Below are 104,431 nucleotides of genomic sequence, written 5' to 3'. Positions count from 1 at the left end.
AGTACAACATAAGGTAACTTTCCTTTTTTTCCTTTTTTACTTTCACCATTTACAGTATTTTAAATTTACTGACATTTTTTACAGTGCATTTAATTGTTCTTTTGAGCTGTTAGTTGCATCTTTTGAAACTTGATAGTTACTGGTTTGTATAGCAAAGTTAAAAATGCATTTTACATTAACAAATTGTCAGTATTGGCAGTTTGCTAACCTTTATTGTTAGCTACAGTGGTGTGAAAAACTATTTGCCCCCTTCCTGATTTCTTATTCTTTTGCATGTTTGTCACACAAAATGTTTCTGATCATCAAACACATTTAACCATTAGTCAAATATAACACAAGTAAACACAAAATGCAGCTTGTAAATGATGGTTTTTATTATTTAGGGAGAAAAAAAATCCAAACCTACATGGCCCTGTGTGAAAAAGTAATTGCCCCCTTTGTTAAAAAATAACCTAACTGTGGTGTATCACACCTGAGTTCAATTTCCGTAGCCACCCCCAGGCCTGATTACTGCCACACCTGTTTCAATCAAGAAATCACTTAAATAGGAGCTGCCTGACACAGAGAAGTAGACCAAAAGCACCTCAAAAGCTAGACATCATGCCAAGATCCAAAGAAATTCAGGAACAAATGAGAACAGAAGTAATTGAGATCTATCAGTCTGGTAAAGGTTATAAAGCCATTTCTAAAGCTTTGGGACTCCAGCAAACCACAGTGAGAGCCATTATCCACAAATGGCAAAAACATGGAACAGTGGTGAACCTTCCCAGGAGTGGTCGGCCGACCAAAATTACCCCATGAGCGCAGAGACGACTCATCCGAGAGGTCACAAAAGACCCCAGGACAACGTCTAAAGAACTGCAGGCCTCACTTGCCTCAATTAAGGTCAGTGTTCACGACTGCACCATAAGAAAGAGACTGGGAAAAAACGACCTGCATGGCAGATTTCCAAGACGCAAACCACTGTTAAGCAAAAAGAACATTAGGGCTCGTCTCAATTTTGCTAATAAACATCTCAATGATTGCCAAGACTTTTGGGAAAATACCTTGTGGACTGATGAAAAAAGTTGAACTTTTTGGAAGGCAAATGTCCCGTTACATCTGGCGTAAAAGGAACACAGCATTTCAGAAAAGAACATCATACCAACAGTAAAATATGGTGGTGGTAGTGTGATGGTCTGGAGTTGTTTTGCTGCTTCAGGACCTGGAAGGCTTGCTGTGATAGATGGAACCATGAATTCTACTGTCTACCAAAAAATCCTGAAGGAGAATGTCCGGCCATCTGTTCGTCAACTCAAGCTGAAGCGATCTTGGGTGCTGCAACAGGACAATGACCCAAAACACACCAGCAAATCCACCTCTGAATGGCTGAAGAAAAACAAAATGAAGACTTTGGAGTGGCCTAGTCAAAGTCCTGACCTGAATCCAATTGAGATGCTATGGCATGACCTTAAAAAGGCGGTTCATGCTAGAAAACCCTCAAATAAAGCTGAATTAGAACAATTCTGCAAAGATGAGTGGGCCAAAATTCCTCCAGAGCGCTGTAAAAGACTCATTGCAAGTTATCGCAAACGCTTGATTGCAGTTATTGCTGCTAAGGGTGGCCCAACCAGTTATTAGGTTCAGGGGGCAATTACTTTTTCACACAGGGCCATGTTGGTTTGGATTTTTTATCCTCCCTAAATAATAAAAACCATCATTTAAAAACTGCATTTTGTGTTTACTTGTGTTATATTTGACTAATGGTTAAATGTGTTTGATGATCAGAAACATTTTGTGTGACAAACATGCAAAAGAATAAGAAATCAGGAAGGGGGCAAATAGTTTTTCACACCACTGTAATTGGTAGCTAAAAAGTGTCAGAAGCATTGATACATTTGATTTAGTAGAATACTTTCAACTAAATGGTGGTCGCCTGCTCGAGGACACCAGTGGTAATTAAGGGGATGTGCATTTAGGACAATCTTTATGAAGCATCTGGATGAGCCGTTGGGACAGTTTAGCTATTTAGCTAAACAGATGAGCCTGATGGAAGGAATGGTCTCCTGTCATTTGACAGATTTCTTGTGTTCCTATGTAAACTTCTGTGGCCGGAGTCCGAATGATATTTTTTACATGTACGAGAGTCCAATTTATCTGTACACTCAGCTCTAGATTGAGATTTCTTGATCAAGTGTGGTCTCTTCATGGAGGGTTCCTCACAGAAATTGTGAGAATCCAACAAGGCCATACAACTGGTGGAAGCTCAGTATACACTGGATGGCGTTTTTCAGAAAGAAGGAAGACACATGGGGTCCTAATTAAACTTGTTCAAGACCACAGCAGCAGCGGTAGCTGCAAGCAGAAGTGGTCAAAAGGATGTTGGTGCATTTCATATCGATAACCCTCCGGCCCATTAGTGGAAGCTGTCTAATGTATAAAAGAGGAGTTCAATGCAATTTTAGGATAGTCTACAGTACAAATGAGAATTAGAGGTACCGACAGGCGAAAAGGTGGCCATCCATAGAGATGGTGAAAGCATTGCCTCATATATGGGTGGCTTCTGGTGAGACTATAAGAGAGGGACCTTTGGATGTTTTGACAAGTCGAGAAGAGCGCCAACAGTTATCAGTCAAATGTTGACTTCACCTGGCGATATTGTCAATTGGTGAAAGGCGCACTAGGAAAAGAAAAGCTTGTGTTTGGTTTTATAACCAGCTTCTGAGATCTAAGCAAAATAACTTGTCTGAAATAAATTCTTCTCAGGTTGAATATGGCCTCCTTATCCATTTGTGGCATATTCTTGGGATTATTTCTGGAAGTGTTGACCCATGGACCTCCAAGGTTTACCTGGAAACATGACGGTAAGAAAAGCTTTTCACTAGATTATAAATAACCCTTTTTCTGCTTCTTGTATGAAAAAAGTTATATTTTATGAAAGAAAAGTACATTATTTTATTTGAATAACCTGTAAAAATTCTAAGTAAATAAAGACAATTGAATTAAACTCTGCATATATCAATAATGTGCCAACTAGGAGGCCACGATAAGGTGAGGGAGCGGCCATATTCTCCTTACGTTTCAGGACGTGGACATGGAAGGACACAGCAGCAGCAAACTACACCTGGGCTGGTATGTCAGCAGCCACAGAGTGAGGCCTTGGGTGGGCTATGGAGGGTGGAAGGACAGGACAGTGGGTGACTGCCTGCTATGGCAGAGGGTCTCCCCATACACTGAGCAGCAAGCATCCCTTCTGGCAAACCCAAGTATGGATGCCCGCAGAGCAGCATGGGAGTTGTAGTCCCATAGAGCTGCCCTGTCGGGTTCTATGGGAGTTGTCATATATTGACTGCACAAGAAAAACTGTTGTCCTGTGTAACCCAGAAGTGCTTCCCAGGAGCAACAGATTGAGCACCGGAAGTATTCCCAGAATCCACTTGGCCTTGGTGGTCAAGAGTCAACAGAGGAGGCGGACAACACTCGCCTGGGTGATGTGGAGGGGGACGAAGGAATAAAAGAAGTGTGAAGGGAATTGCTGTCTGTGTTGTGCAGTCTTAGAGCCACTGCGACGCTAAGGGAAGCGAGCCTGTAAAAGGTAGAGGGTGTTGTAAGTAAATGCACTGGATTTCATCCCAGGACTGTGCCTGTGGTAGCTTTGTCTGGGGTTTGAAGGCGCACCCTGCAGGCCACAATATTTACACATTTTACTTGATCTAAGATGAATTTTACAGCCTGTTTTCCTTGATTTAAAACTGCAAAATGTAATTATTTTGTAGTGTTGAAAACATCCGTCCACAGAGCTGTGTTATCTAAAGAGTCAAGGCTCCCATTTATTAAGTCAAGGTTTATCATTATTTACCCAAATTAATTCAACAGTTCCATTAATCTTACAAAGTTTTTTTAAATTATTTTCACAAGTATTAGAACATTAGAACATTAGAACACTCTAGACGAGAACAGGCCATTCATCCCAACAAAGCTCGCCAGTCCTATCCACTTGTTTCCTCCAAGAAAACATCAAGTCGAGTTTTGAAAGTCCCTAACGTCTTACTGTCTACCACACTACTTGGTAGCTTATTCCAAGTGTCTATCGTTCTTTGTGTAAAGAAAAACTTCCTAATGTTTGTGCGAAATTTACCCTTAACAAGTTTCCAACTGTGTCCCCGTGTTCTTGATGAGCTCATTTTAAAATACAAGTCTCGATCCACTGTACTAATTCCCTTCATAATTTTAAACACTTCAATCATGTCACCTCTTAATCTTCTTTTGCTTAAACTGTAAAGGCTCAGCTCTTTTAATCTTTCCTCATAATTCAACCCCTGTAGACCTGGAATCAGCCTAGTCGCTCTTCTCTGGACCTTTTCTAGTGCTGCTATGTCCTTTTTGTAGCCTGGAGACCAAAACTGCACACAGTACTCAAGATGAGGCCTCACCAGTGCATTATAAAGGTTGAGCAGAACCTCCTTGGACTTGTACTCCACAGATCTTGCTATATAACCTCACATTCTGTTAGCCTTCTTAATGGCTTCTGAACGCTGTTGGGAAGTTGATAGCTTAGAGTCCACTATGACTCCTAAATCCTTCCCATAAGGTGTACTCTTGATTTTCCGACCGCCCATTGTGTATTCAAACCTAATATTTTTACTTCCTATGTGTAATACTTTACATTTACTGACATTAAATTTCATCTGCCACAAATCTGCCCAAGCCTGTATGCTATCCAAGTCCTTCTGTAATGATATAACGGATTCCAAAGTATCTGCTAATCCACTTATCTTGGTATCATCTGCCAACTTAACCAGCTTGTTACTTATATTAATCATTTATATATATTAAAAATAGCAGTGGCCCTAGCACTGACCCCTGTGGAACACCACTCTTAACATCGTCCAGTTCTGATGAGGTTCCTCACACCATCACCCTCTGCTTCCTGTGTCTGAGCCAATTCTGCACCCATCTAAAAACATCACCCTGAACTCCCACTTCTTTTAACTTGATGCCCAACCTCTCATGTGGCACCTTATCAAATGCTTTCTGAAAGTCCAGATAAATAATATCATAAGCTCCACTTTGATCTCATGCTTTTGTTGCAACCTCATAGAATTCCAACATGTTAGTAAAACACGACCTCCCCCTTCTGACCCCATGCTGACTGTTCAGAATAACTCCTGTCCTTGCCATGTGTTGCTCAATCTTATCCTTAATAATTCCTTCCATTAATTTTAAGCTTACTGGCCTATAGTTGCTTGGATCTGTCCTGTCACCCTTTTTATATAATGGGATGATATTTGCCATTTTCCAGTCCTTTGGAATCTCTCCAGTGCTCAGTGACTTCCTAAAAGTCGTTTTTGACGTAGCAGGTGAAAACACATTTGGAGAACATCCTGTAAGGGATATCTAAAGGGTTAATCTCCCTAGTCTATATTTTAAATGAATATTTACTCAGCAGGTAATCCATCCATCCACTATATCCTAACAACAGGGTCACGGGGGTCTGCTGGAGCCAATCCCAGCCAACACAGGGAGGGCGCAAGGCAGGAAACAAACCCCGGGCAGGGCGCCAGCCGACCGCAGGGCACGCACACACACACCAGGCACAATTTAGGATCGCCAATGCACCTAACCTGCATGTCTTTGGACTGTGGGAGGAAACCCACGCAGACACGGGGGGAACATGCAAACTCCACGCAGGGAGGACCCGGAAGCGAACCCAGGTCTCCTTACTGCGAGGCAGCAGCGCTACCCACTGCGCCACCATGCCGCCCTCAACAGGTAATTTGTAATATATTTTCCAATACTCCTCTAATTATTTTCACTTACTATTTTTTTTTACAGAGCTAAATCTATTAGTATTCAAAGAACCAGATATTCTGAATTATTCAACTTTTCTGCTAGACGAAGACAAGAAAACGATCTATGTTGGAGCAAGGGAAGCAATTTTGGAACTAGACATAGAAAATATTACTTTAAAAAAGAAACAGGTAAACTTGGGATTGCACTACAATCCCATTCAATTATTTCGTTGTGCACAATTGTAGATTACAGTTGACTTTTTATTTTTCTCAAGTACAGTTCAGATAAAGCCTTTAAGCTGTTGGATTTGCCACCGTTTTTGCCAGTGTTTTAAGATCGATCACTTGCACACTGTGTTTGAAGGTTCTATTTTAGTCACTTTAGTGGAAGAAATTCAATTTAGATACTATATATTAATAAAATCTTAAATTTAGAACCTCTTACTATTAGAAACCAGGCAGGAGAAGAGCCGTTCTATACGTCTTTTAATGTCACTTCATGAAGAGGGAGATTTCTCACAAGCAGTCTATTGCAGCCTGGTCGGAATGGTCAAAATATTAAAGGCTAGGGGTCTCGAGCTCCATATGCGCAAAGCATACAATCATTCAACTCCAAATTCTATATCGAGCACATCTGTCTCGACTAAAACTGTCCAAAATGTTCGCAGGTCGAGATCCAACCTACGAACGCTGCAGTCAAGTCCCAGCCTCACTGGGTCACATGTTTTGGGCCTGCACCAAATTAACATCATTTTGGAAAAAAATCTGTAGGTGCCTTTCAGACGGCCTTGGTGTCACAATCCCTCCTAACCCACTAACAGCTGTGTTTGGTGGTCTTCCAGATGGATTTAAAGTGGAGAAGGACAAACAAATTGTGATTGCATTCACTACACTATTGGCACGCAGACTTATTTTGCTAAACTGGAAGAATCCTAACTCTCCTCTTTTAAGTCAGTGGGTAACTGATGTTTTATATTGTTTGAAACTGGAAAAAATCAAATACTCTGAGGATCTGTGCAGAACTTCTTCAAAACCTGGCAGGATCTAATCAATAACATTTTAGAATAAGCTCTTAAAGCGCTGAGGAAGCAATTCTTTCCGCATTTCTTTTTCTTCTCCATTCATCTCTATTGCCCTTTTACAGTAAACTAATCAATTTAGGTATGTTTACAAGCTTTAAGATCTACTCCGTTGGACACGCTCTCTTTCTTAGAGGTCGGGGTTAAATTGTTTTCATCCCTTTTTTGTTTTTGTAAAAATTGATTTATTTGTATGGAATGATTACAATAAAAAAAAAAAAATAAGGCTAGGGGTCTGCTTTATAAGCAAATGAATTTACACAACAGCGTCAATCAATATATGCATTTACTCCGGTTGGTTCTTCAGCTTGTACCCAAATGACATATAAAATAAAAGTCAATCTTATTATTTTTCTGGTTCTTCTAATAACTTTGACTTGCGCTTCCACTCTTGAAATTCCTGTGTATATAATTACTGTCCATTCTGATTGTGTAGGACATCTGCTGACTTCTTAGTCATCTCTTAGTCATCCTTCAGTACATTTTGTATATTACATCAGCTACATTCTTTACTTGACCATCTCAGTATTTCTCCGAAACCAACTCTTATATTTTAATGTACACATTGCAAGCCAAAATACTAAATTATATTATGTTACATCTAAATTATTCTCTCACGTCCCCCCTTCTGACGTTGTTAAAACTCCACTATTTTGGACTCAAGTCGAGAGAAGGGGGTGCCAGCTTTCAACTACCTTTGCTCCCTCAGGGTGCGCCATCTTCAGTAACAATCCAAGCACCCATTCTCTCCTACTGATGTTGTCTCAGAGACCAAACATCTCCCCCTTGTGGTTGAGCTAGAAGGGAATAAAAGATCTCTTTGGGAGAATAAAATCACTGCACGTTACACAAATCAAATCAATGGAAAGCAATAGTAATGTAAGGGAACACCAGAATCAAATCATAGCATTAATGTTCACACAGAAAATTCAATAGTAAATTGTAAAATCAAATCCAGAATAATCTATTAAGTGCTCACACAGAAACGTCAGGTGTTTCACTTGGTGAGAGAGAAGTGTCGTCTTGGGAGAGCAATTTATCCTGAAGAAGCATTTGGTTGACAGTGGAGTCAAACATGTGAGACGTCACATTAGAAATGAAAGAACGAAGGATTGGGATACGACAGTAGATGATAAAGACCCCCAAATAATTAAAACAACAAGCACAGTAATTCCAATCTGAAAAAAGTACAAACCCCAATCACCAAACCAACTTTTTGACCACTCTGCCCACTGCCATGGAACAACACCTCAGACATTTTAGAATTACTTCTGATGTAGCTGTGGCAGGGTTTTGTTTAGTGCCTAACGTGTGTCTGGTTTGCTCATCTCGACCTCCTCATTAACACAAGGGTAAGATTTTTTACTTGGCAAACAGAATTCCATTGCCTCATTGAGGCTTTCATAATACAAAGAAAAAAATACAAATGTGTCATAGTTTCATGGCCTTGTCACCATGCTAGGGTCCAGGCTGTAGCAACAGATGAAGTGAGACTTGAAATGAGGCCTTTAAGACAGACAGACAGGCAGGCAGATGGATGGATGGATAGATTTGATTGATAGATTGATTGAGGTAGATGGATGGATGGATTAATATACAATTTTTATAAAACATCAGCTGCAGTGTCACAATTGGATATCAGCTACATGTTAGCACAGAGATCTAAATATGCCGTTGCTGGGTATGGGAATGACAGACTGCCACAAAAAGATTTGGGGGCGCCAAGCAGGTCAACTTGTTTAAAGAAAGGGCAACATAAGTAAACAATGCCCATCATAGCATTAAGCTGCCCTGAATTTGGGGCTAATATAAAACAAATAAAGCCAAATTCTCTGCTTATCCACTTTAAGAAAGGTCCATCTAGCAAGCACATCTCTTTGGCAGATGATTCCTCCTTCCAGGGGTAGAGTCAGGTGCCCTCATTGTGTGCGACAGGGAGAGTAGGAGAAGACAGTGTTAGCGGTTGCACCCTCTTTGGTCTGGCAAGTTATTAAATACTTTGAAAGAACCCTTGAGGGGATCCACAGATGCCTGAGATGCACATTAGAACACACTAGACGAGAACGGGCCATTCAGCCCAACAAAGCTCGCCAGTCCTATCCACTTGTTTCCTCCAAGAAAACATCAAGTCGAGTTTTGAAAGTCCCTAACGTCTTACTGTCTACCACACTACTTGGTAGCTTATTCCAAGTGTCTATCGTTCTTTGTGTAAAGAAAAACTTCCTAATGTTTGTGTGAAATTTACCCTTAACAAGTTTCCAACTGTGTCCCCGTGTTCTTGATGAACTCATTTTAAAATACAAGTCTCGATCCACTGTACTAATTCCCTTCATAATTTTAAACACTTCAATCATGTCACCTCTTAATCTTCTTTTGCTTAAACTGTAAAGGCTCAGCTCTTTAAATCTTTCCTCATAATTCAACCCCTGTAGACCTGGAATCAGCCTAGTCGCTCTTCTCTGGACCTTTTCTAGTGCTGCTATGTCCTTTTTGTAGCCTGGAGACCAAAACTGCACACAGTACTCAAGATGAGGCCTCACCAGTGCATTATAAAGGTTGAGCATAACCTCCTTGGACTTGTACTCCACAGATCTGCTATATAACCTAACATTCTGTTAGCCTTCTTAATGGCTTCTGAACACTGTTGGGAAGTTGATAGCTTAGAGTCCACTATGACTCCTAAATCCTTCTCATAAGGTGTACTCTCGATTTTCCGACCGCCCATTGTGTATTCAAACCTAATATTTTTACTTCCTATGTGTAATACTTTACATTTACTGACATTAAATTTCATCTGCCACAAATCTGCCCAAGCCTGTATGCTATCCAAGTCCTTCTGTAATGATATAACGGATTCCAAATTATCTGCTAATCCACCTATCTTGGTATCATCTGCAAACTTAACCAGCTTGTTACTTATATTCCTATCTAAATCATTTATATATATTAAAAATAGCAGCGGCCCTAGCACTGACCCCTGTGGAACACCACTCTTAACATCGGCCAGTTCTGATGAGGTTCCTCGCACCATCACCCTCTGCTTCCTGTGTCTGAGCCAATTCTGCACCCATCTAAAAACATCACCCTGAATTCCCACTTCTTTTAACTTGATGCCCAACCTCTCATGTGGCACCTTATCAAATGCTTTCTGAAAGTCCAGATAAATAATATCATAAGCTCCACTTTGATCGTATCCTTTTGTTGCCTCCTCATAGAATTCCAACATGTTAGTAAAACCCATGCTGACTGTTCAGAATAACTCCTGTCCTTGCCATGTGTTGCTCAATCTTATCCTTAATAATTCCTTCCATTAATTTTAAGCTTACTGGCCTATAGTTGCTTGGATCTGCCCTGTCACCCTTTTTATATAATGGGATGATATTTGCCATTTTCCAGTCCTTTGGAATCTCTCCAGTGCACAGTGACTTCCTAAAAATATGTGTCAAGGGTTTATATATGTACTCACTAGCCTCCTTAAGAACACGAGGATAAATATTATCTGGGCCTGGTGATTTGTTTGATTTCATCTTATTTAATCTGAGCAGCACTTCTCCCTCTACAATTTCCAAATCCCTCAGTACCTCCTTAGTAGTTGTTTACCTCTGGGAGGTTATCCACTTGCTCACTTGTAAACACCTCAGAAAAATGTAAGTTTAGGGCATCTGCTATTTCATTGGCCGTATCTTTTAATTCCCCTTTACTATTCCTGATGAACTTGACCTCCTCCTTAACTGTTCTTTTACTACTAAAATACTGAAAGAATCTCTTGGGGTCTTCTTTGCCTTATCTGCTATATTCCTCTCCAACTGTCTTTTAGCCTCTCTGATATCCTTCTTAATGGTTGCCCTCATGTTCTCATACGCTACGATTCTCTTTGCAGTCATTAGTCTTATATGCCTTATACAGCAGTTTTTTCCTTTGCAACTTCTTTTTAAATCTTTATTAATCCATCGTGGAGTTTTTTTTAGTTTCCTATTAATTCCAAATTTAGGTATGTATCTGTCCTGCATTACATGTAAAACATTTTTAAACCTGTTCCACTGCTCCTCAACTGTCTCCACATTTAAAAGCTTATCCCAGTCTATCCTACTTAGACTTTGTCGCATCTGCTCAAAATTAGCCCTACCAAAGTTCAACTTAACAATTTTAGTCTTTGCATCTGTACTCTTACAAAATACTGAGAATTGTATTACATTATGGTCACTTGACCCTAGTGGTTCAATCACCTCTACACCCTCAATTCTATCCTGATTATTACAGAATACTAAATCCAGACAGGCTTCACCCGTGTTGGTGCTTTAACATGCTGTGTTAAAAAACAGTCGCTGATTACTTCTAAAAACTCCTGCTCTTGTGCTCCTCCATCTGTAAGGTTATCCCAGTTAATATTTGGATAATTAAAGTCCCCCATGACTATAATATCCCCCTGTAAACTTGCCTTTTGATATTACTAAAAAGATGTGTGTTGAAATTACTGTCTGAATTGGGTGGTCTATAACACACTCCAAATAAGACTTTTTCCCTAATATTTTCCAGGCGAAGCCACATGTCCTCACTAAGATGGGGCTCATCATCCAACTGAAGATGACTTACATTTAAATTCTGTTTGGCATAAACAGCAACCCCACCTCCTTTTCTGTTCTGTCTATCCTTCCTAAAAATGTGTATCCCTCTATGTTACACTCATCCCCATCTTTGTTATTTAGCCAGGTTTCTGTTATTGCTATAATATCATAATTATGCTCTGCTATATACGACTCACTTACCTTACTTTTGATACTTCTAGCACTAAGGCAAGCTATTTTTAATGTGTTACTCCTTCTACATATATGTGTTTGCTTAGAATTTACATTACATTTACATGCGTGACAATGCACAACTACAGCTGCTCACAACAAGCCTGCTGTCTATAGTTTGCCTAACCCCTCAAACTGAACATCCTATATCTGAATTAAACACCGAATAAGGTAATAATGGCATTATTCGAATGCATATTAAAGTTGCATAAACTGAAATGTGTAGAATAAATTAGAAAAATGAAAATATTTATATTTTGATTTGGTTTGAAAGTATGAAATAGAGATTTACTGTTCTGTTGACAGCATCCAACAACAAACATTGAATTACTTTTTAGCAGGTTGAAGACTAATGTATAAATTCTAAAAATGCTCACAACCACAGAAATGTTCTTTCAAAGTTGGGCAACAACTCTTAAATTTTGAATATTGCAAGGACTTTTCCTTTATCTGTGTGTTGAATATGTGAAACAGTAAACCTGTGAAAACAGTTCAAATGCGCATCTTGAAATATGATCAAGGTTATGTTTTTCCAGCTAACACTGACATGTGTATTGTTCTCGAATTTCATATTTTTTTCTCTTAATACTGCAGGTATTGTGGAATGTACCGGAATCAGTACATAGTGACTGTGTAAGGAAAGACAAATCTAGTGAGGTAGGTTGGAGAAGACCCATCTTGAAGAATAATGCCATACGTTGGTGTTAACCTTGTTTTCCCTATATGTTATCTTTTCTTTTAAGCTATAAACTAAGTAAACTTTTATGTTAAATAATTTTTTGTAAGCTACAGCATTAGTCAAAATCATTTATGGTCAATTTGTCTTTAATACTGAACTCTTTTTAGAAATGGCTTTAAAATGATAACAGGGAACACAAAATAATTTGGACTAGACTAGGATGGATGGATGGATGGATGGATAGATAGATAGATAGATAGATATGAAAGGACACTATATGATAGATAGATAGATAGATAGATAGATAGATAGATATGAAAGGCACTATATGATAGATAGATAGATATGAAAAGACACTATATGATAGATAGATAGATAGATAGATAGATAGATAGATAGATAGATAGATAGATAGATAGATACTTTATTAATCCCAAGGGGAAATTCACATACTCCAGCAGCAGCCTACTGATGAAGAACAATATTAAATTAAAGAGTGATAACAATGCAGGTATAACAGACAATAACTTTGTATAATGTTAACGTTTACCCCACCGGGTGGAACTGAAGAGTCGCATAGTGTGGGGTCTCCTCAGTCTGTCAGTGGAGCAGGATGGTGACAGCAGTCTGTTGCTGAAGCTGCTCCTCTGTCTGGAGATGATCCTGTTCAGTGGATGCAGTGGATTCTCCATGATTGACAGGAGTTTGCTCAGCGCCCATCACTCTGCCACAGATGTCAAACTGTCCAGCTCCGTGCCTACAATAGAGCCTGCCTTCCTTACCAGTTTGTCAAGGCGTCATTTAATGATATTCCATAAATCTGTCTGTGGCAGAGCCAAGTTATTTACTCTTCTTATGGCTGAGGGGTTGATATGGAGGTTTGGCAGAAATATGGGCCTTTGAAAGTCAACACCAGCAATATATAATTAGAATTATAGAATTTTGTGAACAAAAAGCTTTAGTAAAACAAATGTCGTAATTGTAACGAGGAATAACAGTAACAAATGATTACTGTTGGCTGTACTGTAAGTAGACCATTTTATCTTTGACATTAGCAAATTGGTCCTTGAACTGAAACACTTACAAGCACCACTGATTTACGCGAAACATGCTTTCTTTTGTATTTGAATCAATAGTTAGCTTGTGTTTTGACAATTTTAGTAAGAAATAACTGAATTCAAAATTAGTTGCTTTCTCAGTTCTGATAAGGTAAAGTGTTATTTTGCATATTTGGCAAACTGGCTTGTTTTAGTTAGTGGGAGCATCGATGCTCCCCTACAAATAATCATTTCCTGCAGTAAATTTCACTGAAATAACAAAGTTTGATTCCTATGATTATTTTTTTTTACTAAGCCACTGTATAATTTGGGTTTGGTCAACATCCCAGAAATATGTCTCTTCATTGCCTTCCTTCCTATTCCAGCACAGTCATTTGTTTGTTGCTTTACAGACTGATTGTCGTAATTACGTAAGGGTCCTTCAAATGATGAATGCTAGCCACCTCTACGTGTGTGGGACGTACGCATATCGGCCATCCTGCGATTATCTGGTCAGTATTTATCTGGGATCGACTGCCTCCTGTCTCCAGATCCTCATCCTGGTTTATTCACAAAATGGATAAGACTTTTTGTCTGTTTATTTCCTAGTCAGTAAATGACTTCAAATTGAAAAATAATATTGAAGATGGAAAAGGGAAGTGCCCTTACAATCCATACAGCAGCTTTGCATCTGTAATGGTTGGCAAGTATCTTTGTTTTATTTAGCTGTTGAAATTTTCTTTAGAAAGTGCATTTAACCTCCTACTGTGCTAATGAGTGTGTACAACATTTTAATAGCAAAGGACAACAAAGCCAACATTTCACACCAGTACTCAAACAGCAGTCTTTATTTATTATAATTGTTTATGTAATATGAATGCTATTTATTTTGTGTGTTTTTTTTCACTTAAGATGGTGAACTTTACTCAGGAACAGAATTCAACTTTTTAGGAGATCACTATGTCATCTACAGAAGCAACTCCACAAATAAAATTACCACACACTATGCACCAGCATGGCTAAAAGGTAAAGAAAAACAAAAAAACTGCCACCATGTAGTGTCAGATGGTTTGATTGGTGGGTAAGCTGGACTGAAACAGAGAAAAAACAGGTCATTCAATGGAAATAATTAAAAACAGTAAGCTGCGTTTGTTGTTTTTTTTTCCAATCGTTTTTAAAGCTCCCTAATTCTTATACAGGTTTCAAGTAACTAGAGTCTATCCCAGCAGCACTTAGCACAATGCAGGGTCCAACCTTGGACGGCTCTATTCAGTAAGGGTGTGCACAAAAAGGCAAGCTTCAAAAGGGCGACCTCAATTGGGCGCGGCGAATAAAGGCCCACGTAAATAAAGGCGAGCTTCAAAAGGGCGTCCTCAATTGGGCGCGGCGAATAAAGGCCCACGTAAATAAAGGTGAGCTTCAAAAGGGCGTCCTCAATTGGGCGCGGCGAATAAAGGCCCACGTAAATAAAGGCAAGCTTCAAAAGGGCGACCTCCCTCAATTGGGCGCGGCGAATAAAGGCCCACGTAAATAAGGGTGAGCTTCAAAAGGGCGACCTCAATTGGGTGCGGCGAATAAAGGCATTCGTAGATAATTTCGTTCAAATGGCTCTGGAATATGTGAAGAGCAACAAAGGTGCATATCTACTCGTAGTCGAAGGCTACACATTCAGAAAGGACAAAACTATCAACGGGAAACACATCTGGAAATGCACTGAATATAGGATTGGAAAATGTTCGTCTCGCTGTCATACCAAAAATGGATGTTTTATTATTCTTGCTTTTGCCTTTTTATACGTTCAATCATTGCCTTTAACTAATAAATGCTCTGTAATAATTTTGTTGCGTTTGCCTTTATTCGCTGCGCCCAATTGAGGTCACCCTTTTGAAGCTCGCCTTTATTTACGCGCCCTTATTGAAGGATACCACCTTAGACAGGGTGCCAAGTACATCTCAGGGTACAGTGATGCTCACATCAGTACTTAGTCGTACAATAACCTTGATCTGTGCATGTTTGGGATGTGGAAGGAAACTTGATTAGGTGGAGAGAAACTCCCAGAGGCGCCTACATTTTTGTCAGTGACTGGGCCAGGCTAGTCTCAGTCTTCTAGGCCTGTTAGATGGTCGCACTGACTCAGTTCAGATTACCCCCATTTTGGTTCCTAAACAACCCATCCTCAAGTGTTTAGATCTTTAACAGACTCCATATAGTAAACAGCCATCAACAGATGGTAATGAATTTGTGGATTTGTGAAATATCAATGGCTCCCAGGCTAATACAGGTTTTCTTCATCTTTAGACATAAAGACACATCAGTGGTTATAGAAAATAAGCCAATACAAAGTCCTATTAACATAACAATTGAGATATGCCTGGGTGACCATGGAAGACAGTGTGGTGGAAACTAAAAGAAATAATAAAGAAAGAAATGTCCTGAGCAATCCTCTAACAGGACAAATCAGAAATCAGGCAGGAGAAAAGCTGTTCATTGTATCTTTTCATTACTCCTCTGCAAAATGCCTTAGAAGGGAGCATTCTTCAAAATCGGTCTGTTACAGCATGGTCAGAACGGTCAGAGAAACAAGGAATAGACGCTCATTTTATAAACCATTAAATTTACACAGAGCGTCAATCAATGCATACAGTTACAGTTACTCTGGTTGGTTTGTTGGTTTATACCAAAAACTCTGTTATGTTACATTCTGGTTCTTCTTATAGCTTTGAGTTGAACCACCGCCCTTTAAATGTCTGCCCATTCTGGTTGTTTGCAGGACATCTGCTGATTTCTTAGTCATCTTTCAGTACATTTTGTTGTTCACTTGACCTTTTATCTGTTTTTTTTATTAACCTTTTATGCTATTACTTTAAGGTGAATGCTATGTTACCCTAAAATGATTCTTCCACAAGAGGAAAACAAAGTGTTCAGTATTCCTAAAATACTTTGAAGAGACCACCGTCATTTATGAGATGCAAAGTCACAGTCCTTATAACCTTGGCTAGTTAAGTCACTTTCCCTATCCATTCTATTACCAAATTTCATAAGCACATGCTTAAATCTAAAACTTTGAATATAGCATTGCATTAGTTCATTTAAAGTGAAATTAATGCTTGAATTCACTTCAAAATGTCCAATATTTCCTTTGGTTTTTAGCTGGAAGAGTAGGTTTTGGATAATTGTGGTAACGTGTAGTAAAAGATCGACTGTTGTCAAAGATGTTGAATGTCAATTTGTTTAAAGTAATATTTCACCTTTCCAAATCTGAAAGAAGTAGAACCCTGTTAATATCTAGAGCAGAGATTCCCAAACTCGGTCCTGGGGACCCACTGTGGTGGCAGATTCATAATCAGTGACAACAACTAATAGCACTGATCACATTTATTTTCTCTTTTTTCCTCTTCTCTTATTCTACATTCAGAAGAGCATCACAGCATGATTTTTACATTTATGAGACATTTAGAAATATTTCTATTTTTGATATAGATTTAAATGTTTAACTCCTTTTTGTTGAATTCATTATATTTTTCCCTTTCTCTGTGCAGTTTGCTCACGTCATTGTGTCTTAATAATGGCAATTAAAAATGTGCAGGCAAACAACACAGAATCGTGTCAGCCCCATTACTTAGTATATAATGAATTAATTAAACAATTAGAATACCTGGAAAAGTAGAATGAAAATCAAGATGAAAATGTTAAAAAGAAAGAAAAATACATTTTTCCCATATAACTGTTTAGTACATTTTATATATATATTGTTTTTTACCAAACCTAGTTTTCTAATTTCTATATTGTTCCCAAAACACAGAGCTTGGGAAATATCAGTTCACTTAATTAGCCAAGGAGTCCGTTTAACAAAAACCCACAGCCACAGGGGGGCCCGAGGACCAAGTTTGGGAATCCCTGATCCAGAGCATTCCTAGCAATGAAGAGAATAAGTTCATTCCTTATGGCACATGTCAGTCATTCAATCTTTTAACATCACTGAAAAAATTAAGTGAAGACATTTTAGGAAAAATCTCATTTGGTGTGATTTAAAAATATAACTCGAGTGTTAACCCAATATGAATAAAAGTAAGTCCTTATGTTTTTTAACTACGTCTCTCAGAAGCACTAATGACATTTAAAGCATAAACTGTCTGAGAGCTGACTTCTGTGGGCACAATGCCTTACTTCAGAATGTAGGGAGACGGTACCATTGCCATTTTATCACTTTTTATATATATGGAGTGTAAAACGACAAAGTCCCCACTGGTGCAAATAAAGTCTATCTATCTATCTATCTATCTATCTATCTATCTATCTATCTATCTATCTATCAATCTGTCTATCTATCTATCTATCTATCTGTCATATAGTGCCTTTCATATCTATCTATCTATCTGTCTGTCTGTCTGTCTGTCATATAGTGCCTTTCATTATCTATCTATCTATCTATCTATCTATCTATCTATCTATCTATCTATCTATCTATCTATCTGTCTGTCTGTCTGTCTGTCTGTCTGTCTGTCTGTCTGTCTATGTCTGTCTGTCTGTCATATAGTGCCTTTCATATCTGTCTGTCTGTCTGTGTCTGTCATTTAGTGCCTTTCATATCTATCTATCTATCTATCTATCTATCTATCTATCTATCTATCTATCTATCTATCTATCTATCTATCTATCTATCTATCTATCTATCTATCTATCTGTCTGTCTGTCTGTGTCTGTCATATAGTGCCTTTCATATCTATCTATCTATCTATCTATCTATCTATCTATCTATCTATCTATCTATCTATCTATCTATCCCACAGTGTGTGAAAGGCCAAAGTAATTGTTCACATCTGTGTATAGAAAAGTCAAGTCAGTCATGTAAAATATGTACTTAAGGTTACCTAAATCATAACTGTGCCATTTCCTACCATATAATATAAGAAGGTGTATAATGTTGTTGCTGCCACAAGTTAATACCGTTTCTGTCCTGAGACCAAAAGTCTTCAATTATGTGATGGTCTTTGTGTTATAATTGCAAAAAGTAACATCTAGAGACATTTGTGCTTCAGAAAATGAAAGCACTCCTCCTCCTCCTCCGTTGGTGTCATTACACTAATACGATCTTCTCCTATTGTTCAGAACCCAGGTTTGTGCATGCGGATGTAATCAGAGAGAGTGTGAACAGTGAAAATGGGGACGATGATAAGATCTACTTCTTCTTCACTGAGGTGTCCGTGGAATTAAATGAAGACCTTGCCAGTTTTCTCATTCCTAGAATAGCTCGGGTTTGTAAGGTAAGTTATGTTATTAGAATAATAATTAGATTTGTATTGAAACTGATTTTATAATACACTCTCCACAATAATTATTACAGAGCAAGAAATATCAGCAATACAAATAAAGAGAAGTTAAAGAAATCAACACGGGCCCTCTTGGTAAGAGGATGGTCACTGAGGGAGTGGAGTGCCTTTCTTCTTATCTACTGCTCCTTGCTCTGTGATGGCAGACGTACCTGGCTACCACCACCTCAGCAAACTGATGAGATTAGATTAACTTGTCCTTTAATTTCATTTAAATGGAACAATTCCGGCTTGTTACTGATACCACAAAGTATTTCCCTACGATGCCTTGGTACTTGAGACAGAATAGAAAGATGTCCTCTGCTGTCACTTCTCACCCTACTCACAGTGACCTGCTGTATCTCCAAGGCTTTCTGTAACTGTAGTTTCAATGGACAGGCCGTGGCCACTAATGTTGTATTATTTACAGAGCTGGAATATAATGATATGCCGCCCTCAACTTATGTTTTTGCTCAAGTTGTGTCCCTTTCCTGTCTCTTTCTCTGACATTTGTATTTAAATCCAAATATAAATTTAATGAAGGGAGTTTGTGAGCTGAAGGGTTCATTGAAAATATTTTTGATACTTCAAAAGGAAAATGAAAACTCCAAATGACTTGTCATTAATATTAAAATCTCAACAGAATATGACTTTCTAAAGCCTCAAATAAGAAGCATAACAAATAAACGTAACATAGCATTGTAGAACTTGCTTAATCCAATTTAGGGACTGGAAATGTGTCAGCGGTATCTGGCCAGTTTATTTACTGTAGATTAACCTTTATCTTCTGTCCTGGTCTGTCTGTAATAACTTCACTGATAGCACGTTTTCAGCCATTTCGCTTAGTTTAGTATCATCAGCAGAATTCTCCAACTCCTTGTTCGCATTTTTGTAAAGATCATTTATAAATATCATAATGAGCAGCAACCCTAGCACTGAAGGACACCACTTTTGACATACCCTAAATCAGAACACGTTTCTTGCACTATAACCTGTTACTTTCAGTGTTAAATCCAGTTTTTCTCTAACATAATAATCTCTCTATTAACAAAGAAAATCTTGAGACGAGACGAGACTATTGCCAAGAGATTTTTTCAAGTTCCACCCTCCTCTCAACCATTTCTGGTTTAATGGCCCATGCCCTCGGTCCTCTCATGTCTCATTCGTGTGAATGCTTTTGTCAGACACAGTTCCTGCACTCTCAGCTGTGTGACAGTAGGGGGCACTATCGCTCCCTTGAACCCTCAGGTGCCACGCCAAACACCAGGTAAAAGTCTAATCCTTATTTTTTTTTATTATAATAATTATGTGCACCAAGCACCCTCCACTCCACACTACTCATTAATTAATCAATCACAAGACTCAATCAATAAACAATCCACCAACTCCCAGACGCGTTGCCACCCTTCCACCCAGCTCAGCTCGTCGTCTGGGAGTTCCCAAAGTTCTTATATAGTTCCTGACCCTGAAGTGTTTCTCATCCTTCAGTCCATAATTCCTTATCACTTCCGGGTCAGATAAAAAGTCCTTTACTTCACCCCGGAAGTATGTCATTCCTCCCGTCCATGTGATTCGGACGTACTTCCGGGGCGTAGGGCAAATAGTAGTCCCTGGTTTTCCCTGGAGCGACCCCTGGTGGTCCTGATGTTATCCAGCATGGCTTTACAGGAAAACTCCATAGTCCATGATGCCCTGCTGAAATTTGAAGCATCTCCATGTCGTAGGGAGGACTCCCTCTGGCGGCCTGGGGGTATTGGCCGGGATAAAAGGCCGGCCATGGACCACAGCTGTTATAAATTTTTACATTTTCCTTACTTAAGTTCCCAATAAAAGAAGACTTATTATGTCCAAATCTTATTGAAGAATTTCATCCGGAAGGGTTATCAACAGAAGAAGTGAGTACACAGGTAATCTTAGCACTGAGAAACGATGAAATCAAATGAAAATTGTCGATCGGTTACACAGCAAATTGGTTAAATACATATCAATAGACTAAGCTGAAACAGTTGGTGGTGATGGTGCGGAAGATGAAAACATCAACTTACAATATCCCGAAGAATATCGCTAACAACCGTTAACACCATCCGATATTGATGAAAAGTTCATTCCAAATATTATTTTACTGAAGTTTTACAGTAAAAGTATAAGTTTAAAAAGTATTTGCTTGTTAATTCCAAAGCTAAACAGAATGAAAACATATAATGCAAGTAATACCTTTAGTGCAATATGAAACATAATTTTCTTTTAATTTATTACGTTTTACTATTTTTTATCATGGTTAATTACTCTCTGTAATATAAAATAGTTCTATTATGTATATGTTGCAATTCCCATGAAAATAATAAACTTTTTAAACTGTACATCTGCCTCCCCATAAGCGAGCGAAGTGAGTCCCTTAGTAATGATAATATTTATACTTATTATTTACATTTATGTAGTGCTTTTCATAGTGAGTGGGGAGCCACTTGAACCACCATTAATGTGTAGCCTTCACCTGTGAGATGCGACAGTAGGCTCAGCACACATTCGCTGTGAGGTGGTGCAGTGGTGATGGACATAGCCAATCAGGGACAGCGAATGATTAGGAGGCCACTTGCAAGTTTCCATTCACCAGATGACAGCTGCACTCGTTTGGTGTTTTCCTAATGTGTGAAGTGCCTAGAACCTGCTCATCATGTATATTTTCATTCCCTTTATTCATTACTGTAATTCATAGATGGATACTTTAAATTACCATTTCTGTGCCACTTATTTTTACTTTTCTTTCCCTACAAAGCATGATACGGGAGGAAGACATTATTTACAAAACATGTGGACATCTTTTTTGAAGGCCAAACTTGTCTGCCGGGTACCAGAGTTAAATATTCTCTTTAATGAGGTTCTTGATGTTTTTATCCTGAAAACTCCAAACTGGAAGGATACAGTCATTTACGTTCTTTTCAGGTCTCAGTGGTAAGTAGCATTCTTAAAATCAGATTGTCAAGAAAGTGGCGTAACAGTCTTTCAGGATCTGTCCCCACTGCAGTAATTTTTTTGTTGTTGTTGTTACTCCGTTTTGCTAAGCAGTAGTAGTGAGCATTTCAAAATGGTGAGTAGATAAATAAAAACTTCAACTACCATTTCATCACCTGCATGATGACTTGGGCACCGTGACCATAATGATTTTGTGGAAGTGTTACCAAGGATCCCTTAGAGCACAAATTAGAACATTAGAACACTCTAGATGAGAACAGGCCATTCAGCTCAACAAAGCTCGCCAGTCCTATCCACTTATTTCTTCCAAAAAAACATCAAGTCGAGTTTTGAAAGTCCCTAACGTCTTACTGTCTACCACACTACTTGGTAGCTTATTTCAAGTGTCATTTGTTCTTTGTGTTAAAAAAAAAACATCCTAATGTTTGTATGAAATTTACCCGTAATAAGTTTCCAACTGTGTCCCCGTGTTCTTGATGATCTCATTTTAAAATACAAGTCTCGATCCACTGTATGAATGAAGCATCATGCAACATTTCACAAATATTTCAAGAAACTTTTGTAAACAGGCAATGCATCACTCCTGTCTTGGCATCTCCTCACTGGCTACCTGTCGAGTATAGGATTGAGATTGAGGTGCTTTTATTTGTGTTTAAAGCCCTTCATAACTTGGCTTCTCCCTATCGCTCAGACCTTCTTTCCAAGTATTCCACTGCCAGGCCGCTCAGATCTTCTTCTGGTGGCACTACGTTCTGGCCCCGTATGGAGTGATGATTGAACTTCATTTCAACTTTCAGTGACTACCCCAAAACTTTTGAATGTTCTTCCTTTTGATGTCAGAATGACTCCCACTCTTCTGAAATTTAAATCACATTTAAAGTCACATATTTTTTTTCTTGGCTTTTGAGGATTCAGGGTAAACTATTTGTTTATGATATCTGTCAATGTTGGTGTCCTTTGGTTTGGCATTTTGTGTTTTTAGTGTGTTTTTATTTTTTATATTATCTCTTAACAGTATATGCGGTTTTTACTCAGTACAGCACTTTGTTAATGTGCTTTAGAAATAAAAAAAGAACAAAGATGGAAACAAAACAATGGTTCTGCCTGGTTGACAGGTCCTAGAGGAGAAGCATCATTTGAAAACACTGTCAGCCCCATTGCACTGGAGGACTAAGTTGGCACTGTGCATTGTGTTACCCTGCCCATATGTCAGTGTGCTTTATATTATTATAGATTATATGCTTTCAGTTCAGTTTCTTAATTATCAGTGCCTCACTTTCAGTATTCATTTTTTATTTTTTGCATATTTCCTTTGCTACTGCATGTATAAATGATTGCGACTCTTCTCCATGCATGGTATTTAAGAGGTCACGCTGTACACTGATGTCAAAAAGCGTTTGGCAGAATGGTGTGACGATGCGGATTCACTGCATGCTCCCATCTCGCTTCCGGTAGCCCTGAACCCGACACCATCGGTAATTTTACTGATGAGCACGGCAGTGAGGCACAACAAATACAGCAAGGGGATGGTGCAAAAGTGCAAAGTGCTTTTATTAAAATCAAATCAAAACAACAGTGTCCAAATAAATAGTGCAGTGTTTCAAAAATCATCCAAATAAATAAATAATCCATTAAAAACAGAGGTGAAAAGTGGAGGTTAAAATCCATTAGAAAAAAATCTTCAAAACGAGGTTAAAATAATGGCTGTAAGCTGTCCTTTTAAAAATCTGGTGCATCCTTCTTCTACTACTGGCGGCTCCCCTGCTTCTCCCAAATGGGCCCCGTAACAGGGGAGTCACCCTAGCTGCAGCTGACCTGCTCTGCCTGCTTTGGCTGATTGGTTCGCCTCACTGACCCCTGGCCTCCGGTAGGCTCCTCCAAACAGCAACTTGGGCTCCCCAGCAACCAGGGCGCCCATGCTGGGGAATACACATCCCAAGTCCAGACTCCTGCTGCCTTTCGTGGCCTTATGCGACGAGTCATCCGCCTTCCGGTCACTCCCGTTCTTCACAGTAAACTCTGCGAGAGCGACCACTACAATTGCTCCCCAGGTGTCGGCCCAACACTCAGGCTCCCTGCTCAGGTGCACGCGAGCGCTCTCTCTCCCTCTTTCACTCCCCTGCTCTCTCTCTCTCTTTCACTCCCCCTCTCTCTCTCTCTCATTCTCTCGCTTGCTCCCAAACACCCCCCTCCCCCCCGCAGCGGCTGTCTCCTCCTGCTTCCTGCCTTGTCCTGCAACCTCCCGTTCTCTCCTGTTCTCTCCTTTTTCTTTTCTCCCTTTAGCTAACTCGCACTTCTATATATCAAGAGGACGTGGCAGCTGTGGCAATCAGCAGCTCCTGGGAACAATTACGGATGCGTACCATTTCTCACCTGTGCACTTAGGTGAGAAACGCCCACATCACAAACTCCTCAGGAACCGCTTCGGCCACACACCACCATGCCCCCTCGCTAAGCCACGAATGCAGTGATTACTTATTTTAAAAGTGGTCCTTTTAACATGAGCTGTGGACCAGCTGTGCCACAAATGGTGCTTACAACCATTAACACTCTCAGTCCCAGGTGACAACTTTCATATTCCAGCCCGGTCACTGACTGTGTGGAGTTTGCACATTGTCCCTTTGTGTGTGTGCATTTTTCTCATGGTACTTCAGTTTTCCTCTCACACTACAAAGATGTGCAGGTTGAATGAAATGGCTATGCTAAATCGGTTCACTTTTAAATGTGTGTGTGAGTGAGCCTTGGACAGACAGACAGACAGACAGACAGACAGACAGACAGACAGACAGACAGATAGATAGATAGATAGATAGATAGATAGATAGATAGATACTTACTTACTCCCTCTCAAGGGGAAATTCACAATTGTAGCTCCTCTGGACAGACTCTCTGCCCCTGTAACCCTGAAATGGAATAAAGTGGTTTTGAAATTGATGGAAGGAGGCACAAGTTTCTTTCTTTCAGCTGAATCTAGAAATCAGAGACATAAACAAGAGAATAAGATGAAGATGAACTAATAGTTCAGTTGATTCGATATTTTTAATAGGCAGGGTTTGCAGACCGAAACATATCTTTGGACATTGGAGAAGCTGAATTGTAGATAGATAGATAGATAGATAGATAGATAGATAGATTATTAATCCCAAGGGGAATTCACATAATTCTGCAGCGGTATACTAATAAAAAAAAAAACACAATATTAAATTAAAGAGTAATAAAAATGCATGTAAAAGCAGACAATAACTTTGTATAATGTTAACGTTTACCCCACCGGGTGGAATTGAAGAGTCGCATTGTATGGGGGACGAACGATCTCCTCAATCTGTCAGTGGAGCAGGATGGTGATAAAAGTCTGTCACTGAAGCTACTCCTCTGTCTGGAGAGGATACTGTTCAGTGGATGCAGTGGATTCCCCATGATTGACAGGAGTTTGATTGGTGCCCGTCGCTCTGCTACAGATGTTAAACTGTCTAGCTCAGTGCCTACAATAGAGCCTGCCTTCCTCACCAGTTTGTCCAGGCATGAGACGTCCTTCATCTTTATACTGCCTCCCCAGCACACCACTGCGTAGAAGAAGGCGCTCACCACAACCGTCTGATAGAACATCTGCAGTATCTTATTGCAGATGTTGAAGGACGCCAGCCTTCTAAGGAAGTATAGTCGGCTCTGACCTTTCTTACACAGAGCATCAGTATTGGCAGTCCAGTCCAATTTATTATCCAACTGTACACCCAGGTATTTATAGGTCTGTACCCTCTGCACACAGTCACCTCTGATGATCACAGGGTCCATAATCCACTACCAGCTCCTTGGTTTTTCTGGTGTTCAGGTGTAGGTGGTTTGAGTCGCACCATTTAACAAAGTCCTTGATTAGATTTCTATACTCCTCCTCCCGCCCACTCCTGATGCAGCCCACGATAGCAGTGTTGTCAGCGAACTTTTGTACGTGGCAGGACTCTGAGTTGTATTGAAAGTCTGATGTATATAGGCTGAACAGGACCAGAGAAAGTACAGTCCCTTGCGGTGCTCATGTGTTGCTGACCACAATTGTATTGTAAGGATATTCAGAACCATTAGTTATTTAAGAGTCATCTCCAGGAAGATACTTCTTACTGAAATGAATGAACAAAACAGTTAAGTACTAGAATGAAACACTAAAAGTGCTTTCTTAAACTGATCAAAAGTGGAGAAGCACTGCGTTGTAGTGCTAAGTTAATCCAATACTAGTCTTGTTCCAAAGAATAAGCAGTACACACATTATGGAAAAAGATCAATTGTACATGAATCTAAAAAAAACCTTATTAAAAACAATTTCTAACATAGGACAGAGAACATATTTATTACTTTAACAACCTTCTTATTATATGATCTAGTAGAGCTGTCTGCATAGCCTGAGAACTTGGGCATTATAAACTACAGCCGTACTGTTTACTGTAGTCCTGACTGTTAATTATGTGAGTCATCCCTAGTGTCTCAAAAAAGATGCATCCACCTAACACAGTGCCAGAATAAAACTTGGGCTTACCAGGGATCAAACGCAAAGGTTTAGATGAAAAAATGAATTACCAAAATGTTTCTAAGCATTGCTATCTTTGTCACACTCTGCTTATTAGTGAACTAGAAGGATAGATAAACTGTCTCTTTTTCCATCCATCCATCCATTTTCCAACCCGCTATATCCTAACTACAGGCTCACGGGGATCTGCTGGAGCCAATCCCAGCCAACACAGGGCACAAGGCAGGAAACATACCCCGGGCAGGGCGTCAGCCCACCACAGGGTGCACACACACCCACACCCACACACCAAGCACACATTAGGGTCAATTTAGAATCACCAATGCACCTAACCTGCATGTCTTTGCACGGTGGGAGGAAACCCACGCAGACACGGGGAGAACATGCAAACTCCACGCAGGGAAGACCCGGGAAGTGCTACCACTGTGCCACCATGCCACCCCAACTGTCTCTTTTCAGACTTCAAAATTTAGGAATAATAATGAAATGCACTAAATGAATCTGGAATGTTTATGGATCTAACCATGAAATTACGCTGCAGAAGTCATACAGACCTGGGAACACTTTGGCAAACCTTGCTCTCAGGAAGTTCATGCTATGCAGGTGTTATCCCTGTATAAAAAGTTCTAGTTGTTAGGAGTTTTTGTATTGTTAAATGCTCCATTTCGTTGTGCAGAATGTAGTTCAAAGTTCACTAGACCGAGGTAAAAATGTAACCAGTCATTGGTAGTGTTCTTGTGGCTTGGAAATTTGTGGCAGTATTGTATACAAAGCTTTCTGTTAGGATTATAAATTATAGCCTGAGGGTCTATGGTGGTCTAAGTGTGGCCCTGCTTTGGTTGGTGACACTTTTAAGTTTAATTTCATCTTCCAGAGTCAAGGAAGGCCATAAAAATGAAAAGTTGATGATGCTTCTCTTTTTGCTCTTTGATCGCAGCTTCCCCATTAATTTCATTAGCAAACTCAGATTGCAACAATTTAGTTCATCCTTCACTTACATAGAAAATATGTCGTGAAATTAGATCTGAAGTCTTGAGAGTTCCATTAAGTATTAATAGAATGTGAGGAGTGTTTTTTATTAAGAGGTCAAAAAAATGTATCAAGTAAATTTATGATACTCAGTATGGAAAGTGCACTCCTCATAACACTTTACAGTCAAAATTCCAATGAGTGAAAATGAAAACAAAAATGTAAGTAACACGTACCTGTAAAAAATAACTCAAGGCACAGAAAAACAAAGGCTGGAAAAGGTACGGACAAAAAAACATGAAAGACTAAATATATGAAGAGTGTGTACACACCTAGGCTGTCAGACTGAATATCACTATTTAAATATAATTCAAACATATTGTAAAAAGTCTCATTCAAAGGAAAAAAAAATGGACTTTCAGGTGTAAAAGAACCAGTTGTTTGCTTTTAATACACGCTAATTTCAGCATCGTGTGACGAGACACATTGTGCATTATTGCTGTAGTTTGCAGATCTGTTTTTGCACATCGCTTCCATGATCAGCTTTTTCATAATTTTGAATGAAGTGGTATCAGCCTTCTGCTTTGCAAACATCCAGTTTCTCAATAATACATCCTTTAGCATAACGTCCGCCATACATACTGTGAAACAGGACATTATGTGATTTGGACATTGTGTGAACAGCATGTTTATATACAGTACAGTATAGTAAAACCTTAATGGGATACTGTAGTGTACCTCTTTTGACTAAATACAGAGATGGAACGCTACAATGCCCCAGAGACGAGCGATACACAGGATTGGGTTCTGCTGCCTACAAGTCAAGGTTCACAATAAAATAACGATAGTGCAGTACAGTACTGGCAGCACACTTGCTTTGTATACAAGAGACGTGTTGCATGCAGGAAGCTGTTGTGTTCACTACATCTGGTTAAATCTGCTATTCTCTGATCAGGATTTCTGAACTGTTATTATAATGGGACCGCAGACCAGTGACGTGCGGTGAGGTTCATGACTGGTGACTCCTTCAGAGTCAGATTTACAAATATATGAACCCTAAAGAGTAGCTTATTCACTATTCAGTTTGCAGCATGCACCTTGGCTACTGGTTATGTTTCTTATCTCATCAGCATTCTTTACACACACGCAGGTTATGTTCATATTTGGCTAAGAAGGAACGTTATATTGATGGCAGTGAGAGAGTGGAGAGAGCGCGTTTGCTCTGCACCCTCCATGTGCTCTAAATTTGCCGTTGCAATCCCATAATTTATACTCATTCAATACAAATGGAAGCAAAAAGTGGTGTACAAAAAAAAATGTTGAAATATTTTGTTGTTTTTTAAAGCTTTTAATTCTGATGCTTTAATCAATTTTAATATTGACTGTTCAAGAAAAGAATAACAAGAAAAACAAATGAATATTTTATTTAAGGTCTAAATTTAGTTTAAAAAAAATTAGTTTTTCTTAGTCTGATCCCATTTTTTATAAAACTGAAAACCGTTTATGGTCTTACCTTTATTTGTAAATGAAGTCCATGTGCCTATCCTTCTCCATGAAAGTCTCCGTCACTTTCTTGTAAAACTCCTCCTTATTTTGATTTAGTTTTAAAAGTCTTAATCTTCCATTTTGGCAGTCAGTCGGAACAAAAAATAGAACTAAACAGAGTGCTGCAGTGCGCTTGACTTTCTGATATCACTAACGTATTGGCGCCTCTGCGTAGAAGAACAGCAGCAATGAGCACCTGTTGAGCTCACATGCGCCCCCTTTGGTGGCTGTCAGCCTCACCTTGTGCCTTTTCACTGCGGTTTTCTGTCCGATCAGCAAGACTAGATATGTGACACACATCCATTAAAGATATTAGCCAGCCTCTGGAAAGTCAGGGTGTATAATTTTGCCTCACACTGAGTCAACAGCACCTTCAATTTCGTTGTTCTTTTGAAAAAGTGACAATGACAATAAAGATCTATCTATCTATCTATCTATCTATCTATCTATCTATCTATCTATCTATCTATCTATCTATCTATCTATCTATCTACAGTGGTGTGAAAAACTATTTGCCCCCTTCCTGATTCCTTATTCTTTTGCATGTTTGTCACACAAAATGTTTCTGATCATCAAACACATTTAACCATTAGTCAAATATAACACAAGTAAACACAAAATGCAGTTTTTAAATGATGGTTTTTATTATTTAGGGAGAAAAAAAAATTCAAACCTACATGGCCCTGTGTGAAAAAGTAATTGCCCCCTGAACCTAATAACTGGTTGGGCCACCCTTAGCAGCAATAACTGCAATCAAGCCTTTGCGATAACTTGCAATGAGTCTTTTACAGCGCTCTGGAGGAATTTTGACCCACTCATCTTTGCTGAATTGTTGTAATTCAGCTTTATTTGAGAGTTTTCTAGCATGAACCACCTTTTTAAGGTCATGCCATAGCATCTTAATTGGATTCAGGTCAGGACTTTGACTAGGCCACTCCAAAGTCTTCATTTTGTTTTTCTTCAGCCATTCAGAGGTGGATTTGCTGGTGTGTTTTGGGTCATTGTCCTGTTGCAGCACCCAAGATCGCTTCAGCTTGAGTTGACGAACAGATGGCTGGACATTCTCCTTCAGGATTTTTTGGTAGACAGTAGAATTCATGGTTCCATCTATCACAGCAAGCCTTCCAGGTCCTGAAGCAGCAAAACAACCCCAGACCATCACACTACCACCAACATATTTTACTGTTGGTATGATGTTCTTTTTCTGAAATGCTGTGTTCCTTTTACGCCAGATGTAACAGGACATTTGACTTCCAAAAAGTTCAACTTTTGTCTCATCAGTCCACAAGGTATTTTCCCAAAAGTCTTGGCAATCATTGAGATGTTTCTTCTCAAAATTGAGACGAGCCCTAATGTTCTTTTTGCTTAACAGTGGTTTGCGTCTTGGAAATCTGCCATGCAGGCCGTTTTTGCCCAGTCTCTTTCTTATGGTGGAGTCGTGAACACTGACCTTAATTGAGGCAAGTGAGGCCTGCAGTTCTTTAGACATTGTCCTGGGGCCTTTTGTGACCTCTCGGATGAGTCGTCTCTGCGCTCTTGGGGTAATTTTGGTCGGCCGGCCACTCCTGGGAAGGTTCACCACAGTTCCATGTTTTTGCCATTTGTGGATAATGGCTCTCACTGTGGTTCGCTGGAGTCCCAAAGCTTTAGAAATGGCTTTATAACCTTTACCAGACTGATAGATCTCAATTACTTCTGTTCTCATTTGTTCCTGAATTTCTTTGGATCTTGGCATGATGTCTAGCTTTTGAGGTGCTTTTGGTCTACTTCTCTGTGTCAGGCAGCTCCTATTGAAGTGATTTCTTGATTGAAACAGGTGTGGCAGTAATCAGGCCTGGGGGTGGCTACGGAAATTGAACTCAGGTGTGATACACCACAGTTAGGTTACTTTTGAACAAGGGGGCAATTACTTTTCACACAGGGCCATGCAGGTTTGGATTTTTTCTCCCTAAATAATAAAAACCATCATTTAAAAACTGCATTTTGTGTTTACTTGTGTTATATTTGACTAATGGTTAAATGTGTTTGATGATCAGAAACATTTTGTGTGACAAACATGCAAAAGAATAAGAAATCAGGAAGGGGGCAAATAGTTTTTCACACCACTGTATCTATCTATCCTTATATTGGTGACAGACAGAGAGACAGCAACAGGCAGGTGCCAGTTGCTGGCATCACCCCGTGTGTGAGGCAGAGCGCAGTCCAAGGTGAGGTGAGGCTCGTCGCTGCCTCAACTCACGTTGCTCCCCTTTATTTGAAGAGGAAATGTGCAATATTAGCGATTTTGACTATAAAAATGATCTCAATTATTGGAATCATACAGAAAACAAATTTATAGCACAGATCAATGGACACATTTATTTTATGTTATCGTTATAGTTTTTTTTTCACTTTTCATGATCCTCACCTGCCGCACGTCCCCCCCACAGACGTATATGTGGTCAGAATATAACCCAAATGGACGTTATGCAGCACGTCACATTATTGTGTTGTTTTCTTTCAATGACATCCGCTAAATCAAGTTCCATGCAACTGACTTTGTTGCAGCAATAAAGGGAAGTAACTGAACTGGACTGACTTATCTGAGCCCTTGCTCCCCTGTAAGGTACCCCTGTTATCGTATGTCTGCCACAGATGTGGGACAACCACTTGTGATGCCTGTCCTGATGGCTGGCCCTGAATGCCATAAATGATATTCTCATGACTCACAGAAGACCAGAAATGTTGTTGTGTATTAATTTCCTCTACAAAATGAAGAACGGTTACTTTCTTTCGCAGAGTTGCACCCACTTGGTTTTATGCAGTTCTTACACATGGCCCTGATGTGGACATTTTTCAGCTTTGAACTGCAGTCTGTTTATGGTATATTTAAATTATTTTGCTCAAACAATCCAGGATGAAGTCAATTTACAGGACTTTTAATTACAGGCATGGCAAGCATCCTTTTGTATTCTACTAGTAATTTATGAATTTGTTCCAGTCAGGCTCTTTTCTAATTAGTTTATGACCTGGAAATGGGAAATGAGTAAAGATGCCTCAAAGTCTGTTTTAGTTCATTTTTATCTTTGGAACAGATGGATGTCGTATGACTAGGCATAAAAAAATCAGTTTACTGTTTGAGAAAGGAAGGAGTGTAGAGGTACCTAAAAGATCAAACTCTTCGATCAGAGTCCTTCGTCAACAGAACAGGATGGCCAATCAAAAGTCCTTTTAACATAATGATGGACTGAAAAGAAGAGGAAGAAAATCAACAGTAGGGTGATAATAAAGATCAAGAGACACAAGATGATCTGATTTGGATTGTCAGAAAATGTAACGATGAACAATGCAGAACGCTAAACTAAAAGCCATCCAGGACATTAACCCCATGATACTTGAGTAAGCTTTTCCAAGACTGATTGTCACTAAAGCTGATGGCCTCCTAGTAGTCCGGGACCGACCAGGACTGAGGGGGGGCAATAAGACAGGCACAAGAGAGGCAGATGTTCAAATAAAGGTATTTTTTTATTCCACAATAAAAGAAAAAAAAAACAGTTCCTGATTGTAAATATTTGCATGAAAAATCCAGTCCAGAGACAAAACAAATCTAATTATGAAAATGTAAAGAAGAAAAATATATAAAACACAGAGGGAGGCTCTTATCCTGTTGCATACGCGGTCACTTTTAGTTCATGTAAGGGCATCAGCAGCCGTGAAATAAAACAGAACTGGACTCTGTTTCAGCCCATGTCATAAATTCAGCTCCTTAACATCAACCAGCTGCTCAGCCACCAGGCACCTCTTAGCCTGGCGCATTCTAACCCACCTCCTCAAATCTCTCCAGACGATCGTCCCCCTCTTGCGGCCACAACTGTACTTATAAAGGAATTTCAATTCCCGTGTTCAGCTGGCCTAAACAGAGAGAGATACCATTTCAGGCCTGCCGGAGGAATCACACACCTCGAACAAAAGTCTAAATATCCAACAGTAAAATACACATTTAAACACTAAATAACAAAAAGCAAAAAAAAAAGGTTACTAAGACACAAAAAAACACATTACAGTACACATATACACTTAATCCAAAATGGACTCCGCTATAGCAGTTTAAAGCACTGGCTGGTGAACATGGAAAACTATGTGTGAGGATTGTAGCTGGAATGAATACCAGAATATCAAAATAAAAAACGTGAAAGAATCAACCTGCCGGCAAGTTCAAAACCATGTCAATTATATATTTTTTTTCTCGTTGTAAACTTGCTGACATTTTGCCAATTGCGGTTTATGCATAATGCTTAACTGATGATCTAGCTGTCCAGTATCTGTCTGCACTAGACTGTTAGCGTCCCGGTGAGGCTATAGCGTCACACTGATTATATCCAGACTGCACTATTTTGTTTTCTGCTACTTGGTATTTTTAGAAATTAATAAATACCATGTTGCTTTTATATTTTCTATACTTTGTATCTAGAATGATTAAAATAATAAATGGGTACCAGTTGTGAGTTAGATAACTGCTGTCATATTCACAGGGTTTATCAAGGCTATTGAGGTCACTCCTCAATAATTCGAAGATCAACTGTGGTAAAAGTGTTGGTAAGTGGCAGATAATCAAAAGAATTGCGCTTTTCGGTGTGTCTTGATGACACCCACATGTTCGTTAAAGTTGGTGTTAGTGAATCCCTATATAGATAATCTTGTGACTGGCAACTGGCACCATTTGAGGTTGAGTCTGGATCTGTGTATCTGTGTGCATGTTAATCTTCAAGGACTGAGTACATGAGCCTAATGAACGTTCTTGTTTAGCATCACAAACTTCACGATAGTACAAACACACACCAGTGACAGTGACGTTTCTATTGCAAAAGTTGAAATTACCAACAATCACGCTTTGGATTAAAACCCGTGCACAATCTATTTCAGTTCTGCCCTTATTTCCAAAGTGGTTAGACGTGGTTTGTGTTTTTTTTTTTTTTCCAGGGATTACAGCACAGATTCAGCTGTCTGTAAATATAAAATGTCTACTGTGGATGAAGTTTTCTCTCGAGGCGCTTACATGGAAGAAGTCATCGTTTTCGGGACGTACAAAAGTTGGTTCAGACGTCAGGGAACTTTTTCAGGTCCTCGACCAGGAGAGGTCTGCATTTTCAGTTGTGGTTTTTTTTTGTCTTAACAAACACTGAAAGTCATTAAAGTTCCTTATTTATAAATCTATATAATGTAATAAATCAGACAAAACAAGAGAAAGGTTTGGGGTTCCATCCCATAAATTATAAATACTGCTGTGAAGAAAACAGCAATTCTGTTGACTAACCTCTAAAGACTGAGCCCAAAATGGGTCTGTTGAGCCTGGAAAGTTGGAGGATTTTATAGCTGGAAGGAAGAAAGAGGCGGGTCTTTGGAACCATAGCAGGAAGTGACATCAGAGTCTGGGTTGTGCCCGGAAGTCCTATCTGTAAAGATACTGGAGGACAGATTAGGCAGGTTTTATGGTTCTGTAGAGAGAGGAGAAAATTTGTTAATATACTTTGCTAACCCCTTATGCGGACCAGTATGTTCACTTAAGTCCCTCGTCTGCTGCCTATGCACAACATATGTGACAATAATTAAAGTAAAGCTGCAAGCATTGTAAAAATATTTTCATCTGGATTGCAAACCTTAACAATATGACTAATGCTGTTGCCTCACACATTTTTTTTCTTCTTCTAGTGTATAAATGACAACACCAGAAAGCAGAACATCCAAAGTTCCAAAGACTTGCCATCAGATATTTTGGAATTTCTGGCAAAATCACCAATGATATATGACTCAGTGCTACCAGCAGGAAATCGCCCCCAGATGGTCTTCAAAAACATGAATTACACACAGATTGCGATTGACCAAGTCCATGCCCTGGACAGCAGAACCTATGACATTATCTTTATAAGCACAGGTATGGATGATACTACCAAGACAATGTGGCACTGTGGAGCAGCAGCATGTTGGTCAAATAATAAAAAAACACCATACAATAAAAAACAATGAATTAAAATGGTCAAGTCCTGAAATATGTCCACTGCTGTGCTTCTCCAAAAAGAATTGTGGCATGCAGCAAAGCAGATCCTAAAGGCCCATTCATCCATCTAAACCCATTTAATATACTCCCTGTGCCCAGGAGGGCTGAGGCCTACCTTAGCTTTTAGTTTCACAAAAGCCTTAAAGTGGTTGTTGCTTCTTCTTGAATGTATAAAAATTAGCCTGGCCATAGCAAGTGTTTGTCACAGAGTCTTTCCTGGCCATAGCAAGTGTTTGTAACAGAGTCTCTCCTTGCCATAGCAAGTGTTTGATAACAGAGTCTCTCTTGGTCATAGCAAGTGTTTGATAACAGAGTCTCTCCTTGTAATAGCAAGTGTTTGTCACAGAGTCTGTCCTGGCCATAGCAAGTGTTTGAAACAGAGTCTATCCTGGCCATAGCAAGTGTTTGATAACAGAGTCTCTCCTTGCCATAGCAAGTGTTTGATAACAGAGTCTCTCTTGGTCATAGCAAGTGTTTGATAACAGAGTTTGTGCTTGCCATAGCAAGTGTTTGTCACAGAGTCTTTCCTGGCCATAGCAAGTGTTTGACACAGTCCCTCCTTGCCATAGCAAGTGTTTGTAACAGAGTCTCTCCTTGCCATAGCAAGTGTTTGATAACAGAGTCTCTCTTGGTCATAGCAAGTGTTTGATCACAGAGTCTCTCCTTGTAATAGCAAGTGTTTGTCACAGAGTCTGTCCTGGCCATAGCAAGTGTTTGAAACAGAGTCTATCCTGGCCATAGCAAGTGTTTGATAACAGAGTCTCTCCTTGCCATAGCAAGTGTTTGATAACAGAGTCTCTCTTGGTCATAGCAAGTGTTTGATCACAGAGTTTGTGCTTGCCATAGCAAGTGTTTGTCACAGAGTCTCTCTTTGCCATAGCAAGCGTTTGATAACAGAGTCTCTCCTTGTAATAGCAAGTGTTTGTCACAGAGTCTGTCCTTCTTTTTATCATTTAACTCTTTCAGGGTGGATGTCGACTTTTGTCGAGAGCTGGGGTTGAAGGCAATAATCGGCTGTAAATGTTGATAAAACTCAACATTACATTATAGGTAGACCCTTCTTGCCACAAATACTTTTAATTCTCGTTGACTGGTGTGTGAATAGCAACGTCTAGAATGTCATCAATGTCGGGTGAAGAGAGCGAAACGAATGCACAAGGCAAAAAAATTGTGTTCATTATTTATTTATTTTTGTGTATTATTACTGAATCAGACTCTGACTTACCGCACTCTAATTTGGATGCAAGCGATCCGGAAACTGAAAACGAAAGAAAGGTAACTGTTTTTTTTCCAGAACGTGCCCTTCAGCTTATAAGCGATGAGACAAACAGTACATAATTAGTCTGTGAGATTTCACACTGTAGAGGCTCATGAAACATAAAACAGATTGGTATTTGTTATAAAAAAATACTTTATGTTGATTTGTGTGTGAAACCATTGCTTTGTGTGCTTTTTTTATATTCAGCCCTGGAAGACAAGGAGAAAAAAAAATGAGCTCTAAAAGGGTTAAATAATTTCCTGTTCTTGAACCCTTGGGAGAGTGAACTTGCACAACATTTTGAAAGACAAAACTCTTAAACCGTTAATCACATCACCTAAGAAAAGCTTTTCTACTCGTTTATTTCAGAATATGTCTACTGTGATATACTGGGGTCTAGAGTTAGTCATCGTATAGTTCCTGTGACCCTAACATTAGATTAAGCAGGTTCCATAATGTAGTATGTATAACATTTTACATTGATGAATGAAATTATTGCTTTCTTTCTTCAATGAATATTTCAAATATATAAATCAAATCAAAAATTCTGAATCTCCAAACAGTTCATAGGTGGCTTTTCAGTTTACTGCATTGTACATTTATTCGTATGCTACTTTTAAACAGAAGAAATGAACGTGTGTCACCTATGAAGAGGGCAGTGCAGCTTGTTCACGATTCCTGGGCAGGTCTCAAGGAAATGCGCAGTATCCCATAATTCAACACAAACTCCCATTAATATTGTCACAATCTCTTATTAACGTTAGTAGTACGCTAGTAAGAATTGCACAGAGAGCTCCATCCATGTCTTAGCCAAACATTCCTTTTAATTGGAGCTTTAGGGTGGGATTTGCTTTTTCATCCTAAACTGACCCTTTCATTTCTGTGGCATTTTTTCTGAGTTCATTTATTCATAAAACTCTAATTTCTTAATCAATCTGCACTTTTAATCTGTTTTCAATAAAATTCACTGTTATGAGTTAAGTGTGTTTGTTATCAGGGAATACGTTACATCAAAATTAAGCTGGATACTCTCAGTAATGATGTAATATGAATACTTTCAAATGCAAAAAAAGCCATATTGAATAACTCCTCTAAGGTTTTGCTGTATGTAAAGACACAACCGATGAAAATTAACATTAAATGTGCTTATGAAATATGTTTATATGCTTGTTTCATGCAGATGATGGACATGTGCACAAAACAGTCGTTATTGACAATGAATTGCATATTATTGAGGAAATTCAACTGCTCCCTAACCCTGAACCCATTAAAGCACTGCTTTTATCCTCTGGGCAGGTAAGACTCATTTGTTAAATAAGTTTCCCTGACGTTTTGTTTTCTTTTTTTTTTATGTAATTCAGTATTTGGTACACTGTTTTAACCCCCAAGGAGTGTGTTGTCATTTAAGTCTTTACTTCATTGAAACAGAATCCAGACATTTTTTCTATACTAGTATAGTGCAAACAATGGTACAAAGCTAAGTCTGTCTGATTTGATCACGTTACTCTGTTCACCGGATATGCTAGCCCTTACGCCCCTCTTTCTTTGTGCGTCGTCTTGTTGCCTTTGTTCACCAGACATGGCAGGCCTCTTTTGTCGTTATCAAAGCCCATTTGGAGCCCTAGCCAGGGTTGGCAGATGTCGCTCCTCCTTGTCCATAACAGGTAGTCGATATTATTAGACTTTGATGACCCTAGGGGTCTGTGGTATAGCGGGTCCAGAGCCCTCGACAAGGGCCAGCAGTTTTAATTTGGATAAATATTCACTGTGAGGCTGGTTGTAGCAAGCCACGGGGCGAACTGCGGTATGGGCGTTTCACACCTAGTGCACAGGTGAGGGACTGCCCACATCCGTGATTGTTCCTGTGGCTAACATGCTGCAGCTGCTATGACCCCTCAATATAAAAGAAGCGCGAGTCGGTTAGGGAAGAGATCAGAGAGAACAAAATGGAAAGAAAAAAGAAAGAAAGGACGGAGGTTGCAGGAAGTGCGCGCACAAGTCGGTGCAGGAGAGCGAGCAAGCGAGTGAGCGAGAGTTAGGCTCGCTGGCAGCTGGACAGTGAGCCCTAGCGGGGTGTTTGGCCCACACCCGAGGGCCGTAATTAGTGGTCGCTCCCGCTGAGCATGTTTTGAAGGGCGGAAGTGATGGGAAGAAGGATGGCTGGCCGCGTAAGGCCGAGAAGGCTGCGGGAGTCGGGAGGCTTGGGTGGTAAACTCCCTGGCGTGAGGGTCCTGGTCGTCAGGGAAGCCAAGTCTTGGTCTGGAGGGAGCGGAACTGAAGCCAGGGATCGGGACGCCACCAGATCAGTAGTGGAAAGAAGGTCAGCTGCAGGTAGAGTGGCTCCCCTGTTGCGAAGCCTGGACAGGGAGAAGCAGGGGAGTCACCAGTTAAAAGAAGACACCGGGCTTGTCATTTGTTTTTAGAGACTGCTTCCTAAAGAACGTTTTAACCTCGTTTTAAAAGGATTTTTTTTTTGTAATGTTTTTAACCTCCACATTTTCTTTTATTGGATTATTTATTTCATGAAGCTACTTGAAAGCACTGCACTTTGTGAACACTTTGTTTTTGTTTATCTTAATAAAAGCACTTTTTGAACTATCCCCTTGCTCAGTTGTTGCCTTCACTTTCTAGCTCATCTTGGTAGCATTGTCGACGGTGTAGGGTTTAAGGGCTCCCGAACAGCGATGGGTGCATAGAGTAGAACCCGCATCGTCACAGGGTCCCCCTCTATGCCCAAAGCACATGTCTTCAGAAATACCATACATACCACAGACATTATCATCGTACTTCAACCAACCAGGTGGTGGATTTGGGTTCATCATCTACATCCAGAGCATGTGCACCCCCCAATAGCACAAACATCACCGCTTTGTGCATATGCCACAGACTTTAAGGAGTGCTCACCCAATGGTGTACGCTGCATGTGCACTTTTAATTTCAGAAACACAAATAGTGCCATTCAGTGCCCGGAGCATCATGTGCTTTCAGAAACGCAAACGTTGCTCCTTTGTGTATATACTGCAGACATCAAACCGGGATGGGGTGGGGATTCACCCTCAGTGTCCAGAGCGAGTGCCCCTTTTCATAAATGGTGCACCTCAGATGACAGCACATAAAGTGGACGCCTGTGTCGCCTAATGGATTGACTGGATCTGATATTTCTGTTGTACATAATACCAGTCCAAAGATTGGACATATTTAGAAATTCTCATGTTTTTCATAAAAACTGAGACCTTTTTTTATCAAGATACCATTAAATTGATTTAAAAACACACTCCAGACTTTTCTAGTGTTGCAAATTGCTATTGTTGCTTGAAATGATTCATTTTTAAAATTTATTATTTATATGTGACTGCAAAGCTCCATTTTCAGCAGCCATTCCTTCACAGTCCTAATAGTCGACTCCCTTAGCTTATCCTTAACTAGTCACTTGGGGGCTCTGCCCCCTGCTCACTTCGCTCGCCAACCCCCAGGTGGGCACTACACGCTAGCCACTTCACGGGTCTGCCGCTCGCATATGGGGAAGCGGATGTATAATTTAAACAGTGTGAAATAAGGCGCTATATAGGTGCCTGTCCTGGCACAGATTCACACTGAGGCATGTGTCATACCCGCAAGACTTTTATTTCTCTTCACCTGTGGGGCACGTCTTCCCTGTGAACCCTACAGGCATAACACAGTCCCAAGCACTTAATCCAAACAACCAACCCTTCTTCTGGCATCACAGGCAACCTCGTCCTCTTCCTCCCGATTCTGGCCCTGAGTGGTGGTTGCTGGCCCTCTTTATAGCCCACCTGGAAGTGCTCCAGGTGCTTGATCACCTGCTTCTGATTGCGCCTCCGAGTGGGGCTGTAGAGTTGTCCAGCTGGGCTGTATAATCCATGCAGCACCCCCTGGCGGCCACCCCAACTCCCAACCCATGGAGCCCTGCGGGAGGTTGTGGCATCACCGCCAGCCAGGGAGGCTGCCACCAAGCGTCCTGAAGGAGGTACTGAGTTGCCCATGGTTGCTCCCCCGGAACACATGCAGCAGGGGCATCCCAGCCGGGCATGCAACCCGGTCGCCTGCCACAACAGATTGTTATTTTCATGGGAATTGTTACATATACATAATAGAACTATTTTACATTACAGTGAATAATTAACCATAGTAAAAAATAGTAAAACGTAATAAATTGAAAGATAATTATGTTTCATGTTGCATTAAGAGTTATTCGTTGAGAAATACGATTTCTTTCTGTTTGGCTTTGAAATTAACACGCAAATATTTTCTAAACTTAGCTTTTTTTTAAATTAACTTTTTGTGAATATTGCATTGAATTTTGATTCCGTGTTTGGACTTACATCGTGACAAGGCAACATATAACTGCCCGTGAGTGAATAATGTTTCTTTCTCTCTAATAAATAAACCGACTTTTTCGAATATTTGTCCCTGTGATTTGTTAATTGTCATAGCAAAAGCTATTCTAACGAGAAACTGTAAAAGTTTTAATACGAATGGCATATCAAGATCTCCTTTGGTCTCTAATGTTATCTGCGGAAGATGTACTACATTACCTTTCTTGTCACCTGGTAAAATTTTACATGTCAGAATTGTTTGACCAATTTTGAATACAACTAATCTTGTCCTATTGCATAGCCCATCACTCATAAATAAATTACGCAATAACATTACGATACATCCTTCTTTCAACAGTAATTCGGCCGGTGGTGTTAACGTTTGTAGATATTCTACGGGATATTGTAAGTTGATGTTTTCATCTTCCGCAACATCGCCACCAACTGTTTCAGCATAGTCTATTGATGTGTATTGAACCAATTTGCTGTGTAACCGATCAACAATTTTCACGTTAATCCGTTTGACTTCATCGTTTCTCGGCGCTAGGATTGCCCGTGTACTCATTTCTTTGGGATGAAATTCTTCAATAAGATTTGGACATAATAAGTCTTTTATTGGGAACTGAAAGTTAGGAAAACGTAAAAATTTGTAAGACTTGGGAGCACAGGAACTGTGTCTGACAAAAGCATTCACACGAATGAGAGGTGAGAGGACCGTGGGCCGTTAACCACAAATATTTGAGAGGAGACTTGGCAATAGTCTCTCGTCTTGCGGGACTTGAAAAAATCTCTTGGCAATAGTCTCATCTCAAGATTTTCTTTTATAATAGATTGAATAAATAATAATTGACTATTAGAGAAACCTTTTAGCACTACTGAAACCCGTTATTCTATTCACGTGGGCTGCAAGGTACTGGCATCCCTAAAGTTCAATTCTGGTTTCAAAAATGGCTAAAATGAAAAGACTGTATTGTTTTTGTTTTGAGCAGCATGAAGGTTATGTCAGGTGACAGATTATTAGTCATTTCAAAAAAACAATGGCCATTAGCAACACTTGGAATGTCTTGGCTGAATTCATAAATCTGTTTTATGGTATCTTGATACAAAAGGTTTCAGTCCTTATCAAAAACATGTGGTTGCTTGAGTTTACAGTGTTTAATGCCAGACATGCTGGCAGTGTTGATTTCCCCATTTAGAAAGTAAATCAAACCTCAATTATGAGTAGAAGGAACCTAGGGTTCAAAAATAAATGTCCAGAGGGAAAGTTAAATGTCAGTGTCTTTCCCTGTTAATAGAGAAGGGGGGATTTCATGAATAATAATAGTAATAATTGCATTTACATAGCGCTTTTCTCGCTACTCATAGTGCTTAGACAGAGGGGAGCCACTCCAACTACCACCAATGTGTAGCACCCACCTGGATGATGCGATGCCAACCATTATTGCACCATTACGCTCACCACATGAGCTATTAGGTGGCAAAGTGGCGAGAGAGAGAGAGAGACAATTAGAGACAGGGGATGATTGGGGGGGGCAGAATGGACGGGGCTGTGATGGGCAAGTTAGCCAGAACCCCTACTCTTTTCAAAATATGCACAGGGATGTTAATAAACACATAGAGTCAGGACCTCTGTGTGACCTCTAGGACCCTGGGGCATTGGGATTCTCACACACAGACCACAGGGTAGGTAGGCGTCCCCTGCCGGCCTCATCAACGCGTCTTCCAGCAGCAACCCAAGCTTTCCCTGGTTGGTCTCCCATAGAAGTAGTGGCTGGGCCTAAACACTCTTGGATGACCTGATCTGAAGCGCAGGTGAGATGTGGTGTTGTAGCAGCATAGTGACAACGTTGGCGTGATAAAGAACCTGACTGAGCAAGTGTGAAACTGGATGGATGGACGGATGGCCAGACATCGGCACTGTGCTGTCTCATTGTCTGTGGAGTTTGCACATTTGAGTGTTGATTCACCCCCCATTCTTAAAGACATTTAGGTTAGGTGACAACACATATGAACTGGATGTGTGGTTGAATCCTGTCTTGGGTTGAGTTAGGACTCCAATGGTGTTGCATTAAAATGAGTAGAGTTTAAAAAAATAAATGAAATGATTAGCTACAACACAATGCATTGGTAAAGTGAATTGGAACTTTGCCTTTTATTAATATCTGTTACACCAAATGTCCATTAGCATTGTCTGCTTGTAAATGGCATCCTGTGTGTGTTCATATGCCTAGCAGCGCCCTGGCAAACGGCAAACAAGTAATGAAGTGGCAGCAGTGGCAGGTGGGCAGCACAGGATGTGAGGAGACTCAAAGTCACTCCATAGCCGCCTCTGAGGCTGAGAAAGTACAACTGCCACTGACCTCCACTGTTTTCGATATTTTATTGGTAACCAGTGTAGCTGAACAAGGCATGACGTCATGCAAGGCGAGTTCAAAAATAGTTGGCCTGCCAACCGGGCAACACCCCGTTTACTTCACTGCCACAAAAAAATGAAGCAACTCTTTAACAAAATGATGTCTGGCTGGCGCTGCAAAGGTTGGCAAGTTGCCGTGGTTTATAAATGCGTGAATTGTCTGCGTGACCTTCCTTGTGGCTACGTAGGTCCAATTTGAAACGCCACTTCATGGGAGCGTCTATCCTTTATACCGGCGGGGCCAGAAGAGGGGCTATGAGGGTAAAGGGAGGCAAGACTTTTAGAGACAGCGCCCCCCTCTTGTCCCGGGGTGGTACCACATACCTTAGGTGAGCCCTGAAGGCAATTCTCAGACAGCAGTCCTACATTTTAAATTGAAATCTTTTATTTGGCATTATTTCCTTTTGGTTTAAAAAACTTAACAATTTTAATTTTTATTATTGATGATATGTTAACTTTTTTTCAGTTCTTCTAAAATTATATTTAATAATTACAGAAAAAGTCCCTGTATGCAGGCTCAGATGGAAGGCTTGTGCAGTCACCCGTTGAATTCTGTGAAAAGCACCAGTCTTGTGTGGATTGCATTTTAACTAGGGATCCATACTGTGCTTGGAGCACCGACGCGAGCCTCTGTGTCAACCAGATCACGCACAGAAATGCAGGGTAAGTTCATTACGGCCTGAGCTGCCAGGCTTTCATATTTCTAAATTAAACTACTGTAATTCTGCTAAATGTTTCCAGTGCTATTAAAATAAACCTCTCAGAGTTTAACCCGACTGATATAATTTCCATACCCAAGTCAAACTCGGAGTTAATTAACGCCAAGGAGGTTAAGAAGGGTGCTGTGCTGTACTACATAACTAAGAAGCCGATCAGCGCACACAGCATAACCCTGAAGTCGCACATTACAAATTGTGGGTTTAGCTAGGACACCTCACAGTATTAATTCAGTGCTTTCTAGTTACAGAAGCAAATTCATTCTGTGATGGTGCTTTCATCAAAAATTGTGTGCAGTCAATTACACCCCTTGCTATTTGGCTATATGACATTTATTTTAGAATTCCTCATAGTTCCTACTGAAAAGCTCCCGACACTAAATACCCCTCAATTAAGTAAACCAGTTAACGGAACAGGGATTGCATGATTTCTGCATGATGGTCTCTGTAATGTGGGTTCCAGTTCTGCACACAACTCCAAGAGGATGGCTCGAAGAAGTCTTAATCGGCTTATAAGCCTGTTGTCATCATCATGAGTCAAAAAGCCATTGCCATCCCTGAAAAGCAGTGCCTTGTTAACCCGCCATACTGCAGTCCAGCCTCATAAAGGTTTGCCGCATAGCCACATAACATAGCGCAGGAGCGGACGGACGGACTGCCTCTACGTGAGGTTTTTCAGAAACATAACTCCTGTGGAAAATGAGAATTAACTGTAATTGCTCTGGATTTTAAAACTGTTATTTTCACTTTGATGTTGACGGTTATAACAGTTACATTTCATTTATATTCATTTCTATGCTTTAATGTGTCAAAAGGTAAGGATTTTGACCGAGTACAATGATTTTCCATAGGCACTGTCACCAAAGGCACCAGATAACATCTGCTGAGTGAACAGTCTTGTTTTCCAAGAGTCCTTTGTTCTGTCTACAATTTGCTTTACTTTTTACTTTCTTGTATACAAAGTATAAGTATTGTAATCATCCAAAAATTCAACCTTTGAGATTTTGACGAATCTCGACATTTTGGACCTCGCCGAGTCCAATTTATTTTCTCATAAGGAAAGTATTGTAATCGTCTAAAAATTCGAGCTCTTGAGATTTTGATGAAATCTCAACATTTTAGATCTCTCCATGGCATTTTTGGAATTACAGTATGTGTGTTGTGTGTGTGTATGTATGTAAACACAACAACATGAGTACGCTTTCAGTTAGGTCAACCAAATTTTGCATACAAGTGTTAGGTACGAAACGTAGATTTCTACCCACTTTTGAACTATTTCCACTAACCGGAAGCGCTATTTTTTATTCATGCAGCTGCAGATTCAGATTTATTCAACTTTACTTTTATAATAATTGTGCAATATACTGAATTATTAATTTGATTTGTTGTTGATGGTTCTTTAATGTACATAATATAAAAATATAATCAGTTGTTTGGTTTATTCCTCAAATATCCATCCCAATATCGGAGTAAACGAGAAAGTCTAGGGGAGACCAGTCCCGATATTTAATAATTATCTTTTGTAACTTCTAAAACAAGTCAAAGAAGTTGAGATATTTGGTGCTCACAGCTTGTGAAATGCCTGTCTTCTGTGATTTTGGGTGTAAAAGAGTAGAGGGGACCAGGACCATCATGAACTCAGTAAGTAAGCACATGACACTACCAGCTTCTAATTTCATTTTTTTAATTGGCAGTGGCCTGATTCAGAGGTTGAATGGAGATTTCAGTGTCTGCCCCCCAGGTATGTATCACTAATAGTTTTCATTGCCCACAATTATATTTGGATTGATTTGAAAAGGAATACTTTGGAGCTTAAATAATACAAAATATTGGGTAACACTTTAGGTACTGCAAAAATGCATTGATTACTCATTTACTTTTACATAACAAGAGCTTAACAAAGGCTTCTTTTGGTCTTAGTAACGCTTATAAAACAGATAGTTTATTTATCTCTGCACTGCAGGACACGGTGACAGACATGACAATAAAATTCCTTGTTAATACAACGGAATCATAGGCCTTATACTAAATATGTAATATCAAGAGAAATGTGTCTCAGTTAAGCCACTGCAGATCACCCTAAAGTGAAGAAACACTTTATTGATGTTTTTAAGTGCTATGAAGACCCAAAGAATTGTATGTTAAGGCCTTGTTACATAATAGTAAACGAGTAACATGCATTTTTTGCAATACCTAAAGTGTACATATTGCACTTCAGACACAATTTGTTGGAAAGTACAAAAGAAACCACAATATTCCTGAGAAACAGCTTTACGATGGGGCATTAAACAGCAGTGACAATAAACCTTAAGTGCAGAACCCTTTGCCAAATAATTCAATAATACAGTAAATCCATTTGTGGGGGCCTCAGTGTGTCTCGTCAGGCAGATACATCCTGACCAGGTATGTTTCTGTATTGTGCCCACTGCTACCCACAGGAGCCTGTCACCCACCTGTAATGTCAAAGACGGGCTCAGAAAATGGGTAATTAGATAAACCTATAAACCAAAAGGATCTCAAAAAAATGATTTTACATAAGAATTCTGGCAAAAAAATCTCACTGGATTTTATTTTTAGTGGCAGCAGTTAGCACACAATTGATTTTTGTTGGTTTCATTTTGCAGTAAACCACAGCGTTGGCTACAAGAATATTGTCACACAACATGGTGCAGCGTTGCGATTACCGTGCCAGCTGAACTCTGGGCTCTCTCGTGCGATGTGGATGAAAAATGGTGTGTACCTGGCACCCAGTCCTTCCAAATATGAAATTGTTGGAGACGGTGATCTGCTGATTTTGAACATCTTACAATCTGACCAGGGCAATTATGCTTGTTTCTTAGTGCAAAAAGTTGAAATCGGGGAACGGAAAGAGCTGGTGGCAGCGTATACTTTAACTTTAATAGACAGCGCAGCATCTAGCCCGTTCCTTTATTTTTTTTTGTTCTTCTTGTTTCTGTTCCTTGCTTTGTTGGTATATACGTGCTACCCACGATGCCGTCCACTGCTTTTTCCTGAAACCATAAACAACTTGTATATTATAACCCCAAATTAGTAAGCTTTGTTAATTACAAAGGGCGACTGGCAGAGGCCGTGAAGAGAACTGAGCGTACTGAGACACAAGGTCCAGATGGGCACCAGGAGAAGAGACTTTATTACACTGGCCATGAGCCCGAGTCCCAACGTGTTAAAAGTGAAATCCCTTCCACTAAGGACTACTCAGGCCTGGTTGCAGAGAAGAGGTTTGATGGTATTTGCTGAAACTTTGGCTTGTTTTCTTGTCGCCATTTGTGCTTTTTTTTGGTCATTTGTAAATATTTGATTATTTGAGATATTGTGTAAGGAAGGAAGCTGAAGACAGAAAATGTACTACAAAAAACACTATACCAGGTGTCTGTTGCTGTTTCATTTAAGAATCAACTTCATGCAGTGTGTATCATACAGATTAGGGTTACATGATATACCGGTACTGGAAATGTACAGAAAAACACACAATTTAAAACCGTATGTACAGTACCAGCATTTAGGGATTTTCAGTACCTAAAATATCAATTTTTCACTTCTCTGTCTGAAAATCAATGTTAAGAGAGGAGTAACGTGCTTAGAATTGCAGGCAACTTTATAAAGCAACATGCTTCAACCTGATCATGATGACACACCACTGCTCCAGTGTAATCAAGAATTCACAGGTAACATCATTGATTCAACTCAACTGAGAAGTTAAGGGGGGCACCCACCCTCACTGCTTCAACACAATCGAGGGCCACCCCCACAACTGCCTTATTGCTTCAGCGCACACTATGCTATCAAGAAGGAAGCGGTGCAGTGTATGCGTAGAGACACGCTGGAGTAAGACGGGGGGGTGACAGGTGGGGTGTTTTAGAGTTATCTTTTGTTTCTTTCAGAACTGTTTGGTACCTGCACTGCGGTCCGAAAGTTGGTATCAACTTAGTACCGATCCAACTCTACTATAGACCAATTTCTTTACTGAATAACAATATTAATAATTTGTTTAAAGCTTTTGCAATGAGAGAAAGTACCTCTCTTCTGTCGTACTGTAAGACAACTGAATTTGTGGCAGGTAGACACCAACTATCAAATCCTCGACAACAGCAGAGTTAATGTATATCCCAGTACAGTTTTTGGCATCTCTAAATACAGAAAACATTTTTTGGTGATTTCAAATGCTTGATGATTTCTTGCCACATTATGCAAATTTTAGTTTGAACATAGCATACAGTTTGTGCTGGAATTGAAAATATATGACTCTGGCATAGAGGTAGGTGTCTGTGCAGTATGTATTGTCAATTGTAAAGTCCATTTTTACCAGAGGACATGGAACCAGACGAGGATGCCCATTACCTAATTTGCTGTTTCCTATTACTACTGAACCCTTGTAAAGACCCAGAGAATTGTAAGGACAGGACCTGATCAAAAAGTTTTGTCTATAGGCTGGTGGTGCTATGTACTGATATGGGAGGTATTTTCTGCAAAAAAGGAAAATTCAAATTAAAACTGTAAAATGAAAATGGCCTTTACTCCACAAAGCAGATCCATCTTTATCACTTCTATTGGTAATGTTCTGCTAAGGCTGACCTGGACCTACAGAGGTTGCCGTTTCCACTGATGCCATATTTAGGCGATGTAAAACTTCATATAAATTCCGACATGCAAGACAAATTTCCTCCATGTTGGTGAAATGTTTGACATCTCCAAGCCTATCTAAAATCACTTTGCATCTAAGTAATATAAATTTTTTATCATCACAATCTGCCAACTCTATTAACTCTCTCACTTTCCATCTTATTATAAGCTGCCGGTACTTTCCTAAAACAAATTTCTCACATGTTGAAGTCTTAACCCCGCCGACTGACCCTCACTATTTACATGTTGAGATCTTGAAAATGCAACATTCTATGAAAATTCAATGAGCAGCAGGTGGCTTAATTTGAGTTTTACTTTTCATGTTTGCAGCTCCATTGCAGTTCAGGCTGAAAATTAAACTGCAAATGAGGTTATTTCATTTTAATTTTAATTTGTACAGCATTGTTGCATGCAGACTTTGAAAATAAAATTGAAAAAGAGAGATTGCATTTTCATTTTATAATTTTAACTTTAATTTCCATTTTTGCAGAAAATACCTCCCATAGTACTGGGGCTACTGGAGGAATTCCACTCCATTTTTTAAATTACCTTGAACAAGAAATTAACATTCTGGTATATAGTCCGGCACATCAACCTCATTTGGATCTTTTTTTAATAGTTTCAAAGCGGTTCAAATATCTAGGTATTAGAAAAATTAAGACTTACACAAACTTAAATTTCACAGCAGAAAGACGACGTATCTTTCATTAGCTGGGCCAATATTACTAAAAAGTCACACTTTCCCAAAGTTTCAGAGCATTCAAATCCAGGCGAGTCTCGGGCTACAGCGATCCCAACTACCATCAGTTTTACAGATATAAATGAGCACCACCCCCCAAATTTTTCTGAATTTCAATTAATTTTGATCTAAACACTTGCATTTTTTGTGACTGAAGTGAACTAGTTTTTAATACAGATGAGTAAGTATCCATCGCCAACACTACGGTATAGTAAACCTTTTCATTCACTATGTTCTTAAAATACGCATGTGTCACCAGATGTAGCTGACAGGCCTAACATTAGCAGCAGGGGTCACTATGTCTGAAATCCCACAAGTCATGTTAATGCTACAGCACCTTAAGATAACTTCACATTACACCTCAAGGTTTCATTAACGAGGTATTCCACATTACAAGGTTTGCCAGCAGAGTACTGTTTACGTCAAGCAAGACAACACATCAAGCCACCAAGCTTCATGATGGAGTTTAGAAGGTGTGAGAGCTCTGTGCTCAAGAGGCCTACACTTGAATTCTAGCCCAGTAAACTCTCAGGCATGATGCTGCATTTTTTTCTTTTTTTTTCTGGGTACTCCATTTTTACTCCAGTATTTCACAGACATTATTTGCATGAATGTCCCCATATGGGCTACAAAAGGGCTGAAGCCAACGCTCAGAATATAACTAGAATTGAAACACTGTGATGAGTCTTAGCAGCAGGTAGCAGGGCATGAGAAGCCCTTAAGACACTTCTGTTTCCTCCTCTTTGAGTGGGATAACAGAGCCAAGTATTTACACTGGGTTCAGAAGGAATAGCCAGCTGGAAAAAAGCTAGTTTGCTGCCAAAAACATCATCAGACCCAGCTTGGTGAACTCGGGTAAAATGCTGCTACCACTGATTCACAAGTTTCTGGGTTTGTCTGGGGCTATGAAAGAAGGCATTTTTTATTGGACCTGATATTAGAAAACTGATTTCTCATGCAGAATTTAATAGTGTGTGAATGACCTGGAATGAGAGGCTTGGGTATCATTCAAAGAAATCATTTCCAAGTTTATAGGTAATTATTAAGACCAAAATGATGCTTTAATTTTAAGGAGTTTTTTTGCAATACACTTGTCAAAGTTTACTTTTTGAAGTCACATTTGGAACTTTTTCATAAAACTCTTAGAGCAGTGAGTGAACAGCAGGGTGAAAGACTCCAGCAGGATATCAGGGACACAGAAAGAAGGTACCTGGGACACTGGGATATCCATATGATGGCAAACATTACTGCTGGTAAGCAGTACTGGAAAAAAGTGGACAAACAAAAGGCCACCAAACAAAGTTCTGGATCAAAAAATAATAAATGTCAAAAACTGGAGAAGACAAACGTCAATGAATGTATAATGTTTACATAAAAATATTACATGGACTAAATATGTTCATGTTAAATTAAGAACAATACTGTACACATGAATAAATTTGTATAATTTGTTAAATATTGCTTACATTTCTTTTCAGTTTTACACTTGTAAAATGTAACATGCATAACGTGTTAATGAATGCAAATAATACCTAATCACAACTAAAACAACTGAGATTTAATTTTGCGGACTTGTGTATGTGAAGCACAATGTAAAATTATATTCCCTTCCTTAATTTTTTGTAATAAAAAATGGGGAAAGTTGTCAACAGTTTTCCAGGTCTGTAGAAATCCTGTTCTGCCATTTATGTTTTTAACTCAACCAGATAAGAACTAGAATTAACTGAGCAAGCAAGTTGACCGTAGCAAATAGCTACAGTGAAAATCCGACACAAATCCCACCAAAAACAGGATATGAACATTAGAGGGGTGTCAGTACCTACACTACATTGTCCCATTGATCCAAGAGGTGCATTAACAAAGCACAAAGATCAAAGCTAAATAGAGAAGCCCAAGAGTCCATCAAGAGACCAATCTGCTTACAGAGACAAATATCCACCTGGTTATCACGGCATATTGGGTTCCTAAACTCCTAGATGATCTGCTATCTAAACAGGTGGTTTTGCATTATTTTGTCATTTTATTTTGCTTCTGTTTTGGGTACATTTATAAACTTGTAAGGTAAAATATGCATAAATCTTCTCACCTGCTTGCCTGGTGCTCTGTCCTGTTGCCTGCAGTTACAGAAAGGGTGCAGTCAAATCTAATGGCATCCATAAGTGGACATGCAGGAGAGTATAAACTTAGAAAGACTAAAGTGGGGATTTGGGATTCTCCATTCAGGTCTACGTGCCAACGAGTCAAAGTGAGAATAAGAGTCGTCCTAGGACCCTTCCATAATAAAAAAAACAGTAAAAACACACAGCAAGATATTGAACTAAAATAAAACATAAGAGACTTTCAAAGCAAACACACAAACAGAATGTTTACTGTTTACTCAGTAGTTTTCATTTTTCATTCAAAACATAATGATTTAAATCTTTACAATGAAAATTATAGTCAGAACAGTCTTAGCGCTTCTGAATGCCTTGTACCTAGGGCATAATTCCCCAAAATGGAACCTAATATTTACAAAACCTAACTGAAGTCCTTTAACATGAGATGCAAAAAAAAAAACATGTTGTAATGCTGCTAGAGATCTCATCAGCCTCAGCCTGCACTGTCGAGTTGTTTTTCTTTTACATACTGAAATACAAGACAAACAGTTAACTAAAAGTAAAGTTACAAAAATAAACCACATAACTTTTAAGGATGTAGTCAAATGTCAGCTATCAACAATGTCCTCTGACTGTGTTAAATTCAAATTTAGCGTCCTTGCAGCAAGGTATTCTTCAAAATTAAAGGTCTCGTAGTTCTTTTCATTTTCAAGCATTCTCCTCCATAGTTTAACTGCAAGAAAAACAACCAAGTTAACACATTTGATCACACATTAAAAAATATGTACAAGCTTTACAGCAGGTTTTCTAGCTCCCATTTCTTGTTTCAATTCACAATTTGAAGCTGTGATTCATGTCACACAGGGTAAGCCAAAAAGAAGTACCACATTTCAAATGTTTATTCTACAAAAACGGTACAGGATGAAATAAATTTCCATTATGACACAAGAAAGGGTATACAAAAAAGATTTTTTTTCACCGTTTTAAAAATGATGTCTTAAAGGTGGTGGCCATCATTAGCGATAAACTCTTAAGAGACGATTTCTGAACACTCGCATGACTTGTTCTGGCATTTCGTGGCAAATATCATCCTCGAGGGCTTCAAGGTTTTGACGTTGGTGTTTGTTTAACTTTGACTTCAGATAGCCCCACAGGAAGACATCGCATGGAGCAAGATCAGGTGAACATGAAGGCCACCTGACATCGCATCTCAGGGAGATCAGGCTGGCGCAAAATTTGCATGGATCTCCATGCCGTATGAGCCGTTGCTCCATCCTGTTGGAACCAGGCATCCAACACATCCATTTCATCCAGTTGGGACAGCAAAAAGTTCTCTAGCATTTCAATGTAATGTTCTGAAGCGACGGTGACTGTTGCTCCTCCCTCAAAACAGCAAGGCCCTACAATGCCAAATTCTGCAATGACACACCAAACTGTAAAATGCTCACTATGCTCTGATGAAGTTCACGAGGGTTGGTTTCAGTCCAATAGCGAAAGTTTTGCTTATTTACGCAACCATTCAAATAGAAATGTGCCTCACCACTGCACATGACGATGGCACCTCAATGAATGGTTTGCAGAATATTCTCTCTATGGCTCTCCCAGCGAGTTCCTGCATTACCATCATTGTGTATGGATGAAAACCCCACTCGACTGCCTCTACCTCACGCAATGACTTTGAGAAATTTGCTACTTCATTTTGGCTCACCCTGTATAATTTCCAAAAGGAAAAGCCAAAGAATGTTTGTTAGAAAAACATCTTAAGCCTACATGTTTGAAACATTTATCAGAACCACAAGTGGCTTCCAGGGGAGCCTTTGGATAGGATTTAATTTAGCAGATTTTAAAATGCTGTTTCAAGAAGTAGAGGCTTACAGGCATTTACACCTAAAGGTAGATAGTGACAAGTCCACTACGACTCCCAAGTCCTTCTTATAAGGGTACTTTCTGGTTTCAGACCTCCTATTGTGTACTCAAATATGACCTTTCTACTTTCTGTGTGGATTACTTAAAATTTTAATAAAAACCTAACCAGCCACAGATTTGCCCAAGCCTATTTTCTGTCCCCATCCCTCTTTACTATTTTAAATCATTCTTGATAATCTGCCATCCTATCTGGCTTGGTACCGTCTGCGAACATCACCAGCTTATTATGTTCTTGTCTAGGCCACTTAGGCACATTTAAATAGCAGCAGGCCCAGCACGGACTCCTGAGAGTCACCACTCTTAACATCAAGCTCTTTACTTTTGTACATCTTAGTAAATAATGGCTTAAATAACCTGCACAATATCTTGCCATTTAATATTTTGCTCTTTGTTAAACAGAATGCATTCATCTCTATCTAACAAACATAAATAAGTGCCTGCTCTGCCAGCAGTCATTGAGAAAGGCCAGTTAGTAAGTTCTGGAGTAATACAAGAAACATGGAAACTGGGAAAGGACAGTGTGTTCAATTAATGGAGGTGTCTAATTAAAAATAAATGTTCAGTCCTGGGGTGAACCTCAGAATACTGCAAAATCATTTTAAAACTGAACAAAATGTTAGAGCTACCAACTGCCCAATGAAGTGTTACCAACCATATACACTGTATAATAAACATACACTACCAGTCAAAACTTTTGGAACACCCCCATTCTTCCAGTATTTATTGAAATCTATATTTTGGCATTTTTGGTATTTACAGTTTAATGTCTCAATGTCCTCTGAAATAAAAGTATAGGACAAATAAACAACTGGAGATAACAAAAAAAAAAAAAATCATGGAATTCCTTTATTTTCTACAATAGGTAGTGGTTCCTGGCTCTAGCAGGCCTCTTTCTTATTTTGCAATTTTAGCAATAAGGGCTTTCTTACTGCCACATGACCTGACAATCCTGCAGCTCAAAGTCTTCTCTTCACAGTTGAACTTGACACTTGCTTACTTGAACCACTATTAAGCTATGCTAGAAGCTGTTGTCCTGTGAAGCACTCATCCCAAAAGCTTTTGATTTTCAGAAATTTTTCTTCTGAATTTGTTGTGGCTTTGTGTCTTCCAACCCCAGAGTGTCCTTCAGTCTCCAGGTTCCTTTTGAAGGTACAGGAAATTGTGTTCACTGACACCTTGGCTTTCTTTGCAAATTCTCTAAAGGACAGGCCTAAACATTTAAGAGTTAAAATGGTCTGTCTGTATTCCCTTTGTTAATTACCATTTTGTGGCCATTCTGGTATCAGTATACTGTTATTACCTCTTCCAGTGCAATATTCTCCACATAATGCTTCAGAGGGTGTAGCAGCACAGTTTGTTCCAACACTGCTTTTACACAGACAGAGGGTTAAGTAAGTAATCAACCAAACGGAGTGGTGGCTCTGAGGCTAAGGATCTGCGCTGGTATCCTGAAGATTGTTGGTTCGAATCCCCGTCACTGCGAAAAAAGATCCTACTCTGTTGGGTCCTTGAGCAAGGCCCTTAACCTGCAATTGCTCCAGGGGTGCTGTACAATGGCTGACCCTGCGCTCTGACCCAGAGGGGTATGCGAAAACTAACAAATTCCTAATATAAGAAATTGTATAAGGCGAAATAAAGGAGAAAAAAAAAAACAAAAAAAAACTTAGGACACCTGTAGGAATTGACTGCAAAATGTTTCAAGGCTCATTTCAGTTGCTGTAGAAAGGCTGCAGTTACTTGAAGAAGGATGTTTCCTTAACCTAGTTTTATTTTTTTAACCTCTGGCAATTTATTGCTTACCTATATATAACTTCCAAGTTATTCGACTGCTTACATTTCAAGGAATAAATGAGGTGTTTTGACTAGTAGTATATATTGTGTACTTAGAATAATAAATTGTCTTACTGTATTCTGGTTCATCCAAATCTGAAAGAGGAGCTGGACTTCTCTCCTCCAGAACAGACTGATTTTGGTCATTTTCTTCAGCTTCAAGTCCTTCATCTTCACATTTCTGTAAACTGGAAATCATTTCTTCATAATCTTGTCGGGCTTTAGTTGACAGATCAATCATTTTATGAAAATAGTCCTACAGATGAATTATTGAAATGAGAGAAAATTTCACATATTTCAGCAGTGACATACTAATTATTACCTCAAATTCTGGAAAATGGAGACAGTGGTTTTTGGATATAATTGGATCATTCCATGTCAAATCAACCAATGGCCCATACACTTTGTACTCAAAAAATTCTGGAAAAATGACCAGGTATACATGTTAGTTAGGAAACACCCTGTAATTTTTTTTTTTTTTGATGTAAGATCAAAAGATACTTTTCAAAATACAACCAGTTTACCGAGGAAAGAGACTGTCAATTTTATCTGGCCTCACTTCTTCATCAAATTTCACAAGCTCATAGCTCAATAACTAAACCACCAAGCAATCTTAGGCTTTTAATGCTGGTACATTAATTGGTATAGTATGTGACGAAATTCAAAACATTTGGTTCAGACAACTCTGCATGGTCAAAGCAGTCCCTTGAAACTGACCAAATCTTAAATTGAGTTTTTGGATTAGCTATTTTTAGGCCTCAGAAACACATATTTGGAACCAACACACACTTTTGATTTTTTTTCTTTATTCACATAACTATATAGGCTTTCTGAAAAGGCAATAAACAGAAAAATAACTGTATCAGAGTTTGAACAGCAGCCCTCTCAAATTCAAAACATCATTTTAGATTTCATTTTCAGACCAAATATATTACATATTTTGCATGTATTGCACTGTCCCTTCTTCCTCAAAACACAAACCTTACTTTACTTAAGTCAGTCGGGTGTCTGATGAAGATGATCAATTGACTGTCCGAACATTCACCACTGAAGCAAATGTTTCATACATCCAAACTATCCTGCACAATATTTCCATTGGCCACATAGGGATGACATTTGCTGGGCGCCATTACAGTGTGTCATTGCACTACTCAGTGCACCTACAATTGTCAGAGAGGCTACAGCACCATCTCTGTCTCAAAGACAAAGATGCCCTACTGTTTGCACTTTAACTGAAACAGAAATTAAATGGGTCACATTCCTGCTGCTGCAATACCACGATGTTAACATTTCATTATAACTAGTGTTGTATTTAATGATAAATCAAGCAGCTGTTGGTCATGTGTTGTGCTTCATATGCCTTTGGTGATTTATTTTTTTCCCATTAATCCTCTACCCAAGGAAGAAATTGATTATCATTATTTACAAATGATAAATTTACCCCATGTTTAGAATGGAAAATAAAAATGAAAGAGTCACATAGGAAAAGTAAGATTTGATTTTTGAGAAAGAAGGGACCATGTAGGATAAAGGAAAAATATTTTTAAAATGTCTGGACATTCCCATAGTGCATTAAAGCTGGTCTGAAAATTATACCCAAAATGATTTTTTCACATTTGAGAGGTGTGCTGGTCAAACCCCGATGTGATTTTTTTGTTTGTTTATAACCTTTTCGAAAAGCCCTGTGTGGGTATCTAAACATGGAAAAAAATCGGCCAACTCTATCAGTTAGAAGTATGCTTTCTGAAAGCCTAGACATGGTAAAGCCAAAGATGCAAAATATTTTTTGTTCTATTTTTGAAGGTTTGCTCTTACGAAGTGGTGTCATCTGGACCAGACATTTCGACTCTGTTACATACTCTACTTATAAAGGTACCAGTATGCAAAATCTGAGCCTGTTAGGTGGTTTAGTTCTTGAGATACGGACTTGTGAAACTGATGAAAAAATAAAGCTGTGTCAAATTTGACACTCATCTCCCCTCACAAAATTGCTTGTATTTTGGAAAGTATTAATCTTACATCAAAATGATTTTACAAGGTGTCTCCCTGATAACATGGGTACACCTGCTATTTTTTTTCAGATTTTATTTGAGTCCAAAGTGCGTGGGATTTCTGGAAAACTGGTTGATCTGACATGATCCAGTATCTTTTTGGATGATGCTATTACACCTTGAATGGCCTACAAAGAGATGAACAACGGCACATTGTGCAAGATTATTTAACATTACCAACAAAAGGATTTCTACTAGCATACAGTAAAGAAGATTTGAGGTCAATTTATACTAAAATCCATTTGTTAATTTTCCAAGCCCTATTAAGGAAACTGAAATGAACACAAATAGGGCTAGATATCAGAACTGATGTCCAAATTTGATTTCATATTTATTTTATCTTGACTGAATTAGCGTGCACTGATGTATTTGAAGTGGTAGCTTTTTTAGAAATCACTTAACCATGCATAGAGAACATTAATATAATGTAACAAACTTCAGTAACACTTTATTTGAAGGGTGTCTATATATTGACTTCATAACATATGCATAAGCATTGAATGACATTTAAGAAGAAATACTTGATTAGTATTGAACAGATAACATCAGTATTTGGAAGATGTGGAACAAAATATCACTGCACTGCACTCACTCATTCAAAATTCACTATAATTTAATTAACATATATATCACCAAATCAGTGTCCACACATATTAAGGGGTGAAGGGTTATAGTATGGCGGCTCCTTGTTTTAATACAATGTGATGCCATCTACTTTATAAAACATCTATATCATCTTGCAAATAATATTATTATAGCACAATCAAATATTGGTTCTTAAATAAGAAATATTATTGAATAACCTTTTTGTGTGTTATGAATCTCCATGTAGACACAGTTCAATTAAAATGTTAGCCGAATTTATTCCTCTATTGGACAAATAAAATAATCTTGAATTAGTTTAAAGATACATAGCACTGGCGCCATCTACTGGCCAAAAAAGAAAATAAGCAAAAATCTACATATACTGTAGTAATAGAGCTGGACAAAGATTCACAAGATCAATAGTGAGACTTTAAAATTCAATATCGAATTGTTTAGAAGAAAAACCACAAATGGAAAATCAATATTTTTACCCAGACCGAAAACACAAATGTACTGATTTAACAGACTTGGCCTTGCTCCCTGGATGACCATGCACAACGATAATCGCAACATGCAGATGTGGAAAAATATTCTAAAAGAAAAAGTGGGCCAAGTAGCTCACTCTGAGCCCTATCCAACTCCTTACTTGTGACAGCACTTCATTAACTAAATTATAGAGTCATTATATCAAACTAATTAAAAATTTGTGTTTATTTACACAGACTGTTTACAACAATCCACCAGTGCATTTACTTTCACTTTAATAACCCAGTTATTCACAGAAACCCAGCTTGAAAAAGGTTATGTATACCGTTATTCCTGTTATAAAAATCAGGATATTGATCTCTGAGAAACTGGATTATCACATGAAGAGAGTATCCCTGGTATGTGCCCATGTATACCCTTAACTAGGCTGCAGTTAACGATATAGTAGTCTGTGTATGTCTGCTGCAATCTTTGCTTGTCACATGCATGCAATAGCCACAGGTAGAAAATGGTGGAGGCATCCACAAAGGTATTTCCTAAAGCAAATGCTCAAGTGATCGCATTATTCTTTCTACCGGTTGACATAGTCTGTCTTAATATTTCAGGAATTACTAAATTTATGTTAATGAGGTAAATTATCAGGAGAAACAGGTTGCATGCTTGTTTTTTGGATTCACGGCAGCTCTTTTAACTCTTTTTTGTGCAGTTTTATGACATTGGAGCATTTTGCCAAGGGAGAACTTCTTAAATGGGCTTGTACATGTAAAGGGTTTTACTTAACCAAACAGGTTTTTGCTTTAATCAGTTTAACTCCTCTAATCCTAGTTTTGTGTGTGCCTGTAAACGTACTCAATGTGAGGGAAAGGAATGGAGAATTGAGGAGTCTGGAGCTTGCAATCGAACCATTTCAGCCTTTTAAAATCCAATTGTAACATCACCACCCCAACTGCATGGAGACATCAAAAATCTTTGACTCTTTTATAAATCTGGGTCTGGATCCACCAGTTAGAGCCTCTCCAACTCCCTCTTTTTTTTTTTTTTGGTGTTAGCAACTGTCACTTTAAACAGACCATTAAACACACCCTAGAAAACAATGAAGCACTCCACAAACTGCAGCAGAATGGCTATCTGCACAAGTAACTCTAGACCAGTCTAGTACTGGGTTTGTAGCTGCCACGCATAGAGCTAATGGCTGAAATTTTCCACACTAACATTGAGAAATAATCAACAAAAGTCACTCACTGGGCTCATATTTAATCACCAGGGTTTCTGCTACCTCTGCTTAATGAGACTCGATGAAATATCCATGTGGAAGACACTCAATGTAATTTTATAAACCAAGTATTTAGTAATAATATTTAAACTTTACTTGTATAGCATAGCAAAGAGTGTATAACCAATGTCATCTCTAGGTGCTTTACATTACTACTGAAAAAATAAACACATAATTAAAACATACTAAAATAAGAATTGTACATAAAAATTCAAATAACAGAATGAATAAATAAATCGCTAAAAGCACTTTGAAGGAGAGATGTTCAGTCTCTGTTTTTAAACAGCCAGTAATGGGAAGACCCAGGCAAACTGTGGAAGCTTGTTACATAAGTGCAGGGACATGCAGCAAAAAGCTCCATCATCTATTATGAACAGTTTTGTTAGGGGACAATGTGTTGGTGCAAATCTGCTCCACACTCCCATTTCTGTTGTGGGACCCTCTTGAACCCAACACTATTGATAATGTAACCGGATGAGTTAAACAGATGCGAACACTCACGCACAAAGCAGGGGTATGTGCATAAAGGTGACAAGTGCTTTTATCAAAAACTATCAAAAAACAAATCAGTGTTCATTAAGTGTAGTGCATCAAACAGTCAATAAATAAATAATCCAATAAAAAGCAGTGTCTGTGGAGGTTAAAACCAATCAAATAAATAATCCATTAAAGTTTAAAAACACAGTTCAGGAAACTGTCCTTTCCAATTCAGAGCCTTAGTGTCCCTGTAAAACTGATGTCTCCTGAACTTGCCTTTTTTGGACTTTGCAGTCGCAGGAAAACTTTTATACTGGTCCATGTCCCTGCTGCCGAATGGCTCCACCTGGCGAAAGCATGCCTCCCACCACTGCCACCTCAATGGCTCCTCCCAGTGAGAGCACACTCCTGAGGGTCATTGTCGCCCCTCAGCCCCCTCCAGAGCACTGGCCATACACACTCTCTCTGGGGCTCCATTCCTGTCTGCCTGCTTCCTCCTGTCTAACAACAGGCTTTCTCTCACTCCTGCTTTTCTCTCTTCTTCAATTCTTTAACTTCCATTCTTTCTTTCGTTTTTCCTTTCCAATCTTATTCTCCCTTTCTGTCACGTGCAGGCTCCTTTATCCTCTGCTTCTTAATTGGATATCGGTGCGAGGAGCCACTCCCTCAGCAGCATCATTTAGTTGCCTGACTGACCTGCCCGCCTCTGCAAATATATGTGGCATGGTCAGCCACTTCCCCAATTAACCACAGAGTGAAATGCACTCACACACACCCACACCTGACTGGAGCCTGAACATTCTCAGGGCACAATTATTTATTTAAAACAAGCCACTAGTTTCACAGCCACAGAACAGCCATACCACAGACAACCAGAAACTCAGAGGATGGAGACCAGAGAGACACTGAAGTGGATGGAGTTAGCCAGCCCCAAAGGATATCTGGGTGCAGTAGCAGTAAGACACTTGTATACTAGGAGCAGAATCTCATGCTGGATCCACTCCTTAACAGGTAACCAATGAAGAGTAAAACACAAAGAAGCTACATGGCAATGCTTTTGTGAATTAGTAAGTACATATGCAGCACTATTTTGGATGTATTATAACTTCTAGATGACCTCTTAGGGCAGACCAATAAGCAGTGAGGTGCAGTAGTCCAAAGGAGACATTATAAAAACATTGATCAGCTTCTCAGGATCTTCCATTGACAAGAGATTTATTACCTTAAGCAATACATAATGTGTCTCTGACATTCTAATCAGGTTGACAAATATGCAGAATTTATTTGATATGAAATATTATGTAACTTATGAAATGCTCAGTTGATCTATACCATACTTACTGTAATGCATTCTTATAAAACTAAAAGACTAGAGGGGGAAGAAAGTATGCAGAGAACTGAAATCCCTATATTTCAACATCCCCATGCTAGCCTAGAAAAATGTAGAGCACCATTTCAATTAGGTAGTGTGTTCTTCCTTCTCTAAGTACCACATTCTTTTCACTTGGTTCAGGTAGAGTCTCTGAGTCTCCACAGGATTAGTTCCTACTTTTTATTTACATCTATTCTAGGAGATGAAGACAGGCAGCCAATGACAATCCAAAGAACCAAGAGAATAACAAGTAAACCACTTTGTAGGATAATGACCTATTACAGAGCACACTCAAAAAACATCCACCTCCCAAGTGAGACAAAACAGAGGTAAAAATTAAATTAAGAACAAGTCTTTTGAACGGTAGGAGTCTTCAGAGGACATTCAGAAGAGTAATGAACAAGCAAATGTTACACAGAGAAATAAAATCAGGCCTAGGAAATCTCATGCTAGACACATCATGGACACAAAAGTAAAAAAAAGATTTTAAATATTCGTAAACACACTAACCTGAGCTCCATCATAACTGAAAATGCCCACTACACTCACAGGAACGGCTTTATTTACACAGTGGCCAAGAGCTTTACGGTTCAGAGCAAATACAAATGGGACACTCTGCTCAATGCAAGTGCTGATAATAGTCTGCAGTGCTTCATCTAGCCCACCTAAAAAATTTAATAAAATTACAAATCAAAAATAAATTTCACAATTTTTTATGAATGCAATTGAATAATCCAAAACATAATTTGTTTTCTTATCCTCAAAACTGCAAAATACTCAATATATGGTTCATTCCAAAGGAAAGTGTCAAAAATAATATTTTGTAATGGTGTGATCAATTTTGGTTGGGATTGGCTCCATTGGACCCCTGTGACCCTGTGTTGGGATGTAGCGGGTTGGATAATGGATGGATGGAGAAGTCCAGGTTTCTATTTGCAGGGTTAAAGTTCAAATCACAATCTGCATTTTTTACTACTTTTGGTTATAAAAAAACAATGAAGGGCTGGGAGTAAAAATTCATTTTTTATAATGAAAAACACATGCATACACTTGTATTAAAAAAATTGACCTGTTACTCAGTTAATTCATGATATAACCATCCCATGTTGTGGGATGCTATTATGTTACAATACCCTTTCGTGTCCGGTGTTCCTGGAGGGGACATTGATCAATACAACCTATATCAGCCACTTCTGATCCCACTCTTACATAAAATGACAAAGGTGTTCTTTCAGAAAGAAAACACCTGCTGAACATTCCACCCATATATCCTAACATGCTCCCCTGGTAAGCATGCTCTCTCCTCTATCCCTAATCAAACATGTACGTGACTGGCTTGGATTGCACATCTCCAACACCAAGTCTCTGGCAATAAATCTTGACCATCTGTGCTTCCATGTCAAAAGGGCATGGACTGACATTCCACTGGAAGTCATCTGTATGACAGTATGTGAGTTCAGGGCTGTGTTGCAGCATGACAAGATGACACTCAATATTAATGTTACTATGCTGTTAACACTGCCACTCTATGTTGCATAAAAAACAGTCACACCACTTTGTGTGATCATGATCTTAACACACAGAAATTATTCTTCTACCCAAATCGTAGCTCCACAGGGTGAGTCTTACTGTGTTCTTTGTTCACTTTCCACTAAATGTAGAAATGCTAAATTCTGCAATACTTATAAACTCACCTTTGGACTGTATTTTTTCACAGTTTGGAGAGATAATTACACACTTCACTTTTTTTAGTTTCAGATGTTTGAGTACTTCACGAAGACCCATAACAAGTCTTCTTTTGATCTTGGCTTTCATTGGGTCTTTTTGATAGAGACGATCTTGAAATCGAACTAGCTCTTTCAAGAGATTTATTACACATTCATCAACATCTTTACTGAGGACTTGGCTACAGTACCTAAGTTGGATCAATTTGAAAAGACAGGTATGAAAATACAAATATAACCCTATATTTAATACATTATTTGAAATTAATCACAGTAAAAATTTTATCAATAAAATAATAACCTCATTTTTATTTATATATTTGTTCAAGGAGTGTACATAGGAAGGAGAATGTTCCAGGTTTATGAGACCAAACAAAATGTCTCCCTGTAGTTATTAAAAAAAATCGGATTGAATATTGCATATGCCAAATCAAACCAGCATAATACTTGTCTGGTACATAGGTGAAGGATGTAATCAATATGGCCCACACCTTCACAATAATCATTATTAAAAAAAGAAAAAATAAATGTCTTAGATTAACACACGCAAGTGAGAATTTCACTGTTCACATGACAATACTGACCCTAAAATCAGACCTTGCTCTTATGTAATTGCTCATGAAGAATAGATTCCTTAGATCACTACAGTCTCTGTTATTTCATGCACTGACACTCGTTCATTATACATTATGATTCACTATGTAGTGGCAATTTGGTTTTTTTTTTGTTGTTCATGTCAAGGGGTCGTCTTTCAGCGATCATAGTCTGTAGCTCATCTGCTGACACTGGAATATGAAACAAACTGGTCTGTGTACATGTTAAATTCCATAAAACTACAATACTAGATTTTATGGTTTTCCATTGCCATGTTGACAAAACAAGAAACCTTCATTATAGTTGACAAATGCTAAAAACTTGTAATCTTTTGGCCCCTTACGAAATCAGCTCTCTAGAATTCCCCTTTTAGGTGCAAGTTTGAAAGGTTTCCCAACATCTCTTTAGACGCAATATATAGCTAACAATCTAGGTGACATTCACATCTATTTTTTAATGAGTATTTGGCAGCAGTAGTAGCAGTACTGTAACATGTACAAAGCATGGTGAAATTCTTACATGTACTCCCAACCACATTAGCCACTGTATAACGGTCTTCCATATTTTAGCATTCTAACTGTACATTTTGTTTATTTGTAGGGAAAATTTTAAGAAACAGTGCCCTGTGCTGGCACTTTCTTCAAAGCAGCCCTCTTCACTTTTGTATAAGCAAATAAAGACCCATCAAAATCACAATTAATCATCTCCTTATATTATTAGTATCTAGAGCTTTACAAATATTTTCTCTTAGATGTTATTTTGGCTATGCTTTTAAATATACACAGAGCTTGAACAGGTCCGCACCTAGGGAATTCTGGGCCCCAGGCAGCTGACAGAGTTCGGGCTCCTTTCATGCTTCAAATATGTGCATATATTTTAAAACGCCACTTAAAGGGAGGGCCCCTATCTAGCTCGGGCCCCTGACAAATGTCATGGTTGTCCCCCTTAGGTGTGGGCCTGACTTGAAGCTTGTAATTGAAAAAAGTGCTAAAAAAACAAAAGTAGAATAACTGATTTCGGAATCACAGTCTCAAGTATGCTTCAGTTTAAAGACATCATCCTGAAGAATCGAATCAAGCAGGGCAAAATTCTTGGTTCCTTATAATAGCAAGTAATGCACTTCCTGATGCAGCAATCTTTCCTAAATTATACATGACTATTGCTTCCTTATTGTAGAAACAGGTGTATTTTCCTATCTCACTAGACACACAATGTGTGCCCCACTATATATATAGTTTATCTGTTTTTTAAGAAGCTATTTTCCCCTGCGCTCTGACTGTTCTCCCGACTTAATGAATACAGTCTGGCCACCTGTATCCACTCAAAACTCTTAAATTTGTACTTTGCCACAAAATTGTCATTCAGGTCTGTGGAAATTCAGATCTCTAACTCAATGCGTGATCAAAACTTTAGAAATGACTCTACAGACTTTGTTGGATGAACAACTATTAAATCTTTGATTTTCCAAAGCTAGATAATTAAAACTGTATACAACAATAAGGCAACTGAAAGTTTAAAGAAAGTTTTTCATGTATTGCAGCGATGTCAGTGAACTAGCCCCCCTACTGTAGATGCTTTCCGTGTTTAATGGAGTCAGGTATTCAACAATCCATTTAGTTTATTAATATGGGATTAAACATCTAGTTCTTAAACCACACTAGGCAAGGAAATACAACGTAGTAGTGTTAATGGCTCCAATCCCGCAAGGAGTAATGGCAATTGTAGAATCCAATTGTACACAAAAAGAATTCTTGACTCATGAAAGCAGAAAAATTCATAGTCATTGTAGTGGTAGTGTAGGTGACAGATGAGAGACTTGCATTTTAGGCTGCTATGACAAAATAGTCAACATTTACAAAAACACAAAAATGTTTGCTTTCTTACCTTAGCCCACTATAAAATTAAAGTGGCAACACCAGGTACCAAGTACACCAAGTTGTAAATAAACACCGTAAAGACACATAAAATAATGAGAATCTGGCACAAATCATTCATCACACTTACTCTCTGAATCTTCTGCTATGAATTTTAGGATGACTAGAAGCAGTGAGGCTGTCTGGTGCAGAAGATTCTTTGGTCTCGCACTGTTCTGTAAGACATGTTTCAGTTGTTTCTTCAAGAAAAAAAAGAAAAAGAGAAGATTTTTATGTTCTGAAGAATTTACTGAAAAAGGTTTCTGCTGTAAATCTAATGTCTACCTTAAAATTTGTTTCTATTTTTATATACAATAAAATTGGACAAGTATGAGAAGTACTAACTAAGCCTTTACCAAATGGTAACACAATTCAAATTTTAGTTAAATATAACTATCTAAATATTTTTACACAGAAGCATACAGACAGAATCTAGCATGCTAGTTTTTTAAGGCACACTGTTAAATCATAACATAAAAACAGAAGCAATAAATAATGAATCACTCAGAAACTGTTTATGAACAATACTGATGAAACATCTCATGTTTTTGAGTGCTGACTGCTAAGCTTCCCTGTCAGATAATCTCTTTGTGAGGATACATACAGTATACAGCATATTCTTTTTCATCAAATAATCACTTGCCAACCCCCTGGCCTGCGCTATGCACTAGCCTCTTTGCAGTTCTGTTGCTCGCATATGGGGATGCAGAAGTGCAATTTAAACAGATTTTTATTTTCATGGGAACTGTTACATATGCATTAACACAACGTATAACTACCCCGATTGAATTTCATTTCTTTCTCTTTATTAAATAAAAGATTGTTTCGAATGTTTGACTCTGAGATTTGCTAATTGTCCTATTCTAAACAGAAACTGTAATGTTTTAATACGTATGGCATATCAAGATCTCCTTTACTGTCAAATGTTATCCGTGAAACATGTACTACATTACCTTTCTTGGATACATCCTTCTTTCTACAGTAATTTGTGCGTTGTAAGACCGGACGTTGTTAATGGTTGTACATATTTTTTGTGATATTGTAAGTTGTTGTTTTCATCTTTCGCACAATCGCCACCAACTGTTTCAGCATAGTCTATTGACACACATTTAACCAATTTGCTGTGTAACCGATCAACATTTTTGGACACATTTAACCAATTTGATGTGTAACAATAAACATTTTTGCCATTAATTAGTTTCTCGGTGCTAGGATTGCACGTGTACTCATTTTTTATGTTCATAACCGTTCATGGTGAAATTATTCAATAAGATTTGGACATAATACGTCTTCTTTAATTGGGAACTTAAAGTGAGGAAAATGTTAAAATGTATAAGAGTTGAGAGTGCAGGCAGTATGTCTGACAAAAGCATTCACAAGAATGAGAGTTGAGGACCGTGGTCTTGTTTGAAAATGGTTGAGAAGAGGGAGTGAATTGAAAAAATCTCAAAGCAAGAGTGTCGTCTTGCAGGGCTTGAAAAAAATCTCTCTTTGAAAAAGTCTTGTCTCCAAAAAGTCTCGTTGCATCAAAAGATTTTTTTTATATAATAGTGAGATGTATTGAAGAAACATAAATAACCATGTTAGATTAAGGAAATAAATGAAATTAACAATAATGGAAATCTAGGAACTTTAACAAGTTAGACCAATGCTGAAATATATTTAATTCTGAAGCCTGTGTGCAATGCAGTGTTTTGTTTACTTCCAGAAAGTTTGCACCACTGTAACCTTTTTTTCTTTAGTGAAATTACTGTTTGGCTTAAGGCTCAGTGTCATTTAGAGTGCCATGCATGAAAACAAAACCCAGTATCAGACTGTGGCTGTTGCAAGATAATTATCTTATACAAACAGGCAGTGCAGGTATGCAAATATAGGTAAACATGCCTGATACTCAAAATTGTTGCCATATTTTCACTTTTGACTGAAAATGGATTCAAGCATCAAATGTTTATGCAGCAAGAAAATATATCGGTAGTAACAAAATGGTACAATAAAATTGAATTTCTACCTTCTGAACATGATTAAGACTTTGTCACAGTAGCGTACAATATTATGCCAAGCATATTTAGGTAAAGTTATGTGAAAATTTTCAACACATAAAATTCTTGATTATCTTTTGACAGTTTGTGAAAACACAAACTATAAAATTTTATATATTAAAAAAAACACATGGTTTTCAAATGCTAAATGACCTATTCTCCACTGTTATTACCCCATTTAACCAAAATTTAACTGCATTTGTAGAAAACCATTCTTCTAAGTTATATTTCTTATACTAAAATATAATGTAAATAACCCTTCTTTAGCTAATATTTACACTACCCCAAAAATCTGGGTTAAGATAGTCTTGCCTAAAGAAATCCAGAGACCTTTACCTTCTTCGTGAGGTAAATCAAAACAGACATCCTTAGAAACACCATTTTCATCTTCAGTAGGAAGAATTATTCCTTGTTCTTCAAACAAGCGACGCTGCTTCCTTTCTTCTCTCTCCTTTAAAATGACCTACAAAAAAACAAAAGTAAAAGAGCCAATATTGTTAGAACTCACATTATTATTCAACAAGCACATTATTTTTTAAATTTAAATACAAATAATGCTGCTATGGAAGTTCAGACAGTCTATAGTTGGTGGACTAACATGAATTAAAGGAACCAAATTACTTAAAAAGGTTTAATCGTTTAAGCACCCATTTTAATATTTTGTATCAAAAATAGCCATGGTTTAAATAGATGAGAAAATTCCTTACGTTCCTATGTAAAAATGGCATCAAAGATTAAACTAAAGAAATGTAATATTAAAAACTTTTTTATCACACTCACAATACACTGCACCCTCAACCTCAGCATGAGCTGTGTTAACAACAAATTTTGATCTTCTTTTAGCAACAGTGAGTGTGTTCTGAGAGTTTTAATGGGTTTTCATCCATTGTAAAAAGTATCAGTAATAAGTACAGATACTGTACAAAATTATCCTGTAAGTACACTCAATAATTTTTACCAAAACATTAGCCTGCCACTTCTTCTACAATGGTAGTAAGGCAACATATGATTTATTGCATCTCAAAACAAATAATTGTAAAGTGAATTCATAAAGAACTTACCCGTTTTTTTTTTTACCGGATATACAATTTAAAGAGATTCTTATTTTCATGGGAATTGTTACATATGCATCATTTGCATCTTTACTTTTAGTTTTGTAAAAACAATACTTGTTCTTTATTTCCGGCCCCGGGCGTGGTTAAATCTTTCTCGCAGGATGTAAAATGCTGCTCGTGTTGTTTGGGGGGTGGGGGGTTCTGGGGGTCGGGCTGAACGCATGCTAAGGAGAAGCCTTCGGATCAGGTTGTCTTGCTGCTGCTGCTGGCAGGCTCCGTGTTCTGCTTGTCGTGCTGCGTGTCGATCATTTAACAGCCTGTACAGCAGCTGTCCTTTTGCCACTTCGCATCTCTGCTGCTCGTGTTGTGAAAGGGGAGGTGACGGGCTGAACGCACACTAAGGAGAAGCGGTCAGATTATCTGCTGGCTTGCTGTGTGTTCTGCTTCTTGCTTGTCGTTGTTTTAAGAGCTGTGAGCACATGAAGCGTGTCTGCCAAAAGCATTCCAACAACTGCTAGGTTAGATCTCAATTAACTTGTTTTAAATGTTGTCTCACGTGACGTTAAAGTGTCTCTTGCAGGACGTCAAATTGTCTTCCGAGAATTTCATGTCTCGTCTCCCTAGTTTTTTTTTTTTATAAAAGAGAGATGAAATGGTTTGGACAATGTTTCAATTTTTACACTGTATTTACATTGTATTAAACTGAACAAGTTTGACACTTGCCAATAAGATTTGTAGATGAATCTGTAATTTTCATCTATTCCCATTACAGTCGTGCTAAAGCTCAATAAAATCAGAACAGAGCGCCACTGGACTGATCTATCCCAGTCTTTTTGTATATTAACCCGCAGAACTCAAGTCCAGCATTTGGCTGAGTTACCTTGTTGTGCTGAAGCTTTTCTTTGTAACTCATTTGAATTTGTTGATCTGTTGCATTGTGACAATTCTAGAGAGTCCATTCATTGTTATTGATATACCAACAAGTGATACAAGCCCCTGTTGCTGAAAAGCAATGATATCACCCGACTCAGCATACTACAATATAGAGATGAACACATAGGGAATATCTGGTTTACATGAGTACAGAATCACTCCAGGCATGGCATTACTTAAGTCTTTTCTTATCAGTGTTTTTTTATCTGGCATTTCTCCCTTACACACTTTTTACAGGCATTATTTTTAGAAGTGCTTTGCCCAGCATTGTATTATGATTCTCAAAGAAACAAAAAACAAGAAAACAAAGTTCATTAATGCTTAGAACAGCAATGTGTAACACAAGCTTAAAATCTTACGGCAATGCAATAAGGCATTTTTAATTCTCAAAGAAATCACTGGTAACAGTCTAACATTTCTATAAAGATACTTCTATGCAGCTAAGGTCAATCTGAGTGTCACGGCAAATCTCTTAGTATTTATTACATCAATACACTTGAGTGTTACTTATTTAAAAATACAAATAAAACATTTCAAGAATTTACATTTTATCTTTGAAATATAGAACAATTTGTGTAGATAAGTTAATACAATCCATAAGATTTTATGCTTTAGTTAGCAACAGAATAAAACTCAGACGTTACATGTATAATTCCCACCACCCACTCACCACTATTGTGTAACCCTGAACAATTCCCTTAACCTACCTGTACACCAACTGTAAAATATTTAATTGTAAATAATTGTAAAATAGTGCCACCCCTACCTTGGGATAGTATTTTTCACTGAATTACTCAAATTGTACCAGTACACTTCCTTTAGAATGGCCTTTGGGAAAGTGATCACAATGAAAAAGTATATAATTTGTATTGGAAATTAATTTTTGAATGTCACTCTTCCTAGTTTCAAGATAAAATATACCATATAAACCATCAGAATTGGATTACCATCGCAATTTTAAAAATTATACCTCTTAGAGTTTGCCTATTTACGTTGATACCTTACTGTGTTTATGATTTGTCAGTATTGTATAATTATATGTTTTACTATTGGTGTATATTTCGTGATTTGTATGGGGGTTCTGAATCTGCAGTCAGTGTAGAGGACTATGTAAGAATAAAATTGACTGAATGGAATAAACTAACCCTTTTCATAGGTGTTGACTTCTTTGGCTTCGGAACCTCCCTCTGTTTACCTTTCTTGACCAATGGACTGGTAGAATCTAAGGGATTATGAGGTAACTGCTCGACCTGGCGTGGATGTTTCTTCGGTATGGAAGGTCCTTTAGGCATAACTGGAAGAGCACCTCCAACTAAAATGAGAGTTAAGACACAAATAGTACATAAGTGATCATATTGCAAGTTTACTGCAATAATTTTAGTGAAAATTAATTTACAAAAGTATTTGTTTAATTACTGTCTGAAGTTTATGAATTTGTGTTAATGGCATATAAATAAAACCTGGACACTAAGGCTGCAGACAGGATTTTCCCCAACTACTGTTCTGTTCTTTATTTGTCAGTTATCTTGGTATTCCTTAACCTTTTTCTTAATACGTAAATATGATAGGTGGCATAAACCAAAATAAATATAATGAACTGAGGGCTTATATCCCAATGTGAAGGGGTTCTGGTGGCTTTGTGGTTAATGTTAAGTGTTTTACCTGGCATGGTTAAAATAAATCAATCCCTATAGAGGGCAACACAAATGACAGTATTACAAAGTAGTTGTGAGTTATAAGATTCATTCTGATGCAAAACATTTTTGTCCTGATAAAGAATCTTTAAGGATGTTGCCACTTGATTCACTCAAGATGAGTAACCAAAAACGGACTTGTGCAAAGGGCATTAAAATAATGTAAACCATATATACTTGGGTGTCCCTGTCGCTAGATAGAAGATTTTGAAGAATTGTCTGGAGCAGCATTTTTCACGCCCATCATCAAAGTCACAAATTAAACCATCTGTGAAAGATAACTCTTACATAGTTCCAGACATTCGTCAAATATATGCCAAATATATGGTGCACATATTCATGTATTGTGATTTTTAAAGTAACTTCTATCACTTACCTGCCTTATTCTCTTCATGATTCTAAATATTCTCTCAAATAACTTCTTAATCATAATTTACAAAAGCTAATTCTCATTTATCTTTCCCCACAGTTAATATTCCAAAGCCCATGCAGTTGAAAGCTGCTCACTAATGCAATAAAATTACACATAAATAGCTACAATCCTAGTTATTCATGCATCCTTTGTTGAAGTTTGAGAAGCAGTTTACACAGTCACCTGTATTTACAGTGTAATTATACAGTAAAGTCAATTTTATTACTGTGCAGGTTGCTTTGCCTTTTTATGAATTACATGATAATTGTCTGTCCATGAAAGACTGTATACAGATTCTGTGGCTTGTTTGATTTTTACTATTTCTTTGCATTTTGAATGAAGCAAACAACCACCAGGTTTTAATGAATCTATAAATAAACAACAAATACTATACTTATGTTCTGAATGCCACCAAATCCTTTTCAAAATATTATTTCACTTACAAAACAACAACTGGTGCTTTTATTTTGCAATTTGCATTATGATGGATGGATGGATAGATACTTTATTAATCCCAAGGGGAAATTCACATAATCCAGCAGCAGTATACTGATACAAAGAAACAATATTAAATTAAATAGTAATAAAAATGAAAAGAATTAAAATAAAATTAATGTTAGCATTTACTCCCCCGGGTGGAATTGAAGAGTCGCATAGTGTGGGGAGGAACGATCTCTTTAGTCTGTCAGTGGAACAGGACAGTGACAAAAGTCTGTCACTGAAGCTGCTCCTCTGTCTGGAGATGACACTGTTAAGTGGATGCAGTGGATTCTTCATGATTGACAGGAGTTTGCTTAGTGCCCGTCGCTCTGCCACAGATGTTAAACTGTCCAACTTTAATCCTACAATGGAGCCTGCCTTCTTAACAAGTTTGTCCAGGCGTGAGGCGTCTTTCATCTTTATGCTGCCACCCCAGCACACCACCGCGTAGAAGAGGGCACTCGCCACAACCGTCTGGTAGAACATCTGCAGCATCTTACTGCAGATGTTGAAGGATGCCAACCTTCTCAGAAAGTATAGTCTGCTCTGACCTTTCTTACATAGAGCATCAGTATTGGCAGTCCAGTCCAATTTGTCATCCAGCTGCACTCCCAGATATTTATAGGTCTGCACCCTCTGCACACAGTCACCTCTGATGATCACAGGGTCCATGAGGGGCCTGGGCCTCCTAAAATCCACCACCAGCTCCTTGGTCTTGCTGGTGTTAAGGTGTAAGTGGTTTGAGTCGCACCATTTAACAAAGTCTTTGATTAACTTTCTGTACTCCTCCTGCCCACTCCTGATGCAGCCCACAATAGCAGTGTCATCAGCGAACTTTTGCACGTGGCAGGACTCGAGTCATATTGGAAGTCTGATGTATATAGATTGAACAGGACCGGAGAAAGTCCAGTCCCCTGCGGCGCCCCTGTATTGCTGCACACAATGTCAGACCTGCAGTTCCCAAGACGCACATATTGAGGTCTGTCTGTAAGATAGTCCACAATCCATGCCACAGGTGTGAATCTACTCCCATCTCAGTCAGCTTATTCCTAAGGAGCAGAGTTTGGATGGTGTTGAAGGCGCTAGAGAAGTCCAGAAACATAATTCTTACAGCACCACTGCCTCTGTCCAGGTGGGAGAGGGATCGATGAAGCATATAGATGATGGCATCCTCCGCTCCCACCTTCTCCTGGTATGCGAACTGCAGAGGGTCGGGGTGACGGACCTGTGGCCTCAGGTGGTGAAGCAGCAGCCGCTCCATGGTCTTCATCAGATGTGACGTCAGAGCAACAGGCCGGAAGTCATTCAGCTCACTAGGACGTGATACCTTTGGGACAGGAGTGATACAAGATGTTTTCCAAAGCCTGGGACTCTCCCTGTTCCAGGCTCAGGTTGAAGATGCGCTGTAGAGGACTCCCCAGTTCCAACGCACAGGCCTTCAGCAATCGTGGCGATACACCATCTGGACCCGCTGCTTTGCTGGCACAAAGTCTTTTCAGCTCTCTGCTCACCTGGGCTGCTGTAATTGTGGGTGGGGATGTCTCACCTATGCTGGTATCAGCAGAAGGATGGTTGGAGGATGCAGTACTCCGGGGTGAGAGTGGGTTACTGTGATCAAACCTATTAAAGAAGTTGTTCATTTGGTTTGCTCTCTCCACGTCTGTCTCGATGGCGGCACCCGCTCGAGCTGCAGCCAGTGATAATCTTCATCCCATCCCACACTTCCTTCATACTGTTGTTCTGCAACTTCTGCTCCAGCTTTCTCCTGTACTGCTCTTTCGCGCCCTGAGCTGGACTCGGAGTTCCTTCTGCACGCACTTCAGCTCATGCTTATCACCACCTTTAAAAGCCCTTTTCTTCTGGTTCAAAAGGCCCTTGATGTCACTTGTAATCCATGGCTTGTTGTTAGCATAGCAGCGTACTGTTCTTACTGGAACTACAATGTCCATACAGAAGTTGATGTAATCAGTTGTGCATTCAACAGCCTCTTCAATGTTCTCACTATGTGATCCAGCAATATATCCCAGTCTGTAGTTCCAAAGCAGTCTCTCAGAGCCTGCTCTGCCTCAGGGACCACTTCCTGAATGAGCGTGTGGTTGTAGGTAGCGCCCTCACTCTTGGTTTGTATTGAGGCTGAAGCAGAACCAGGTTATGATCTGCTTTCCCAAGCGCAGGCAGTGGGGTGGCGCTGTATGCGTCTTTAACGCTTGCATATAGTAGGTCAATAGTCCTGTTTCCCGAGTGTTACAATCCACATACTGGGAGAAGGCAGGTAATGTTTTATCCAGCGTTACATGGTTAAAGTCTCCAGCGATTAGCACAAGTGCCTCAGGGTGCTGCGTTTGTAACTTAGCAACTGCGGAATGGATGATGTCACACGCCATCTCGCGCTTGAGGGGGATGTAAACAATAACAGCAATCACGTGTCCAAACTCTCTGGGCAAGTAATAGGGCGCAGACTTACGGCCAACAGTTCGATGTCCCTGCAGCAAGTGGAGATTTTAACGTTTACATGTCCTGAGTTGCACCACTTTGTATTGACATAGAGAGCGAGTCCTCCTCCTTTTTTCTTTCCACAGGTACTTGCTTCTCTGTCCGCTCTAACTGTGCTAAACCCGGGTAGCTCCACGTTAGCATCTGGGATGATAGACGTTAGCCATGTTTCACTAAAACACAGCAAGCTGCATTCTCTGTAGGTTCTGACATTTTTCACCAGCACAGCCAGTTCGTCGATCTTATTTTGTAGTGAGTTTACATTTCCCAGGATCACAGAAGGCACCGACGGTTTATAACGCCATTTTCTCGATTTAATCTTATTTTTTTATCTTTGCGCCGGCTCGGCTGCCCGATATCGCCTTCTTACCTCGTCAGGTAAATAAGGAACCACACCGGCATAAGCATTTCTTCTCAGTGCTTTAAGCTGACTTCTTGAATAGGCGATTCTCGGAGTGTAAAATCCATGTCAAATAGTAAAATAGTAAAAATGTGTAAAAGTGTCCAGGGAGCAATTCCACATAAAAGAAAGTGGTAGAAGTGATCAGTGAGATAGAGAAAAATAGAGATAAAAAGGTAAAAAGATAAAGTCGTATACGGAGCTGCTGGAAAGGCTGCCACTCGGATGCGGCGCCGGAAATGTATTTAGCTTTGTAATAAAATATACGATTAAGTCTACCTCTCAAAATGTTCACTTCATAAAGCACCCATGATTAAAACAGAACAGTATGTATTAAACCAGAGAATACTGAATTAGATTTCGAAGAGAAGCAACCAATCCAATCAAGCAGTCCAAAGACAAACAATACAATGGTACTGTGTGCTACCTTATCACATGCCTAAACTATAAAACATTTCCCAACCAGACAGACAAACAAACGCAATTAAGATGAGCCTCAGTTTATGAAACCCAACTTTTTCTAAAAGTCTGTGCGCACTGGGTAGCGCTGCTGCCTTGCAGTAAGGAGACCTGGGTTCGCTTCCCGGGTCCTCACTGCGTGGAGTTTGCATGTTCTCCCTGTGTCTGCGTGGGTTTCCTCCGGGTACTCCGGTTTCCTCCCACAGTCCAAAGCACTGGCGATTCTAAATTGTCCCTAGTGTGTGCTTGGTGTGTGTGTGTGTGTACGTGCCCTGCGGTGGACTGGCACCCAGCCCGGGGTTTGTTTCCTGCCTTGAGCCCTGTGTTGGCTGGGATTGGCTCCAGCAGTCCCCCGTGACCCTGTAGTTAGGATATAGTGGGTTGAATAATGGATGGATGGATGTACTTGCACTGAAAAATGTCCATTAATTGAAAAATATACTTCAATAATATCTCTATAATACAATGTATACATCATATTAAAAAAATAATCTCTATAATACAATGTATACATCATATTAAAAAAATAGTTGAATAAAATTGCTATTTTATCAAAGATAGAAAATATGCATTTTCCTGAACAGCATACACTATGATTTGGATTAGAAGGATGCTGTAGTGATTCAGTTTCCAGACTTGCCAAATTTAGCTCTCCTACTGGTAAGTTCTGTGGCTTTGCAACTGCTTTTGTATAAGTGGGTTCTATAATATCAATAGAACACATGGTGAAGTGTTAAAATAGGTAAATATTAAGCCAACAGTGCATTAAGGTCATTATTTTAGTAGTGCTGCTAGCTGTATGTAATGGTAGACTAAGCTACAAAAGAGTCACTTTTGAGTGTTTGCCTACATTTATTCTATTTTCTATATTCTATATATCCTATATTCTGAGCAATATTCAGTGCTTGGTTTTCTGTATGCGCAAGCCTGTGCACTAATGACTGCCACCTTACTTGTTTGTGTTTGATAGATACAACCTCTACTCTACTTTGTGCTTTTTGAGCAACAATGCTAACCTGCCATTTCAAGTTGAGTACGATACATCTCTGTTTGCAGTAGTCAAGCATTTTTAGACATATTTACCATGACTTGATACTGTGGGGTCATTTTGTATTGTAATCATACATACCACCATTAATGATTGTGAGACATTTGTAAGGGAAAGCAAAAAATGAAGGATGCTGTTGAGACTATATTGCATTATGCTTCTACATAGCGAGATGGGAAATACAGTATAGGATTGACAGATTGACAGACAGAACTTTGTCCCCAGGGAGAAATTTAGATTTTTATAGAATCTCTTTAAATAAATAAGTACATGAGTGGGTGGATAAATAAACACATTCATTTGTACATAAATATACACACACACATTGGTTTGAACACAGAAAATTAAAAAGAAAGAAAAGTTCTGACTTGGCAGTCACAGTCACAGTCACAGTGAGTCATTATGCAGACATATTGCTGTTAGCATAAAGGAGCCCCAGTACTGAAGACTGCTACATATTCACCCAAATCAAAACTTGATCACTTTTTTTGTAAATAAAATATAGAAGTACTGGCTGGAAATCAACTACAGTTAAGAATTATGTGGTTGTTTGCATCTATGGATGGCTTGGAGTCTGCCGTACACGGAGCCTGAAATATTGTTTAATTACTACCATTAATGCTTTTTATAAATTTGACAAAAAGTAATTACTTTGAAAGTATATATGCCCATGGTGAAAAAATCCCATTCAGTTCAACATGTAGAAATAAAAATAAGAAGTTGTATGTGATGATAAGCATGCAAGAACATTCTGTCTGAGTCGTAGAAAAAGTCACAAAAAGCATTGTAAAGAAATTATGAACTTTACATTGCATGGGAGATAAAAATAACGTCATGTTCAGGGCTACACACTGTCATTTTTTTTAATTAAACAAAGGGCCCTCTACTTTAACCATGGAAACCCATACAATTGCTTTCATAGTAAGCAGAGGTAAAACTCGTTTGGACTGGTAGTGGGAAAGTACTTTTCTTCTTCTTTCGGCTGCTCCGGTTAGGGTCACCACAACGGATCATCTTTTTCCATATCTTCTGCATCTTGCTCTGTTACAACAACCACCTGCAGATCTTCTCTCACCACTGTCATAAATCTCCTCTTAGGCCTTCCTCTTTTCCTCTTACCAGACAGTCCCATCCTCTATATCCTTTCCCCAATATGCCCAACATCTCTCCTCTGCACATGTCCAAACCAACATAATCTCACCTCTCCGACTTTGTCTCCAAACTGTCCAACATGTGCTGACTCATATCTAATCCTGTCCAACCTCGTCACACCCAATGCAAATCTTAACATCTTTAACTCTGCCACCTCCAGCTCTGTCTCTTGTTTTGTGGTTAGTGACACTGTCTCCAACCCATATAACATAGCTGGTCTCACTACCATCCTCTAGACCTTCCTTTTCACTATTTAAACTCATCCACCTTCGCCAACTCTACTCCCTGCATCCCCATCATTCCTCTGAACCCCCTCTCATTTACACACATATATTCTGTGACTTTCATTATTCTCCTCTCTAGAATACATCTCCACGGTCTCCTCAACCTACTCCCTATTCTTGCTACAGATCACAATGTTATCATCAAACATCATAGTCCACGGGGACATCTGTCAATCGCCATTGTAAATAAGAAAGGGCTCAGAGCCAATGCCTGATGTAATACCTCCTCCACCTTGAATACATATGTCATTCCTACAGCTGAACTCACCACAGTCACACATCTCTTGTAAATATCCTGTACAACTCTTACATACTTCTCTGCCACTCCTGACTTCCTCATATAGTACCACAACTCCTCTCAAGGCACCCTGTCATATGCTTTCTCCAAGTCCACAAAGATGCAATGCAACTCCTTCTGGCCTTCTCTATACTTCTCCATCAACACCCTTAGAGCAAATATCACATCTGTGGTGTACTTTCCTGGCATGAAACCATACTGCTGCTCGCTAATCATCACCTCTCTTCTTAACCTAGCTTCCCCTACTCTTTCCCACAACTTCAAGCTGTGACTCAATTTTATCTCTCTGCAATTAGTACTGCTCTGCACATCCCCCTTATTCTTAAAAAATTGGTACCAGTACTCCACTCCTTAGGGATCCTCTCACTTTCCAAGATTGCATTAATCTTTCATCTCTCCTTAACACCTCTATGGTTCCACAGGTATGTCATCTGGACACACCTATTCTTCCATGCATCATCCTCTTTATAGCTGTCCTTACTTCCTTGTTGCTAATCCATTGCACTTCCTGATTCACTATCTCAACATCATCCAACCTTCTATCATTCTCTTCATTCATCAGCCTCTCAAAGTACTCCTTCCACCTGCTCAACACACCCACCTTGCTTGTAAGTACTTTTCCATCTTTATCCTTTATCACCTTAACCTGCTGCACATCTTTCCTAGCTTGGTCCCTCTGTCTAGCCAATCAGTACAGGTCCTTTTCTCCCTCCTTAGTGTCCAACTTCTTATACAGCTCATCTTACGCCTTTTCTTTAGTCTTCGCCACCTCTCTCTTCACCTTACGCCTTATCTACTTGTACTATTATCTACTTCCCGCCTCTCTCTGACTATCCCACTTCTTCACCAACCTGTTCCTCTGCATACTCTCCTGTACTTTCCCATTCTACCACCTTTTCCTCCTTCCTCAGTCCAGATGTTTCAAATTTTTATCCTTATTTAAAATAATTTGTAATACCAATAGTGCCCTTTAATGACTACCATTAATAGCAAATGGATGTACCAAATCCTTAATAAGACTATAGATGTACAGTAGGTTCATCATGCCTGGGGCTGCATGTGTCTATGATAAATTATAGTAGAGAACAATACATAGTATTTATTAATTCCTTTGCAGTGGTAGTTAGCTGGATATACCTACCTGAAAGTACAACAGGTTTGGCATCTAACTTTGATTTCTGTGCTTGCTGCTTTTGCTCCAAGACTGCCAGCACATTGCCTAGGTCAAGCTGCACAGGCACCTTGCTCTTCTTGCCACTAGTTTTCTCTGCTTTCTATTAAAGACAAGATTAAAGCTTTGATGTTTAAGGTACATTATGATACATACCAGAAATTGACAAATTTTTGAAAGTTTAATTTTAAGAAACCTTCATCATTATGTTATAGAGAGCTAAGAGAGTAATTCAATTGTACCTTCAACAATCATGTAGTGAACAAAATGCTAAGTAAACTGCCTTGCTAATTCACTCTGATGACAGGAACAGGGTATAACACCACCACACTGAATCTAAAAATCCATTTGTCATGATGTCAAAAATGAAAGCTAGGGTTGGGAGTGTATGGTTTTGTGTCATATATTGGGTCCATTAATAGGAGGAGAATGACAAACACCTAACTATTACTTATTAGGATTTTTGTTTTAGCAATTGTTGTTGTTTTGTTGTAGCAATTTTTCCCCATTTCCAAATAATTTCCCATGCCACAGAGACACAATAGTCTATCTGAATTTAGCTAAGTAAATCAACATCAGAAGTCAATAGATCTAAACATAGTCAAACACCAGTGAATTACATGGAGCAAATTTGAAATCCACCACCTGCTAATTTGTAAGAACTACTTTTGAAAATTGACATGTATTCTATATGACACGTCTGACACCTTTTTGCATCCATTACACTAAGAATGATGGCACTCAAAATTTTCTGACAGCAGGTTTGGGTCTAACTTGTTATATAGTTTGTTTTCATGTTGTTATAAAGTATTTGTCCCTTCCCAGTTTATTCACTTGCAATGTTTCAAAACTGAAAATCTCTCTCTCTCTCTATTATTGTTAACATATACACTCACCTAAATTATTATTAGGAACACCTGTTCAATTTCTCATTAATGCAATTGTCTAATCAACCAATCACATGGCAGTTGCTTCAATGCATTTAGGGGTGTGGTCCTGGTCAAGACAATCTCCTGAACTCCAAACTGAATGTCAGAATGGGAAAGAAAGGTGATTTAAGCAATTTTGAGCGTGGCATGGTTGTTGGTGCCAGACGGGCCGGTCTGAGTATTTCACAATCTGCTCAGTTACTGGGATTTTCACGCACAACCATTTCTAGGGTTTACAAAGAATGGTGTGAAAAGGGAAAAACATCCAGTATGCGGCAGTCCTGTGGGCGAAAATGCCTTGTTGATGCTAGAGGTCAGAGGAGAATGGGCCGACTGATTCAAGCTGATAGAAGAGCAACTTTGACTGAAATAACCACTCGTTACAACCAAGGTATACAGCAAAGCATTTGTGAAGCCACAACACGCACAACCTTGAGGCGGATGGGCTACAACAGCAGAAGACCCCACCGGGTACCACTCATCTCCACTACAAATAGGAAAAAGAGGCTACAATTTGCACAAGCTCACCAAAATTGGACAGTTGAAGACTGGAAAAATGTTGCCTGGTCTCATGAGTCTCGATTTCTGTTGAGACATTCAAATGGTAGAGTCAGAATTTGGCGTAAACAGAATGATTACATGGATCCATCATGCCTTGTTACCACTGTGCAGGCTGGTGGTGGTGGTGTAATGGTGTGGGGGATGTTTTCTTGGCACACTTTAGGCCCCTTAGTGCCAATTGGGCATCGTTTAAATGCCACGGGCTACCTGAGCATTGTTTCTGACCATGTCCATCCCTTCGTGACCACCAGTTACCCATCCTCTGATGGCTACTTCCAGCAGGATAATGCACCATGTAAACAAAGCTCGAATCATTTCAGATTGGTTTCTTGAACATGACAATGAGTTCACTGTACTAAAATGGCCCCCACAGTCACCAGATCTCAACCCAATAGACCATCTTTGGGATGTGGTGGAACGGGAACTTCTTGCCCTGGATGTGCATCCCACAAATCTCCATCAACTGCAAGATGCTATCCTATCAATATGGGCCAACATTTCTAAAGAATGCTTTCAGCACCTTGTAGAATCAATGCCACGTAGAATTAAGGCAGTTCTGAAGGCGAAAGGGGGTCAAACACCGTATTAGTATGGTGTTCCTAATAATCCTTTAGGTGAGTGTACATACACATCTGTAATTTGTAAACACTGCTAAGTTTTCAAGCATAAACTATTTGTTTCAGGTCTTACCATAGTTATCTATACTGGACTTGGGTCAAAGATTTAAGTAGGTGATTACGAAACTTTAATTTTGTATCTTTTCAGTCATTCTAATATGGACTTGTGTTTTGGATCACAATCTTACTGCATAACTCAACCACACTTCAGCTCTTGGATGAATGACCATATATTGACCTTATGAATTTTCTGATACAGTCGTTCAGGTCCTGAGGTAGCCAAATCTCCCGCAACAACCACCACTACATTTCACTACTGGTATATTGCTAGTTCTGAGAGATGTAGTCCTTGCTTTACATCAAACATAATAGGACTCGAGCCATTCAGAAAGATTCAGTTTTGTGTTAAATGTCAATTGAACATTCTCCCAGAGATCATACAGGTACATCCTTGAAAATGAGAAACAAGCATTGTACATGTTAACAGTCGTTTCCACCTTCTTAAGTATTTTTCTTTTGTGGAAAATGAAGAGACTAGCAAATTCAAGAAACTTCTGCAGTTCTTTTGCCTTCATCTGGACTGCACACGGTACTCTTGCTGTGATCTCTGCAGAATGCCTACTGCTACGGATTCAAATGAATGTATCAATGTACTGTAGACTAATGAATGCCCATGCATTCAGAATACCTACATTTGTCCCCCTAAGCTCCTGAGAGAGATACTTCCTTTGTGGTGGGAATGATTAAGATGAGAATAGCAGACTCTGTCAATAACCAACTCTTGTGCGCCTTTGTTTTGGGGGGATGGGGGTGTTGGGGGTTCAGTACGGGGGAGATCACCTCAACCTCACACCTGTAATTTCATCTCATTGACTGAAACAGCTGACTCCAGTTAGTTTTTGGAGAAGTCCGTGGCATAGAGGTTTACAGACTTATTCCAACTGGGACTGAATGTTTAAATTGTGTAATTTACATATTAAGTATTGACAGGAAGTAATACAATTATTTGTGTGTTATTTATTTAGGCAGACTGTGTCTGTGTAAATGTAGCCAAGAGTTAAGTTTCTCAGGTTTACGGAAATAAGGGCCATCTTCTTCAGTGACATTGGATACTGCAAATAATGTAACAACAAACTTGCTTATAACAGCTCATATTAGTCTGATGTTTCTGGAAGTTCAGCACCACCTTGTGCCAATGTACCAAAACTGTACTGTAATAACAAATCACATAATTTAAATCTGCTATATAAGTTATAATGTAAGGCCTATAAAAGTTTCTCTCTTTCTATGGGAAAGGAAACCAACTTAAAAGAAATCAAGAGTTTCAGGAAAATATTTTCTCAAAGAATTCTTTAATCCCTATTATTCAAGAAAGACAGTAAGTGTTATAAAGTCTTACAGAAAATTGTCACTAAAAATCAAATATTCAACTGAATGCAGACTGCATCAAATTTCTCCGAAGCATGCACCACCCTATGGACACATCTGTAGGTATCCAATTACTTCTGACGTACAATTGCTAATATAAGCCATAATTAAAACAAACTTCATTAATTGCTAATACTGCAGAGTAAGCAACAGGTTTAAACAGAAGCAATTTTGCAAAAATTCATTAGCACTTTAGCATTATTTTCTATATACTAAAATTTACAACTAAAAGCTTTTTTGGCATCACATAGTTTTTCACTTTCAAATGCCATTTATGAAAGAAGCAAAAATATTTGCTTTGATTGGTTCTTTAACATTAAACATATTCTGGTTTGATGTGGTTTTGCTTTTCTGTTGATCTTTTCCTTGCAAGGGCCTATTTAGAATTAAGGCAGCTGCCTCGGAGTCAGAATCTTTATTTACTGAACTCTAAATGCAAGAATTAAAAGATGATAATAAATACACTACATAATGAAAGTAAGAAATTAATAAATACATACTTTTAGCAAAATTGTCTCATGTTGATCATGTATAACATACAACTTGTCTTTCAACTATTTAATAACAAACAGATGTACCTCTTTCTGCCCCTTTGCCATATTACTGTAGGAAAAATGATGCTTGGATGCTTTGCTCTCATTGCCTGCTGCAGTAGATAGATCAGGGAACTCCTCCTCATCCTGTCAAAACCAAAAGAGAGAACCTATCTGAGAACAAAGCACTCATTCCAGGTCAGAACTGTTTATTGTTTTCCTACCACAATACTGCAATATTAAGTTAACCTACAGAAAAAAAACGTTTAGATCAATGAAAACAATCATTTCAGTTGAAGCATAAAGAAACGTAGAACTGGACTTACAGATGTGCAACGCACTAGGGAAATTAATCATATATGTCATGTCAAGACTACAGAAAAAAATCTGATTTTTAATAAGTACATATTTATTATTTCCTCTTACTGCATTATTGTCAAACCCACAGAAAAAGATTAATAACAAACTCCATCTCTGCCACTGAGCTTTAAGAGTTTCTAATATAATTCAGAAAGTCAGCATAAGGCTTAACAGGAGCTAAATTTAGCAAATGATTTAAAAGTCGAATCAATCATTCACCAACAGACAAGTCTTCAAGGCTAGGAATCACACACAATTAGTATATGTATAGTTTTCTTTACTGGTGGAAGCAGGACTGTGATGGCAGACTTGAAGGCATATGCACTGGTTGTTGCTTTGTTTGTTTACTGGTATATAGTAAGAAAAAAAAAAAACCTTTATGTAGTTGGGGCAAAAGTGAAAGCAAACAAAGAATGTGAGAGCTGCTGAGATTCCAAAGGGCCGATTAAAAATTGCCTGAACATAAACAACTGGTGACATTATGTGCCATGGTGGTACCGTATATCTCAAAGTAAGACATGAAAAGTATTTATGAAGCGTCTTACTCCTGCTCTCATTTAGGTGCAAGAGCAGCTTCCATTTGAGAATAAATGACTTCACGATTGCGCGGCAGCCTGAGTAACAAAGTGGTATGATGTTCTGTAGTTTCATTTGAAATCATGATGACTTTTATAGTTTTCTGATACCAACGCTATAGCTTCACTACATAAAGAATAAATAAGAACAACAATATTAACAATAACATTAAAAAAGGAAAACATAGTAAGATAGGATACTGCTCTAAGCTGCACAGTGTTGTTGCAAGTTAGCAGACAGCATCATAAATAACACTATAGCAAGCACTGAGGTAACACACTGAGACACATATATACACACTAAATTAGAGTAAAGCTTGATAATAGATGTGTTTATTTAACAACAAATGATTCACATTCATACTTTCAGAAGAAGAATCACATTCCCGCTGTTATGGCCACGGGAAGTGCCTCATACAGTAAGTTACTGAAGCTAGGCATGATCACTCTTTCAGTGATCTGTGGTTTGCCATGCTTGTCTCCGTGGTTCTCTCTTATATTCTGTGAGGTTCTACTTATCCAGTACCCTGGAAGACTATCTACTTTCTTTGGAAAATGAAATGTCAATGTTCCAGGGGTTTGTGAAATGCAGAGCTCAGCGTATCAAGTGGTATTTTGCTGTCAATCAACAACTTATGTTCAGGGTATTATGCGGACTATATATGCAGTTTGCATCCATGACCACCTGTATGTGCACACTGTGATATTACATTATGATACATCTTTATTGTTTTATAATTTTTTCTATTGCTATATGTACTATCATGAAAACGTTATTATCTACTCCATGACAAAAATTGAAATGGCTTGAAGAATACATGCCTTAATAACTACTAACATATGTATAGATATACATACTGTACATATACACTAAAATATTAAATGAATGCTCATAACACCAAAAGAGAACAAACTGCACCGAACTGACTTACAAATGACTGTAATATCTGATCTGAATAATAAAGTTAATGACACTTAAGGTGTATTGATTCTGCCAGGGGATGCGCCATGAGATTAGCTACAATGCCTAACTAAGTAAGCCAAGCAAGATTGCGCAGTTGTAGAACAGGATGAAAATAAGTGTTAACTGTAAATATTACATATAAATATTTGAATTTCCCCATGGGATTAGTAAAGTTTATCTAATCTAATATTTGCATAACTCTGTCTATTGTTGATAAGATGAACAACATAAATGAAATGCAACCAATTCATATACTGTCACTCTCTTTTTAAACTATACAAGAATATAAAACATTGAGATTAACTAAAACATAAAATGTTTGTTAAATTCTGTCAAAATATATACCTCATTTACAAACTCACCATCTCAGCTGTTATTAGTTATGTCACAGACTAATTTACTGTCTCCTGCTCCTAATTCATTTCTACATTATATTAATAATAGTGACTCTCCTGCAATCCCAAAAGCTGCAAAGTCATATTTCTGATTTTTCAAGTAGCTGAATAAAAACAGCAGACAAAATCACTGGTACAGCTAAGTAATAAAGATAGTATAGCAAATTGTCCTTAGTTGGTATAACTCAAAAGAAAACATAATTTATACTTTAAATGTATTTCACCTATTAAAGGTAAAATAGTAAAGAAACATTATATGTAAATTAATGTGCCTTAACTTGCCTCAAATTTTGGTGGGTCCAACACTAAAACTCTTTTTTCTTCAAATGCTTCAGAAATGTCTGATTCCCTTGTTTTTTTCTTCTTCTTCCTGTTTTTTTTCTTAGCAATATTTCCAATATCTCCTTCAGTTCTAACGTTTTGTTTCTACAAGAAGGAAAAAGATTCAGATCATTCATACTCTGTTTGAGCAAGTTACTGTATCAAATCAAAATGGCCATTACATAAAACAATAGATTTAATTTTTTCACCTTTACTCTCTAAGAAGAATGTTACCGAGATTGGAAAAATTGATTTTAAAACTTTCACATTTTTACTTCAAACTTAAACAACATGGTGGAATGGTGGATCTAAGGCTAGGGATCCCATAAACACCAGAAGTGACTCTACTCTGTTGGGCTCCTGAGCAAGGCCCTTATCATGCAATTGCTGGGTATGATGTTAATCTGCATGCAGCCCTGCAAGCAGGTCCTCCAACTTGCAGGGAAAACTTGAGGGTTGGTGGCAGTATTGGCACTCCAGCCACTGTAAAAAACAAAACAAAAAAAAAACGTAAAAAAAAAAAACCTCACACTGTTCAGTGTGGAGTTAAGGTATCACATGTTGCACAGCTGCACTCGGAACACAATCCAGGTGGTTTGCCGCGTACGGGACAGCTGGGCGACAGACAACTCGGCGACATCCTTCACCAGTTAGGTAATAGTTAGGTTCGAAGAGATTTTTTAATATTTAAATGACAATGAGATTTAAACTGATTGAAAATAAATTTATAAATGTTGAGAGTAAAGATATTCCCTTAAGCTGTACTCACAGGTCAACTTTTGTATTCTAAATATCATTATCATACGATTACAATCAATACAATTTATATAAAGGATTAGTAAATTTGGTTGCAGAAGATAATGTAAGATAGAGTTTGTTCCATCTGCAGAATAAAGTTCGCTCATCTATTATATACATTTATTTTCAACATTTTAAATCATGTTGTCATTTAAATATAATTTAAAAATAACCTAACTAGTACCTAAGTGGTAAAGGATGTTGCAGAGTTGTATTTCGGCAAGTTGTTTTTTCACCGAGTTGACTGTTGCCATCGAACCGGATTGCTGTGTGGTGGATGTGGCAATGTGCTGCAATCAGTGCATGCGCCCAACCTCCTCCGCTTTAACAACAGCCAATGTTCCTTGTTAAAAAACACACAAAACTGGAATTACTGTAGTCTCTCCAAAATTTCAAGCTGTAGGCACATTTACAGCAAGTAAAAAAAAAAAAAAAAGAGGTTAATTGTAATGTTAAGAGACAAGTATTTCTTTCATAAATTTTACGGATATTCTTCCTTCAAACAATAAAACAAATGCTATAATTCATATTCAGTAATGTACACATAATAAACACCAGTTTTTAATGGCCTTAGAACCCCTGCATATTTTGATTTTCTTTCTCCAGCTCATTATAAACACCAGTTTTTAATGGCCTTAGAACCCCTGCATATTTTAATTTTTTTTCTCCAGTTCATCTGTTTCCTTTTCTTTACCCTAACCCTTCCTGACAATCTGACCTTATCACTGGACTTATCTTTGAAGATTTAAAGATTAACTCTATGTATAAGGACTCTACTCCTCTATTAATTACTAGCAAAATACCTGTGCTTCGCAGTGGCGAAGTACTGCCTTAAAATTTTTATTAAGAAGAAAATTAAACCTTTTTAAACTGAGGGAAAATACACCAATAATTATTTGTTAAGGATCTCTTTGTATACCACATTGTCAGTTCGGCCCTCCGGTTGTAATATGACCAAGCTATACGCTGAGCTTACACTTGAGCATGCAACGTACAGTTGGCCATGTGAAAAGTAACCTTGTCTCAAATTTCATAGCTTGGATTGCTGCTGTCATAATCAGTTTGAGTTTCATGGTTTGTTTCAATTACGACGGTATTTGCAGGACTTGTGTTGAAGTGACATTCGGCATCTGTCAAGCGTTGTAAGCATACAACCGGTTTCATCGATAACTTTGTATCCAGCTTTTGAGAGTTTAAACATTCATAAACATTAAAGTGTCCACTACTGAAATCGTCACCTGTCAATCTAAGATGTTTAAGAGGCATTGGCGGTTTGTCGAAAGGTGTAAAATATTTGGCCATTTCGGTACACTTGAAAGCAACAACCGAAAAATTCATTGGCAGCCATCAGCTCACATGCAGAACCATAGGTGAAGGGCTTAAGCATTTCACTCTTATACTGCTCCTGTGTAGTATAATTGTCTCCTGTACCATCATCAGTCCACACCTTGAACCTGTCCCAGTCATTCAATACATAAGACACAATATTCCTCTGGATATCAAGACTGAGCCTGATATGGCCGTGCAATATGTAACAAAGAGGATGGAAAAGGCAAGTGCCATCTCCGGACATGGAAACCACTCGGTAAGTGACAGTTCTTTGATCGATGGTGATCACCTCAATAGACATGTTAATGGGGGTACTGTTGGAACGATAAAGGAAATGGGTACCTGAACAATGTAAAGTAAGTCTAAAATACCCACACAATAACTATAATCATAATAAATGAACAATAAAACAGTGGAGAAGCCGTGGATTAAATAAAAAGGCTGTAGCTATCAACAGGGAGACGTGAATCCTGTGGCGAAGCAAGGAAGGGAACGTAGAGACCGGAGCAACGGACGGCCTATATAGGCAGGCAGCCAACAACGTGGCAGGCGTTGGGATGGGGGACCCAACGCTGCCTCACATGGTGACCGAACTGCAGGCTATGGACATATATATGTACACATGATTCAGTCAGCGCTGGGAACCTGCGTACCAAATTTCTTGAAGATGAGCCCATAAGTAACAAAGACCGTTGGAAAGTTCAATATGGCGGCGGACAGTGGCATCATACCATCGAAATAAGTACCTACATTGGTTTCGGTTTGCGCATTTTCGTGAAGATGGGGCCATAAATAAGAAAGTTCAACATGGCAGACGTTGTCAACCGTTATGACCGTTTCTGCCAAATTTCAGCCTTCTACCTACACGGGAAGTTGGAGAATTAGTGATGTTGGAAAGTTCAATATGGTGGCTGACAGTGGCGTGATACCACCAAAACAAGCATGTACATCGGTTTCGGTTAGCAGGGAAGCCGCCTACCAAATTTCGTGAAGATAGGGCCATAAATAAGAAAGTGGTGGACGTTGTCGACAGTTATGACCATTATGTGTAGAATTTCGAAATGAAACCTGCTTAACTTTTGTAAGTAAGCTGTAAGGAATAAGCCTGCCAAATTTCAGCCTTCTACCTACACGGGAAGTTGGAGAATTAGTGATGAGTCAGTCAGTAAGTCAGTGAGGGCTTTGCCTTTTAATAGTATATATATATAGATATATCCATCTTATGTAACTGTCTATTATTTATTTCTTGTATGTTAATTCTTATGTAAATTTTAATTTACTGTTTCATGAAATGTTGTAACACACTTTGAGCTACATCCAATGTATAAAAATGTGCTACAGAAATAATTTTTATAAGAAATAATCATGTTGTAATGCAAAAATTACGTTTGCCTTATGTAGCAGAACCACTTGCTTTGAATTTAACACAAACCAGAGCGCAACTCTATGCAAAGTTTTTTATTTGAGACACTCATTTACCTTAATTCAAAATTATTAACTCTTTGGGAAAACAATTTTTGGAATTAAAAACTAGTTGTTGCTTGTGTATTTTCACAAAAACTTGCTAACTTGTTTTAGCACTGTGAAAAAGCAATATAGCATGCTGTTTTTGTTGCTATTGCACTGTTTCATCACCTTTGAACTAAGGTTTCAACCACCTTCACTGAAATAACAATAAGCAAATGACCATCAATGACAAGGATTGTGTTTCTTTTATCTATCAGCATATATTTACTCTGACAGGCTGGTGCCATGCCCAGAGTGGTTTCCTTCTTTAGGTCAGGTTCTACTAGGATAGACTCTGCTCTCTGCGACTGTGAACAGAGTTAGATAGGTTTGACAATGAAAAGAAATAATGCTCAAGAACCAAAAAAATTCTGTAATCAAGGCAATACAAGTTTTATTGATCTATATTTAAAATGTAAATTGCAACTTCAGCTTCAAACTACTACTTGTATAGCATATATAAAATTATTTTTTCAGAAAATTTGCATGGAAAGGATAAAATGTCTGAACAGTCCATTATCTTTTTTTTTTTCTTGTACTTGCCTGAGTTTTTTCAGAAATTGCAGCAGTAGATTCTTTTTTAACTATCACCTTTGGAGGCAAAGAAGCAATGCTGGCCCAAGACAACACCGAAACAGAATCTGGAAATATTTTCTGAGAAACCTGAACTAATAGAAAACATATATGTTTCTTAGGATATTAGAGCATTCGTTATTACTGAAACACATAGTTAAGAACATACACATAAAAAGACTGTCTACCTGAAACATTATACTTTTCAGATCATGACTAATGTCTCTCACCTTCAGGAGTTGACTTATTAATTAATACTCCACATTCTGGTTCACAAGTAGGTGCAAATGATTTAGGCTTCTTTTCACTTACAAAATTCCCCTGAAAGCAAAAAATACATTTAAGCAAAAAGTTTTAAAAGATTTATCCTGATAAAAATATGATATTGTAGATAATGTTTTACTGCCAAATTATAAAATGCTGCAAATTCACTTACTGCCAAGTATGACAAACTACCGGTACTTCTTTTATCAAAATCAAGTCAAGACATCTGTTGGCCAACTCTAAGGACTGAAGAATCAAGTGGTCAAACATCCACATTCTACTGTGGGAACAGGGTGTGGTCACTTAAATAATACTATTTTTGCCAAAGCTTGTAATGCTTAAATTTCTTTCCCATTTTCTTAAAGTTATCCTCTCTAAAGTACAGAGTTTGCATTCATACTTGCATACAAATGCTAACAATACTGAATAATAAAGAGTAGCAATTACAATACTTACAGTGCCATTCTTACTTACTGCTCATCTGTAAAAATTTTTAATGAACAGACAAGTGAAAATAGTAATGAAATTACTGCTCTGTATTAGCAATCAATGCTGTTTGCACCGATATCTGTACTGCTCATTGCTAATAATCAGTATTTGGATACAAGTGAGGGAGCAAGCACTACAGGAAAGGAATGTACACCACACCACATGAGACTTTCTGTGCCTTGAATCCCATTTTCCTAATGAAGGTTCCCCGACTATCACTACTTCCCTCTTTCGGGTGCTGGTTTTTAGGCTGCTTGTCCATGTCTGCCACCTCAGAATTATTAAAGTGGACATCCCACACGAATTCCTGAAAACAGTTGTCCCTCCACTCTGGGGTTAATGTCTCACAGAGTGTGCACCTCTTACCTTACCCCAATGTTTGACTTTGACTAGCCTATCTCAACTTATCTGGTCTAAATTTTCTTCCCAATTCACCTCTGGGCTACTTAATATGTCCCAAAAGATATCTGGGGAAGATTAGCTAATTCTGTACAATTATTTGGACTGAACCGTTCCTTAGTTCTCTCTGTTTCAATGGGTGACTGTCCCTCTTTCTTTGTTTTTCTTCTCTAGTCAGATGCCTCTATCCTGAAAATACCCACTTAAATACACCCTCTTGGAATGTGCTCTTTACCCTAACATTTTCCTCAGTGTGAATGGTCAACAGCTTGTGCAACTGGCTAAGTAAGATTTCTTTTATTGACCTTTGATTCTGTAAATTAAACATGCAGCAAAAATCACACATATAACACACAGCCCTCAGCTTAGCCCTCACTTCACATAGAATAATGTCAACATTCTTGACAGCAAACCTCACCTCAGGTTAGAAAGTGGTTGGACAGTTGAAGTAAAATAATACCAATTTTTTATTCACCCAGTAGTAACACTTAAAGTTGCTAAGTGGAAAAAAGGGAATGTTTTTGAATGTTTGCCAAAACAGAAACCTGCTCGAAAAACATAACTTTAGGCCCCTAATCTTGCATATAAACCAATCTCAAATTGATAGATACATTAATTTTAGCAGTGTAATCATCCATTTTTGGCTACTTATAATAAGCTCACTAATCAGTGAAATATCACAAAGATGTTTTCATAATTGACATCAGTAATGACAATTGCATTTTTTTACACATTATTCAATTGAAACAGACATTACAAAGACAACATATATAGTGAATAAACTAGAATGTTAATGAATTATGACAGGGTGATTAAACCTTTGCTTTAAAAATGTAGTACATTTCTAAAGAATTTGTTTAAGAGTTATCAACAGTATTTGTTCTTTAAAAGTATGAGCGCCAGCATGATGGTGCCTTGTTAATGTTGTTGCCGTATAACTCCACTGACCTGGGTCAAGGCATGCATAGTACTGACTTTGCACACTTTCTTCTATGACTACGTGGATTTTCCTAAAAGTATTTCAGATTCCTCCCAAGTACTAGAGAGGCTGATTGATGTCACCAAATTGTACTTTTTATGCATAAACTTGCTTAATAACAGACTGGTCCCCTGTTCATTATTTTTTCTATGTCACTTGCATCCAGCTGAGTGTGACAGTGTAATGAATGGCATCAGAGGATGGTGTTAGGTTGCATGCTGTGCAACACCTGCTAGTATGAACTTCACTGTACTCTATACACTTAATAATAACTACACTATAAACATATCTACTTGGGTAGTCATTGAAAGAGAAAAATTACTTTGCTTTGTGGATTTCAATCACAATTACAATAAATGTGCATAAATGTCTTAAACAGTGCCACATGAAACATTTTTCCAAAGATGGTGCAAGTGAAATGCAATGCAACTACTTTGTGTTCAATATTGCTTTTTCATGTTTCTACTGCATGTGAGCCTGCATTTTATTTTAACCATCCTGTATGTGTAAAACTGTAGAAATGATCCTAAAAGTAAAGCCATACAAGGTCTGTCCGGAAAATATCCAGCCATGTGATATGAAAAAGATACATTTATTGAAGAAGATACAAGAAACATTGTACATAGGACAATGATGCCTCAGTCCCCTTCAAAGTAAGGCACCTTGGAAACTCAGCAGTTCTCCCAGTGTCTCTTCCACTCTTTAAAATACTCTGCAAAATCCTTTGTTGGAATCGCCATCAGTTGCCTTGTCATATTTGCCTGAATCTCATCAACAATCCGAGATCTCTTCCCTTTCAAAGGTGATTTTAGTTTTTGGAAAAGCCAGAAGTCCCAAAGCACCAAATCTGGGCTGTATAGGAGTCATCTTTGAAGTGTTTGTGCCATACTTTTATTTGCACTGCACCCACTGCATTGTCCCCAAAAGCTGTTTGAATCATCCAAATAGCTTCTGCAAATCAATGTTCAAGCTTACTGCAAAATGTAATGCAGATTTGTTGCTCTACTCGCTCAGTCATTTTGACCAAGACAGCCACACAGTACACATGCTCACTCAACTGCATCTAGCACCTCCACTGACTAGTACGGGCAAGTCGTCAATATTCACACTTGCACATTCCAGTGCACTCTCCTTGGCTATAAGGGGACATAGATGCTGTGCAAAGCATTCTTGTTATATTAACAAAGGCTGGACTTTTTCTGGACAGACATCGTACTTTATACAATTAATCTAAACAAAATATAATGTGTTTTGCACCAGGTTTTGTGTTGAATGAATAAAGTAGCATGTTGCTTTAATTGCTATATAGAAAAATATACTGTTCTTACAATAACTAAACTATACTTGAATATGTTGCACCTAAGTTAAGACTGTAATTATCCACTCCAATTTAATCATCAATTCCAAACAGTAAAAACTTTTTTCTTTATTGGTACTTGAGGTTTCAGAGTAATACTTCTTAAAATCCAGCACTTACATCCTTCCATAAGACATCTCAAAACATACTGAGAAATTGTCATGGCACTAAGGTAGACAGTTACTTCACCACTGAAGTCTTCTTCAGATTGAAAATCCAGACATCTAACAAACATTACATCCAAGCCAAAAATAAAATAAAAATCTACTGACCGTAGAAGACACTAAAGATGATGGTTCTGTTACACAGTATTCATCGGTAGAAGTAACCAGTGAAGCTGTAACCCATGCTTGTTTAGGATTCTGACGAAGAGATTTAAAAGGGCTTTGAGAATGTGTGGTGTTCAGTTCAGGAAAATCTTTAAGGGAAACTTCAAATGTGTCTGCATGTTTAGGTTGATCCTTTTGTCTTGGCACATTCTCCATGGTATTCTTCCACCTTCTGCTACCTAAATTGGAATGTCAAGTAAGTGTGAGGAAAATGTTCTTGAATAAAAGAGGTATATTTTCAAATTGTTAGAGAAAAAGAAAAATTGTACCAGCATAACAGAAAACGTTTATAGATAAATGGATGATTAAAATATACCTCATATCATTTTATCAATGTAAAGTAAAGAGCAAATGAGCAGTAATCTTCCAGCTTTGTGTTCAGCTAATGAATATATCTGACCAACCTGATCTTTAGTTTTAGCAATGAATAGTAATTGTATCAAACTAATACAAATGGAACAGTTTACAAAAACAACAGACATTGGGATAGTTCTCACCGAAATACTTTCCCAAGTTACTGCAGGCAACAGATACACAATTTCACACTATATTTACCTAAGTTGTGCAATGCACTAAACAAAACCTGATTCTGCCCACTGAGAGTGACTTATTCCTACTCTCATACATTTTGTCAATTTTGGACTTGTATGTAATGCTATTAGCCAAAAAAAAAAAACTGGCCCATGATCAGTTATTTCTGGAAGGTGTATTAAAGTGCCCAGCAATGAGCTATCATATCCTGAGTAGGTTCCTGCCTTGCGATAGCACTGGCAGGATAGGATCCCGCAGGCTATAAAACTGACAAATTTATAAATATTAAAAAAAAACATCAACTGCAAACAATGGCTTCTTAGAGATGGAGCATATTTTAGGCCCAGGTAAACTTTGGTCTGAACAAAACTAAATACTGCTTAAACAAGTGGGAACTGTTCACACTATGCATGCAAACATTTCAGATAAAGATTAGAGAAATGAATTATCTTATAGTGTACTAAGCCAATGATCTGGTGATGTACCAAACACACTGAAGTTGATTAAGCATAAAAGATATTCTTTTAGAGGTCCATCTGATACTCACTTTTCTTTGAATCTGTCAAGAACACTTTCTTCTTGGTTTTCTTTTGTAGGAAATGAGCAAAGACCTTATGTATGCAATACTGTGAAAGAGCTATACCCATATAGGTAACACCAATGAGCACTGAGTAAGATGAATTTTACCTCCAGGCAATACTGATTTTGTATTTCCAGCTTGCAAGTAATGCAGTAAATAAGGAATTTAAATTTAGTTAAATACATTCTGAGCATGCTTACTTTTGCCACTATTTCTACCTTTCATATTGGAAAATCGTTTTGCTGCATTATAAAAGTGGTATAGTGTGAAAGAAGCAGGAGTATAAAACTGATTGAAGTTGCAATACCATAATTATTTCATCACTAGAGGGTGGAGGTTTTGAAGATATGGATTTTCTCAGAATACAGGGATGTTTAAAACGTTTGAATTTTGTTAACTTTAAATCACTCTATAAGATAAAAAAACAAACAAAAAAAAAAAACACAAAATAAGATAATGAAGAAAATAATACAACTTACACTTTTAGGTGTGGTATATAAACCGTCTGTTTAAAATAACATTTCAGAGGAAATAAAATCCTCGACAAGTAAAATCAGGATGACCAATCTAATATTTCCAAAACTTTGTATTGTGGGGCAAAGCAAATGAATGGATCAAGAAAACAGTATGAACTTTTCTGGAAGTTTCAGCTGCGTAAAGAAGAAATACCAGAAAATGGCTAGCTCTAGTCTGTCCAGGTGCAGCTTCTGCAGGAGGCCAGCAATAGCCACTGCTTTCGCTTTCTATCTCTGCCTAAATTTTACTCCAACAGGGCCTGATTCTTGGATCACATTTCCCTCCTAGGTTCTGCTCTGGATTTTGCTTTTGTTATCCTTTCCTCTCTTTTAACAGGGCAAATTTTGTGGGTGAGCTATCGATACCGTTAGTTGTTGAAATGGTTTCTTATGACTATTTTATGGGAATTCTGCTTTGTGTTATTTTTGGTCATTATTGCTTTTTTAAAACTTCAATAAAACATGATGACAAACAGAACAGAGCCTGACAATCTAAGTTAAGATATTTCTTACATGTAAGACGTAATTGATAATTATGGAAGCCCTAACATTTTGAAGATGAGCAGCTACTGCTCAGGCAGAATGGATAAAATCAGATGGGGGATTAGTACCATAAACTACACTCACCTAAAGGATTATTAGGAACACCTGTTCAATTTCTCATTAATGCAATTATCTAATCAACCAATCACATGGCAGTTGCTTCAATGCATTTAGGGATGTGGTCCTGGTCAAGACAATCTCCTGAACTCCAAACTGAATGTCAGAATGGGAAAGAAAGGTGATTTAAGCAATTTTGAGCGTGGCATGGTTGTTGGTGCCAGACGGGTCGGTCTGAGTATTTCACAATCTGCTCAGTTACTGGGATTTTCACGCACAACCATTTCTAGGGTTTACAAAGAATGCTGTGAAAAGGGAAAAACATCCAGTATGCAGCAGTCCTGTGGGCAAAAATGCCTTGTTGATGCTAGAGGTCAGAGGAGAATAGGCCGACTGATTCAAGCTGACAGAAGAGCAACTTTGACTGAAATAACCACTCGTTACAACCGAGGTATGCAGCAAAGCATTTGTGAAGCCACAACACGCACAACCTTGAGGCGGATGGGCTACAACAGCAGAAGACCCCACAGGGTACCACTCATCTCCACTACAAATAGGAAAAAGAGGCTACAATTTGCACGAGCTCACCAAAATTGGACAGTTGAAGACTGGAAAAATGTTGCCTGGTCTCATGAGTCTCGATTTTTGTTGAGACATTCAAATGGTACAGTCAGAATTTGGCGTAAACAGAATGAAAACATGGATCCATCATGCCTTGTTACCACTGTGCAGGCTGGTAGTGGTGGTGTAATGGTGTGGGGGATGTTTTCTTGGCACACATTAGGCCCCTTAGTGCCAATTGGGCATCGTTTAAATGCCACGGGCTACCTGAGCATTGTTTCTGACCATGTCCATCCCTTCATGACCACCATGTACCCATCCTCGGATGGCTACTTCCAGCAGGATAATGCACCATGTCACAAAGCTCGAATCATTTCAGATTGGTTTCTTGAACATGACAATGAGTTCACTGTACTAAAATGGCCCCCAGAATCATCAGATCTCAACCCAATAGACCATCTTTGGGATCTGGTCGAATGTGAGCTTCGTGCCCTGGATGTGCATCCCACAAGTCTCCATCAACTGCAAGATGCTATCCTATCAATATGGGCCAACATTTCTAAAGAATGCTTTCAGCACCTTGTTGAATCAATGCCACATAGAATTAAGGCAGTTCTGAAGGCGAGAGGGAGTCAAACACCGTATTGGTATGGTGTTCCTAATAATCCTTTAGGTGAGTGTATATGTAGATAACATGTAGATAGAACTACTTGTGCTATACTGCTACTTTGTAACAATTATATCAGCTAAACGTGGGGTGGATGACAATCATAAAAAAAAACCTTAAATATTTGACCTTAATGAACAGAGTAACTTAATGATACGAGTAACAAGGAATTTGTCATTATTGGAAAAAAAAAGCACAAATCACCAAAAGAATAAAATATCTGATACTGTTCTTCTAGATAAAAGATCATGTTTGACATGCATTCAATATTTGTCTCAAAGGAATTGAAAAACAATTCACAATTATTTCTGTCAGTAAAAATCACTTTGACATTTTAATGGTTACTATTATGGCATAAGGTATTTTATGGTGACATTTTAATCTATACGTGTTACTTTCAGCCACAAATAAATATGAACATGACAAAATGACTAGTTTGATCCATGAGTAGTTTAATCCATAGTCACCCAGAATATACCCAGGGGCACAGATCTTTGCTCAGCTTAGAGCAGCTTAAGTATCTGAATCAACTTAGTAAATGTTTGTATTAGACTGAAAGCCATGCCTAGACTTTGACAGTGGTAGTGAATTGAATTTTTATATTTAAGAACAAAAAAAACTGTACTTTCCTGTAAAGCTAAATTAGACTGAATAAATGTAACGTGTGTGTGTTTTTGTTTATTTGCTGCTCTGTGTAACAGGCAAAGTCAGACTATTCTGTAGGCATATGGTATACAACAAAGTAAGCAATCTTTCTTGTGTCTAAACTAGAACACCCATAGTGCAGTAATTTATTTTCTCCAACTAAATTTTAACCTCAGTTATTAAACCACGATATAGTAAACCCCTTGTCTTTCCATGTCTGCATCTGACACTGATGTAATAAACATCAACACTTTTTTGCATTTTTTAATTAGTTATATTAGCATACCTTCTAAAATACTAATATCTGTCAATAGATCTGAAAGTTTCATAATTTATTAGCATCTTTTTTATTATATCTTCAAGCACTTTTTTTTATAAAAAATCCTGTGTGTAATAATGTACGAGTTAATCATGTATATGAAGCTTCCAGACTGTCCAATACAACTGTTTAAGACTGAGATGCAAATATTATTACTTTTTTTGCTGGTTAATGTGGTACAATTTTTTACATAAGTGCTCTTGGTATTTGCTTAAAATGATCAACTATTTTATTGAGAGTGCTTTTTTATAACACATATACATTTTACTCCTTTGTTAAAATTTAAACGTGTTGAAAAAACTCACATTGGATGTATATAGCTTTTCTTCAATTCAATGTTATTTAAAGTGTTTAAACTTAATTTTCTAGAACCTGGGTGTCTAAATAATTCTTTAAAAAATGGCATATTTTAATTACCAGACAGACTGCTTTGCAGAAATACACCTGATACTGGTATTGCCAAATAATGTTAACAAATATTGTGACACCTGCTTGAAGAAGTAGTAGAAATTTAGAATAGTAAAGCCATAAAAATGCATCTGACATGGGTTTTGTCAGTTAAACTGACACTTGACTGAGAGTCTAATCACTTTTAACTTATATAATTAATCAATAAAGAGCATTCTTCATGAGCACATGTGTGATATAGGGCCTTATGAGGTACATGACACTAGAAACCATTAAGACCATAAAGTATTCTTGCTTCATAGCTTCACAATACTGCTTTTAAAATCAGACCCGTTCACAGTCTGTGAGATATCTGGATGTCCTCCCGTGTGTCTATATGGGCTTTTCTGAGAATACTGCAGTTCCCCTCTCACACTGCAAATAGTATGCAGTATCTTAATTTAGCTCCCTGGTATCACCAATTACTAATAAGTTTTTTTTTTTTTTACTAATTAGTTCTTTTAAAAAGTAAATTAGCTTTTCTTACCAAAACAGTACACCATAGTCACTATATAAAATAAACGCTTTAAGTGCCATTAACACTTTTTGCATTCTTTCTGCCTTCACTGTGCTCTGAAGTGCATTAAATCTGCTATTAACTCTGCTCTTTGTCTACTATCATAAACATGCTATGTATCTTTGACTTTGTAAAAGTACTCACTGTGAAAATCAATTCTTATTTTCACTATGCAAAATGACCACACTTGATATTTGTGTACTGTACTGACCCAGATTTGCACTGGCTGGCCTCATATTTGATTTTTTCCACTGAATGCGAGACTCGTATTTTAATTGAGATGTCTGCAAAAAGGAAAATATTAGTCTATTAGTGCAAATCACACAATAAGCAAATAAAATTCAGAAAATTATGCTGTGAATGAAATAGAAGTCTAACAGCATATCAAAACAGTGCTCTTTCTTCTCAAAACGATGAAACTTTAAAAGAATATCATCTGCAGTAATATGTGGCAAAAGGGAACAAAAGGAATGTGGCAAATGCCTGTTTAAGTAAACAATATCAACTTATAATAAAAAACAAAACTCTAAATTCAGGAGTTTACCTGAGCTGGCAAAGACATTGGCTTCTTTTCCTTTGCAACCTTAACCTCAGTGCTCACATTTTCATATTTTCTTGGGTTAGCACCTTCATTTTGAAGTGAAGGCTCTGAAAGTCTGTTACTTAGTGCTCTTGTCAGAATTTCAGAAGAATGCTTCTCAAAAGTGGAAGAGAAATTCCGGAAAGATTCATCTCTTCGGTTTTCTTCCTTATTGTTTTGATCCCTACAGCATGTAAAAGATATTCCCAATTAAAAATTTAAAAAGCAAGGAAAGCTTTATAAAATTTACTAGATAAGCCATTGCATGATTGTACCCAGCAAGAAAGGCACATAAATAAGACAAGAAAGACAAATGCTAAATGATCATGAACAGTAGAAGAAAACTAAGCATTTATTGTACATATGGTCAAATAACCATACAGAATGACACACTATAAGGCACTCTCTTACTCTTCTTCCATGTTATACATAAAGGGTTTATTTATTAAATTGTTGCCTTCTTTCTGCTTGCTTCAAAAAATAATTAAGACTATCTCACTGCTGTTCTGATCTTCAAGGCTGAATCCCTCCTTCCAACCACTGAGAAATTTAAAACAGTCTATTAAATGTTTCCTGTGAATGTGAAAATAGATGAATGCTTTAAATAAGATAGGATAAAACAGACAATCTTCTATGATTTTAAATACTGCTGAGTGCAACTTCCTATCTATAAATCTGTGCACTTCTGGACAGGCTGCATCACCACATCTTTCAATACCAAAAAGAAGAAACTAACTAAATTAAAGTCTGATTCTGTGCTATGATCCAACAAACAACAGCGGTGAAGAGATAAAAGAAAGTTTTACGAACAACTGCAGGACATTCTATATGAACTGTGCAACAGAGATTTTAAAATGCTCATAGGCAACTTCAACATCAAGGTGGGTGCAGACACCACAATCTATGAAAACATCGGTACACACTGGCTAAATTAGACGAACGAATTTCATACCAGGTCATACTAGAAGTACTCTGGTCAAAGCTGGTGTCATTTACATTTTGTAAAAAAAAAAAAAAACAACTCTGTTTTGTTGTTAGTTTTACCAGCTTAATACTTAATGTCAAATCAAAACCTGACCAATCACATAGCTTTTGAAGAAGGAAAAAAATAATAATAATGACACTGCAAAATCATGAATGAAGAAATGCTAAAAGAATATTTTGAAGTACTAACAGCTCGCTTGCAACAAACATATATTGGAAAATACTGTTCAAACTAGTTGACCCCTGTGTGTTAAAGAAAACCAAGATTCAACTACTATCCCAGCAATTAAGATTTACCCAAATAAGGGAAGGTCACAATTGTACCTGTTACACCAACTATGTGTACCCTGGAGAAAATATTCCAAGTTCATAACCCTGAAGTGAATAATTTATGTAGAATGGAACCTAATTACTAAACGGAGCTGAACGCTAAGAAAGTAGATAACTAGCAGTAATTGCCACTGTAACACTTGAGCAGAGTCTTCTTCTTATGGTTTACATATTAAAATTTGGCTGTATAAGCTAGCATCAACTAACTGTTCAAAAATACTTATTTGAAATAAATTTTTGTGAGCATTGAAGAAATGGTAATAAACAAGTGATGAAAGGTTAAGCTGTTACAAAAAATATGTACAGTCATGTGAAAAAGTAAGTACACCTCATGGAAATTGTTGACTTTTTCAACATATCTGAACAGGCAGATCTTCATGCAAACATTTGCCTACAGATAAAGATGATAGACTTGAATAAAAACATAAGGAAAATTTGTCTTTTCAGTAATTTATTCAATAAAAATATAAAAAGATGTAATGTTTTACTGGGAAAAAAGTAAGTACACCTTGACCTCCAGAGCAGGTACTGACTCAGTGAAAATGCCCGACTACTCCTCCATGCAAAAACCCACATCTTGCAACTGAAGGGATTTCTTGCATGTACTTCCCCTTTTCAAATCCCCCCACAAATGGAACTAGGCCAGACCATAACCGTCCATTTTTACCTTTTGAGACATTTCTTGGTGGATGTCCTTGTTCTGTTCAGATCATTATCAAGTTGAAATGTCCATCTTTGATTCAACATCAACTTTCAGACAGATGGCCTTTCATTTCCTCAGCCATTTTCACAAGATACAGAGTTAACTATCATTGATTCATCTGTGCAGAGCACACTGACCCAGAAGAAATGCTCTTTGCCTGTACAGGGGTTCCTCGGGTTACAATGTCTCGACATACAACGCTCCTTTCCATAAAAAAAACAATTTTTTTTTTTTTTTTTAACACTCATTTTTTCTGTTACTACAGTACAGTGTACAGTACAGTATACTTATGTCCTTTTCCTTTTTCTGTGGCTCAGTTGTGTTTTTATATTCTAGATTATGATTTTGCAAATGTGTTAAGATAGGTAAGTGACTTTGGCTAGAGTGTGTTTCAACTTACACCAAAATTCGGGTTACATCACTGTTGTAGGAACAGAACTGTGTCGTAACCCAAGGATCCCCTGTATTTGAAATGGTATACTGTTGTCTTACTCTATTTTTCGTTTTGAACAGTTCCTGGCACACATCTTGCATGCAGGTCAAATCTGTGCAATCTCTTTCCGATTGTAGATACCTGCACTTTGACACCAACTTTTAAATTTTGGGACTTTTGGAGACTTCTTTTAGTATAAAACACTTAGTTCTTGAGCTGTATTTGCTGGGTCCACCTGTTCTGGACAAATTACATTTTCTTGAAATATACAACACTTGTTGATGATTTTCCTTATAGTGAAATGATTCATTTCAAATAATTTGCTGATCTTTAAAAATCCCTTGCCTGGCATCCACAACATTCTCTCTGAAGTCCTTAGAGAGCTCCTTTTATCTTGGAATGATGAAAAAACATGTGTTATTAGTACAAAGAACACCAGACCCTAGATATTTGCGGTTTAAATATGACCGGTTTCAACTGAATACTCCCTAGGCATGCTCTAATAGTTGACACATTATTCAAATTTGAAGTGGTGAGAAATGGAGGGGTATGCTTACTTTTTGCATGTGACAAATCTGCATTTTTGTAAATTTAGATTATGAGAATAAAAACACCATGTCAATGTTATGTGTCATCACCTTTATCTGTAGGCACTATTGGAATAAAGATCTAATGTTTCCCTGTTCAAATATGTTGAAAATAGAATCCTTTTCCATGGCGTGTACTTAGTTTTTCACATGACATGTATCTGTCTCTCTTTAAAACTTTTAACACCACAGCAAGCCCAAAAGGTCAGATTGCCCACAGAGCACTATGAAGATGAGTCGTTAAATACAAGCACCTTCACAATTAAACTTCTGTGCCATCAAAAGCAAGTTATTTTTAAACTAGTCAAACGGTCAAAGAAATACAAATATATAGAATTGTAAATAAATGATGATTTCGCCGGAAGGATAAGGAAACAATCAACCTGGAGTTCTTGAAACTTCAGACAGCTTAAAAATGCAGCACATCTTGATTTACGGGACTAAACATACTGTTCTCTACTTGTTTATTAACAAGAAGAATGAAGAACCAACGTACTGAGAGTGAAAAGATATCCCCTTGGCAGTCCCTTTAGGTATAAAAGGCTTGACGTCAGGCGATAACTTGCTTCCCTGTGTGTATAAGAGAAATAAACTATTAGACCACAAAATTGCAACGTTATCTTACGACGGAAATACATGCAGATCATTCATGATTATATGCACACAATTCTGTATTTATTACTCGCAGTTCGGCGTGCTAGTGGGGAGAGCAATCGACAAAATGCTCAATAAACTCGAAAGAGTCTGCGCGCACTCGACAACGCAAGACACCTTTTTGCTAGAACTTGCAACCATCATTACATGAAAATCTACAAAACACCACAGCCGCCCATGCAGTCAGTAGTTACGTACCCGATTTCATGATTGCATTGGTTGTTATGCTGAAAGTGCAGTTTACAAAACAATGCTATATGGAGCAAAGGTTAATCCCACAAATGAGAACCTACGACGCTAATAATAATATCCCCCGATAAATAAAATCGCATCTATGCACTGTTATATATCTTTTTTATAAACTTCACCTGAGTTTCAGAATCCATGATTTTCAACGGCAACTCAAAACAACATTCTAGCAACTCCAACTGCGCCTCTCGAGTTGTGTGGCTCAATCCCCACTTCCGGGGTTGACCTGGAATTTTTGCATCGTGATTAAGGCGAGCGCAGAGGTCCAAAAGTGACGAGATGTTTACAACTAGAAATGAACAAGCTCTTCAACGAGCAAGCATGAAGCGAGTTTTTACTTTGTTCTTCCAGTTAGATAACATTTTTTTAATGATATATTTATTTATACGATACTGTATTTGGATTATTGTATTAAAATTAAGTATTACTCAAAGAGAGTTGGGTTTGTAGGCTGCTACTTGCATGATTGTCATACACGTGTAATACATATCACTATGAAGAACACACTTTACTACTTTAGTTACACAAATAAACCCAATTGCTTATTTTCCCTATTTATGTAGATCTCTCTGTTTTCTGTACTTTAAAATGTTTTTCCTCTGCAAGGAATGTATTTTGCATAGGGTTTCAACTGCGTGCATCTGCAAAGGACAAAAAAGGTTAAAAGTTATTTCCATGCTAAAAAGGAAAGAAGGTTAAAGACATAACGTTTCGGCTGTGTAACCTTCAAGTGTGCAAGCAAAAAAAAAGAGCAGGTAACATATGT

The 104,431-nt window shown here is 38.2% G+C and overlaps 3 protein-coding genes across 5 annotated transcripts; 2 read left to right on the top strand and 1 right to left on the bottom strand.

Annotated features, from left to right (window-relative positions):
• Nucleotides 1-3,073: 3,073 nt before the first annotated feature.
• On the top strand, nt 3,074-22,422 carry LOC120532085 (semaphorin-4D-like). Its single transcript, XM_039757989.1, has 8 exons — nt 3,074-3,245; nt 5,815-5,960; nt 12,241-12,303; nt 13,776-13,874; nt 13,972-14,065; nt 14,275-14,388; nt 18,472-18,626; nt 22,303-22,422. Exons 1-8 carry the CDS (start codon nt 3,074-3,076, stop codon nt 22,420-22,422), a joined length of 963 nt encoding a protein of 320 aa, XP_039613923.1.
• An 11,193-nt stretch (nt 22,423-33,615) lies between these two features.
• On the bottom strand, nt 33,616-103,872 carry LOC120532946 (selenocysteine insertion sequence-binding protein 2-like). Of its 3 annotated transcripts, XM_039759460.1 has the most exons (19): nt 103,785-103,872; nt 103,259-103,332; nt 99,690-99,909; nt 99,357-99,429; nt 93,707-93,942; nt 90,177-90,267; nt 89,917-90,041; nt 85,702-85,845; nt 83,171-83,272; nt 79,028-79,160; nt 70,312-70,478; nt 67,515-67,641; nt 65,231-65,339; nt 62,603-62,823; nt 61,419-61,573; nt 54,740-54,920; nt 50,899-51,641; nt 33,968-34,117; nt 33,616-33,832 (listed from the first exon to the last, which is right to left on the bottom strand). In XM_039759460.1, exons 1-17 carry the CDS (start codon nt 103,800-103,802, stop codon nt 51,517-51,519), a joined length of 2,301 nt encoding a protein of 766 aa, XP_039615394.1. In that variant the 5' UTR covers nt 103,803-103,872; the 3' UTR covers nt 33,616-33,832; nt 33,968-34,117; nt 50,899-51,516. The 3 variants fall into 3 exon arrangements, with proteins under 3 accessions (XP_039615394.1, XP_039615396.1, XP_039615397.1); XM_039759462.1 differs by lacking the exons at nt 33,616-33,832; nt 33,968-34,117; nt 99,357-99,429; nt 103,259-103,332; nt 103,785-103,872 and having other exon boundaries at nt 51,151-51,641; nt 99,690-99,797; XM_039759463.1 differs by lacking the exons at nt 33,616-33,832; nt 33,968-34,117; nt 99,357-99,429; ... (1 more) ...; nt 103,259-103,332; nt 103,785-103,872 and adding an exon at nt 99,290-99,355 and having other exon boundaries at nt 51,151-51,641.
• Nucleotides 34,303-45,187, top strand: LOC120532083 (semaphorin-4D-like). The gene is made up of 4 exons (XM_039757988.1): nt 34,303-34,585; nt 37,147-37,262; nt 43,213-43,379; nt 45,127-45,187. The coding sequence occupies exons 1-4, from the start codon at nt 34,450-34,452 to the stop codon at nt 45,185-45,187; spliced, it is 480 nt and encodes a 159-aa protein (XP_039613922.1). The 5' UTR covers nt 34,303-34,449.
• Nucleotides 103,873-104,431: the final 559 nt, after the last annotated feature.

Source organism: Polypterus senegalus, chromosome 7 (assembly GCF_016835505.1).
Source record: "Polypterus senegalus isolate Bchr_013 chromosome 7, ASM1683550v1, whole genome shotgun sequence".
Taxonomy (NCBI): domain Eukaryota; kingdom Metazoa; phylum Chordata; class Cladistia; order Polypteriformes; family Polypteridae; genus Polypterus; species Polypterus senegalus.
Note: the sequence above shows the minus strand (reverse complement) of the source record. Positions and strands in the feature narration are given on the sequence as shown.

What these genes read in the sequence shown, in the direction of transcription:
- LOC120532085 (XM_039757989.1), top strand. Translation starts at nt 3,074, where the DNA reads ATGGAAGGACACAGCAGCAGCAAACTACACCTGGGCTGGTATGTCAGC. An exon ending in TTACTTTAAAAAAGAAACAG is followed by an intron (nt 5,961 to 12,240) that starts GTAAACTTGGGA and finishes TTAATACTGCAG; the next exon opens with GTATTGTGGAATGTACCGGA. An exon ending in GAATAGCTCGGGTTTGTAAG is followed by an intron (nt 18,627 to 22,302) that starts GTAAGTTATGTT and finishes TTGTGTTTAAAG; the next exon opens with CCCTTCATAACTTGGCTTCT.
- LOC120532083 (XM_039757988.1), top strand. Translation starts at nt 34,450, where the DNA reads ATGATATATGACTCAGTGCTACCAGCAGGAAATCGCCCCCAGATGGTC. An exon ending in TGCTTTTATCCTCTGGGCAG is followed by an intron (nt 37,263 to 43,212) that starts GTAAGACTCATT and finishes TAATAATTACAG; the next exon opens with AAAAAGTCCCTGTATGCAGG. An exon ending in ATCACGCACAGAAATGCAGG is followed by an intron (nt 43,380 to 45,126) that starts GTAAGTTCATTA and finishes TTTAATTGGCAG; the next exon opens with TGGCCTGATTCAGAGGTTGA.
- LOC120532946 (XM_039759460.1), bottom strand. An exon ending in CAATTTCTGAAAAAACTCAG is followed by an intron (nt 85,846 to 89,916) that starts GCAAGTACAAGA and finishes TCCTTCTTGTAG; the next exon opens with AAACAAAACGTTAGAACTGA. An exon ending in TGAAAAAATACAGTCCAAAG is followed by an intron (nt 61,574 to 62,602) that starts GTGAGTTTATAA and finishes TAAATTTTTTAG; the next exon opens with GTGGGCTAGATGAAGCACTG.